This window comes from Eleutherodactylus coqui, chromosome 8, assembly GCF_035609145.1.
Source record: "Eleutherodactylus coqui strain aEleCoq1 chromosome 8, aEleCoq1.hap1, whole genome shotgun sequence".
In the NCBI taxonomy this organism is placed as follows: Eukaryota; Metazoa; Chordata; class Amphibia; order Anura; family Eleutherodactylidae; genus Eleutherodactylus; species Eleutherodactylus coqui.
This window is the reverse complement of record NC_089844.1, coordinates 173,699,226-173,838,296: the sequence shown is the minus strand read 5'-3', so window position 1 is coordinate 173,838,296 and position 139,071 is coordinate 173,699,226. Positions and strand designations below refer to the sequence as shown.

At 46.9% G+C, this 139,071-nt stretch overlaps 5 protein-coding genes and 1 long non-coding RNA gene across 10 annotated transcripts; 2 read left to right on the top strand and 4 right to left on the bottom strand.

Annotated features, from left to right (window-relative positions):
• Positions 1–8,031: 8,031 nt before the first annotated feature.
• MAPK7 (mitogen-activated protein kinase 7) lies at positions 8,032–23,070 on the top strand. The gene is made up of 6 exons (XM_066577006.1): positions 8,032–8,424; positions 9,255–9,420; positions 14,255–15,441; positions 18,220–19,166; positions 19,580–19,707; positions 21,578–23,070. The coding sequence occupies exons 1-6, from the start codon at positions 8,223–8,225 to the stop codon at positions 21,729–21,731; spliced, it is 2,784 nt and encodes a 927-aa protein (XP_066433103.1). The 5' UTR covers positions 8,032–8,222; the 3' UTR covers positions 21,732–23,070.
• A 9,653-nt stretch (positions 23,071–32,723) lies between these two features.
• LOC136577205 (uncharacterized) lies at positions 32,724–52,795 on the bottom strand. Of its 5 annotated transcripts, XR_010786450.1 has the most exons (6): positions 52,516–52,795; positions 43,661–43,932; positions 37,478–37,601; positions 37,238–37,364; positions 35,203–35,367; positions 32,724–32,854 (listed from the first exon to the last, which is right to left on the bottom strand). It is a non-coding gene; the product is annotated as an uncharacterized lncRNA (long non-coding RNA). The 5 variants fall into 5 exon arrangements; XR_010786449.1 differs by lacking the exons at positions 32,724–32,854; positions 35,203–35,367 and having other exon boundaries at positions 36,054–37,364; XR_010786451.1 differs by lacking the exons at positions 32,724–32,854; positions 35,203–35,367 and having other exon boundaries at positions 36,054–37,364; positions 52,595–52,795.
• Positions 52,796–52,805: 10 nt separating this feature from the next.
• On the top strand, positions 52,806–69,268 carry LOC136577204 (vitamin K epoxide reductase complex subunit 1-like protein 1). The gene is made up of 3 exons (XM_066577005.1): positions 52,806–53,043; positions 65,546–65,655; positions 68,465–69,268. Exons 1-3 carry the CDS (start codon positions 52,862–52,864, stop codon positions 68,698–68,700), a joined length of 528 nt encoding a protein of 175 aa, XP_066433102.1. The 5' UTR covers positions 52,806–52,861; the 3' UTR covers positions 68,701–69,268.
• Positions 69,269–78,747: 9,479 nt separating this feature from the next.
• Positions 78,748–83,673, bottom strand: LOC136577203 (up-regulator of cell proliferation-like). Its single transcript, XM_066577004.1, has one exon. The coding sequence runs from the start codon at positions 83,651–83,653 to the stop codon at positions 79,211–79,213; it is 4,443 nt and encodes a 1,480-aa protein (XP_066433101.1). The 5' UTR covers positions 83,654–83,673; the 3' UTR covers positions 78,748–79,210.
• Positions 83,674–89,488: 5,815 nt separating this feature from the next.
• Positions 89,489–111,350, bottom strand: LOC136578024 (uncharacterized). Its single transcript, XM_066577931.1, has 13 exons — positions 111,305–111,350; positions 110,636–110,749; positions 109,629–109,715; positions 108,594–108,809; positions 107,358–107,447; positions 99,310–99,375; positions 95,857–95,913; positions 95,618–95,743; positions 94,751–94,795; positions 91,089–91,157; positions 90,733–90,801; positions 89,844–90,008; positions 89,489–89,586 (listed from the first exon to the last, which is right to left on the bottom strand). Exons 1-13 carry the CDS (start codon positions 111,348–111,350, stop codon positions 89,489–89,491), a joined length of 1,248 nt encoding a protein of 415 aa, XP_066434028.1.
• Positions 111,351–118,030: 6,680 nt separating this feature from the next.
• Positions 118,031–126,544, bottom strand: LOC136577680 (up-regulator of cell proliferation-like). Its single transcript, XM_066577593.1, has 3 exons — positions 126,494–126,544; positions 121,902–122,782; positions 118,031–121,817 (listed from the first exon to the last, which is right to left on the bottom strand). Exons 1-3 carry the CDS (start codon positions 126,507–126,509, stop codon positions 118,056–118,058), a joined length of 4,659 nt encoding a protein of 1,552 aa, XP_066433690.1. The 5' UTR covers positions 126,510–126,544; the 3' UTR covers positions 118,031–118,055.
• Positions 126,545–139,071: the final 12,527 nt, after the last annotated feature.

Below are 139,071 nucleotides of genomic sequence, written 5' to 3'. Positions count from 1 at the left end.
CTCATCCTGCCCTCTCCCATCGCATCACTGGTCCCCTTCATCCTGCCCTCTCCCATCACCTGTCCCCTTCATCCTGCCCTCTCCCATCACCTGTCCCCTTCATCCTGCCCTCTCCCATCACCTGTCCCCTTTATCCTGCCCTCTCCCATCACTGGTCCTCCTGATCCTGCCCTCTCCCATCACTGGTCCCCCTGATCCTGCCCTCTGCCATCACTGCTCCCCCTCACCCTTCCCTCTGCCATCACTGCTCCCCCTCACCCTTCCCTCTGCCATCACTGCTCCCCCTCACCCTTCCCTCTGCCATCACAGGTCCCCCTCACCCATCACTGGTCCCCCCCCCATCCTGCCCTCTCCCATCACTGGTCCCCCCCCCCCCTCATCCTGCCCTCTCCCATCACTGGTCCTCCTCATCCTGCCCTCTCCCATCACTGGACCCCTTCATCCTGCCCTCTCCCATCACTGGACCCCTTCATCCTGCCCTCTCCCATCACTGGTCCCCCTCATCCTGCCCTCTCCCATCACTGGTCCCCCTCATCCTGCCCTCTCCCATCACTGGTCCCCATCATCCTGCCCTCTCCCATCACTGGTCCCCCTCATTCTGTCCTCTTCCAAGCACTGGTCCCCCTCATCCTGCCCTCTCCCATCGCATCACTGGTCCCCTTCATCCTGCCCTCTCCCATCACCTGTCCCCTTCATCCTGCCCTCTCCCATCACCTGTCCCCTTCATCCTGCCCTCTCCCATCACCTGTCCCCTTTATCCTGCCCTCTCCCATCACTGGTCCTCCTGATCCTGCCCTCTCCCATCACTGGTCCCCCTGATCCTGCCCTCTGCCATCACTGCTCCCCCTCACCCTTCCCTCTGCCATCACTGCTCCCCCTCACCCATCACTGGTCCCCCCCCATCCTGCCCTCTCCCATCACTGGTCCCCCCCCCATCCTGCCCTCTCCCATCACTGGCCCCTCTCATCCTGCCCTCTCCCATCACTGATCCCCTTAATCCTGCCCTCTCCCATCACATCACTGGTCCTCCTCATCCTGCCCTCTCCCACCTCTGGACCCCTTCGTCCTGCCCTCTCCCATCACCTGTCCCCTTCATCCTGCCCTCTCCCATCACCTGTCCCCTTCATCCTGCCCTCTCCCATCAACTGTCCCCTTCATCCTGCCCTCTCCCATCACTGGCCCCCCTCATCCTGCCCTCTCCCATCACTGATCCCCTTAATCCTGCCCTCTCCCATCACTGATCCCCTTAATCCTGCCCTCTCCCATCACTGATCCCCTTAATCCTGCCCTCTCTCACCACTGGTCCCCCTCATCCTGCCCTCTCCCATCACTGATCCCCTTAATCCTGCCCTCTCCCATCACATCACTGGTCCTCCTCGTCCTGCCCTCTCCCATCACTGGACCCCTTCATCCTGCCCTCTCCCATCACTGGTCCCCCTCATCCTGCCCTCTCCCATCACTGGTCCCCCTCATCCTGCCCTCTCCCATCACTGGTCCCCCTCATCCTGCCCTCTCCCATCACTGGTCCCCCTCATCCTGCCCTCTCCCATCACTGGTCCCCATCATCCTGCCCTCTCCCATCACTGGTCCCCCTCATCCTGTCCTCTTCCAAGCACTGGTCCCCCTCATCCTGCCCTCTCCCATCGCATCACTGGTCCCCTTCATCCTGCCCTCTCCCATCACCTGTCCCGTTCATCCTGCCCTCTCCCATCACTGGTCCTCCTGATCCTGCCCTCTCCCATCACTGGTCCCCCTGATCCTGCCCTCTGCCATCACTGCTCCCCCTCACCCTTCCCTCTGCCATCACTGCTCCCCCTCACCCATCACTGGTCCCCCCCCCATCCTGCCCTCTCCCATCACTGGTCCCCCCCCCCATCCTGCCCTCTCCCATCACTGGCCCCTCTCATCCTGCCCTCTCCCATCACTGATCCCCTTAATCCTGCCCTCTCCCATCACATCACTGGTCCTCCTCATCCTGCCCTCTCCCACCTCTGGACCCCTTCGTCCTGCCCTCTCCCATCACCTGTCCCCTTCATCCTGCCCTCTCCCATCACCTGTCCCCTTCATCCTGCCCTCTCCCATCAACTGTCCCCTTCATCCTGCCCTCTCCCATCACTGGCCCCCCTCATCCTGCCCTCTCCCATCACTGATCCCCTTAATCCTGCCCTCTCCCATCACTGATCCCCTTAATCCTGCCCTCTCCCATCACTGATCCCCTTAATCCTGCCCTCTCTCACCACTGGTCCCCCTCATCCTGCCCTCTCCCATCACTGATCCCCTTAATCCTGCCCTCTCCCATCACATCACTGGTCCTCCTCATCCTGCCCTCTCCCATCACTGGACCCCTTCATCCTGCCCTCTCCCATCACTGGTCCCCCTCATCCTGCCCTCTCCCATCACTGGTCCCCCTCATCCTGCCCTCTCCCATCACTGGTCCCCCTCATCCTGCCCTCTCCCATCACTGGTCCCCCTCATCCTGCCCTCTCCCATCACTGGTCCCCCTCATCCTGCCCTCTCCCATCACTGGTCCCCATCATCCTGCCCTCTCCCATCACTGGTCCCCCTCATCCTGTCCTCTTCCAAGCACTGGTCCCCCTCATCCTGCCCTCTCCCATCGCATCACTGGTCCCCTTCATCCTGCCCTCTCCCATCACCTGTCCCGTTCATCCTGCCCTCTCCCATCACCTGTCCCCTTCATCCTGCCCTCTCCCATCACCTGTCCCCTTTATCCTGCCCTCTCCCATCACTGGTCCTCCTGATCCTGCCCTCTCCCATCACTGGTCCCCCTGATCCTGCCCTCTGCCATCACTGCTCCCCCTCACCCTTCCCTCTGCCATCACTGCTCCCCCTCACCCTTCCCTCTGCCATCACTGCTCCCCCTCACCCTTCCCTCTGCCATCACAGGTCCCCCTCACCCATCACTGGTCCCCCCCCTATCCTGCCCTCTCCCATCACTGGTCCCCCCCCCCCATCCTGCCCTCTCCCATCACTGGCCCCTCTCATCCTGCCCTCTCCCATCACTGATCCCCTTAATCCTGCCCTCTCCCATCACATCACTGGTCCTCCTCATCCTGCCCTCTCCCACCTCTGGACCCCTTCGTCCTGCCCTCTCCCATCACCTGTCCCCTTCATCCTGCCCTCTCCCATCACCTGTCCCCTTCATCCTGCCCTCTCCCATCAACTGTCCCCTTCATCCTGCCCTCTCCCATCACTGGTCCCCCTCATCCTGCCCTCTCCCATCACTGGTCCCCCTCATCCTGCCCTCTCCCATCACTGGTCCCCCTCATCCTGCCCTCTCCCATCACTGGTCCCCCTCATCCTGCCCTCTCCCATCACTGGTCCCCCTCATCCTGCCCTCTCCCATCACTGGTCCCCCTCATCCTGCCCTCTCCCATCACTGATCCCCCTCATCCTGCTCTCTTCCAAGCACTGGTCCCCCTCATCCTGCCCTCTCCCATCACATCACTGGTCCTCCTCATCCTGCCCTCTCCCATCACTGGATCCCTTCATCCTGCCCTCTCCCATCACCTGTCCCCTTCATCCTGCCCTCTCCCATCACCTGTCCCCTTCATCCTGCCCTCTCCCATCACTGGTCCCCTGATCCTGCCCTCTGCCATCACTGGTCCCCCTCACCCTGCCCTCTCCCATCACTGGTCTCCCCCCATCCTGCCCTCTCCCATCACTGGTCCCCCCCCCCCATCCTGCCCTCTCCCATCACTGGTCCCCCCCCCATCCTGCCCTCTCCCATCGCTGGTCCCCCCCCCATCCTGCCCTCTCCCATCACTGATCCCCCCCCCCATCCTGCCCTCTCCCATTACTGCCCCCCCCCATCCTGCCCTCTCCCATCACTGGTCCCCCCCCCCATCCTGCCCTCTCCCATCACTGATCCCCCCCCCCATCCTGCCCTCTCCCATCACTGGTCCCCCCCCATCCTGCCCTCTCCCATCACTGGTCCCCCCCCATCCTGCCCTCTCCCATCACTGGTCCCCCCCCATCCTGCCCTCTCCCATCACTGGTCCCCCCCCATCCTGCCCTCTCCCATCACTGGTCCCCCTGATCCTGCCCTCTGCCATCACTGCTCCCCCTCACCCTTCCCTCTGCCATCACTGCTCCCCCTCACCCATCACTGGTCCCCCCCCATCCTGCCCTCTCCCATCACTGGTCCCCCCCCCATCCTGCCCTCTCCCATCACTGGCCCCTCTCATCCTGCCCTATCCCATCACTGATCCCCTTAATCCTGCCCTCTCCCATCACATCACTGGTCCTCCTCATCCTGCCCTCTCCCACCTCTGGACCCCTTCGTCCTGCCCTCTCCCATCACCTGTCCCCTTCATCCTGCCCTCTCCCATCACCTGTCCCCTTCATCCTGCCCTCTCCCATCAACTGTCCCCTTCATCCTGCCCTCTCCCATCACTGGCCCCCCTCATCCTGCCCTCTCCCATCACTGATCCCCTTAATCCTGCCCTCTCCCATCACTGATCCCCTTAATCCTGCCCTCTCCCATCACTGATCCCCTTAATCCTGCCCTCTCTCACCACTGGTCCCCCTCATCCTGCCCTCTCCCATCACTGATCCCCTTAATCCTGCCCTCTCCCATCACATCACTGGTCCTCCTCATCCTGCCCTCTCCCATCACTGGACCCCTTCATCCTGCCCTCTCCCATCACTGGTCCCCCTCATCCTGCCCTCTCCCATCACTGGTCCCCCTCATCCTGCCCTCTCCCATCACTGGTCCCCCTCATCCTGCCCTCTCCCATCACTGGTCCCCCTCATCCTGCCCTCTCCCATCACTGGTCCCCATCATCCTGCCCTCTCCCATCACTGGTCCCCCTCATCCTGTCCTCTTCCAAGCACTGGTCCCCCTCATCCTGCCCTCTCCCATCGCATCACTGGTCCCCTTCATCCTGCCCTCTCCCATCACCTGTCCCGTTCATCCTGCCCTCTCCCATCACCTGTCCCCTTCATCCTGCCCTCTCCCATCACCTGTCCCCTTTATCCTGCCCTCTCCCATCACTGGTCCTCCTGATCCTGCCCTCTCCCATCACTGGTCCCCCTGATCCTGCCCTCTGCCATCACTGCTCCCCCTCACCCTTCCCTCTGCCATCACTGCTCCCCCTCACCCTTCCCTCTGCCATCACTGCTCCCCCTCACCCTTCCCTCTGCCATCACAGGTCCCCCTCACCCATCACTGGTCCCCCCCCCATCCTGCCCTCTCCCATCACTGGTCCCCCCCCCCATCCTGCCCTCTCCCATCACTGGCCCCTCTCATCCTGCCCTCTCCCATCACTGATCCCCTTAATCCTGCCCTCTCCCATCACATCACTGGTCCTCCTCATCCTGCCCTCTCCCACCTCTGGACCCCTTCGTCCTGCCCTCTCCCATCACCTGTCCCCTTCATCCTGCCCTCTCCCATCACCTGTCCCCTTCATCCTGCCCTCTCCCATCAACTGTCCCCTTCATCCTGCCCTCTCCCATCAACTGTCCCCTTCATCCTGCCCTCTCCCATCACTGGTCCCCCTCATCCTGCCCTCTCCCATCACTGGTCCCCCTCATCCTGCCCTCTCCCATCACTGGTCCCCCTCATCCTGCCCTCTCCCATCACTGGTCCCCCTCATCCTGCCCTCTCCCATCACTGGTCCCCCTCATCCTGCCCTCTCCCATCACTGATCCCCCTCATCCTGCTCTCTTCCAAGCACTGGTCCCCCTCATCCTGCCCTCTCCCATCACATCACTGGTCCTCCTCATCCTGCCCTCTCCCATCACTGGATCCCTTCATCCTGCCCTCTCCCATCACCTGTCCCCTTCATCCTGCCCTCTCCCATCACTGGTCCCCCTGATCCTGCCCTCTGCCATCACTGGTCCCCCTCACCCTGCCCTCTTCCCATCACTGGTCTCCCCCCATCCTGCCCTCTCCCATCACTGGTCCCCCCCCCCCATCCTGCCCTCTCCCATCACTGGTCCCCCCCCATCCTGCCCTCTCCCATCGCTGGTCCCCCCCCCCATCCTGCCCTCTCCCATCACTGGTCCCCCCCCCATCCTGCCCTCTCCCATTACTGCCCCCCCCCATCCTGCCCTCTCCCATCACTGGTCCCCCCCCATCCTGCCCTCTCCCATCACTGATCCCCCCCCCCCATCCTGCCCTCTCCCATCACTGGTCCCCCCCCCATCCTGCCCTCTCCCATCACTGGTCCCCCCCCATCCTGCCCTCTCCCATCACTGGTCCCCCCCCCATCCTGCCCTCTCCCATCACTGGTCCCCCCCCATCCTGCCCTCTCCCATCACTGGTTCCCCCCCCCCCATCCTGCCCTCTCCCATCACTGGTCCCCCCCCCCCATCCTGCCCTCTCCCATCACTGGTCCCCCCCCCCCCATCCTGCCCTCTCCCATCACTGGTCCCCCCCCCCCCATCCTGCACTCTCCCATCACTGGTCCCCCCCCCCATCCTGCCCTCTCCCATTACTGGTCCCCTCCATCCTGCCCTCTCCCATCACTGGCACCCCTCATCCTGCCCTCTCCCATCACTGGAAGTCGATGGAAGCTGCCCGATCCGCAATTCACATTGCGGAGGGGCTGCGGATTCCGCAGGAAAGCAGGAGTTTAAAAAGAAAAAAAAATTGTACTGCGCATGTGCGTCTACCGACACTTGTGAAGTACAGAAAAGGGAAGACCCGGACAGGTATGCAGGGTTGCCGGCCGCGGGCAGGGTAGGATTCTGTGGCGGAATACTGCATGTGGAACCCGACCCGCCTGTGGACATTATTTTGCACCCTCCCATACTGGTACACCTCATTTTTGCCTCCTCCCATGACTAGTGCCCTCACCTTACCCCTCCCATGACTAGTGCCCTCACCTTACCCCTCCCATGACTAGTAACTTCCCCCCTGCCCTATTCAACAAATATCCTCACCCCCTAACCCGACCTATCACTGGTACACCTTATGCTGCCTGCGGCCATCACTGATACCCCGTGGTCATCTGGCCCCCTCCCATCACTGGTATTCCTTATCTCTCCTCCTCCCATCACTTGTGCCCACTCCCCCTAACACTGGTACCCCGGCCCCCTCCCTTCAGTGGCAGCCATCCTCCTGCCCCCTCCCTTCAGTGGCAGCCATCCTCCTGCCCCCTCCCTTCAGTGGCAGCCATCCTCCTGCCCCCTCCCTTCAGTGGCAGCCATCCACCTGCCCCCTCCCTTCAGTGGCAGCCATCCACCTGCCCCCTCCCTTCAGTGGCAGCCATCCACCTGCCCCCTCCCTTCAGTGGCAGCCATCCACCTGCCCCCTCCCTTCAGTGGCAGCCATCCTCCTGCCCCCTCCCATAGCTGGTACCCACGTCTTCCCTTCAGTGGCAGCCATCCTCCTGCCCCCTCCCTTCAGTGGCAGCCATCCTCCTGCCCCTCCCACGGCTGGTACCCACGTCCTCCCTTCAGTGGCAGACATCCTCCTGCCCCCTCCCTTCAGTGGCAGCCATCCTCCTGCCCCTCCCACGGCTGGTACCCACGTCCTCCCTTCAGTGGCAGCCATCCTCCTGCCCCCTCCCTTCAGTGGCAGCCATCCTCCTGCCCCCTCCCACGGCTGGTACCCACGTCCTCCCTTCAGTGGCAGCCATCCTCCTGCCCCCTCCCTTTAGTGGCAGCCATCCTCCTGCCCCCTCCCTTTAGTGGCAGCCATCCTCCTGCCCCCTCCCTTCAGTGGCAGCCATCCTCCTGCCCCCTCCAACGGCTGGTACCCACGTCCTCCTCCTCCCGTCCCTGCCCCCTCCCACACAGCAGTGCAGTACTACTCCCATCCTCCTCCGCCCACAGCTCTCAGCAGCAGCAGCGCGCAGTCTGCTTGGCGGCCGCACGGTTGCTAGGCAGCGGGACACGCCCCCTGCAGCGCTCATCTACTCACTGGCTGGCTCTGGAGCCGCCACTCAGGAATGGTCCCGCCCTTCAAACTCGGATTGGTGGAGCGGATCCGTTCCCTGGGCGGTGACTTCAGTGACCACGCCCCAGATCGCCGCTAAACATCCGGGACCTGTCCACACTTCATTCTTAAAGGAGCCGCAGCTCGTAGACTTCCGTGTGCGGAGGAGGCGGGAGGGGCGTGGTTACCGGGCCGGCAGGCCGCCACATGCCGTGACAAGTGGGGGAGCTGCTTTCTATAAGACGGGCCACAATGACGTCACGTGTAGAGTGATATATCACTATGTAATATAATGTCCCATCACTGACTGCAGGAAACAATGGAGGAGGAGAAGAAGCCGGAGGGCGAAGCCTCCAAGCTGCAGCCGGCCCGCTGCGCCTCCACCACCGCCAACAACCTCGCCATCCTCAAGGAGCGCTCCTTCGACGTCAACTTTGATGTTGGCGATGAGTACGAGATCATCGAGACGATCGGCACGGGCGCCTACGGGGTGGTGTCATCCGCGCGGAGGAAGGACAGCGGTAAGAGGCACTACAGCTCCCAGCAGTGAGAGCAGCAGGTGGCGTCAACTGTCACAACCCCCAAATGGTCCTCAGACCTTAGTACAGCCAGAGGGCTGACACCAGCGAGCACTAGCGGGGACAGAGAAACTCAGCATAGACTGATACATTGTAACAAACGTCAGCTGTGAGACGTCAGGAGGGTTTTCAGGGTTCTCATTCACTGACAGGCAGCGGAGATCTTGAAATGGTGACGGACTGAAGACCAGCGCTTTATGCGCCATTCTTAATACGTTGTCCGTGTTAGGGGACCTTTAATATATTAACCCCTTCACGCCCCAGAGATCTGTATGGCGCCGGTGTAAGCCGTCTGACCATTGTAACCCAACTGCGATTAGCATTTGCGCTGCTTGTGGCTGTTAACCCTTTAAATGCCTCGATCGGCATTTAGGGGTCTTGAATGACCCCCTTATAAGGAGCTGTTTGATTGTCAGGATGAGCGGGGCCCTTCTGAAGACACCCAGGGCCCCCATGTGTTTCTGCCTACTAAGACAGGCCTGTGGCACATCCTAATAGAGCGCTTGTCGATCGCTACAATCGCAGGTTCGAGACCCCCGAGGGGAAAAGTGAGTATAAGCCCTCCCTCCGTGTTTATAATATCCGGTGTCGCTGCGTCCGGATAAGTCCAGCCCAGCTAAGAAACGCCTCGTTTATCCCAAACCGTAAATGGCTCCGGAAAATAAGTACACAACGTCAGAATTGCGTTTTTTTTTTTTGGTTTTCATTTACAGGATGCCGCCATGTGGCGGCGTTGGCGATACTAACCACACCCACTCTTCTCCACCTATCAGGTCAGAAGTTCGCCATTAAGAAGATTCCCAACGCCTTCGACGTGGTGACCAACGCCAAGCGCACCCTGCGGGAGCTCAAGATCCTCAAGCACTTCAAACATGACAACGTCATCGCCATCAAGGACATCCTGAGGCCGGCCGTGCCCTACTGCGACTTCAAGTCTGTGTAAGGACTCCACGCAACTCCCTTATGTAGGGCAGGAACTAGAGAGTAAGGAACTGACATGGTGGGAGCAGCAGAGTCCACAGCAGCACAGAGGATGTCAGGAGAGGAGTGTGCTGATCACATGGGGGGGGGGGGGTCACAAACTGAGGGTTACATAGTGGGAGGAGCAGAGTCCACAGCAGCACAGATGATGTCAGGAGAGGAGTGTGCTGATCACATGGGGGGGGGGGTCACAAACTGAGGGTTACATAGTGGGAGGAGCAGAGTCCACAGCAGCACAGAGGATGTCAGGAGGGGAGTGTGCTGATCACATGGGAGGAGACAGACTGAGAGTTACATAGTGGGGGGGGGGGACAGAGTCCACAGCAGCACAGAGGATGTCAGGAGAGGAGTGTGCTGATCACATAGGAGGACACAGACTGAGGGTTATATAGTGGGAGTAGTAGATTCCACAGCAGCACAGAGGATGTCAGGAGGGGAGTGTGCTGATCACATGGGAGGACACAGACTGAGAGTTACATAGTGGGGGGGAGCTGAGTCCACAGCAGCACAGAGGATGTCAGGAGAGGAGTGTGCTGATCACATCGGGGGGACACAGACTGAGAGTTATATACTGGGAGGAGCAGAGTCCACAGCAGCACAGAGGATGTCAGGAGAGGAGTGTGCTGATCACATGGGAGGACACAGACTGAGAGTTACATAGTGGGGGGAGCAGAGTCCACAGCAGCACAGAGGATGTCAGGAGAGGAGTGTGCTGATCACATGGGGGGGGGGGGGTCACAGACTGATGGTTACATAGTGGGGGGAGCTGAGTCCACAGCAGCACAGAGGATGTCAGGAGAGGCGTGTGCTGATCACATGGAGGACCCAGACAGAGGGTTACATAGTGGGAGGAGCAGAGTCCACAGCAGCACAGAGGATGTCAGGAGGGGAGTGCGCTGATCACATGAGGGGTTATTGACTGATGGTTACATAGTGGGGGGAGCTGAGTCCACAGCAGCACAGAGGGTGTCAGGAGGGGAGTGTGCTGATCACAGGGGAGGGACACAGACTGAGAGTTACATAGTGGGAAGAGCAGCGCCCACAGCAGCACAGAGGATGTCAGGAGAGGAGTGCGCTGATCACATGGGGGGTCACAGACTGAGAGTTACCTAGTGGGAGGAGCAGAGTCCACAGCAGCACAGAGGATGTCAGGAGAGGAGTGTGCTGATCACATGGGAGGACACAGACTGAGAGTTACACAGTGGGAGGAGCACAGTCCACAGCAGCACAGAGGATGTCAGGAGAGGAGTGTGCTGATCACATGGGGGGGGGGGGGGTCACAGAATGAGAGTTGCAGAGTCCACATCAGCACAGAGGATGTCAGGAGAGGCGTGTGCTGATCACATGGGTGGACACAGACTGAGAGTTACATAGTGGGGGGGAGCAGAGTCCACAGCAGCACAGAGGATGTCAGGAGAGCAGTTCACTGATTACATGGGAGGACACAGACTGAGAGTTGCAGAGTCCACAGCAACATGGAGGATGTCAGTAGAGGAGTGTGCTGATCACATGGGGGGTCACTGACTGATGGTTACATAGTGGGAGGAGCAGAGTCCACAGCAGCACAGAGGATGTCAGGAGAGGAGTGTGCTGATCACATGGGGGGTCACTGACTGATGGTTACATAGTGGGAGGAGCAGAGTCCACAGCAGCACAGAGGATGTCAGGAGAGGAGTGTGCTGATCACATGGGGGGTCACTGACTGATGGTTACATAGTGGGAGGAGCAGAGTCCACAGCAGCACAGAGGATGTCAGGAGAGGAGTGTGCTGATCACATGGGTGGTCACTGACTGATGGTTACATAGTGGGAGGAGCAGAGTCCACAGCAGCACAGAGGATGTCAGGAGAGGAGTGTGCTGATCACATGGGGGGTCACTGACTGATGGTTACATAGTGGGAGGAGCAGAGTCCACAGCAGCACAGAGGATGTCAGGAGAGGAGTGTGCTGATCACATGGGGGGTCACTGACTGATGGTTACATAGTGGGAGGAGCAGAGTCCACAGCAGCACAGAGGATGTCAGGAGAGGAGTGTGCTGATCACATGGGAGGACACAGACTGAGAGTTACATAGTGGGAGGAGCAGAGTCCACAGCAGCACAGAGGATGTCAGGAGAGGGGTGCGCTGATCATATGGTGAAACAGACTGAGAGTTACCTAGTGGGAGGAGCAGAATCCACAGCAGCACAGAGGATGTCAGGAGAGGAGTGTGCTGATCACATAGGAGGACACAGACTGAGAGTTACCTAGTGGGAGGAGCAGAGTCCACAGCAGCACACAGGATGTCAGGAGAGGGTGGCGTTGATCACATGGGGGGGACACAGACTGAGAGTTACATAGTGGGAGGAGCAGAGTCCACAGCAGCACAGAGGATGTCAGGAGAGGAGTGTGCTGATCATATGGGAGGTCATAGACTGAGAGTTACATAGTGGGGGGAGCAGAGTCCACAGCAGCACAGAGGATGTCAGGAGATGAGTATGCTGATCACATGGGAGGACACAGACTGAGAGTTACATAGTGGGGGGAGCAGAGTCCACAGCAGCACAAAGGATGTCAGGAGAGGAGTATGCTGATCACATGGGAGGACACAGACTGAGAGTTACATAGTGGGGGAGCAGATTCCACAGCAGCACAGAGGATGTCAGGAGAGGAGTGTGCTGATCACATGGGAGGACACAGACTGATAGTTACATAGTGGGGGGAGCAGAGTGCACAGCAGCACAGAGGATGTCAGGAGAGGAGTGTGCTGATCACATGGGAGGACACAGACTGAGAGTTACCTAGTGGGAGGAGCAGAGTCCACAGCAGCACAGAGGATGTCAGGAGAGGAGTGTGCTGATCACATGGGAGGAGACAGACTGAGGGTTATATAGTGGGGGGGGGGGGGGACAGAGTCCACAGCAGCACAGAAGATTTACAAAGTGGGTGTGCTGATCTGATGTGAAGGGTATCATCTCTTAAGCAGGGCACCTAATATGTCTGTGAGGAGACTTGAGACCCATTTACAACTAATGATTTTTGTCCAAAACGACTGAAAATGAGCAGTAATCGTTAGGTGTAAACACCGCCATCCTGCACTTCTCATCGGAACGATGATTTTCAGGTGAACTTAAAAGCCATCTTTTAGGCGAAAAAAAAAAATCTCTCAACCGACTACATGCTGGGAGTCGGGAGATTACATTGTATTCTGCCCCAACCCTCCTGAAGAACATTGCAGCTGTGGGCACAGCTGGGCTTGTGATGCATCACACACTGGGCTCTACAAACAGCTTATTGAGGCCCTTTTACGTGTAAATAAAGATGATAAAGTGTTAATGGGCATTACTGGCCATTATTACTTTATGCAAAAAGATTGCTAAAACTTTAAACCTTTCATTCGTTTGAAAGATTATATTTTATAAGGCCATACATGCTCTTCTGGGAAATATGCAAACAAGGAAGATGGAACTATAGCTCTTCAGCGCCACCTATTGGATGGCAGCATTTCTTCAAATCAGTATCCAACCCATTATACAGATCTTTATAACAATGATGCCCTTCCCTACCCAAGTCACAGGCCTCTCCCTAGCCAAGCCAAAAACCTACTGCACGCTGATGAGGGGCAAAAACCAAGAAACAGCTGTCTGGTTTTCATGCTTTTCGTCAATTCCCAATTATTGTTATAAATACCTGTATAAGGAGTCTGACATTGATTTGAAGGAATGCTGCCATCCAATAGGTGGCGCTGCAAAGGTCTTTTCCATCATCCTAATTTGCAGATCTGATAGGAAGTCACAGCCTAGAACAGTGATGGCGAACCTTTTAGAGATCGAGTGCCCAAAATTCAACCCAAAACCCACTTGTTTACTGCAAAGTGCCAACACGTCAGGGGGCGGGGCTTATCACAACGTATGATTTTTACCCCCGTGGTTCTAAAAAGGACCGGGCCGCTTCACAATAGACAGGGTGCAGATTTTGACAGCTTTTAGAATGAGGAAATACTGCAGAATGTCCTCAGCGGAAACCTCTGTGGAGAATTCTGCAGCATTTCCGCATCCAAAAAGCAGTCAAAATCTGCACTCGCTCTATTTTAAAACACACCCCAGCGGTAATAGTGACCCCCACCCCCCAGCGATCCCAGTGATAATAGTGGCGGCCCCAGCGGTAATAGTGACCCCCACCCCCCAGCAGTAATAGTGACCCACACCCCCCGGCAATCCCAGCGATAATAGTGACTCCCCCCCCCCCCCCCCCCCAGCGGCCCCCAGTATAGTAGTGACACCCCCGACGGCGGCCCCCAGTATAATAGTGACACCCCCGATGGCGGCCCCCAGTATAACAGTGACACCCCCGACGGCGGCCCCCAGAATAACAGTGACACCCCCCCCCCCCCCCCACGGCGCCCCCCCCCTCCCCCATCCACTTCGAGACCCACATACTTACACCCTGCTCCTCATGAAAGCTCCACTGCTCCTATGCTCAGCGCTGATCCCAGCACACGCTGTGACATCAGTGTGCTGCTGGACGCCTTCTTCCTCTGCTCTCGCGGAACATAAGAGGAGACGTCGGGGAAGGGGGGAGGAGGATCCTGGCTGCACATGGACATCAGTGTGCGCAGCTAGCAGCGCAGCTGAGTGAATGTCGGCAGGGGAGCCGCGGCCCCTGCGGGTATTCACAAGTGGTGAGCGGCTGATGGCAATGCATGCCAGCAGGGAGGGCTCTGTGTGCCATAGGTTCACCACCACTGGCCTAGGAGTAGGTTTCCCTTGCGGCTTAGTCTGTGGGTACTGCTAACTGGTGTCTCTGTTACCCAGGTACGTGGTGCTGGACCTCATGGAGAGCGACCTTCATCAGATCATTCACTCCTCGCAGCCACTGACTTTAGAGCATGCCCGCTACTTCCTGTACCAACTACTGCGGGGGCTGAAGTATATACATTCTGCCAACGTCCTTCACCGGGACCTGAAGCCAAGTAACCTCCTCATCAATGAGAACTGTGAGCTGAAGATCGGAGACTTCGGCATGGCACGGGGGCTCTGCACTAAACCCGATGAGTACAAGTACTTCATGACAGAGTATGTGGCCACTCGCTGGTACCGCGCCCCCGAGCTGATGCTGTCGCTACATGAGTACACCCAGGCCATCGACATGTGGTCTGTGGGCTGCATCTTCGCTGAGATGCTGGGCCGCAAGCAGCTGTTCCCCGGAAAGAACTACATCCACCAACTGCAGCTCATTATGACAGTGCTCGGCACGCCGTCCAACCAGGTCATCCGGGCAATTGGTGCAGAGAGGGTCCGAGCCTACATCCAGAGCCTGCCCTCTCGCCAGCCGGTGCCATGGACAGAGCTGTACCCTCAAGGTGACCGCAAAGCCCTCGACCTCTTGTCCAAGATGTTGCGGTTTGACCCGCGAGAACGGATTTCTGTTCGTGAAGCCTTACGCCACCCTTTCTTGTCCAAATACCATGACCCTGATGACGAGCCAGAATGTGTGCCCGCTTTTGACTTTGGCTTTGACAAAAAGATCCTGACTAAAGAGCAGATTAAAGAGGCCATCGTGGCTGAAATAGACAATTTCCACCGCAGGCGAGAGGGCATCCGGCGTCAGATCAGCTTCAAGCCTGCCTTAAAGCCCGCAGTAGAGGGGCCAGGTCCAGAGGCTATGGTGAGAGAGGATGACTTCCAGTCACCATCGCTTCCTCCACCCCCGGACGGATTAGATGTGGACATGCCCAGTGCCAACTCTGCAAGAGAGAGGGCAGATTTTCCTATGGAGTCACCCCGAGTTCAAGAAAAAACAGAGACCATTGACTTGACCTCTCCTGTGGAGAGTGAGGAATCGGAGCCGCAGCAGGTGAAGGAGGAGGTGAAAGAGGAGGCGCCTGTTATTAAAGCCGATCCAGAGCCTGTGCCAAAGAAAGAGGGCGCCATATCTGACGATACAAAGGCAGCACTAAAGGCCGCTCTACTGAAATCAGCCCTGCGGAACAAATCCAAAGGTGAGGAAGTGAGAAGCCAAAAATATCAATATCCACATGCATAACCCATTACATTCTCTATAGGGGCAGTATTATAGTGGTTATATTCTTGTTCATAGGGGGCAGTATTATAGTAGTTATATTCTTGTACATAGGGGGCAGTATTATAGTAGTTATATTCTTGTACATAGGGAGCAGTATTATAGTAGTTATATTGTACATAGGGGGCAGTATTATAGTGGTTATATTCTTGTTCATGGGAGGCAGTATTATACTAGTTATATTCTGGTACATAGGAGGCAGTATTATAGTAGTTATATTCTTGTATATAGGGGGCAGTATTATAGTAGTTATATTCTTGTACATAGGGAGCAGTATTATAGTAGTTATATTCTTGTACATGGGGCAGTATTATAGTAGTTATATTGTTGTACATAGGGGGCAGTATTATAGTAGTTATATTCTTGTATATAGGGTACAGTATTATAGTAGTTATATTCTTGTACATAGGGCGCAGTATTATAGTAGTTATATGTTTGTACATAGGGGGCAGTATTATAGTAGTTATATTTTTGTATATAGGGGGCAGTATTATAGTAGTTATATTTTTGTATATAGGGGGCAGTATTATAGTAGTTATATTTTTGTATATAGGGGGCAGTATTATAGTAGTTATATTCTTGTACATAGGAGGGCAGTATTATAGTAGTTATATTCTTGTACATAGGAGGGCAGTATTATAGTAGTTATATTCTTGTACATAGGAGGGCAGTATTATAGTAGCTATATTCTTGTACATAGGAGGCAGTATTATAGTAGTTATATTTTTGTACACAGTAGCAGTATAATAGTAGTTATACTCTTGCACATAGGAGGCAGTATAATAGTAGTTATACTCTTGCACATAGGAGGCAGTATTATAGCAGTTATATTCTTGTACATAGGAGGCAGTATTATAACAGTTATATTCTTGTACATAGGAGGCAGTATTATAGTAGTTATATTCTTGTACATAGGGGGCAGTATTATAGTAGTTGTATTCTTGTACACAGAAGCATTATTATAGTAGTTATATTCTTGTACATGGGGGGCAGTATTATAGTAGGTATATTCTTGTATATAGGGAGGCAGTATTATAGTAGTTATATTCTTGTATATAGGGGGCAGTATTATAGTAGTTATATTCTTGTACATAGAGGGCAGTATTATAGTAGTTATATTCTTGTACATAGGAGGCAGTATTATAGTAGTTATATTCTTGTACATAGAGGGCAGTATTATAGTAGTTATATTCTTGTACATAGGGGCAGTATTATAGTAGTTATATTCTTGTACATAGAGGGCAGTATTATAGTAGTTATATTCTTGTACATAGAGGGCAGTATTATAGTAGTTATATTCTTGTACATAGGAGGCTGTATTATAGTAGTTGTATTCTTGTACATAGGAGGCAGTATTATAGTAGTTATATTCTTGTACATAGGAGGCAGTATTATAGTAGGTATATTCTTGTATATAGGGAGGCAGTATTATAGTAGTTATATTCTTGTATATAGGGGGCAGTATTATAGTAGTTATATTCTTGTATATAGGGGGCAGTATTATAGTAGTTATATTCTTGTACATAGAGGGCAGTATTATAGTAGTTATATTCTTGTACATAGGGAGCAGTATTATAGTAGTTATATTCTTGTACATAGGGAGCAGTATTATAGTAGTTATATTCTTGTACATAGGAGGCAGTATTATAGTAGTTATATTCTTGTACATAGAGGGCAGTATTATAGTAGTTATATTCTTGTACATAGGGGCAGTATTATAGTAGTTATATTCTTGTACATAGAGGGCAGTATTATAGTAGTTATATTCTTGTACATAGAGGGCAGTATTATAGTAGTTATATTCTTGTACATAGGAGGCTGTATTATAGTAGTTGTATTCTTGTACATAGGAGGCAGTATTATAGTAGTTATATTCTTGTACATAGGAGGCAGTATTATAGTAGGTATATTCTTGTATATAGGGAGGCAGTATTATAGTAGTTATATTCTTGTATATAGGGGGCAGTATTATAGTAGTTATATTCTTGTATATAGGGGGCAGTATTATAGTAGTTATATTCTTGTACATAGAGGGCAGTATTATAGTAGTTATATTCTTGTACATAGGGAGCAGTATTATAGTAGTTATATTCTTGTACATAGGGAGCAGTAGTTATATTCTTGTACATAGGAGGCAGTATTATAGTAGTTATATTCTTGTACATAGGAGGCAGTATTATAGTAGTTATATTCTTGTACATAGGAGGCAGTATTATAGTAGTTATATTCTTGTACATAGGAGGCAGTATTATAGTAGCTATATACTTGTACATAGAGGGCAGTATTATAGTAGTTATATTCTTGTACATAGAGGGCAGTATTATAGTAGTTATATTCTTGTACATAGGAGCAGTATTATAGTAGTTATATTCTTGTACATAGGAGGCAGTATTATAGTAGTTATATTCTTGTACATAGGAGGCAGTATTATAGTAGTTATATTCTTGTACATAGGAGGCAGTATTATAGTAGTTATATTCTTGTACATAGGAGGCAGTATTATAGTAGTTATATTCTTGTACATAGGGGGCAGTATTATAGTAGTTATATTCTTGTACATAGGAGCAGTATTATAGTAGTTATATTCTTGTACATGGGGGATGGTATTATAGTAGACCAGTTTTTCAGAGCTCCATTATGCTCAAGAGGAGCTGTATTATGTATACTATGTAACTTACAGCTTTGTCTTTCTCTGTAGATGCTCCGTGTTCAGTAACTGAGACACCTGAGATAAAGAAACCAATAACAGCCCAAGAACGTCAGCGAGAACGGGAAGAGAAAAGAAGGCGGCGACAGGAGCGTGCTCGGGAGAAGGAGAAGAAGCAGAAGGAGAAGGAACGACGTGACTTAAAGAAAGTCGAAGGATTTGGGGGTCTAGTTTTGAGTGAGAACGATAAGAATCTTCTGGAGCGCTGGACTCGAATGATTGACCAGAACCATCCACACCTTCCTGCTCTTGGCATCCAAAACACCCCGACACCTCCGCCAGCAGTGATGTGCCCTGACATGTGCCCTGTCGCCCAGCCTCTTCCACCGCAGACTGTTTTTGCTGTGACAAACCTTAATCCCGTCCCCGAGGTCAGGAACCAACAGAACACCACCGTTACCTCTCCATCTGTGGCGCCCAACATCCAGTTCATGCCCCGCTGCTTAAACCCCTGCTCTGTATCCAACATGCTCCACTACGTTCCTCCGGCCTCTGCGGCCTTCCAGATCGGTCCAGTAGTGTTGGCTCCTCCGGTGAAATCAGTGACTCCTCCTCTCCCGGCTCCACTTCTGCCAGATGTTAAGTTTATTGGAGGACAAGTCTTGCCTAGTCCTTTCCCTGCTCCTGCCAGGCTCAACCCATCATGGAACAGAGGAGGGCATCAAGATGGCTGGCCTGCAGCAGACACGGGAGATGGGAAGAGCAGCTCCATCACCGTCGATCCTGCATTGTTCCTGCAAAACCCTGCTGACCTTGAGCACCCCCCGCAGCAGGTGGCAGGGATGTCTTACCCGGGAGGAGCGGTGGAGTGTCGCATCCAAGAGGAGAACAAGTCCCAGAATCTGCCAGCTCTTCCAGCCACCACCTACACCACAGTGGAGGCCAACATAGTGTCTCCAGATATCAACCTGGTGACACAACAGCTGTCAAGGTCTCAGGTTAGAATGGTGCTAGAGCCCTCCGACCCCAACTCCTATCCTAGCGCAGTGAGGACGAGTCTATGTACAGTGGTTTGTGGGGAGGACAGAGGAGGGGTTGCTTTTTGGTAAATTGATGTTATTATGAGTTTTAGAAACTCCATAAAAATGCGTGTTTTAGCACAAACTTCATGTACTTTAAACCCCACCATGAATCGCCCATCAGGGTTTCATCTACTAATGTGGTGTGCGCCCCATCGTGTCCAGTTTTATAATGATTCTGGGGTTACCTTTTCAGCTTCCTTTTAAGTGTTTGTGGTAACAAAGTATCAGTCATATTAGTAACCTAGTAGAGCTGACCAGGTGATGGAGACCCCCGCCACCGTAAATGAAAACTAACCCCCTGATTATTATTTTTGGTTTTCCATTTTCAGGTGGAAGATGTGTTGCCCCCTGTCTTTTCTGTTACCCCCAAAGGAAGTGGTGCTGGATATGGAGTGGGCTTTGACTTGGAGGAATTTTTGAACCAGTCCTTTGAGATGACTCCAGAGAACCGGGAGAGGTAAGTAAGCCAGAGGAGTACAGCGCTGAGGATGACCTTATATGTTTAATAGAGATGAGCGAGCACGCTCGGATACAGCAGCTACTCGAGCGAGCATCACTCTTCTCGAGTAACTGCTTACTGGTCTGATTATGCTCGTGGGGGCGGCGGGCGGTAGTGGGGGGGTAGGTGGAGAGAGAGATCTTAGTTTTCCTTTATTTATTTTTTTTTCCCTTTAGTCCCCTCGGGGCAACAACTTGCATTGCTTTGATCGCTCCTGCAGTATGATGTAGCCTTACATCTTACTGCGATCGGTCTAGCAGTCTAGCAAGCCACCCCACGGGCATGGCTTGATAGGCATTCTGCCAAGACAGCCTTGGGGCCTTTCAGAAAGCACCCGGCTGCCATGACTCCTGCACAGCTCCTTGCGATCTCATTGTGTGGGGGGCATACTGGACCCCCGAACATGGTTTGGGAGATTTAAATGCCACTGGCAGAATTGACAGCGGTATTTAAAGGATTATCTGCTTCCGTCAGCTACACGGCTTATCTGAGCTGTTGCCACTGAGTGTCAGCTGTAAGAAACAGCTGGCGCCTGCTTTGCCTGAAGAGAGATCGCTCCTTGCTTCCTCTTTTCATACATACCCCGACGTTGATGGACGTAAAGGTACTCCCTGCAGCACTGGCGTAACGATAGGGAAGCGGGTGCACCTGGGCCTAGGAGCCTTAGGCCTCATGTCCACGGGGAAAATCAGGCCCGCTACGGATTCTACATGGAGAATCTGCAGCGGGTCCCTCCTGCCCCGCGGACATGAGGGCTGAAAATAGGAATTTAAAAGAATTTACCCATCCGGAGCGGGCGGGGAAGGTCTTTTCTTCCTCACGGCCGGATCTTCTTTTTCGGCCGGCGGATGAACTCGTCACGCCGGCGGCACGTCGCCGACGTGCCGCGCGCATGCACCGGGCACATCCGCCGAGCCGAAGCAAGAAAGATCCGGCCGTGAGGAAGAGAAGACCTTCCCCGCCTGCTCCGGATGGGTAAATTCTTTTAAATTCCTATTTTAGGTCTCCCGCGGATCCGGACGGCTTCCATAGGCTTCAATAGAAGCCCGCGGGAGCCGTCCCCGCGGGAGACCCGCACGAAAATGGAGCATGGTCCAGATTTTTTCATGCTCCATTTTTTTTTAAATCCCTTTTATTGACCATCCGCGGGTATTTATCTACCTGCGGGTGGTCAATGCATCCCTATGAGATGCGGATCCGTGTGCGGGTGATCCGCTGCGGATCCTAAATCATATTTTTCCCGTGGACATGAGGCCTTAGGGGGCCCATAAGGCCTCTCCTCTCCATATAGGGAGCCCAGTACTATGAATAAAGCTTTATAGTTGGGGGCCCTGTTACAGGTTTTGCATTGGGGGTCAGGAGCTTCCAGCTATCCCTTTATATAAAGAGAAGTGGGGGGCCCCAAGATTTTGCACCTGAGCCCATGAGCCTTTAGCTACGCCCCTGCCCTGAAGCGTTAAATGAGAGCTCCATCCTGAACCTCCATGTTCAGCTTTAGGTTTTGGTCAGTGTTCACCTCCTGACAGTCTCACTTACGCTGCTCTTGAGTTACATCATGTGTACTTTAGTCAAATCCAGAGCTATAATCACAATTCTGCTAATATGCTGTCACAGTGGGGTATCTCACATTTTCCTGCGGTCCCTGCTGGTTCGTTGTCTACACACTTTCCTATTACATACTGTCAGATGTAGATAGAATCCTACATCTCCTACTATGCAGTAGATTATGGGATGCCTTGTGCTATTGGGCGTCCCATAGTGTAGCCCTACTCCGATAGGGTGTCCTGTCCAGCGCCCACATCTGTAACGCTCTCGTTTTACTTTGCAGCCTGGTGGACTCCACTCCTCTATCAGCGTCCCTTTTGGCGGACTGGTTGGACGTTCATCGTATGAACCCCGCAGACTTGGCTTCTCTGCAGGAGGATCTACAACTGGGATCCCCCATGAGCCTGTCCGACATTCCTGACCTGCAGGACGGCTGAGGGATCGGTGCGAGCGTGAAGATTGGCATGATGGTTGTTTTCACCAGAACACTCTATCTGATAACAAAGGGCTACATTTATGGAGGCGCCCTCCGGGAGTGATCACTGGAGCGAGGAGGGGGCAGTGGATGCACCTTGAACGGGTCATGAGGTCAGTGGGGCGGACCATGTGTTCACCTAACAATGCTCCATCAGAATGGCCCTTGTCATCCACGGCGGTCACAGTCGTCCTCTGATCTCACCAGTCAGGACTGATGATGGAACAGCGCCTCCTTCTTACAGCACTACAAGTGGATCAACCCTTCGAGTTCTCCTCCATATTGAGCTCCGCACTATTTGCAGCTGCTGCCTTGGGAGCGCCCCCTGCAGTTCGCACACCTGGAGTGTCGCCGTAGTTGCAGCCACCAACCTACAGCAGGGACTGTGGCTGCAGCCGCTGACCTACATCTGCAGTCCTCCATACAGGGTGCATTCAGGGTCTGAGGTCTCCTAATTTTTCTTTAAAAAAACCCCAAAAAACTACTTTCCGCACAAGCCGGACATATTGTCACTTTCCGCCGTCCCCTCCCTCTTCCCCAACATTGATGCCACGATCACACAGCCGCTAACAACACGTTTGGGGGGCAGTTTTGCCCACTGGAAATCTCTGCTGCATAATGGGAAAAGGTGTGACCGTAGAGAGCGTCCTTCGGCCACCGTGACAATTACTAGAAAGAAGGCGTCATTCATGCGGTCATCACATGGCAAGATCAGCTGATCTGCTGCTACACGCGCCACTTTGTGGTCGTCGGTCAACATTCGCACTCCCCCCACCAGAGGCAACGTTCCGCATCTCCAGGTCTTCACACAGGAAGGTGCGCACAGAGCCCTCTATGCGCAACAGTGTTGTTGGAGCGGCTGGTGCGCGGTCGTGGCTCCCTTGATTCGCTTTCACGTGCCGTTCGGCTTTCTTTGAACTTTCCACGTTTTTCCTGTCCATGCCGCCTTCATCACGTCTCACTCGACTGATGACGAATGTCAATTGCCGTCATTCAATGCAAGTGAAGAAAACGGATGAACACGCTTTGTTCTTGGACCATGAGCGCCGTAGGTTCGCTGCGGTGGAGGACGCTGCTGCTGCTGTACCCAAGAATACAATTAGGAGACCTCTAGACCGTGAGTGACTGCGTCTGTAGAGCGGCGCTGCATGCAAGCGGGGGATTGTATATGGCATTGTGCTGCTGACCCCCACGTGCTGTGCTGCCCGCTGAGGTCGTGCCGCTGCGGGCGTCGTATTCTCAGAACGCGCCTGATTTGTAACAAATTTTTCATAAACTGTTAATAAAACTTTATTTATTTATCACGGTGTGATTCCTACAAGGGCGGTGAGACGGACGGGGGCGCTATATACTGTATGCCGCAGACACTCCAGGCTCTTGTAGACGGGGCGCCCTTTAGGACGCAGACCCCCTCAATCGTCCAGCAGCCATCACCTCTGGGGGTCGGGGGCGCATATATTTATATTCCACAACACTTCTGCTCGATTCAAATCAAACAACCAATCACTGTGAATCAACCAACCCAAACAACCAATCAGGTTGTGAATCGAGCAGAAGTGTTGTGGAATATAAATATATGTGGGCGGGGCGCATATTAACTTATTCCACAAGACTATTTGCAACCTCATTGGTCCTTCGGCACCGCGTGGATACACCTCGTGCACGCGGATACCGTTACACAGCCGTGCATGAGGCGCCGTGCACGAGAATCACGTGATCCCAGATGTGGCCATGTTTTACTGGTGCTGAGAGGAAGGTCTCTGACATGAGCTGCCAGGTGCGCTGCGGCATGTGGCCATGGTCACTCCTGCAGACAGCCCGATGTTTGGTCATGTTTACTTGGCTGTGCACCACAAGCCCGTGCTGAGAGGATTGTATGTTGTCTGGGCATGGTTTGCATGTTTTCGCGTGAATGTGTGCATGTATTGTCATTCCTCTAGCATGTGCTGATTTTTGCATGTTTTCGTGGGCATGTATGGTCATGATTCTGCAGTTTTATAGCATTTGCTCATTTTTGGATATTTTTATGCCGTTTGCTAGCATGTGCTCATATTTATGCAATGCATATGGTACGTGTCGTTGAGTGTACGTCGTGTGCTAGTGCATGCTCATGTTTAGGCAATGCATTTGATACATGTTTATGTAGTTCTTATGCAGTTTGCTAGAATGTGCTCATGTTTATGCAATGCGTAGGGTACGGGTCGTTGCGTGTACGTGCTTGCTCATGTTTAGGCAATACATATGCTGTGTTGTGTGAATATGGTGCATATTAGCATGTGGTGTGTGGCGCATATGTGCGTGGATATGTGTGTATGCAGTACAGGTGGTGCATATTATGCATTGGTATATGTGTTAAGCTACTGCGTGGTGGTGTGCTAGCATGTGGTCATGGGTATGTAGTTAGCATAAATGTGTTGTACTAGTGTTTTATACAGTACATGTGGTGTGCTTGTGTGTATGTGGTACATTGTTGCGTGTGTAGGCTGTGTGGCTCTCTGTGTATGTGTGGTCGTGTGTATGTGGTATGTGTGGTGCACTAGCATGTGCTTGTGTGTATTCAGTATGTTGAAGCATGTGTAGGCTGTGTATGGGGGTGTGCGTGGTCCTCTTTATGCAGTACGGGTGCTGTGTGAATATGGCACATATTTGTGTGAGTGCGCAATGCATATTAGCGCATACATTACCAAGTGGTTGTGTGTGTCTCCGGTGGGGTGACCACGGGGAAATAGAGCACGCTGGTTTTTTTCTTTTTTCCTGTGCTCGCACCTCTCAGCTATTCGTTCATCCGTCATTCACGCCGGCCTACAAATCGTCATGTGGTCTCATCAGATTTCTCTGTGGGTAGGGCTGATAGCATTGTTTCAGCAATTTCATTCCTTAATATTCAGGATGGCGGATGTGCAGCTGGCGGAGGGGTAGTGTGGTATGTGTTAGAGGTCTACCCAGGCATCTAATATGCACTGATATGGGTAGAGCATGACTCGTGACTCGCCCTGCCACACATCATGACAACTCTTCCTGTCCTTTCCCATCAGGCCCCATGGCTCTGCTGTCTCTATGAAGCAATAGAATAAATACTGCGAATTCCAGGAAACATCAAGAGTTTATTGGGCACCTGAACGCGGTCAGTAACAAGGCGGAGTTATACCGGCACCTCAAGGAGAACGGGTGAGCTGGACAGTTATACTGGCACCTCCCTCAAGGAGGAGAACGGGTGAGCTGGACAGTCATGCCGGCACCTCCTTCAAGGAGGGGAACGGGTGAGCTGGACAGTTATAGCGGCACCTCCCTCAAGGAGGGGAACGGGTGAGCTGGACAGTTATACCGGCACCTCCCTCAAGGAGGGGAACGGGTGAGCTGACAGTTATACCGGCACCTCCCTCAAGGAGGGGAACGGGTGAGCTGGACAGTTATACCGGCACCTCCCTCAAGGAGGGGACCGGGTGAGCTGGACAGTTATGCCGCCACCTCCCTCAAGGAGGGGACCGGGTGAGCTGGACAGTTATGCCGGCACCTGCCTCAAGGAGGAGAACGGGTGAGCTGGACAGTTATGCCGGCACCTGCCTCAAGGAGGAGAACGGGTGAGCTGGACAGTTATGCCGGCACCTCCCTCAAGGAGGGGAACGGGTGAGCTGGACAGTTATGCCGGCACCTCCCTCAAGGAGGGGAACGGGTGAGCTGGACAGTTATGCCGGCACCTCCCTCAAGGAGGGGAACGGGTGAGCTGGACAGTTATGCCGGCACCTCCCTCAAGGAGGGGAACGGGTGAGCTGGACAGTTATGCCGGCACCTCCCTCAAGGAGGGGAACGGGTGAGCTGGACAGTTATGCCGGCACCTCCCTCAAGGAGGGGAACGGGTGAGCTGGACAGTTATGCCGGCACCTCCCTCAAGGAGGGGAACGGGTGAGCTGGACAGTTATGCCGGCACCTCCCTCAAGGAGGGGAACGGGTGAGCTGGACAGTTATGCCGGCACCTCCCTCAAGGAGGGGAACGGGTGAGCTGGACAGTTATGCCGGCACCTCCCTCAAGGAGGGGAACGGGTGAGCTGGACAGTTATGCCGGCACCTCCCTCAAGGAGGGGAACGGGTGAGCTGGACAGTTATGCCGGCACCTCCCTCAAGGAGGGGAACGGGTGAGCTGGACAGTTATGCCGGCACCTCCCTCAAGGAGGGGAACGGGTGAGCTGGACAGTTATGCCGGCACCTCCCTCAAGGAGGGGAACGGGTGAGCTGGACAGTTATGCCGGCACCTCCCTCAAGGAGGGGAACGGGTGAGCTGGACAGTTATGCCGGCACCTCCCTCAAGGAGGGGAACGGGTGAGCTGGACAGTTATGCCGGCACCTGCCTCAAGGAGGAGAACGGGTGAGCTGGACAGTTATGCCGGCACCTGCCTCAAGGAGGAGAACGGGTGAGCTGGACAGTTATACCGGCACCTCCCGCAAGGAGGAGAACGGGTGAGCTGGACAGTTATACCGGCACCTCCCTCAAGGAGGAGAACGGCTGAGCTGGACAGTTAGACCGGCACCTCCCTCAAGGAGGAGAACGGCTGAGCTGGACAGTTAGACCGGCACCTCCCTCAAGGAGGAGAACGGCTGAGCTGGACAGTTAGACCGGCACCTCAAGGAGGGGAACGGGTGAGCTGGACAGTTATACCGGCACCTCAAGGAGGGGAACGGGTGAGCTGGACACTTGTGAAGTAAGTCTGTAGCTCGAATAAAACTGATGCTTTGTTTATTGTAGACGCCGACTGTAATTAACCCCTTCCAGCTGTCGGACGTACATTTACATCCTGCAGTGTCTGGGTATGCATGAAGGGAGATCACGGGGCGACCTCTCTTCATACTGTGTGGACGTAACTTGTTTGTTACAGCTGACACACATGGGCAATAGCCGCAATCAGCAGTGCGGTCGATCACGGCTACTAACCCTTTAAATGCTGCTGTCAACTCTAACAGTGGCATTTAAATCCCGTGAAAGATGTTCGGGTGTCCCATACGCCCCACCATCCCTCCTGCAGTGAGATTGCAGGGCGACGTTTGGGTGTCATGGCAGCTGGGGGCCTTCTGAAAGGCCCCAGGGCTATCGTGGTAGACTGCCTATGAAAGGCATCCCCGTGGGGTGGCTTGATAGACTGCCTGTCAAATCGCAGTACAGTATAATGCAATGGCATCACATCATGCTGCAGGGGCGATCAAAGCATCGCTAGTTGCAGTGCCCTGTAGGAACCAAAAAAAAAGTAAAAATTGGAATAAAGTTCTCCAAAAAAAAAAAAGTCCTAAGTTTAAATCACCCCCCCCCCCCCCCTTTGCCATATCTATACTAAAAAAAATCTAAATCCTAGATGTAAAATACACATTTAGTACGGCTACGTTCGTAAAAGTATAATCTCTTAAAGTGGCACATTATTTACCCCGCACAGGGCATGTCGTTCAAAAAGAAAAAAAATTAGGTACACCCGAAATGCTCTTTTCCTGTCACCCTGTCTCCCAGAAAAAATACAATAAACGTTCAAAATATCATAGCTATACAAAAATGTGACCAACGCAAACTATAGGAGGCCCCGCCAAAAATGTGCCCTTGCACAGCTACAACGGAAATGGAAAAAAAAGGTATTGCGTGCAAATGGGGCAACAAGTAATTCAAACAAGTTTAATGTCCTTAAAGGGGTGGTCCCGCGGCAGCAAGTGGGTCTATACACTTCTGTATGGCCATAATAATGCACTTTGTAATGTACATTGTGCATTAATTATGAGCCATACAGAAGTTATCAAAAGTTTTTTACTTACCTGCTCCGTTGCTGGCGTCCTCGTCTCCATGGTTTCGAACTAATTTTCGGCCTCCGATGGCCAAATTAGCCGCGCTTGCGCAGTCCGGGTCTTCTGCTTTCTTCAATGGAGCCTCTCGTGCAGGATGCCGGCTCCGTGTAGCTCCGCCCCGTCACGTGCCGATTCCAGCCAATCAGGAGGCTGGAATCGGCAATGGACCGCACAGAAGAGCTGCGGTCCACGGAGGAAGAGGATCCCGGCGGCCATCTTCAGCAGGCAAGTAAGAAGTCACCGGAGCGCGGGGATTAAGGTAAGCGCTCCGGTAAGCTTTCTTTAGGTCCCTGCATCGGGGTTGTCTCGCGCCGAACGGTGCGGGACAACCCCTTTAAATAAACATACAAGTAGTAACCTGCACCAGTTTGGGATCGTGGTAATCGCACTGACCCATAGAATGAAGTTATCAGGTCATTTTTGTTGCAGTTTGTGTGCCGTAGAAACAAGATACACCGAAAGATGGCAGAATTTACCCCCCCCCCCCCTTCATTTCTCTCCGCTTACAATGTTAAAGTTTTTTGGTACATTATATGGCACCATTGAAAAAAAGACTACTCGTCCCACAAGACAAGCCTTCATGCAGCGACATCAATGGATAAATAAAGGAGTTACGTTTTTTGGGTTTTTTTTAACAAGAGGGGGTGAGGCTCAAAACAACACTATAGAAAAATAAGGGTTGCATCATTACACACCACTTTAAGAAATGTGTAAAAAAAAAAAAATTCAATTGCCAGTCTAGATCCTCTTCACACAACATTACATCCTGGTTATAAACATTTGTAGCAGAAGAGTCGGGAGTCACAAGTTTAAATTAAGAGGCAGTGCTGTGTGTTCCAATAGTCAGTGGGGTCCGGATTGTCCCCACGTGAATGTCTTGCCCATTCTCCATTCATTCCTATGGGCGTGTTGGAGATTGTTGAGCGCTGAAACCTGCAACTTCTGATGCGTGAACATTGGAGTGTGAGAGCGCATGCGTACATGTGGACCTCCTCAGGCCCCCTGCGCTTGTGAACTGCTCAGAGCGCATGCGTACATGTGGACCTCCTCAGGCCCCCTGCGCTTGTGAACTGCTCAGAGTGCATGCGTACATGTGGACCTCCTCAGGCCCCCTGCGCTTGTGAACTGCTCAGAGCGCATGCGTACATGTGGACCTCCTCAGGCCCCCTGCGCTTGTGAACTGCTCAGAGCGCATGCGTACATGTGGACCTCCTCAGGCCCCCTGCGCTTGTGAACTGCTCAGAGCGCATGCGTACATGTGGACCTCCTCAGGCCCCCTGCGCTTGTGAACTGCTCAGAGCGCATGCGTACATGTGGACCTCCTCAGGCCCCCTGCGCTTGTGGACCTCCTCAGGCCCCCTGCGCTTCTGAACTGCTCAGAGCGCATGCGTACATGTGGACCTCTTCAGGACCCCTGCTCTTGTGAACTGTGCTGGTCCCAGCAATCCTTTGATCCTCTTTTTTCTCCTTTCCACCCATTTTCCAAAAAAATCTCATACTTTTTTTATAGATTGACGTAGCTCTATCGAAGGCTTAGTTTTGCGGGGTGAGCTGTATTTTTTTCGTATTGCTAATCAATGTGGAGTGAAATTAAAAAGCTGCAATTGCAGCATCTGAGGATGGGGGAGGGGGTGTCTGGTTTTTAAAGTGTTCACACTGTGGCAGAAATGACATGATTACTTTATTCTGTGGGTCGGTACGATTTAGGCCTACTGCATACAGGCGGATCTGCACTGCACCAATTCTGAGCGGGATTCTGCAGCGAATACCGCCCACAGCTTGCTTTGGGAATCAGCTCGCAGGTGTAAATCACAGCATGCAGAACTATAGTGTGGGCTCCACAGAAGTCAATAGAAGCCGTCCGTCCTGTGCCACTTCCGCAGTGAGCAATGTGGAAGTATTGCGAGATCATCACAGAGCGCCGGCGGCTACTGTGCATTCGCAATGGAGTGCCGCACGGCCCATCCACAGTACTGAACACTATGGACAGGTACGCAGGGGGCACCGTCCAGGCACTGCGTCGAACTCCGCTGTGAGAATCCCGCATGCAATGTTTGACCTGCCCTTGTGCAGGAGGCCTTACTGCCATACCTACATTTGTTTTTTACCCTTTTGCTTTATTACTTTTTGTTACCATGGATGGCCAATTATAGACAAAGTGATGGCAAATGTGTATATATAATATATATTTTTCGCTATTATGTGAAAGGACCTGCACCTGTGATAATTTGATCACCCATCCTACCGTATTATGGAATAATGCCACAGGCAAGTCTTGGTAGGTAATCAACCATGACAGCCCTCGGTGCCCCAGGCTGTCGTGGCAACCGAACTGTACATCGTGGTTGGTTCGGAACACCAGTAAGAGCATTGAAATGCAACTGTCAGAATGGACAGTGTCATTTAAAGGGTTAACAGTCGCTATCTGTTAATATTGATCGTGGCTGTCGTGGACACTTTGAATGAAAATTAGCTTAATGTCTTCTTAGATGGTCCACAAAAAATCTGCACTGTTGGGAAATAAAGAAATCTCTTGCTGTCTTGATTCTTCTGACCTGGTTGAGGGAGTAGTGGTCAATGTAAGTGGGTGGAGCGGATCTAGGGATCAGTAATACCGGTGGGATGTGACTGTTAACCTGCTGATTTTTCGCCATTTCCTGTAGATCTGACGTCCTTGAGAACGGGAAGGCTGGCAGACTGTAAAGAGACCCACGAAGTTCAACAATCTTGAAACCTTTCGTTTTCTTTACCCATGACTCATCTTTTTATAAGCTTTTTCTAAGAATTATGATGGAAGATCCTGAAAAACTGCGCAACATTTTACTACGCTGGAGTAAACAGAAAAGACCCGCAAACACAGCGGCCTGTTGTTTATATCAGGCAATGAAACTTGGTGTAAAAATCCACATTTTCAAAAAAAATAAAATGAATTTAATGTACTTTTTTGCAGTATTTATGTTTTCAGACTCCTCATTTCCCACACTGTAACGGGGTGTTTCAGGATTAAGCCATTGATAGCCCATTCATAATTGATCTGCGGGATCCACCATTCAGGGTCCCCACACATGAGCTAAATGAAGTTGCCACAACGCTCAGGTGAGATGAGCTCAGGCCTGTGATGTCACCTTCGTTGGTCACATGGTCTGAGAGCAGCTCTGTTCCATCAAAGGGAAGGAGATTGAGCTACAATGCATCCCCTCTACAATGTACGGTGCTGCGTCTGGCATAGACTGAAGTGGCAGCGCTGGTCACTCTTCATCAGCTGGTTGGCAGGGATTCTGAGAGGCAGATCACCACTTCACTGCGGATGGATCATCAGTACTAAAGTCCCAGGAAACCCTTTTAACCCCTTCCTACCGCAGCACGCGAATGTACATATTAGTTGGAAAGCAGCTTTCTGGGTTGAACTTACATTTACACCCTACAGATCTGAGCCCACACCATCTACTGCTGGAGACTGTTGCTAATGACAGTTGGCCTCCCGCCGCCACTGTGGGGATGGGCGAGACAACCGATTCCTGCCGTTGCATGCAACGTATGCCCTGTGTGATTTCATTAGGCCTTTTGCATGTAATCACATATAGTTCAGTCTAAGCCATGGTACCTACTTTTACCCCAAAAACCTTGGGGAAATATTTGACTTGAGTATAAGGCAAGGGGTAATATTAGGTACCTCGGATTACACTTGGAGCAGCTATACTCCAGTATGTATTGTGGCTGCTGCTGCTGCAGGCACCATACATACAAACACGTATGTACATACACTTATCACCATAACCCCCAACCTCAATACTGCTCCTCATCCAAATCACTAACTCTCATACATTGCCGCTCACAACCACTCCCATCCTCCATACACACTGACTTACACCTATATACTTACACTTGCTTCTCAGGACGGCAGCAGCAGATGACCTCAATCACCTCATTGCAGGGGGTCACTCAAATCACTAATAAAAGCAGCAAAGTTGTAATGAAGAATTCCAAGTTAGCCAGATATTTTCAAAAAGTAGACGTTTTTCCTTTATTCCTTGGTCAAAGACAGCAACGTGTCGGCCCGCCCTCTGGGGTCTTAAGCTGGTATAACATACACCATCTTGGCTCATGTTTAAATAGAAACAACCAATCAACATCACAATTCCATAAAATCTTACACCTGTGAAGACATTTCTCATGCGTACCATAGGCTGGCACGTAAATGGCAATCCGAAGAAGGAACTTGTAACACCTGTGACACTCCTCGCTGCGACTACAGCCGCCATTAGGCGCTAGTTTGTATAACTGCAAAATGCGCATCCGCGAGATCTCGGGCGTCCGTGAGATTAGCGGCGGCCATCTTGCCTCACCCGAAACCGATGTGGATTGTACAGGGCATGCGTGAATGTAAATCTCCCACTCTGCTCACGTCACATCAGTGTCTCAGCATGTGCGGGACTTCGAAGTCTTGCGAGAACACTCGCAGCCATTTTAATCTTCCACTATGTTCGAGCGACATCAATGTCTCGATATATCTCTCTTCTACGCATGCGCGGGACTTCGAAGTCTCGAAGACACTCGCAGCCATTTTGTCCATCCTTACTGAGACACACACTGAGTTCCCATGGTGGCGTGACGGCGGTGTGACAACGTCCGCCCGGTCACACCCAGCTCCGCCGTAACTGAATTTTGTCAACATGCTCGCATTGAACATGCTCAAACACCTAATCTCTCATGATCTAAAGATGTATATATTTTAGTTGAAAATCCTACATCAATTCATCCACAATTACATTATCTCTCTATCTCATATCTCTCTCATCTCCTATCTATCTACACACACACAAATTTATAGCAAGCAACGTATCACCCAAATTGGACATTTATTCTAGAACACAAACTGCTTGTTTACCAGACAATCTTTATTTATGATAACATTTATTAAAATCGACAAACCATTTGATATTGCCAACTAACCCAGTTGGTTATAGCTAGAGATGAGCGAGTATTGCCTTTACAAGTACCTGCCCACTCATCTTAAAAGTTTCAATTGCCAGCGGGGAGATCTCTCTCTATTCCCCCCACCCACCCCACCCCACTTCCCCTTCCCCCCTGCTCACTCCCGCTGGCACCCGAATCTTTTGAGACGAGCGGGCAGGTACTCGCAAAAGGAAATACTCGCTCAAGTATTTGCGCTTAGCGTGTACACTTGCTCATCTCTAGTTATAGCTTATACACTTAGGGCTGCAATATAGTCGAATGCCATCACGTGCCATCCATATGGTGTACAATCTAAAGAGAAAAAAAAAAGTTAACATTAAAAACATGTAGAATATACCTCCAGTCCATCCAGAGGACATAGGTTATCTAAAATCAACCACATGCTGAGCCTACCCATTAACTTTACAGATACATGACAGTATGGAGTTCAGTATTCAAACCCGAGGGAGATAAGGTGTCTAGCTTAAAAATCCATTCACGCTCTTTCCCCTTTAAAACCTTCTCCCTATCTCCCCCTCTTACACTTTTGGGTACCCAATCTATGACTCTGAAACGAAGCTGGCTTATTGTATGGTTTTTGTCAATAAAAACTGTCGTGGAACTGGAAGGTCTCCCTTCCTCGTATGTATTGTGCTTTTACGATTTGTGATCCTTGTCCTGATCTGTCGTGGTTTCTACCACGTAAAACAGCCCGCAAGGGCATGTAATGATGTAAATAACGTAGGAGGAACGAGACGTGAAATGGCCTCAGATCCGAAACATCTCCCCCGTGTACGGATGATTAAATTATCTCCCTTCAATAGATTGCTATAACACGAACCACCCAGGCACGGAAAATTCCCGCCCTTGGGTTGTGATAAAAAGTGTTGACCTGAGTTCTCTCTACTCCTTTATAGGAGCTTACACATCTGTCCCCGATGTTAGGGCATCTCCTATACTCCATCGGTGGACTGGCAAATTCTGGTATTTGGGAACAAGTTTTTGCAATGATTGACCAATATCGTTTCACGACGCCTGATATCCTCCCACTTAGTGAATTATAAATGGAAATGAACATCATTTGTGCTGGTTTTACTTGTTTATTCTGAGAGGTCAATAGCTCAGAGCGATCCCGAGCCCTTCCAGATGCTGTTTGTACTAAGTCAGGTGGATATCCTCTCTACAAATTTCTGACACATCTGCTTTAAACCTTATGTCTACATCCTCTTCCCGCACAATCCTGCGTACTCGTAACAATTGGCTCCATGGAGTGACTGCAGAGTATTCTTAGAGTGGCAACTGTCAAAAAGGAGCAAATTGTTGCGGTCCGTCTCTTTACAGAACAGATCAGTCTCTAAAGTGGTCTCTTTTTACGACCAAAACGTCAAGAAATTGGATCCTGTCCTGCGAGTAAGTCATCGTAAATTTTAATTTGGGTAGAATCTGATTTAGTGACCCATGGAATGTTTCTAATTCCTCTGTGGTGCCGCTCCACAATAAAAATATATCGTCTATATAGCAGCCCCAGAAGAGGACTTTTGACCACCATGATAGAGTATGGGTTTTGTTTCTCTCAATATGATCCATGAAGATGTTGGCATACGTGGGGGCCAAGTTGGACCCCATCGCGGTGCCCTGGCACAGTCGGTAAAACGTCTTTTCAAATATGAAATAATTATGTAAAATAAACTCCAACAGTGCCAGGGCAAACTGAATAGATGAATTAGGCAGATGGGATCCAACAAGGCACCCACGCACCGCTTCCACACCCCTTGAGTGTGAAATGATGGTATACAGGGAGACCACGTCCATGGTTACCAAAATTGTATTTGTGTCTACTCTCAAACCATCCAGTTTCACTAAAAAGTCACTAATATCTTTGATATAGGACCGTGCCATTACTGCAAACTTACGTAAAACATGGTCCGAAAATCTTGAGATTATTGAAGAGTGACCCCTGCTGGAGATTATTGGCCTGCCCGGCAGATTCTCCAGTCTTATGTATTTTGGGTAGAGTATAAATATATGGTGTAATGGGATATTTTAAAACACAAAAAATCTGCCAGGGCCTGGTCAACAACCCCCAGCAAGAGGGCCTCATCCACCATATTCCTCAGTTGGGGCTGGTACTTTGCTGTTGGATCACTCCTCAATAACTCGTAAACATTTGTATTGCTCAGTTGGTTCAATATCTCAGATCTGTATTGCAATGTGTCCATCACAACCACCGCTCCGCCTTTGTCCGCGGGCTTGATCATGATGGACTAGTCAGCTCTCAAATCTTTTAATGCAAGCCCCTCGCCTCTACGTAGATTAGATGGAAACCGCCTTTGGCAGCTTTTTCCTAAGTTGTCGTATATCATTTTTGACCAGCTTTATGTATGTTTCTACTGCTGCATCAACCACAGGTGGCTGAAAGGATCTCCTGCCACAGTCCAACACCCACCGAGGTAAAACCCTCACAGGGGTTGGACTGCGTGGCCACGATATCTTGCCCTTCTCTCTCTATCTGCAAAAACATTCGTAATTTTAGTTTCCTCTGGAAACTCACAATCTAGTTCTAATTGAAACCAATCAACTGGAGAGGAAGGATAAAATGATAGTCCTCTGGACAATGCTTTAACTTCCAAATCTGTAAGTATGCGTTTAGAAAGGTTTACCACTAGAGAAGATGAAGAAGTGTTCATTGTGGGTTCCGTTTGGTCCCGGTGCGTGTTGCCATCGGACCTCTTCCTCGTGCGGTTATGCCAGCGGCCTCCCCGGCGTGTTCTCTTATTGAAGATCCTCCTTTCGACCGCATGGGAGGCCAGTGATCTAAAAAAGAACTTTCAGAATTTTTATCATTAGTAGGTCTAGATAAGTCATCAGTTGACTTCGATCCTGCTGACGTAAATCCAAATTGCGGCAAACGACTTGTGCGTGTATTCTTTCTTAAACGCCTATTTAGCCTCACATAAGATCTGTGGGCCACTCCTCCGTTCACCTTGCCAAGGAATAAAGGAAAAACTCTTCTACTTTTTGAAAATATCTGGCTAACTTGGAATTCTTCATTACACCTTTGATGCTTTTATTAGTGATTTGAGTGAATATTGGAGGGACGTGGGTCCAGTCCCATCTCTTAGGCTGCATTCAGACGAATGTATATCAGCTCGGTTTTCACGCCGAGCCGATATACGTTGTCCTCGTGTGCAGGGGAAGGAGGGGGGGGGGGGGGGGAGGATGGAAGAGCCAGGAGCAGGAACTGAGCTCCCGCCCCCTCTCTGCCTCCTCTCCGCCCCTTTGCACTATTTGGAATGTAAGGAGGCGGGGCCAAGTTCAGAGAATTAGCCCCGCCCGCCTCTCCCCATTGCAAATAGTGCAGAGGGGCGGAGAGGAGGCAGAGAGGGGGCGGGAGCTCAGTTCCTGCTCCTGGCTCTTCCATCCTCTACGCCCCCCCCCCCCCCCCCCCCCCCCTCTGCACATGAAGACGACGTATATCGGCTCGGCGTGAAAACCGAGCTGATATACGTTCGTCTGAATGCGGCCTAAGCCTGCATCTTTCACTCCACCCACAGTTGGGGAATTGGCGCGTGCCGCTGTCTGCTTTTGTTATTATATTGAAAAACATTGCAGGGGTCAGGTGACATGTCGCGGGAGGTCCCATAAAACTTGACCCGGCACCAGGAAGTAGGTGAATGTTATCGGCTGCTGAAGCTCTGTACGTGGAATGTAAGTATAGGTGTGTATATGTCAGTGTGTCTGTGTGTAAGGAAGCCCATGTGTGGCCCCTCTCAGCACTCTGCACTGCTGTATTCCTAAAAATGGGTGCCAAGATGCGCGCCGGCTCTGGAGCAGCGGCTCTCAGCTAAGCTGCCATTGATTTCAATGGCAGCTCTGTCATGACTTATTATAAGGCGAGGGGCAGACATTCAGCCTTTTTTGGGGGCAGAAGATCTAGGCTTACACAAGTAGATATGGTATTTGTCATGTCTGTAAAGGACAGATTTAAACCAGTCCTTTAATATTTACATTTCACACTTTTTTAAACTTTCATTTTTTTATTTGCTGAGGTTCGGGTTGTGGGAATAGCACTGACATTACAGAATCTGCCATTCAGGTTCACAAAGATAACATTTTGCTACGTAACAGAGCATACAGCGTTGTGCAGCGTTTGCAGTTCTTGTTTCGGAGTTGGCCTTGTACTATGAAAGAAAAATTATTCATGTTAGTGGAAGGTCTGAACAATATGTACAATCCGGTACAAAAGCCATAAAAACCAGTGCAAGCATCTTGTAAATAGAAAGTGCCTGATATAAAGTCAAGTGATGGCTGGTACACTGTGGATTTACAGGTACGTTCACACATACCTTACATAGGCACAAATGGTGGACCATGCAAACCCCAACATGCAACCACTTTGCAGAAACATATCAGCTGTCCAAACATACTTCCTTCCTTCCCGCTTGCAGGGTCCTCAAAAGCCACAAGCACAGGCGGAACATGATGTGTTCGAAGATCCTAGCTGTAGTAATGACAACACCAACCTTGGGGCGTGGCCTGGAAGAGGAGCTGGACGGACGCAAGGTAATACAGCTCTCCTCCTAACCTACCCTAATGAGGGACAGTGAGCGGCATCACATGCAACCCGATCATAATCTGCATATTGCTCCATCAGGTCCCTTTTATGTAGTTTTAAAGCATGCGATGGGCCATTACCAGCTTTTAAGCGTCCTTCTGACCCCACATCTTGTAACTTCAGGCTCTCTGCTGATTGGACTCTGGTTGTGAGCACCGGACATTGTAGCCACAGTGGGGTAATTCAGGCGAAAACTTGTCAGCTATCCTTTTTAAAAAAAAAAAAAAAAAAAAAAAAAATTAACCAATTTGCTTGATTCTGGGGGTTTGTGTAGTTATTGGCTAATACATTTCTAAACACCAATAGGCCAAATACTGTACCTGCTTTTGTTTACCACCACTTCATAGTTACAGACATCGTATTCGGACAAGCGGTAGGTTTTTCCGAAGGTTTGTTCACTCTGTGATAAGTTGGTCCAGTATTATGATGGCACCTGTACGATTGCTAGAAAAATAATAAAATCAGTCTCCAAAAATACAGAAAACATTAAAATACTCAAAAGATCTTATTTAATGTATTTTCCGGACAATAAGACAAATTTTTAACACAGCAAAATCTTCTCCAAAGTCGGCGGTCATCTTATACGCTGGGTATCGTGTTATCCGGCAGGCACTGCAGTGAGGTCTCGCGGTGACGCAACCAGGAGTGTCCGGCTGCTGCCTGCCAATGCTGGTGAGTATGGCCCTCTGTGTGAGTGGGTGAGCGAGCGGCTGTGTGTGGATGCTGGGATGGTGGATAAGCATGAGTCGATGTGTGCGGAGAATGGGGGTGATGTTGCAGGAGAAACCATCAGCCAATCGCCGGAGGGGTACTCATATACGGCGAGTATATCCCAAACTCTATATTGTAACTCGAAAAGTTGGGGGTCGTCTTATACACTAGAAAATATGTTTTTTTTAATGTTACCCCTTAGAAATATCTCCGCAGCGCTATAAACAGTGTCATACACCCATGCCATTGGTTCCACCAATTTACGTATCTTATGACCAAATTATGCATTGAAACATTTACGGTATTTTACCGTGTAAGAGGCCCCCCTAACTGAACCCACCAAAATTTGAAAACAAGTTTTTAAACATAATACAGCACAGATTTTTAATCTATACTGTAGTATGTCTAAGTACTGTCCCCGGTACCTGTTTACGAAACGGGTGAAACCTCTTCCTACAGACACAACATACACACATTACAGATAGACATAACATGCAAACATTCCATTACATGACATACCTACATAGAACATACATAAAGCAGGGATTGTATTTACCCGGCGAACTTCCTGCTTCATCTGTCAATCAGACCTGGCCTCTGTCCGTCCCCATTGCAGCAGGGCCAGGAATTCCTCTGGAGAGCGGAAGTACCAGCCCCATTTCTATAGGGGCCTGACGGAGGCCAGGTCTGATTGACAGATGAAACAGGACGTTCGCCGGGTGTTTAGAATCCGTGTTTTATGTATGTTCTAATGTATGTATGTCATGTAACGGAATATCTGTATGTTATGTCTGCGTGTGTCAGTAGGAAGATGTGTCACGGGTTGGGCACACTGTACATGCCGCCGCTGCCCGACCCATGACACGTCGGTGTAGTTAGGAAAATTGGGCTAAGACAGCACAATGTTCCTGACTAATGTGTATAAGATGTGCCCCGATTTTGGGGGTTACATTTTTTGTGTCTTATACACAGTGAAATACGGTAACCCACATACACGGTGAATACGGTAACCCACAAACACTAGCAAATGAATTTAAAAATTAAAGGGGTTTTCCCGCGGCAGCAAGTGGGGTTATACACTTCTGTATGGCCATATTAATGCACTTTGTAATGTACATCGTGCATTAAATATGAGCCATACAGAAGTTATACACTTACCTGCTCCGGTGCTGGCGTCCCCGTCTCCATGGCGCCGACTGAAGCCTTCCTCTTCCTTGATTAGATGCGCTTGCGCTGTCCGGTCTTCTGCTCTGTTGAATGGGGCCGCTCCGGCGTGCTCGCGCCACACATATCTTCTGCGCATGTGCAGACCAGCTCTCCGGCGCGAGCACGCCGGAGCAGCCCCATTCAACAGGGCAGAAGACCGGACAGCGCAAGCGCATCTAATCCCGGCAGAAGGCAGCTTTAGTCGGCGCCATGGAGATGAGGACGCCAACACCGGAGGGGGTAAGTGAATAACTTCTGTATGGCTCATATTTAATGCACAATGTATATTACAAAGTGCATTAATATGGCCATACAGAAGTGTATACCCCCACTTGCTGCCGCGAGACAACCCCTTTAAGTAAAAGAAGAAGCAATAAAAAAAGCCGACAATCTAACGTCACCACCATCCACAGGTTCATTCCATTATGGACCATCTCTCACCCCTCCCCCAATAAAAAATTGGCACAAGAGTCATAACCTTACAAATATTACAATTCTACTAGGCCTGTATGACAGTATCCACATCCAGAAAAGGGGAAAAGACAACGACGATTGCGTGTAAGGGACCGCATATTTTACTGTATTTTTCACTTGAAATAAGTTTTAATCGTAACCGGATTGGCTGTACATATAGCCTATACACACAGTCCATACATATAGCCTATATACATACCCTGTACACACCGCCTATACACACAGTCCATACATATAGCCTATATACATACCCTGTACACACCGCCTATACACACAGCCCATACATATAGCCTATATACATACCCTGTACACACCGCCTATACACACAGCCCATACATATAGCCTATATACATACCCTGTACACACCGCCTATACACACAGCCCATACATATAGCCTATATACATACCCTTTACACACAGCCCATACATATAGCCTATATACATACCCTACACACCCTATACACACAGCCCATACATATAGCCTATATACATACCCTACACACACCCTATACACACAGTCCATACATATAGCCTATATACATACCCTACACACACGCCCTATACACACACAACCCATACATATAGCCTATATACATACCCTGCACACCAGCAATACATATACCCTATACACACCGCCTACACACACACAGCCCTATACACACAGCCCATATACATACCCTGTACACCACCAATACATATACCCTATACACACCACCTATCCACATAGCCTACACACACCCCCCCTACATATAGCCTATATACATACCCTGTACACCACCAATACATATACCCTATACACACCACCTATCCACACAGCCTACACACACACCCTATACACACAGCCCATACATATAGCCTATATACATACCCTGTACAACACCAATACATATACCCTATACACACCACCTATTCACATAGCCCACACACACAGCCCATATACATACCCTGTACACACCGCCTATACACACAGCCCATACATATAGCCTATATACATACCCTGTACACACCGCCTATACACACAGCCCATACATATAGCCTATATACATACCCTGTACACACCGCCTATACACACAGCCCATACACACAGCCCATATACATACCCTGTACACCACCAATACATATACCCTATACACACCACCTATCCACATAGCCTACACACACACACCCTACATATAGCCTATATACATACCCTGTACACCACCAATACATATACCCTATACACACCACCTATCCACACAGCCTATACACACAGCCCATACATATAGCCTATATACATACCCTGTACAACACCAATACATATACCCTATACACACCACCTATTCACATAGCCCACACACACAGCCCATACATATAGCCTATATACATACCCTGTACACCACCAATACATATACCCTATACACACCCCCTATACACACAGCCCATACATATAGCCTATATACATACCCTGTACACCACCAATACATATACCCTATACACACCACCTATCCACATAGCCTACACACACACCCCCTATACACACACAACCCATACATATAGCCTATATACATACCCTGTACACCAATACATATACCCTATACACACCACCTATCCACATAGCCCACACACCCCCTATACACACAGCCCATACATATAGCCTATATACATACCCTGTACACCAATACATATACCCTATACACACCACCTATCCACATAGCCTACACACACACACCCTACATACATACCCTGTACACCACCAATACATATACCCTATACACTACACCTATCCACATAGCCTACACACACACCCTATACACACAGCCCATACATATAGCCTATATACATACCCTGTACACCACCAATACATGTACCTTCTACACATCGCCTATCCACATAGCCTACACACACACCCCACACACAGCCCATACATATAGCCTACATACATACCCTGTACACCACCAATACATATACCCTATACACACCGCCTATCCACATAGCCTACACCCCCCCCTATACACACAGCCCATACATATAGCCTACATACATACCCTGTACACCACCAATACATATACCCTAAACACACCCCCTATACACACACACCTCCTATACACACAGCCCATACATATAGCCTATATACATACCCTGTACACCATCAATACATATACCCTATACACACCACCTATCCACATAGCCTACACATACCCCCTATACACACAGCCCATACATATAGCCTATATACATACCCTGTATACAACCAATACATATACCCTATACACACCGCCTATCCACATAGCCCACACACACCCCATATACATATAGCCTATATACATACCCTGTACACCAATACATATACCCTATACACACCGCCTATCCACATAGCCAACACATATAGCCTATATACATACCCTGTACACCAATACATATACCCTATACACACACCCCCTATGCACACAGCCCATACATATAGCCTATATACATACCCTGTACACCACCAATACATATACCCTATACACACCACCTATCCACACAGCCTATACACACAGCCCATACATATAGCCTATATACATACCCTGTACAACACCAATACATATACCCTATACACACCACCTATTCACATAGCCCACACACACAGCCCATACATATAGCCTATATACATACCCTGTACACCACCAATACATATACCCTATACACACCCCCTATACACACAGCCCATACATATAGCCTATATACATACCCTGTACACCACCAATACATATACCCTATACACACCACCTATCCACATAGCCTACACACACACCCCCTATACACACACAACCCATACATATAGCCTATATACATACCCTGTACACCACCAATACATATACCCTATACACACCACCTATCCACATAGCCCACACACCCCCTATACACACAGCCCATACATATAGCCTATATACATACCCTGTACACCAATACATATACCCTATACACACCACCTATCCACATAGCCTACACACACACACCCTACATACATACCCTGTACACCACCAATACATATACCCTATACACTACACCTATCCACATAGCCTACACACACACCCTATACACACAGCCCATACATATAGCCTATATACATACCCTGTACACCACCAATACATGTACCTTCTACACATCGCCTATCCACATAGCCTACACACACACCCCACACACAGCCCATACATATAGCCTACATACATACCCTGTACACCACCAATACATATACCCTATACACACCGCCTATCCACATAGCCTACACCCCCCCCCTATACACACAGCCCATACATATAGCCTACATACATACCCTGTACACCACCAATACATATACCCTAAACACACCCCCTATACACACACCCCCTATACACACAGCCCATACATATAGCCTATATACATACCCTGTACACCATCAATACATATACCCTATACACACCACCTATCCACATAGCCTACACATACCCCCTATACACACAGCCCATACATATAGCCTATATACATACCCTGTATACAACCAATACATATACCCTATACACACCGCCTATCCACATAGCCTACACACACCCCCTATACATATAGCCTATATACATACCCTGTACACCAATACATATACCCTATACACACCGCCTATCCACATAGCCAACACATATAGCCTATATACATACCCTGTACACCAATACATATACCCTATACACACACCCCCTATGCACACAGCCCATACATATAGCCTATATACATACCCTGTACACCACCAATACATATACCCTATACACACCACCTATCCACACAGCCTACACACACACCCCCTATACACACAGCCCATACATATAGCCTATATACATACCCTGTACAACACCAATACATATACCCTATACACACCGCTTATCCACATAGCCCACACACACAGCCCATACACATACCCTGTACAACACCAATACATATACCCTATACACACCACCTATTCACATAGCCCACACACACACACCCCCTATACATATAGCCTATATACATACCCTGTACACCACCAATACATATACCCTATACACACCGCCTATCCACACAGCCTACACACACACACCCCCTATACACACAGGTGGTGTATAGGCTATATACAACATCGCACTTACCTTTAGTAACACTGTCGCCCTCACAGCTTCTTCCTCGTAAGACTCTAAGTTACATAGTTTAAATTTTCCCATTCTTCCTTCCATCGCTGAAATTCCTCTTGTTTTTCAACGTAATCTCAAGAAAATGGAACTCTTACTTGTGGAGACCAAAATCCCGCACTTTGTAGGAATAATGAGATCATTTTCTTCGGTAGCTTCCATGTTGCATTAACTCTCCGCGTGCCGGTCTGAAAAGGCGCAGTGAGTCAGAGGAGCGAGATCCCAAGTGAGAGCTGCAGAAGTGGAGAAAGCAACGTTACAATCACGTAATATGCAGGAAATAGAGATCCCAACACGCAGCACACGCACGCAGCGAGCCCAACACGCAGCGAGCCCAACACGCAGCGAGCCCAACACGCAGCGCACACCGGAGAAAAACGCAAGACAGTGACTGACAACTTCAGTGTGAACAGGGAAGGAGCAACCGGATGAGCTTCCTATGCAACCGCTGTCCGCAGGGAGAAGCAACAACACATACAAATATACCGCATATACACGGAACCACACGCTAATAGGCACCACACACACGCTAATAGGCACCCTCGTGCTAATAAACACCACACACACACACACACACACACACACACACACACACACACACACACACACACAGCACGCTAATAGGCTCCCCACACACACCACAAGCAGACAAGTACCCACCCACGCTAATATGCATCCACGCGTGCACACACACCGTAATATGGACCCCGCGCGCAAACATGCATGCTAACATGCACACGCACAAATACGAGTGCTGAAACAACTGGTAATATGCATCGCACACTCATGAAGAGGACCACACACTTGCACACCACATACACAGCCTACACATGCTTCAACTGAATATACACAAGCACATGCTAGTACACCACACATACCACATACACATGACCACACATACAGAGAACCACACGCTTACATGCTCTGGCTACACCACACAGCCTACACATGCAACAATGTAACATTACCCCCCCTCTGACAGGGGACCTCTGGGACCCCGCCACCATGTCCAGGCTTATCTGGAAACAGACGGTGGAGACGCCGCACCAACACCGGGGCATGAACTTCACGTGGAGCCACCCAGGAATGATCTTCAGGACCAAAGCCTTTCCAGGCCACCAAATACTGCAAGGTTCCACGGCGCAGACCTGAATCCAGGATTTCCTAGATCTCATTCGACTTCATTCCTGACCAGGGTGGGTGGTGGTGGACCAGAGGTGGGCCTCACCGAAGGGACAAAAGGTTTCAATAATGACTTATGAAAAAACCCTATGAACCCTCCGTGTAGCTGGCAAATCAAGTTCATAAGTAAGCGGGTTTACTACCCGCGTGATGGTAAAGGGACCCACGTAACGCGGCGCCAGTTTCAAAGACGGAACCTTCAATTTGAGATTTCTAGAAGACAAACATACCTTCTGTCTCATCCTGTACGGTTCAGATACTGACAGACTCCTCCCACTACGCAACTGCATACGAGCCCCCGTTGCTTCCAGGTTCTTCTGTACTTCTTTCCATACTCCCTGCAGCGCATCTGTGGTGATATCAGCTGCAGGACAGGCAGACGGAGTAGGGATCGCTGTAAGGAAGCGAGGATGCTGACCATATACGCAAAGGAATGGAGACACCCCAGTGGAAGAACAAGTACAGTTGTTTAGTGCAAACTCTGCCAACGGCAGGAACTCTGCCCACTGATGAGCCTTTTTGCTAGCAAACAGCCATAAATATTGCACTAAATCCTGGCTCTTCCGCTCAGTCTGACCATTAGTTTGTGGGTGGAACGCTGAAGAGAAGGAAAGCGATGTTCCCAGGTTTCTACAGAAGGCTCGCCAAAACTGCGACACAAACTGAACCCCGCGATCAGATACAATGTTCTCGGGAACCCCATGTAGGCGAATGATTTATTTTACAAAAATCTTAGAAAATTCTATCGCAGAAGGTAGCTTCCGACACTGCAGTGCAGGAGTGCATCTGCATCGGATCATCAGACACATCGGGTGCAGATGGACTCCTGCACTGATCCTCATCAAGGACCCCCGAGGAGAAGGCAGAAAGGGTTTTTAACCCTTTCTGCCTTCTCCTTTACACATTACATAGCGCTCAACTAGCGCTATATAATGCAGAGAGATTCCGGACGGCAATCATGTGACCGCCAGTGTTACCTGACCCCAGCGGTCACATGATCACCGAGCCGGGAGGCAGAAGGGAGAATGCGGAAGTATTACTTCCGCATTCCCCCCACGGTGCAGTGAGCACCTGCACCCTCCTGAACTCTGTCAGATCAGGAGCGTGAAGGGAAAATGTATTTTTTCTCATCCATTCTCCCCAGCTCCAAATTATTTGAAGCTGGGGAGAATGGATGAGAAAAAATAAATGGATTGGAAAGGGTTAACGACTAGGGATGAGCGAGTATACTCGCTAAGGCACTACTCACTCGAGTAATGTGTCTTAGCCGAGTATCTCCCTGCTCGTCCCTAAAGATTCGGGGGCCGCTGCAGCTGACAGGTGAGTTGCGGCGGGGAGCAGGGGAGAGCGGGCGGGAGAGATCTCCCCCTCCGTTCCACCCCGCTCTCCCCCGCAGCTCCCCGCTCCGCAGCGGTCCCCGAATCTTTAGGAACGAGCAGGGAGATACTTGGCTAAGGCACATTACTCGAGCGAGTAGTGCCTTAGCGAGTATACTCGCTCATCCCTATTAACGACACAAGATATGCCAGTTTTGAGAAACAGTCTACAACAACTAGGATAGTGGTGAACTTCAGAGACTCAGGTAGATCGGTGATAAAGTCTACCGATAAATGCAACCACGGACGAGAAGGCACCGGAACGGTCTCAGAGGCCCCTCCAACTTTTACTGCGTGCAAAGACAGAGCATCCCTTAGGCTGGGTTCACACAGGGCTGATTTGTCGCGGTTTTGCCGCAGAAGAACTGCTTCTGCAGCAAAACCGCTTCAAAGGTTATTTTGGGCTTGCGGATTTTTGTGCGGAAAAAAAAACAAAAATCGGCAAGCGTTTTTTTCCGCAGCGCTTTTTTACTTTTTGCCGCGTATTTGGTTGCATCCATAGAGGGCTATGGACAAAAAAGCGCTGCGGAAAAGACCGTAGAATGAACATGCTGCATCTTTTAAAACCGCGCCACAGTTGCATTTCCGCACTGCGGCTGTGTGGAAAAAAATCCAGCCTGTGAGAACAGCTTTTTGGCAAATCTCATTTGTGCTGCATTGCACTGCAGTGTGGATATGCAACGGCAATCCGCGGCAAATCAGCCCTGTGTGAACCCAAACTTAAAGTCGTGGATCTCCTGAGACATGCCTGGCCACCAGTAGTGTCTACTACAAAGATCCAGAGTCCCCTGAGCCCCCGGATGGCCTGCGAGAACAGATGAGCGAGACTCTTCAATGACTCTAAGACACAAGGTCTCTGGCTCAAACCATCTGCCCTCCGGCACCCCGAGGGAGCGTCCTGCTGACAATTTTGTAGACAAGGAACGAGATCAGATTCTACAGCTGCCACCACCACCCCAGTTACCAAGATATTCTCGGGAGCCACTGTCTCACTTTTCGGCAAACCGAAACTCCGTGAGAGGGCATCAGTCTTCACGTTCTTCTCCCCTGGAATATATGTAATGACGAGGTTAACCCTAGCAAGAAACAACACCCACCTGGCCTGACGAGCTGTGAGTCTCTTAGCATTGGTGAGATATACCAAGTTTTTATGATCAGTATATACAATAATGGGATGCCTTGCCCCCTCAAGATGGTGGCGCCACTCTTCTAGAGACCATGTAATCCCCAATAACTCACAATTACTGTCGTAGTTACGTTCCGCCGAACTGAACTTCCGCAAGAAGAATGCACATGGGCTATGCCCAGATCTCCCGCTGACTTCCTGAGCCAATACAGCCTCTGCCCCCACCGCAGACACATCGACCTCAATGAAGAACGGCTGTACTAGCACTGGGGCAGCAGTAAACGCTCTTTTAAGACAACTAAAAGCCTCTAGGGCCCCTGGCGACCATCTGACTATGTCGGCCCCCTTCTTGGTAAGATCGGTCAGGGGTTGAGCAATAACAGAATAATTCTTAATGAAGTTACGGTAAAAGTTTGCGAAACCAAAAACCGCTGAAGAGCCTTAAGGTTATCAGTTCTGACCGATTGGGAGATTGCTGCTACTTTATCAGACTCCATCTGAATCTCCGTGGGTGAAATCACATAACTAAGGAAAGACACTTGTTTAGACCCAAATGTGCATTTCTCCAACTTGACAAAAAGTTAGTACTCACGCAAACGGGTCAGAACCAACCTCAGGTGCCACACATGTGAGTCCCAGTCTGGGGAGTACACCAGAAGGTCATCGAGATATCGGACCGAAAATACCCCCAGGAAGTCGTGGAAGACTGCATTCATAAATCCCTGGAACACAGCGGGGGCGTTACAAAGTCCGAAGGGCATAACTAGACATTCAAAATGTCAAAATGAGGTGTTAAACGTGGTCTTCCACTCATCTCCCTCCCGGATGCGAATTAAATTGTAAGCCCCTCTTAAGTCCAATTTGGAAAACCAGTGATACCCTACCGCCTGATTCAACAAGTCTGGAATCAGGGGCAAGGAGCACAGGTTCTTCACTGTGATTTTATTCAAAGCCTGATAATCCACACAAGGCCTCAATGTCCCATCCTTCTTCTCTACAAAGAAGAGACCTGCCCTGGCAGGGGAACTGGGCGGCCTGATATGTCGTTTGGCCAGAGACTCAGATATAGGACTTAAGGGCTTCTTGCTCACGCCCTGACAAATTGAAAATGGGTCAGTTAGGGATTCCCGAGTGGACCAATCAAATCTGGGATTGTGCAGTGCCAACCAGGGCATACCAAGCACTACATCAACAGACATCCTTTCCATTACCAAGAACGACAGATTCTCAGAATGGAGAACAGCCGCAGTGAACTGTAACATGGGAGTCCTCCATTGTACAACACCTGCGGACAGAGGGAATCAATCCTAGTGAAGCGTATGGCAATCTTTAACGCCGAGAATTCAGTCATCAGAGATCTGACAAAATTTAAATTAATCAAATTGGCGGCGGCACCCGAATCAATAAAAGCCTGACCGGACCAAGTGAAATTCCGGAAGCCAATCTGACAAGGCACAAACAACTTAGGGAGTACCTGTGATCCAAGGCGATCCGCCGGTTCGGACTGATGTTGTAGACACTCCTGAGGACAGGTCGCTACATGATGTCCGGCTTTCCCACAATAGAAGCAGAGATGATGAATCATCCGGAACCAATCAGTATTCTAGACAATCAGCAGCACCACAATGTCCATACACCAATCTGGTGTGGGAGCACTTGCTGTGCACACCTCAATCCGGATCTGGATGCCAAAGATCCCAAATACGTAATCCAAGAGGGTAGAGGATGGGCAGCACCAGGGAATCCAACCGCTCAGATAAACATAAGTCATAAAAATGCCATACTTTATTAGCAAAAAATACCTATCATGTTCAGCAGCGACGTTTAAGCCGCCTCTCTGCGGCCTTTGTCAAGCTTTTACGTACAGCATAAAAACAACCTGTAAATAGCGAACAGCACACCCATAAAATCAATATTGATGTACCTCACATGTTGGTATCCAGGAGGTAGGTCCCAACTATGGCCCCCCTCTCACCGCTGTGGCGTCTAATAGGTATACACTGTGCATGACAGGATCAGCGTCATGCCCACACTGTCACCGAAGGGCTGGCGCATCCAAAAGACCGACTGCGCATGCGCGAAATCCCACTCTTCTCACGACCGTTCCAGCGCAATACACGTCAGCAGCGTAGTGGGCGAGCCAAGCCAGTGCGCACGTCATCCACAAGAGTCCACCACTCAGCAGGGGGACGGCAGCAGGAACTTTCAATCACCCAACGTCTCAACAATTATAAGGGTACATGCGTCAGAAAGACCCAACAAGAACACATCTTTAAGGGCGCCATCATTCCAAGAGGTTTCACCTGCATACAGTCTAAATTTAGAGCAATAGTCCTCTACCCACTGCTGCCCCTGATGTACAGACATGAGATGGGATACCGCCAACACCGCACAGTCCAGCTCATCAAAAATACCTCCAAGATCCCGAAATAACAAATCAACTGACTGCAGGCCAGCCGAACTCTCAGGTAAGGAGAAGGCCCATGTCTGGGGTGGACCCCGAAGTAAGGACATAATCAATCCAACTTTCTGGGATTCTGAGCCGGAGGAGCGGGGCCCCATCCGAAAATACAATCTACATACCTGCTGAAAAACAAAAAACTTGCTCCTCTCCCCTGAAAATACCTCAGGAAGTGGACGCTTGGGCTCGGGAATAGAAGGGGCGTCAGAAACATGCACTAACTTCTGCTGCTCCTGGGCCACCATACGACCGGACAGGTCTTGGATCACGACCACTAAATCCTGCAGCTGACTTGCGAGGGTTCTCATGGCCTCCATTGGGGAGCAATTTTAAAGGCCAGTTATTATGTTACAGTATACTACCCTTGATACGCCAGCCCGGGTGCCCAAGATCTCACCCACAACCCCTGTCCCTGCCTGCTTGCCTCCACTCCTAGCTAAACCCAGGCGGGCAACTGAGCAGCGGTCCCTACTCTCACTAGGGACCGAAAAGGGATGCTGGCGTACTAGGATGGAAAGGGTAGAACACCGACAGAAAAGGAAGATGTAATTAACCAACACGCACAATACTAAGATGAACTGAGGCAGATGGTAAAACCTGGCTGATAATAGCAAGTATAGCAGACAAGCTGACAGGAACAGGAGCCCAACAGAGGCAGACTAGCTAGCACACTGAGGGAAACCAATAACTGGCAGTGATTCCCTGTCTCTGTTCGACATTTAAATAAAAGCCTCCACCCAGGGGCGGAGAGAGGGAGACAGCCAACTCCCAACAAAACATAATAAAAGGGAGCTCGTGCACGGCAGCTGCACTCACCTGTGCGTGTGCATGGTGCTACCCACGGAGGACCAGCAACCGCCACATGGTAACAATGCACCACCTGTACTGCATACACACATATCCACACACTAATATGCACCATATGCCTACAACACAGCATATGCATTGTATAAGCTTGAGCACATGCTAGCAAACTGCATAAACCATACCATATGCATTGCATAAACAAACACACACTAACACACCACATACACGCAACGACACGTACCATATGCACTGCATAAACACGCAGTAGCACACCACATACACGCAACGACACGTACCACATGCACTGCATAAACATGTGCTAGCACACGACGTAACGCAATGACACGTACCATATGCAGTGTATTCACAGGGGGTTACGCCCCCTGATGCGGATTGGCTGCACAGCAGGCTGGAGGCACACAGCGGCTCACTGTTGTAGCAGTGAGGGAAAACCTTCTTCAAACCGCTTCTCCAGGACCGCTAGCAACAGGGCTTGGTGCAGAGGAAGTGGTATGCACCGGACGCAGAGTGCAGCAGCAGACGGCAGCAGACTTCCCCCAGCTGATGCGGCTTTTCTGATGCTGAAGCACATGCGCTCAAGGCGGCATCTGTCACCAGGGCGAGCGGGCAGCAGGGATATGAGTCCTGCGGCTGGACCAAAAGCGCAGCATCAGTCAGCGGTGGAGTGGCGTGCAGGGACCTGACAGTCCTGGCTCCTGAGCACAACCACTGACAGCGGCAGCTGCGAGCGGGGGGAAGCCCACGCGGTGAGGGCGGCAGCTGCGAGCGGGGGGAAGCCCACGCGGTGAGGGCGGCAGCTGCGAGCGGGGGGAAGCCCACGCGGTGAGGGCGGCAGCTGCGAGCGGGGGGAAGCCCACGCGGTGAGGGCGGCAGCTGCGAGCGGGGGGAAGCCCACGCGGTGAGGGCGGCAGCTGCGAGCGGGGGGAAGCCCACGCGGTGAGGGCGGCAGCTGTGAGCGGGGGGAAGCCCACGCGGTGAGGGCGGCAGCTGCGAGCGGGGGGAAGCCCACGCGGTGAGGGCGGCAGCTGCGAACGGGGGGAAGCCCACGCGGTGAGGGCGGCAGCTGCGAGCGGGGGGGGCCTTAGGGCTTCTTCCCATGGTCGGATTTCCGCCGCGAAATCCGCCACGTTGCCCGCAGCTATTAGGTTCTATTGAACCTAATAGATCAGTGCTCACGGTGTGGAATTCCACCGCGGAATTCCGCACCGTGAATTCACCCATCCTCACCTGCGGCATGCTCTATTTGCCACAGGTGTACGCGCGGACAGCTTCCATTGCCGTCAATGGAAGCCGTCCGTCATACTATCTTTCGCTGTAGCACAGCGGAAGATAGCGTGAAACCGCGTCATGTGACGCTGTGGGTGCATCATGTGACGCGGCCAAAGCGTTACATGACGCTGCGGCGCGTCACGCACTCTATTGCACATGCGCGCCGAAACGTCATGCAGGACGGAGGACGCCGGATCCGGAGGTAAGTATTGGGGTCTCTGGGGGACGCCGTTGGAAGCCGGACTTAGGGTGAGGGCAATGAGGGCTTTGCTGCCTTGACCCTATCAGGAGCTGGGGGGGAGGGGGGGGGGGGGGTGACCGGGTCATTCCGCCTGTAAAACCCCTAGCTTCCTGGTGGCGACAAGATACACTAATACCCCATGTGCATTACATAAACACACAGTAGCACACCACGTACACGCAACGACACACGAGCACATGCTAACAAACGGCATAAAAATAGCCAAAAATGAGAAAATGCTATAAAACTGCAGAATCATGACCATTAATGCCCACGAAAACATGCAAAAGTGCCCACATGACAATACGTGCAAACCATGCCCAGACAACATACTATCCTCTCAGCACGGGCTTGTGGTGCACAGCTAAGTAAACATGACCAGCAGTGACCATGGCCACATGCAGCAGCGCACCGGGCAGCTCATGTCAGAGACCTTCCTCTCAGCACCAGTAAAACATGGCCACATCTGGGATCACGTGATTCTCGTGCACGGCTGTGTATCCACGTGGTGCCGAAGGACCAATGAGGTTGCTTGACTCGCCACTGCCGAACTCCAGCGGAATATCAATGTCTGCTTCCCGGCATGCTCTGCGCCGCCAGCCTCTTCCGGCGCCGTGCTCCAATGGGCGCGCAGCGGGCGGTGAGCGGCAGTTGGGGACACGTCAGCTGTAGGCAGAGGATGGCGGCGGTTGCTGTGGTGCCGGGCTGGGAGCGGGCGGCGCGGCTGCTGGTCTGTGTGCTGGGCATCGCCCTGTCCGTGTACGCCTATCATGTGGAGACCTCCCGGGAGAAGGACGCCACCTATAGGGCGCTCTGCGACATCAACCCGTCCATCAGCTGCTCCAAAGTCTTCACCTCCAGGTGCGTGTGAGGAGAAGGAGGAGGAGGAGGCCCATATACAGTAATTAGGTATCACACCGGGTGTATATGAGTGAGGAGGAGGGGCATATATAATATGTATCACCCCGGGTGTATATGAGGGAGGAGGGGCACATATAATAGGTATCACCCCGGGTGTATATGAGGGAGGAGGGGCACATATAATAGGTATCACCCCGGGTGTATATGAGGGAGGAGGGGCACATATAATAGGTATCACCCCGGGTGTATATGAGGGAGGAGGGGCACATATAATAGGTATCACCCCGGGTGTATATGAGGGAGGAGGGGCACATATAATAGGTATCACCCCGGGTGTATATGAGGGAGGAGGGGCACATATAATAGGTATCACCCCGGGTGTATATGTGGGAAGAGGGGCACATATAATAGGTATCACCCCGGGTGTATATGAGGGAGGAGGGGCACATATAATAGGTATCACCCCGGGTGTATATGAGGGAGGAAGGGCACATATAATAGGTATCACCCCGGGTGTATATGAGGGAGGAGGGGCACATATAATTAGGTATCACACCGGGTGTATATGAGGGAGGAGGAGGGGCCCATATAATTAGGTATCACCCCGGGTGTATATGAGGGAGGAGGAGGGGGCCCATATAATTAGGTATCACGCCGGGTGTATGAGGGAGGAGGAGGGGGCCCATATAATTAGGTATCACGCCGGGTATATGAGGGAGGAGGGGCACATATAATTGGGTATCACGCCGGGTGTATGAGGGAGGAGGGGCACATATAATTAGGTATCACCCCGGGTGTATATAAGGGAGGAGGAGGGGGCCCATATAATTAGGTAACACAGCGGGTGTATATGAGGGAGGAGGAGGGGGCCCATATAATTAGGTATCACACCGGGTGTATATGAGGGAGGAGGAGGGGGCCCATATAATTAGGTATCACACCGGGTGTATATGAGGGAGGAGGAGGGGGCCCATATAATTAGGTATCACACCGGGTGTATATGAGGGAGGAGGAGGGGGCCCATATAATTAGGTATCACACCGGGTGTATATGAGGGAGGAGGAGGGGGCCCACATAATTAGGTATCACACCGGGTGTATATGAGGGCGGAGGAGGGGCCCATATAATTAGGTATCACACCGGGTGTATATGAGGGAGCCCATATAATTAGGTATCACCCCGGGTGTATATGAGGGAGGAGGGGGCCCATATAATTAGGTATCACCCCGGGTGTATATGAGGGAGGAGGAGGGGGCCCATATAATTGGGTATCACACCGGGTGTATATGAGGGAGGAGGAGGGGGCCCATATAATTAGGTATCACACCGGGTGTATATGAGGGAGGAGGGACATATATAATATGTATCACACCGGGTGTATATGATGGAGGAGGAGGGGGCCCATATAATTAGGTATCACACCGGGTGTGAGTGAAGGGGAGGGGCCCATATAATTAGGTATCACACCGGGTGTATATGAGGGAGAAGGAGGGGGCCCATATAATTAGGTATCACACCGGGTGTATATGAGGGAGGAGGAGGGGGCCCATATAATTAGGTATCACACCGGGTGTATATGAGGGAGGAGGAGGGGGCCCATATAATTAGGTATCACACCGGGTGTATATGAGGGAGGAGGAGGGGGCCCATATAATTGGGTATCACACCGGGTGTATATGAGGGAGGAGGAGGGGGCCTATATAATTAGGTATCACACCGGGTGTATATGAGGGAGGAGGAGGGGGCCCACATAATTAGATATCACGCCGGGTGTATATGAGGGAGGAGGAGTGGGCCCACATAATTAGGTATCACGTCGGGTGTATATGAGGGAGGAGGAGGGGGCACATATAATTAGGTATCACGCCGGGTGTATATGAGGGCGGAGGAGGGGCATATATAATATGTATCACACCGGGTGTATATGTGGGAGCCTATATAATTAGGTATCACACCGGGTGTATGAGTGAGGAGGAGGGGCATATATAATTAGGTATCACACCGGGTGTATATGAGGGAGGAGGAGGGGGCCCATATAATTAGGTATCACATCGGGTGTATATGAGGGAGGAGGAGGGGGCCCATATAATTAGGTATCACACCGGGTGTATATGAGGGAGGAGGAGGGGGCCCACATAATTAGGTATCACACCGGGTGTATATGAGGGAGGAGGAGGGGGCCCACATAATTAGGTATCACGCCGGGTGTATATGAGGGAGGAGGAGGGGGCCCACATAATTAGGTATCACGCCGGGTGTATATGAGGGAGGAGGGGCACATATAATAGGTATCACCCCGGGTGTATATGAGGGAGGAGGGGCACATATAATAGGTATCACCCCGGGTGTATATGAGGGAGGAGGGGCACATATAATTAGGTATCACACCGGGTGTATATGAGGGAGGAGGAGGGGGCCCATATAATTAGGTATCACGCCGGGTGTATGAGGGAGGAGGAGGGGGCCCATATAATTAGGTATCACGCCGGGTATATGAGGGAGGAGGGGCACATATAATTAGGTATCACGCCGGGTATATGAGGGAGGAGGGGCACATATAATTAGGTATCACGCCGGGTGTATGAGGGAGGAGGGGCACATATAATTAGGTATCACACCGGGTGTATATGAGGGAGGAGGAGGGGGCCCATATAATTAGGTATCACACCGGGTGTATATGAGGGAGGAGGAGGGGGCCCATATAATTAGGTATCACCCCAGGTGTATATGAGGGAGGAGGAGGGGGCCCATATAATTAGGTATCACCCCGGGTGTATGAGTGAGGAGGAGGGGCATATATAATTAGGAATCACACCGGGTGTATATGAGGGAGGAGGAGGGGGCCCATATAATTGGGTATCACACCGGGTGTATATGAGGGAGGAGGAGGGGGCCCATATAATTGGGTATCACACCGGGTGTATATGAGGGAGGAGGAGGGGGCCTATATAATTAGGTATCACACCGGGTGTATATGAGGGAGGAGGAGGGGGCCCACATAATTAGGTATCACCCCAGGTGTATATGAGGGAGGAGGAGGGGGCCCACATAATTAGATATCACGCCGGGTGTATATGAGGGAGGAGGAGTGGGCCCACATAATTAGGTATCACGTCGGGTGTATATGAGGGAGGAGGAGGGGGCACATATAATTAGGTATCATGCCGGGTGTATATGAGGGCGGAGGAGGGGCATATATAATATGTATCACACCGGGTGTATATGTGGGAGCCTATATAATTAGGTATCACACCGGGTGTATGAGTGAGGAGGAGGGGCATATATAATTAGGTATCACACCGGGTGTATATGAGGGAGGAGGAGGGGGCCCATATAATTAGGTATCACATCGGGTGTATATGAGGGAGGAGGAGGGGGCCCATATAATTAGGTATCACACCGGGTGTATATGAGGGAGGAGGAGGGGGCCCACATAATTAGGTATCACACCGGGTGTATATGAGGGAGGAGGAGGGGGCCCACATAATTAGGTATCACGCCGGGTGTATATGAGGGAGGAGGAGGGGGCCCACATAATTAGGTATCACGCCGGGTGTATATGAGGGAGGAGGGGCACATATAATAGGTATCACCCCGGGTGTATATGAGGGAGGAGGGGCACATATAATAGGTATCACCCCGGGTGTATATGAGGGAGGAGGGGCACATATAATTAGGTATCACACCGGGTGTATATGAGGGAGGAGGAGGGGGCCCATATAATTAGGTATCACGCCGGGTGTATGAGGGAGGAGGAGGGGGCCCATATAATTAGGTATCACGCCGGGTATATGAGGGAGGAGGGGCACATATAATTAGGTATCACGCCGGGTATATGAGGGAGGAGGGGCACATATAATTAGGTATCACGCCGGGTGTATGAGGGAGGAGGGGCACATATAATTAGGTATCACACCGGGTGTATATGAGGGAGGAGGAGGGGGCCCATATAATTAGGTATCACACCGGGTGTATATGAGGGAGGAGGAGGGGGCCCATATAATTAGGTATCACCCCAGGTGTATATGAGGGAGGAGGAGGGGGCCCATATAATTAGGTATCACCCCGGGTGTATGAGTGAGGAGGAGGGGCATATATAATTAGGAATCACACCGGGTGTATATGAGGGAGGAGGAGGGGGCCCATATAATTGGGTATCACACCGGGTGTATATGAGGGAGGAGGAGGGGGCCCATATAATTGGGTATCACACCGGGTGTATATGAGGGAGGAGGAGGGGGCCTATATAATTAGGTATCACACCGGGTGTATATGAGGGAGGAGGAGGGGGCCCACATAATTAGGTATCACCCCAGGTGTATATGAGGGAGGAGGAGGGGGCCCACATAATTAGATATCACGCCGGGTGTATATGAGGGAGGAGGAGTGGGCCCACATAATTAGGTATCACGTCGGGTGTATATGAGGGAGGAGGAGGGGGCACATATAATTAGGTATCATGCCGGGTGTATATGAGGGCGGAGGAGGGGCATATATAATATGTATCACACCGGGTGTATATGTGGGAGCCTATATAATTAGGTATCACACCGGGTGTATGAGTGAGGAGGAGGGGCATATATAATTAGGTATCACACCGGGTGTATATGAGGGAGGAGGAGGGGGCCCATATAATTAGGTATCACATCGGGTGTATATGAGGGAGGAGGAGGGGGCCCATATAATTAGGTATCACACCGGGTGTATATGAGGGAGGAGGAGGGGGCCCACATAATTAGGTATCACACCGGGTGTATATGAGGGAGGAGGAGGGGGCCCACATAATTAGGTATCACGTCGGGTGTATATGAGGGCGGAGGAGGGGGCCCACATAATTAGGTATCACGCCGGGTGTATATGAGGGAGGAGGAGGGGGCCCACATAATTAGGTATCACGCCGGGTGTATATGAGGGAGGAGGAGGGGGCCCACATAATTAGGTATCACGCCGGGTGTATATGAGGGAGGAGGAGGGGCCCATATAATTAGGTATCACGCCGGGTGTATATGAGGGAGGAGGAGGGGGCCCATATAATTAGGTATCACGCCGGGTGTATATGAGGGAGGAGGAGGGGGCCCACATAATTAGGTATCACGCCGGGTGTATATGAGGGAGGAGGAGGGGGCCCACATACTTAGGTATCACACCGGGTGTATATGAGGGAGGAGGAGGGGGCCCACATAATTAGGTATCACCCCGGGTGTATATGAGGGAGGAGGAGGGGGCCCACATAATTAGGTATCACCCTGGGTGTATATGAGGGAGGAGGAGGGGGCCCACATAATTAGGTATCACCCCGGGTGTATATGAGGGAGGAGGAGGGGGCCCACACAATTAGGTATCACCCCGGGTGTATATGAGAGAGGAGGAGGGGGCCCACATAATTAGGTATCACCCCGGGTGTATATGAGGGCGGAGGAGGGGCACATATAATTAGGTATCACGCCGGGTGTATATGAGGGCGGAGGAGGGGCATATATAATATGTATCACACCGGGTGTATATGTGGGAGCCTATATAATTAGGTATCACACCGGGTGTATGAGTGAGGAGGAGGGGCATATATAATTAGGTATCACACCGGGTGTAGATGAGTGAGGAGGAGGGGCATATATAATTAAGTATCACACCGGGTGTAGATGAGTGGGCAGGAGGGGCATATATAATTAGGTATCACACCGGGTGTAGATGAGTGGGCAGGAGGGGCATATATAATTAGGTATCACACCGGGTGTAGATGAGTGAGGAGGAGGGGCATATATAATTAGGTATCACACCGGGTGTAGATGAGTGGGCAGGAGGGGCATATATAATTAGGTATCACACCGGGTGTAGATGAGTGGGCAGGAGGGGCACATATAATTAGGTATCACACCGGGTGTAGATGAGTGGGCAGGAGGGGCACATATAATTAGGTATCACACCGGGTGTAGATGAGTGGGCAGGAGGGGCACATATAATTAGGTATCACATTGGGTGTAGGTGAGTGGGCAGGAGGGGCACATATAATTAGGTATCACACCGGGTGTATGTGAGTGGGCAGGAGGGGCACATATAATTAGGTATCACACCGGGTGTATGTGAGTGGGCAGGAGGGGCACATATAATTAGGTATCACACCGGGTGTATGAGAGTGGGCAGGAGGGGCACATATAACTAGGTATCACACCGGGTGTGTATGAGTGAGGAGGAGGGGCACATATAATTACGTATCACAGCGGGTGTATATGAGTGGGCAGGAGGGGCACATATAACTAGGTATCACACCGGGTGTGTATGAGTGAGGAGGAGGGGCACATATAATTAGGTATCAGCAGAAACTGAGCTCCCGCCTCCTCTCTGCCCCTCTGCACTATTTGCAATGGGCGGGGGTGGGGCTCATTCTCAGAACTTGGCCCCGCCCCTGCCTCTCCCCATTGCAAATAGTGGAGAGGGGGCGGGAGCTCAGTTCCTGCTCCTGGCTCTTCCATCCTCCCTCCCCCCTGCACACGAGGACAACGTAGATCGGCTCAGCGTGAAAACCGAGCCGATATACGTTCATCTGAATGCAGCCTAAAGAGGAGGGGCACATATAATTAGGTATCACGCCGGGTGTAAATGTGTGAGGAGGAGGAGGGGCATTCATAATTTGTTATTACGCCTGGTGTATATGAGTGAGGAGGAGGGGCATATATAATTTGGAATCACGCTGGGTGTATATGAGTGAGGAGCGGCATATATAATTGGGTATCACGCCAGGTGTATATAAGTGAGGACGAGGAGGGGCATATATAATTTGGTATCACGCCGGGTGTATTTGAGTGGAGAGGAGGGGCACATATAATTAGGTATCTCACCGGGTGCATATGAGTGGAGAGGAGGGGCACATATAATTAGCTATCACGCTGGGTGTATATGAGTGAGGAGGAGGAGGGGCTTACATAATTTGGTATCACACCGCGTATATATGAGTGAGGAGGAGGAGGGGCATATATAATTTGGTATCACGCCGGGCGTATATGAGTGACGAGGGGCATATATAATTTGGTATCACGCCGGGTATGTATGAGTAAGGAGGAGGAGGGGCATATATAATTTGGTATCACACCGGGTAAGTGAGGAGGAGGGGCATATATAATAGGTATCACACCGTGTGTATATGAGTGAGGAGGAGGGGCCCATATAATTAGGTATCACACTGGGTGTATATGAGTGAGGAGGAGGGGCATATATAATTAGGTATCACACCGGGTGTATATGAGTGAGGAGGAGGGGCATATATAATTAGGTATCACACCGGGTGTATATGAGTGAGGAGGAAGGGGCATATATAATTAGGTATCACGCCAGGTGTATATGAGTGAGGAGGGGCATACATAATTTGGTATCACCCAGGGTGTATATGAGTGAGGATGAGGGGCATATATACTGGTAGCACCACGGGTGTATATGAGTGAGGAGGAGGGGCATATATAATTTGTTATCACGCCGGGTGTATATGAGGGAGGAGGGGGCACATATACACCAGGGGGTAATACCAGTATATCTGAGGGAGGAGGGGGCACATATGAACCTAGTTCTGCAGGGGTATATGAACAAGGTGTGTTCTCGTATATAGACATCATCCCCTGGGTGTATATGAGCAAGCAGGGGGAAACCTATATGAGAATAGTCTCCCGGGTGTCTATGAACGAGGAGGGGGATCACATACATAGGCATCGTCCCCTGGGTATATATGAACAAGGAGAAGTCACATATACACAGACCTTCCCCCTCGGTCACGTGTATAGATCTCTTCCCCCGGGTATATATGAATGAGGAGGGGGGTCACGTGCATAGACCTCTTCCCCCGGGTATATATGAATGCGGAGGGGGGTCACGTGCATAGACCTCTTCCCCCGGGTATATATGAATGAGGAGGGGGGTCACGTGCATAGACCTCTTCCCCCGGGTATATATGAATGAGGAGGGGGGGTCACGTGCATAGACCTCTTCCCCCGGGTATATATGAATGAGGGGGGGGTCACGTGCATAGACCTCTTCCCCCGGGTATATATGAATGAGGAGGGCGGTCACGTGTATAGACCTCTTCCCCCGGGTATATATGAATGAGGGGGGGGGTCACGTGTATAGACGTCTTCCCCCGGGTATATATGAATGAGGATAGCGGTCACGTGTATAGACCTCTTCCCCCGGGTTTATATGAATGAGGAGGGCGGTCACGTGTATAGACCTCTTCCCCCGGGTATATATGAATGAGGAGGGGGGGTCACGTGTATAGACCCCTTCCCCCGGGTATATATGAATGAGGAGGGGGGGTCACGTGTATAGACCTCTTCCCCCGGGTATATATGAATGAGGAGGGGGGGTCACGTGTATAGACCCCTTCCCCCGGGTATATATGAATGAGGAGGGGGGGTCACGTGTATAGACCTCTTCCCCCGGGTATATATGAATGAGGAGGGGTCACGTGTATAGACCTCTTCCCCCGGGTATATATGAATGAGGAGGGGGAGGGGTCACGTGTATAGACCTCTTCCCCCGGGTATATATGAATGAGGAGGGGGGGGGGGGTCACGTGTATAGACCTCTTCCCCCGGGTATATATGAATGAGGAGGGGGGGGGGGTCACGTGTATAGACCTCTTCCCCCGGGTATATATGAATGAGGAGGGGGGGGGGTCACGTGTATAGACCTCTTCCCCCGGGTATATATGAATGAGGAGGGGGGGGGGGTCACGTGTATAGACCTCTTCCCCCGGGTATATATGAATGAGGAGGGGGGGGGGGGGTCACGTGTATAGACCTCTTCCCCCGGGTATATATGAATGAGGAGGGGGGGGGGTCACGTGTATAGACCTCTTCCCCCGGGTATATATGAATGAGGAGGGGGGGTCACGTGTATAGACCTCTCCCCCCGGGTATATATGTATGAGGAGGTGGGGGGGTCACGTGTATAGACCTCTTCCCCCGGGTATATATGAATGAGGAGGGGGGGGGGGTGTCACTTGTATAGACCTCTTCCCCCGGGTATATATGAATGAGGAGGGGGGGGGTGTCACGTGTATAGACCTCTTCCCCCGGGTATATATGAATGAGGGGGGGGGGGGGGTGTCACGTGTATAGACCTCTTCCCCCGGGTATATATGAATGAGGAGGGGGGGGGGGGGTCACGTGTATAGACCTCTTCCCCCGGGTATATATGAATGAGGAGGGGGGGTCACGTGTATAGACCTCTTCCCCCGGGTATATATGAATGAGGAGGGGGGGGGGGGTCACGTGTATAGACCTCTTCCCCCTGGCATATATGAATGAGGAGGGGGGGGGTCACGTGTATAGACCTCTTCCCCCGGGTATATATGAATGAGGAGGGGGGGGTCACGTGTATAGACCTCTTCCCCCGGGCATATATGAATGAGGAGGGGGGGGGGGGGGTCACGTGTATAGACCTCTACCCCCGGGTATATATGAATGAGGAGGGGGGGGGGGTCACGTGTATAGACCTCTTCCCCCGGGTATATATGAATGAGGAGGGGGGGGGGGGTCACGTGTATAGACCTCTTCCCCCGGGTATATATGAATGAGGAGGGGGGGGGGGTCACGTGTATAGACCTCTTCCCCCGGGTATATATGAATGAGGAGGGGGGGGGGGGTCACGTGTATAGACCTCTTCCCCCGGGTATATATGAATGAGGAGGGGGGGGTCACGTGTATAGACCTCTTCCCCCGGGTATATATGAATGAGGAGGGGGGGGGTCACGTGTATAGACCTCTTCCCCCGGGTATATATGAATGAGGAAGGGGGGGGGGGTCACGTGTATAGACCTCTTCCCCCGGGTATATATGAATGAGGAAGGGGGGGGGGGTCACGTGTATAGACCTCTTCCCCCGGGTATATATGAATGAGGAGGGGGGGGTCACGTGTATAGACCTCTTCCCCCGGGTGTATATGAATGAGGAGGGGGGGTCACGTGTATAGACCTCTTCCCCCGGGTATATATGAATGAGGAGGGGGGGTCACGTGTATAGACCTCTTCCCCCGGGTATATATGAATGAGGAGGGGGGGTCACGTGTATAGACCTCTTCCCCCGGGCATATATGAATGAGGAGGGGGGTCGCGTGTATAGACCTCTTCCCCCGGGTATATATGAATGAGGAGGGGGGGGGGGGGGGTCACGTGTATAGACCTCTTCCCCCGGGTATATATGAATGAGGAGGGGGGGGGGGGTCACGTGTATAGACCTCTTCCCCCGGGTATATATGAATGAGGAGGGGGGGGGGGGTCACGTGTATAGACCTCTTCCCCCGGGTATATATGAATGAGGAAGGGGGGGCGGGGTCACGTGTGTAGACCTCTTCCCCCGGGTATATATGAATGAGGAGGGGGGGGGGGTCACGTGTATAGACCTCTTCCCCCGGGTATATATGAATGAGGAAGGGGGGGCGGGGTCACGTGTGTAGACCTCTTCCCCCGGGCATATATGAATGAGGAGGGGGGGGGGGTCACGTGTATAGACCTCTTCCCCCGGGTATATATGAATGAGGAGGGGGGGGTGGTCACATGTATAGACCTCTCCCCCTGGGTATATATGTATGAGGAGGTGGGGGGGTCACGTGTATAGACCTCTTCCCCCGGGTATATATGAATGAGGAGGGGGGGGGGGTCACGTGTATAGACCTCTTCCCCCAGGTATATATGAATGAGGAGGGGGGGGGTCACGTGTATAGACCTCTTCCCCCGGGTATATATGAATGAGGAGGGGGGGGGGGGTCACATGTATAGACCTCTTCCTCCGGGTATATATGAATGAGGAGGAGGAGAGGGGGACACGTGTATAGACCTCTTCCCCCGGGTATATATGAATGAGGACGGGGGGGGGGGGGGGGGTCACGTGTATAGACCTCTTCCCCTGGGTATATATGAATGATGAGGTGTACAATATTTATATACATGACCCCTCCTCATTCAGAGACGCCCCGGTGACGATGCCTATATATGATTGAGAGGGTCACTTATACATGAATCATCTCTTGGCTGTCTATGAGGTGAGGGACACTTTTATAGGCACCGTCCCCTTGGTGTATATGAATGAGGGGAAGGTGGTCCCATACATTTGCTTCAAAAACTAAGTGAACCCTTGGATCTATCGACCTGTACATTCCTCTGTATCAGCAGTCATCGCCACCAAACGATTCTTGTAGCTGCAAATATGATCAACTTTTTGAGGAGGAATTTTGGACTGTTCCTTCTTGTACATATGTCAGTTCATCGATATATCTGGGATGCCTTGTGTGCACTCTGGGTTTACTGGTGTGCTTTGGGTTATTGTCTTGTTCCATCATCCAATGCCTTTTCAGCTTGAGGTCCCGGACGGCGGCCCTCCTGTGAGATGTTCTCATCCACCAAAGAATTCATTGTTCTTCTTGATCATAGGACATTATTTCTCAGGAGCAAAGCAGCCCCAACCATGATACCCCCTCTACCGGAGCCCCAACCATGATACCCCCTCCACCTGGCTCACAGTTGGATGAGGTTTTAGCGTTCAGTGTCGTTGGTTGTTCTTCCTCAACATTGTACATTTGTGATCTAAACTTCCACTTTAGCTCATTTATCCATAGAACCTTTCCCAGAAGCACTGTGGAACATTTAGGTGGTCTCGGTATACGTGAGATGGGCCACAGTGTTATTTCTAGCCAGCAGCGGCTTCCTTCACGGTGTCCTTCCATGATCACGATTCTTGGGCAGTGTTCCTCTACTATTGACACATGAACAAAGGTGTCTGCAGTCTGTAGAGTCTTCTGTAGATCTTCTGCTGTTCCTCTTGGGTTCTTTCTCCCCTCTTTCAGGACCCCCGTTGTGCTCTTGGAGTGATATAACAGGACGCCCCTGGGGGAGTAGAGCAGTCCTGAATGTCCTCCATCTGTAGATAATAACCGTGCAGGTCTTTAGCTATTGTAGTGTTTTGCAGCTTCATTTAGCTCTATAACATATCTACTGAGGTCTTTGGAAAGCTGCTTACATCGAGGCAGCGTTCACACTAACAAATCACCAAGAGGAACAGATCTGCCAGTAACCAGGCATTATATGCCTTTATTTAATAGGCAAAGCACTGCCAATCTGATTGCCTTAAAAGGGTTGTCTAGGAATCATATAAATGTGTGCAGTCTGTGGAAACCTGTTCTAAGGTGGGAGAAGTCATATGCAGACTGCATTTGGCCAATTATCCTTTGGAGAAATCATTAACACAGTGGTTCACTTACTTTTTCCTTGCTGCACTGTGGAGGATTAATGCTACAACAGTCAGTTACTAGTTACATTGTGTCTGCCTATAATTGTGAATTGGATGCAGACACGTTGTATTTAGTAATCCGTGCAGAAATCCATGTATTTGCAAGGGGTTCATTTAGTTTTCCTTGCAGCTGTATGTATGCTTCATTCCCTGTGTGTGTGTGTGTGACCTACCGTGTGATCTCCGATCCTGCGCCCGCCATCCGCACTGACCTTTCCTCCTCTTTATTCCAGGTGGGGCCGAGGATTTGGACTGGTGGAGAACATTTTGGGGGCGCAGTCTCTGCTGAATCAGCCCAACAGCGTGTTTGGTGTTGTGTTCTACGTGCTGCAGATTGTGCTGGGTATGTACAGACTGATAACCGAAAGCTGTGGTCGCCCTAATCCCTGCATGTGGCGCTGTCTGAGAATAAAAAGAAGCCCTGCTGCTTTTTTTATTTCCCTAGAAACAGTGCCACTCTTGTCCATGGTTGTGTCTGGTATTGCATCTTGCCAAGTCCCCCGTTTCCTCTCATACTTCCTGCCCTATCCCCTCCCTGATAGTTACCCCTTATTTTTTCTTCTGTCAGCCACATTCCCTTTCATTCTTGACAGTTCCTTTCCCTGACAAATGGTTTACTTAAAGGGGTTTTCCAAGCAGTGCCCGCCTGCAGACGTTGGAGTGGAAGTGCTGCACCGACTCCTGTGTAGTGGCCGGTGCTTGTAATTGCAGGCTGCGGTTCTAGTGATTTCAATGAGAGCTGTGCCTACAATTACGTTGCCGGCCACAGAGGTCAGAGCAGCAGCTTCCACTCCGCTCCCGGTGTATCCCGGCACTAACCGCTAAAGCTGCTTGGGAAAACCCCTTAAACCATAGTCTGAGTAGGTGAAGCTAAGCCCCAAAGTAAGACACCTGCTGGAAGAGCGGCTACAGCTTAGCCCATATTTGTGCATCACTATACAGGCGACTGCATGCTAATGAGCTCTCTACCAAAAGGAAAACTGTACCCCCCACCTCACAAGGTAGCTGCCTATAGGTGGCACTAGAGACAGTTTTATTCCTTCTGAAGCAGACCTTATTTACATACTTTTTCCCAGGGAGCATTGCCTCTAAGACTCCATACTAGCTGCATCTCTTCAAGGAGAACCAATGCCTTCCAAGCATACAGGCTAGTGTAGCTTTGCTCCCCCTCTCAGGACTACCCTGCAAGGGTGACTACCCACTAGCTTTTTTTTTTTCCGCTGTGAATTCGCTGGATTTTTTTTTTTCCAATTGTCAATGGGACTTTTTAATGTTAAAAACGCAAGTTGCGTTTTTAACATTAGAAAGTCCCATTGACAATTGGCGAATTCTCAGCGGAAAAAAAACCGCTAGTGGGTAGTCGCCCTTAGATGGCAGTTGGTTGGCTTTTTTCTCTTGCCTTGTAGCTGGGTTGTTTTAACTCCTTAATAACTGCCCATACGTCTTTTGACGGCAGCAACTTTATTCTGCAGCTCAGTCTTTTGACGGTGGCTGAATCAGAAGCCAGTCACGGGTCTGCTGTGCCGGGGAGAGCAGGTGCTTGGCCGATAGGTGACATCCTGGCACTTTGATTTAACAGAGGGAAATGAAAAAAACAGATCCTCGCTATTATCCCTTTACATGCCGTGGTCAGACTGACCGTGATAAGTAAAAGGCTGACGAGGCGGGTGGCTCTCTCACTCACCCATTGGACCCCCATGATGTGATCCTTGAGTCCTGATGGGTTGCTATGGCCTCCTGGTCTGCCAGCTACAGTGGCCTATAAGGCTCAGCCAGAGAAAGAAAAGTTGGTACATTATTTAACGCATTCCAATCCAGCGTTGGCCCTCGTCCAACAGTAAGATCTCCCTACATAGCTACGACGGGCCCTGTCCTGTGTACTGTAACATACATGTGCAGAACAGCCTCTGATATCGGAGCTATGCAGTGAAGTTTTGCTGTCAGACGAGGGCATTGGAAATTGTTAATTTTCAAAAAATTGCTAATAAAATCCTCCGGACAGTTCATTTTTATCTGTATGAGTATTTCTAAGGAATCCACAAAGGGCTTTCCCACCCAAAATAAATAAGAGCTGGGGAGTGTGCGGGTGGCAGGAAAATTGGATTGTAAAGCATTAACCTGCACAGTGCATAGCATGAAAAAAAATACAAAAACATCCCAAATAGCTAATTTTGCCTAGCTTCCCTTACAAGAACCAGAATAGAACGTGATCATAACGTTGTATGGATCAACCAATGGTACCACTTAAAAGGTACAACTCAGTCCGCACAAAAAACCTCCCGCAGCAGAGTTGACAAAAAAGAAAAACCCTATATAAATGTTGGTATTTCTGTAATGGTACCGGCCTTCAGAATTAATATGACAAATTATTTATACCGCTCAGTGAACATGCCAGAAATGCAGATCTTAGTAAACTTGCCTTTCGAAGAAAAGTAGTATAAAAGCAACCAAAATGTTGTATGTTCCCAAAAATTGGATAAGTGAAGACTAGAGTTCATCCTGCAAAAGGCAAGCTGCCATAGAGCGCCGTCAATGGGAAAATATAAATGCTCTGACTCTTGGAATGCAGCGACACAAAAGCAAGTCTTTAATACCAAGTGTTTTTAGTGTACAAAAATGGCAAAATATTAGAAACTGTATAAACTTGGTATCGCCAGAATCGTGTCGACCGGAGAAGAATGTTATGTCAGTTATTTTACACACTCAACACCGCAAAAATGAAATCCAAAAAACACATGACAGAATTTCTTTTTATCTTTCCCACAATCTCTGTATAAAAAAAGAAAAAAAAAACGAATATAAGTTATAGAATACATTCTATATATAACCCCAAATGGTGCCATTAAAATATAATTTGTCGCACAAAAAACGATGCCTCATACGGCTGTCGACAGAAAAATTAAAAAGTTGTGGCTCCTGGAATGCGGCGACGAAAAATCACAGAAAAATTAGTTGGTTATTAAGACACAAATGGGCTTTGTCACTAAGAGGTTAAACGGAGGCAAACAAGCTACAGTTTCTGTAGGAGGTTAACCTAGTGCTGCCCCCTATGTTGCCCCCGAGCTTCTCTTTCATGGTTAACATATGCCCTGTGATGTGGATGGCTCGTGATGTCAGTGCCCACCTTCACGTCTCCTCTCTTGTTTTATTAGGGTTTGTGGGGCTGGTGGCGGCTGCGGTCACACTGCTGGTGACCTCGCTGGTGTCCATCGCTGGCTCACTGTACCTGGCCTACATCCTCTTCTACATCCTGGAGGACTTCTGTGTCATCTGTGTCACCACCTATGTCTTGAACTTCATCCTCCTGCTACTCAATGTCAAGAGGCTGCGATGTTTGACGGCAAGCACGTCGAGGAAGAAGAAGAAGAACAAGAAGAAGAAAAACTGATGACCACACCCACGACATTTCCTGCGTTATATCACCAACAGGACACAGGCCGCGAGCGGCGTGCTGCTGGACTCGGCGGTTCTCCACGACAGTGTTACTTTTCTGTTTTATGATCATGATTTTTAGGATTTTATTTAAATCGGCGCTAATTTTTAGCACCATTGTTACAGATCATGTGACTTTGGTGATCACGCATTTATAACGTGCATCATTGGAAGGTGGAGGCGCCAAAAAAAGCTGTGAAGTCTGGAAATGAACGATCATTTGTGCCAAACCTCAGATTGTAGCGCTGGATGATAAGGTCGAACAATCAAAGTTCTCAGGGAATAAAACACGAGGAACTTGCAACAATAACGCAATATTTTTTTTTTCAAGCAGTGACAGCAAGGATCGTCCTGGTAAGTGTTCGGCACTACAGGACAGAGCCAACGGAACAAAGGAAGATGTTCGCTTCATCCCCCGGTGACCGCCGCCTCCAAGGGTCTGAATTGGTGGCTTCACGTGGGAACAGTTGCTCAACCATTCCATTTCCTGTGGGATTTTATAATAAAGGGAATGTTTTGCAGTATTTTTGGATGCAGTTGTCTCCTTGCTGGATTTTGGGTTTTCCTCCCCTTTCTGCCCCTTCCCCACCAGTGACCACCATTATGACAGTCTGATTTTTGAGACTCCTAAATAGTAAATCTATTCAGGGTTGTACAGCTGGGCAGATTTGGCCCTCGGGAGTCTAGGGAAGCTGAGTGAGAATGAGTATGCGATGCATTAAAGTTCTAAGGTCTCCCAATTAGTTTCTCGAACAGGAGCAGGTAGAAACACGGGACTCATTCAGACGCAGCAGTCTTCGGGGGTGATGAGACAGATGGTAGCATCACCCAGTGCACAAAACCTATGTGACAGCGGCTGGAGTTAGAAATGACATGTAGTCATCATTTGCGTGGAATGACACCCTTCAACCTTCTTTATCGATCAAGTGAGACATGCAGTGAAGGTGTCACAGATGCGAAAACCGTGCATTCGTAGGTGCGATGGTTCAAAGAAGGTCAAACATCTTGAGAGAGCGAACCAAAGGAGTGTCAGCCATGCGCCAGTCGGTTCGACAACCTGATTGCGCTTGTAGAGCAAGTGATTATGGAGGACCGCTGACTACCTATGAAGTCTGTGCACACCTTCCTGTGGGAAGATGTGAAAAGCTTTCTCCAATTAGATGCAATGAATGTTGACTGCCGATCACAAGGCTGCACATGTGGCAATGCGTCAAGACAGTCTTGATACGGGATGATGGCATGAGTGGTGCCTTTTTTCTGTCAATTGTCAGAATGGTTGAGACCTGGATGAAGAACACTCTCCATGGTTGCAAGTTTTCTAGTTGTGCCACTCTTCCATCAGCAAATTTTCCATTGGCAAAATAGACCCCCTCCCCCCACTCTCAAAGAAGTGACCTGTACAATTAGTGTCAATGTTGTGAAAAATCTGCACATCAAGCGGGAGATTATGGTGAGAAGTGACAAAACTTCCAGCTTTCTTGGATAAGTAGCTCTTAGAAAAAATGAGGGGACCTCTGAACTTGGATGTTCCACGTATGACTGCAGTCAGGCCTGTGCAGGTGGTAAGCCAAATTTCTGACTCGCCAGCCCTTGCTGCAGTTATAGATCCCATGGGGTCATTGCCCAGCCTTTGTAGACTGGAAGGCAGATCAGTGGTAATTGGTGAGAGCCATGATGGCAGCTCTAGGAGTTGTCACCCAGCTTTCCCAGAAGCAGATGTACACCAAGTAAGAACAGACTGACCTGTACGTGCTGAGCAGCAGAGCACTAATCCAGAAGAGGGATGTAACCCAGCGGCAGGTTTAGGGCATGAGAGAGTGGAAGAAGACGGGTCCTCAATGGTGCAGACTGGTTCAGGAGTGGAGTGTGCTGATCCTGTGAGGGGACTGGCCAGACAAATGTCACCATTTAGGAAAACTCTAACATCGCAGGAAAGACGTCATGATCGTGAGAGAAAATGTCGCCTTTATTGGGGTAAAACATCTACAGCAAATCTGGATAATCCTATAATCTGTACCCCCTACAGACTGCTCCAGATCTGCTTAAGGGGGGATGATGGAAACCCAACACATTACACCCAAAACATTCTTAGGCTAACTAACGGGTGAGCGCGATATGGCCCGTGTGAAGTCGGCGGCCCCATATCACGCTTGCTATCCATGTGAAAGCCCCATGGATGAGAGGCATTTTTATGTCAAACCCACCGAGCATCACTTCGGGGAAAGAAGCGCACCTAGCACGCCGTCCAGTGCGGCTGCCGGCCCCACTGAAAACAAATTTGAGCACTTAATAGCAGTCGATTTTAGAAGGATCCCTTGACAAGAAATTGATCCCCGAGGTGGGAGACCACTGGTGAGTCCCATTTACAAGAGCAGGAGGACATGACAATGGCTGTACAATCCAGCACTCTCCCTGACAAGAATGCAGAAACTTTACTCCATTATGCTAAAACATCTAACCTGCAGAACACGAACTGTTGTGGGGAGATGCTCTATATGTACTAGCTTATGTACCTGGCGTTGCATGGATAGCCTTCATGTCCTGGCTCTCCTTCACTTCTTTAAGTCGGGCCTAATGCTGTTGTGGAGTCTCTGCAGCCCTTGATGTCTTGGCTCTTTCACCCTCATTCTTAAAGGGGCTGTCTAGGGTTAGAAAAGCATGTCTGCTTTCTGTTAAACACGGTACCACCCTTGTCCATGGTGTTGTGTACGGTACTGCAGCTCAGCTGCCTTGAAGTTAATGGGAGCTGAACTGTAGTACCGGATGCAATCCACAAACAAGTGTGGCAATGTGTTTGGAAGGAAGCAGCCATGTTTTTCTAACTCAGCTAAACCCCTTTACGCAGGCTGGCTTCACACTGACGGATAGGCTATCTTGTGATGGGGATGAAGAAACCCCCTGCCATAGCTGTCAGGGGAGCGTTATGTACTGCCTATGTTTTCAATAAGGCCAGAGCTGCTGGAGCCGGCCTCATTGAAAACAATGGGCAGAAGTGCAGTTTTTTCTTAGCGCTGCGAGTGTGCAGTGAAGACAACGCAAATGAAAATGAAAATCATTGGTTTCATTTTCATGCGTTTTCACTCACTCTCGCAACGCAAGATAGCCTATCGCCAGTATGAAGCCGGCCTCACAGTAATTTTATGTTCTCTGGGCTTGCCTGATGGGTTTCCATGTTTTGGACTTATTCCGGATTCACCACACGTCTAAACTATTCATCACACTAAAAAACATCTTATGTGACCATAGCTCATATAATAGGCTTTATTTATTAAAACTAAAAAAAAAAAAAATTATTTGTGCATAGCAGCCAATCATTATTGCTTAGGCTGCTGTAATAAAATGACAGCCGGGTTGTGATTGCTTGCTATGAGCAACACACAGTTGAAACTCTTCCACCGTATTTAACGTTGGATCATGAAGAAAATGTTGAGCATGGTTTTGGTTGAGTTCCTCAAGGCATGTAGGAGCCCATGACAAGTAAACACATTATCACTTTAAGCTATAGACAAATGCAGCCCTCAGCCGTAGCCTTCTGAGCCATCGTGGTCCGGAATCCCCCGTAGACGCTCCTCTCTAGTTGGAGGTTTCTTGCAGGCTTTGGAGTGCTTGCTCTTTGGTGCTTGGAGACCGGTCTTCAGACAGCTCGGCTGACATAACATTGTAATACTCTATAAACTGCATATTATACTTCAGGGTAAACTTCCAGTAATCGGAGGCCCAGATATGACTTCAGAATTATCCATTGGGGTAAAACGTACAGTATTCTCTGACATACAAAGCCTCCATTCTGTGTCTAACTTCATGAAGGTTGTTCCTGACTAAAGTTCTGTCCTATTTCCATCTGTGCCACCACTGTGGGCTCTGTGCACTGGTACTTTCCTGACCCTTGTGGTCAGTGAATGGAAGACAAACTGCATGAACCCATAGGTGTAACCCCGTGACAAAGTGCAGGAACATACCAGCTGTGCTCCTTGATCATAGTCCATGACGTCCATTCGGTTTTTACACAAAATTGCTGCATTATGCTATATGACAGAACTTAGTGTCCTTAGGATGGTGGGAGTGTTGGGATGCTGCCTCTGCGCAATCGTTGGTCAGTTCTGGCTGGTGGCTGGACACTGGGGGAGAGGGGCAGAGGAGAGACAGGGATGGGGCCCAGGTTCAGCAGCGGATACTGCAGCCACCCAGCCCAGCACTCTGATATCAGGGATGACTAACTTCAAGGCGACTGTCGCATTAGTTCATTCTTGTACTGACAGAAGACTTCATTTAGGCTTCATGTCCATGGGCGGATGGGAGCCCACAGCAGAATCCGACCCTGCCCGCAGCCGAGGACACTGCATTACCTGTCCGGGTCTTCTGTTGCCTGGTCTGCGGAAGCGCTGGCCGGTACGCGCGTGCAGTACTTTTTTATTTTATTTTGAACTCCTGCTTTCCCGTGAAAATTTATGTTCATGCCCTACCATGCAACCGGACGTTTGTGCAGCTCCCACTTGGGTATTCCAGCAATCCCACTGAAAGTGAATGGAGCGTGACAGCACACATGGTCAGTGCTCCATTCAGAGTGGTCAGTACTGAAGAAGAAGCAACCCCTGCAGTAACAGGAGAATGGGATACAGAAGTACTGTTCTCAAGATCGGCACATACCTCAGCGTAAGACCTCCACCGATCAGCAAGCTATCCCCTATTCTGGATAACTTGTTATTCTGGTAAAGCCCCTTGAAGCATCACAGTGTAACCTCAGGTCACTTACACTTCAGGGATATCAGCCTGTCCAGTTATGAGGCAGAAACGATTGTCAATCAATTTCACCTGCTCTAGTGCAAATGAAAGTGACAACAGGAGCGCCGGAGAGGTACCGCCAGAAGAATCCCCAAGAAGGGACTGATTTGTCTCTAATTTTGGGGTTTGCTGTCTGTCACAACTGGTAACGTGATTGTTCCCAGTAAGGGAAACCAAGTAATCTTGTAGATTTGATACCTTTTAACGGCTAACAAGAAACATGATGGTACAGCGAGTCTTCCAACCTACTCAAGGTACTTCCTCAGGCATAATGAAAAAGATCTGAAGAGGAGCACGCACGCACGCACGCACGCACGCACGCACGCACACACACACACACACACACACACGATTAATTTGCACTTAAAAGAATACCACAACAGGATGAGTAGAGAAATAAATAAATACTTAAATAGCCCACTGATAAAGATGTGAAGGTTTTATGGTCTCTGAATTAGTGTTAGGGGATCCCCAGGCCAGAGTGTTACCTGTGCTATAGATTTCTCATACTTCCCAGTCACGCATGAATCATCTTGAAGAATTTAGGCCTCTGTTGAAAGTCTCAAAAGTTGTTCTAAATTTGTACTCCCAAATTCTTCTATGGCTTTGGTGATTTGAAATTCCCTTTAAGTATAATAACTTTCATATGTTCTATGTCATGTCCGTGACTAGAAAAGTGCTTGGCCGCAGGTAATTCTGTCTTTCTCTTTATAATTGTGTGGCAATGAGACCTCATCCTGTTTTTCAGTTTTTGGCCTGTTTCTCCAACATTAAGCCCCCCAACAGGACATTTACTGCACAGGATCAACTGACTGGTAACATGAGACGCTACCTGCAGCCCAACCTGGTTGTACAGGTGGACCTGCTCCTCTCGGATGGCGCATCCATACGTGCTGTCATAAAAAGGTTTCCTGAGTTTCTTGCCATATTCTCAAGAACATGGAGCAGGTACCAGGACACGGCCGTTACACAAGGATTGCTGGACCGGACCTTAGAAGGGCATCAACGCGCCATCAGGACTGGAGGAGCACTGCCGGAGCCCTATAGACTGACCACCAGCAACTACTGCTCTCCATGTTTGTCACCTGTCAGAAACAGACTCCATGAGGGCCCGATGCCCTGTAGGGGGACTCGTGCTCACAGCCCAGTACCATGCAGCTTTCTGGGTGATTTGGAATCCAGCCCTCAGCTGGTTGATGTCTTTGGTTTCCATTGACGTTGATACATAATTTTACACAATTTTTATCCGTAAAGATTTTTAACTTAAATCTTGCATTCATCGAGATCCGATGTGGAATTTAAATGTTCCTTCATTTTTTTTGAGCTGTGGATCCTTTTAATTATGTGATCAGTTGGCACATAAAACCCTTCATGCAACAGGACATTAAGCTTGATAAAGACCCGAGCACAGGGTCGATACGTGGCTGCTTGCTTCCTCATGTTTCAATAAAGAAGAGGATTTTAATGAATGCTGCCTGGTTCTTCATTTCTGCATTGATGACCAACGGTGGACCCGGGGAGTCGGGACCCTAACTAGGCTATTGCATAGTGCCTTGCACCAGCGGTGTGGCTGAACCCTTGGAGTGCTGCTGTGACTTTTTTTTCTTCTTGTGTCTTGTGGATGGCACAGGCTCAGAAGCTGAAGCCGCGCCAAGCCCCACCCGGAGACAGCTATGACTGACAGCTGGTGTCCTGCTGCAACTGTAAGGATCAGTGAGAACACCAATCCCACTGTTAACCCCTTTCATGCTGTGATCAATGTAGACTGTGGCATATACCCTCCCCTATGTAATAGCGGAGGAGCAATGAGTTACCATGGCAACCAGATGCCAGACAAGCGATAATAATTTCAATACAGAAGTACTGCAATGCATTATCCTAGCGATCTTAGCTTCCCTAGTTCAAGTCCCATACAGTGACAAAGAATGTATTAGAAAACTTTTTCTGTGCACTTTTTCCCTTTTTGTATATAAAAAACCCCCACATATTTAATATTATCGTGTCCATAACGACCCATACAATAAATTGAATTAGCGATTTATCCTGCACAGCAAAAACTGTAAAACAAAGAGAAACGAAAAAAACACAGCCCAAATGCTTATTTTCCTCATTTTGCCGCCCAAAAATACAATAAAAGTGATAAAAAGAAGCTGTATGTACCCCAATATCACACCAATACTAACTACATCTGGTCACGCAAGAAAACAAGCTCCAAAATAAAAACGTTATATGACTGAATGCACCGATGCAAAAAAATTATAATCTCCAACAAAAGGGTTATTGTGCAGAAGTGGAAAAACCTAAAAAAATATCATTTTGATATCGTAATTGTGCCTACACGAGAAAAAAATGGATTGTGTCATTTATGCTGCATGATTAACGCTGTGCGGAAAAAAATGGCAGAATTGATGTTTTCTCTCCCTGCCCTCCAAAAAAAGAGTTGTAAAGGTTTACACTACAGTATATGTACCCCCAAATTGTACCAATAAAATCTACAGCTCACTGTGCATAAAGCGAGTCCTCATACGGCCCTGGCGATGGAGAATTAAAAGGTTATGGCTTCTGAAAAGTACAGATAAACATCCCCCTAAAATAGTTTCATCCTCTTGGCCAAAATAGGTCATGTACTTATGGGGTTAATAACTTGACAACTGATCCGTAAACTGTTTGTATCCTTGTGATCAGCAAGCTCCACTGCTGGCCTCTAGTGGTCAATGTGAAGAATGCACCATGGCAGACTTCGTTGTATTGGCCATGTGCACCATTTTGATACATTTAGCATAATTTGCAACTCTTTCGGTGTAGAATGAAATTTAGCATCTTACTTCACTATTAATAAATCTCCAATACTGTAGATAAGGGGGGGAAAAACACCGCTTATCCCTCCTCAGAGGTTTCCCTTCTCCTCCAATTAGTGAAGTTCTTTCCTCAACTGTCATAATGTTACAACATACCTCAAATTGTGCCTAGATGGTAGACCCCGGCCTGGTCTTTAAGAAGCGGGGTGTCTTCTTCTAAGTTGTAGGTCCAATTCTTTCTGGATTTATATTACTATACATCATGGTAGTAGCTGCCCTCTTCCCCCAAGTCTCCCTACATCATTTTCATTGACATATCGCTTAGCAGTTCTGCCACTTATGGAAATGTATGCAGCATGTGTATCTAAACAGGGCCAGAGGGAGGATGCCGGGTCTAAGAGACAGCCACCGTAGCACCTTATACATGTATAGCCATGTATGTGTGTGATATGTGGATAAATTAGGTATATACCTGAATGTACTTGCATAACCCTACATATTATATGAGAAGATATGTATTTAGTCTATATAGGTGTGCTGTGTATATACAGTGTAAGTCTCTACATGAATATAATGTGACAACTTTGGGGAGGTCAGCTCGCTGCGATCCTGTCAATTTTGGAAAGATCTTGGCATATGAAGAAGTTTTACTCCACCACACTGGATTCTGGGTCAGATCTGGCCTTAGCTGCTTTATTCAGTCTTCACAGCAATTCACACAATGCAGCGCTATACACAAAAGGCATAGGACCGTCTGGCCACTAACTACACAAACTGCACTCGTAGTTGATGAAGTTGCCAAGGCAAGTAGTTCCATGGAATGCATCACAAGAATTATAGATGTGTGTGTATATATATATATATATATATATATATATATATATATATATATATATATATATATATATATATACACACACATATATATATACACAATTTTAGCAGTCCATGCAATTTTTTTAATAGAGGCGTGGCTTGCCAGAAGGGCGTGGCCAGACTGACACATTTATGTATAATATACACCAGAAATTATCGTAAATTATCCTAGAAATCTACTCTAGCGTGGAGCTGTCTCAAATTTCTGTATTGCTGCACAGAGGTACTGAGAGGTGCCTAATGTATGAAAAGGGGAGCGCCTGTCCAAATATTAGGCACATTGTGCACCACCAGGGGTCATGTTAAAACATCGTTTGAAACACCGGTCCTAATAAATACCCCCATAGATGTTGTTCTATACAAATCACTGGTCAAACCACACGTGTGGCATTGTGTACAGTACTGAGTGCCAATACACAGGAAAGACATGTCAGAGCTTAAGCAGGTTCAAAGATGCACAACTAAATAAATGGAATGGACGTACTACACTACCCAGAGAGGTTATCAAAATTAGGGTCACTATCTAGAAAAAGAGGGGCGACCTAATAACTACGTATAACTATATCAGGGGACAATGTAGAGATTTCATCTATTTATACCTAGGACTGTAGCAAGGGGGTGCTCTAATAACTAGGTATAGATATAACAGGGGTCAGTACAGAGGTCTCCCCCATCATCTATTTATTCCGAGGATCGTAACAAGGGGGCGATCTAATAACTATGTATAGATATAACGGGTCAGTACAGAGATCTCTCCCATCATCTATTTATACCCAGGACTGTAACAAGGGGGTGCTCTAATAACTATGTATAAATATATCAGGGGTCAGGACAGAGATCTCTCCCATCATCTATTTATTCCGAGCATCGTAACAAGGGGGTGCTCTAATAACTAATTTTATATATATATATATATATATATATATATATATATAGGGGTCAGTACAGAGGTCTCTCCCATCATCTATTTATATCCAGGACTGTAACAAGGGGGCCGCTCTAATAACTATGTATATATATAACAAGGGTCAGTACAGAGATCTCCCCCATCATGTATTTATACCCAGGACTGTGACAAGGGGGCGCTCTGATAACTTTGTATAATACATCAGGGGTCAGTACAGAGATCTCTCCCATCATATGTTTACATCTAGGACTGTAACAAGGGCGCGCTCTAATAACTATGTATAGATATATCAGGGGTCAGTACAGAGATCTCTCCCATCATATATTTACATCTAGGACTGTAACAAGGGGGCGCTCTAATAACTATGTATAGATATATCAGGGGTCAGTACAGAGGTCTCTTCCATCATCTATTTATACCCAGGACTGCAACAAGGGGGCGCTCTAATAACTATGTATATATATAACCGGGGTCAGTACAGAGATCTCTCCCATGATCTATTTATACCCAGGATTGTAATAAGGGGGCACCCTTTATGTCCTGAAGGATGTGATGCAGACTGCTCTATGACCGCTATTGTCCTCCGTCAGGAGTCATTAATGTCCTCATATTGACAGACAGGATGTATAATGGCTTCCAGAAGAACAAGAGGGAACACATCACAAGAGAACACATTCAGCCAGATGAGGCTTAGTATAAAGCTAGTTTTAAAAAAAAAACAAGTCCAGCTTACCAGCCACCGAAGCAAAGATGACAGCAAACGGCTTTACTGGACCAAAGTGTGAAACCAGAGATATATATACAGAAGTCCAACTCATCCAAAAGTTTGGTCAAAAATTATCAAAACCAAATGTTATTAATATTAAAGCTTATCTTGAGCAAGTGACTATAACACAAAAAATCCTGATGACGTGTCTCTGGTGTCCTTAGTCATAGCAAGGAACTAAAAACATCCATATATAAAGCAGTCTAATCCAGAGCCATATTTAATAACACATGTAGCCTTTTATCATTGAGCTTGGTATAAGAGTACAAGTCCTGTAATTATAGAGAGCTCTCAATTTATCCTCATTCAGTAGAGTTTGTTGCTGAAGGTGACTGGTTCATTGTAAGGCCATCCTCAAGCTGCTAAGGGCTTGATGACGAGTTATTTTGTACCAGTCTTCTGGTATTTTTGCTGGGTTTGTCCTATAAATTTGGGCAAATGAATCATTGAATTCTTTCAAGACAAACTTCCAGTAGTCTGAAGCATTGGCAGCCATGTCAGGGCTGATGGCCCAGTCTGGATAATGGGTCTTGTAATCCTTGTAAGGATGAGGCTTCCAATCTGTTTCTTTGTTATGGAAACTCTTATTGGAGATTACATTTGTAGTACATATGGAATGGTCCAGAGTGTTGGACGATTCATCTACACGTTGTCCTAGTCCCCTGGGTCGGTGAAGAGAGGCAAAGTGCTCCTTATGCTCAGCTCCTCCAGCCTCACATGGGGCTTTACAGAATGGACACTGCTTTCCACATCCAATCAACTTCCTGAAGAGTTCTTCCTGAGGCTTCATTGTCAGCTGTGAAAGTATTGAGTCGAGACTCATCAAGGTCATCTCCTGCTGGACTTTTTCTTGTAGATATTGAAGATGCCATTTGACATCTTTGATAAACTCTTTAACATTCAGCTTACCCTGGAACAAAACAACTTTCAAGTCGTTCTTGGAAATGACAAGTTCTTTCTCTAAAATCTTACAAAACTGTACTAAAAACTCATTAAGATTTCTAGACGAGATAAGTGTTGAGTGATTGAGGGTTCGCTTCACTTTAACCATCAAAGAATTGAGGGTTTTTAATTGCATCTCTTGGATAGGTCCTTGGTCTTGGTAATTTTCTGCAATGTAGGATGAGATCCACTTTTTAACAAACAGCTCATAATCATTGATATATTCTACATACTGATCTAACGAGTTGGTTCTTAGCAATTTTTCAAGAATCACTAATTGTAAACGTGTCCGACTCTTGAATTCTGCTGGGCCCCGAGTCTGTAGGATGTCCTCCAACATCTCTTTACCCAGATACTTGTTAATGTGATCAGTGATTGCAGGCTTCAGACATAATTCACAGAATTGTTCTGCTTTCCTTTGACATTTGTCCCTTTTCTCATACATGTTCTTAAAGATGGAGTAGTATTGAGGTTTCAGCATCTCTAGGCAAGTCCTTGGATCATTTCTTTGGATAAAGACCTCATGCATCTTCTGGAATTTGAACACTGCACTTCTGAAGATGTGAAGTTTAAGATCGAACTCAAAACGTTTTGTGATTTGAAGATCTTGGAAATCTCGCCTCCTTAATCCTTTATTGATCAACAGCAGTAGCTCTTGTGAATAAAATTCATTAAAGTCTTCCTTCTTTCTAGTAACTTCTTCAACATATTTGTTACATTTATCAATTAAGGAGGCAGTAAAATCCTTCAAAGACTTGTCATTAGAGAAATGTTTGCTTTCCAGAAAAAATCCTCCATGTTTATATTTATGCAGATTTTGGAACTGCTCAGTGATCACATTGGCATCACAGCCTATGTCCCTTTGTAATTGTTGAAGGATTTCATGGTCAACATGGCGTCTTTCTAGTTTACTTAGTCTTAAAGTGGAAACAGTTTCCTCCCACATTGCCTCAAACTCTTTATGTGCATTATGGTTTCCCACGTATTTGGACTCTCTTCTTCTCTCTATCATTTCTGCTATTTTTTCTTCCATTCTGTCAATATATTGGGCTTGCATGCCCTGAATCTGGGATTTTTCTTTCTGGATACGGACAGTCTTCTGACAATTATCACGAAGAACCAGTTCAAGTTGTTTCCTGAGATAGTTCACACTTCTGAAAAAGTCTCCTCGAAACATTTCCAGGAGATGAGCATTCTGAAAGTCACTCTCAAAGTATTTCTCTAGACATAGATTCATGGCTCTCTCCTCATGGTCCAGTACCTGATTAATATCATTTTGCTGTTTCTTCCGGAAATCTGCACCAAGTTTCTCGTAGGGCAGGTTGTAGATTAAGGTTTCTGTCTCCAGCATCCATTTGTGAATATTTTTCTGAAACGTCCATTCCCAATCTGCGTAGTGAATACAGAGTTGGTTATAGGCCTCAGTGACTAAATGGTTTCTAAAGCTGAAGACAAACTTTTCATGTTTTACTGCATTCCACAAACTTTTAATCCACTCTGCAAATTCTCTAAAATTTTGAGGTTTTCCGTCCATTGACTGTAAGGATCCAAGTATTGATTGTCTTAGCTCACTAACTGTTTCACTATACCCGGAGTTCACAGATGCCATCGGTGGTATGCCATACCATAACCCAGGAATATACCAAGAATCCTTTTCAATATCACAGTTAATGACATCTGAAAAATGATTGATTCCGCTTCTGTTCTCCATTCTTGCTGCTACTTTTGCCATTTCACTCAGCTGTTGGAGAAATTTCTGTCTAGCCATTCTGTTTTTCACAGGAGCGGACACATCACTCATATTCTGATGAACAAACAGGCAACTGGACTTCTTGCATATTCCTTTCATTCGAAGAAATGCATGGACCACAATCTGCAAAATATCTTTCATTTCTTCTGCGTTTTCCATGGGCATGTTAACTATGGTGATATCACTTAAACCAACGATGACAGTGGCAAGTTCATTATCATGCTCATAACTGTTCTCTAGAGAAACTAGTTCTAAGGATTTCAGTCCTTCAGTGTCAATAACTAGAATGAAGTCGCAATTTAGCTCTTCCTGGAAGTTCTCCTTCACTTTAATAAGAGTCATGAAGGCTCCTCGTGTGCATCGTCCACTGGCCACTGGGAACTGCAGACCAAACATGGTGTTGAGTAGGGTAGACTTTCCTGTACTCTGCACTCCAAGCACAGTTATCACTCTCATACTACATTGTCCTCCCATCTTCTTATGCAACGCAGTCAGGATGTCAGTTATCCACTGTAAGGGGATGTTGGAGGCATCTCCATCAATCAGCTCCAATGGGAAACCATCAAGAAGAAGGTCCGAAACAATTTCTGGCAATCTAGCCATCTTTATTCTGTTTTCAGATAGTGAGTGGTCTTGTATCTTGGAAAGTTCAGCTTCATAGAACTGCCCTAACTCCCGGAGAAAATGTTCTACTCCCAATGAACCATCACATTTTTGAAGATCATGTTCAGGTGACAGAGACATAGATTTAAGTTGGTATTCAGTGTCTAATTCTCGGAGGTGATGTCTCCCTTTTGTGTCAAGTAATATTTTTAGCCACTTCAGAAATAATTTGTTTTCCCATAGAGGATACGACAGCAAGACTTTTCGAAATTTCAGCATGCCACTTGTCAGGCTGTGTCGTCTTTGCTGCTCTTGGAGTTGCACGATTTTTGCCTGGAGCTCAGATTTATATTCTTCAGCATCTCGGTCACCTAATTCTCTCATTCTGCACATCTCTTTCTCTGTTTTGGACATTTGTTTCCAGAGGTCTCCCTGTAGTTTCATAGTTTCCTTCTTATAGTGATTTACATTGCCTATTTTATCTGTAATTTCCTTGGCTTTATCTTTTGCTTTTCGGCACTCTGGGGAATTCTCATCAATCTGGATGTTGAATTCGGTTGCTTTTGTGGCAATTTGATCCAGATTAAGTGTTTCTTTGGTTTTTCCAAATATCATTTTCATTGCAGACTGTATTTTTCTTACCACCTGGGAGTCATTTACATGTTTATTCTTAACTAGAATATTTGGTCTTGGGAGCACCTCAAACTGAGTTTTCAAATTCTCAGGATTAACTTCTCCATCTCTTACATTGAGAATGAAGAACATATTTGTTTTGTGTTGTATCATTGATAGCAGGTTGCGCTGATTCTCATTTATGTCCTCAATAAAGATGAACAGGCCCGAAGACACGCTTATCAAGAACCTGAACTGTTCCTGATTAGACTCAATGTTTCCTCGCAGATTCATAACGGCAACGGGGTCAAGAAATGCATCCAACTCTTTATATCCTGCTGGAAGATACCAGCATATTTCTACAAGTCCATCGGAGTGTTTTCTAGGGAGATTCCCACCAGGCATATTGCCATGAACAAAGAAATTATGGTTCTGCTGAGATGGATTTAGGACTTGGTTCAGATATTGAGATTTTGAAATGCTACAAGTCCCAAGTCTAACAAAGGAGAATACAGGCATGGGGACATTTACTATACTGTCCTCCTTAGAACTTTTACTATTGATCAAAGAGTGAGGTCTCCAGCTTTTCACAATGTCTCTCATTGACCACAGCATGAAGGTGCAGCCTTGTCTGTCAGGAGAAGGAAGCAGTAGAGGGACCGCAAACTGGCACATTGACATTTTGGACACAATCTGCTGTTGTAAAATCATATCTGATCGATGCAGTAGGCCACAAAGAACATCAAGAGAGTTTAAGGATCCTGGTGACTTTATGTCTCTCTCTTCAGAATTTTCTTCTTCTGAGTCCAAATAGGATTCTTCATGCAGCTCATCGTCTTCAATAGTATTCCTGGCCGAAATATCCAGCACCATCAGCTTCTGAAGAAAGGTCCTTTGTGACGATTCTTGAGAAGAACGGAAATGAGGAGGTTGAATTAGAAGACAAAATGAAAATACTCGTCTCAAGTCAATATAAAACTATATACAGATTACTTTTATCATTTCCAAAAAGATTCTACATTGATCGAAATCTCCATCCACATCCCAACTCGCCTGAATAGTGGCATTTCTGACTATGTGTGGACATTGATATAAAGTCACAACAGAAATAAGAGATAGGCATGTCATCAGAATGCCTCAATAGTTAAGCCCCAGACTTTCAGTCTGTAATACCAATTCATTAAAGGGAACCAGTCACCACTTTTTGACACTTTAAGCTGTGGCACGTTGTTATAACAATTGCAAACTGTATTATATACATGGTTTTTCTTGCAATCACCAGTGTCTTGTGCAGCCAGAAGTTTACCTTTATTGCAGCACACATAGTACGGTAATTCGGCAGTCAGAGTCATCAGTACAGTGATGAATATATACTGAATCATGGAGTCATTTCTTGGGTCATAACACCTCCCTCTTGGCTCACAGTTCCAAGTGCTCTTGACATCAGGGGCAGCAATGCTGAAATCCTGTACATGCTTTGGCAAGCGCCAGCAGGCCGTGCTGAAACTACTCAGCTTAGGAGAGAAGAGGCACACGGCCCACGAACTGCTGCAGGGTCTGACAGAGCAGACCGACCGCTGGCTTTCACCGCTGAGCCTCCAACCGGGCATGGTCGTGTGTGACAACTGCCGTAACCTGGTGGCGGTTCTGCAGCTCGGCAGCCTCACGCACGTGCCATGCCTGGCCCACGTCTTTAATTTGGTGGTTCAGCGCTTTCTGAAAAGCTACCCACGCTTGTCAGACCTGCTCGGAAAGGTGCGCCGGCTCAGCGCACATTTCCACAAGTCCAAGACGGACGCTGCCACCCTGCGGACCCTGCAACATCGGCTTAATCTGCCAGTGCACCGACTGCTGTGCGACGTGCCCACTCGGTGGAACTCTACGCTCCACATGTTGGCCAGGCTCTATGAGCAGCGTAGAGCTATAGTGGAATACCAACTCCAACATGGGCGGCGTGGTGGGAGTCAGCCTCCTCAATTCTTTACAGAAGAGTGGGCCTGGTTGGCAGATATATGCCAGGTCCTTGGAAACTTTGAGGAGTCTACCCAGATGGTGAGCGGCGATGCTGCAATCATTAGCGTCACCATTCCTCTGCTATGCCTCTTGAGAAGTTCCCTGCAAAGCATAAAGGCAGACGCTTTGCGCTCGGAAACGGAGGCGGGGGAAGACAGTGTGTCGCTGGATAGTCAGAGCACCCTCATGTCTATATCTCAGCGCGTTGAGGAGGAGGAGGAGGAGGGGGAGGAGCATGAGGAGGAGGGGGAAGAGACAGCTTGGCCCACTGCTGAGGGTACCCATGCTGGTTGCCTGTCATCCTTTCAGCGTGTAAGGCCTGAGGAGGAGGAGGAGGATCCTGAAAGTGATCTTCCTAGTGAGGACAGCCATGTGTTGCGTACAGGTACCCTGGCACACATGGCGGACTTCATGTTAGGATGCCTTTCTCGTGACCCTCGCGTTACACGCATTCTGGCCACTACGGATTACTGGGTGTACACACTGCTCGACCCACGGTATAAGGAGAACCTTTCCACTCTCATACCCGAAGAGGAAAGGGGTTCGAGAGTGATGCTATACCACCGGACCCTGGCGGACAAACTGATGGTAAAATTCCCATCCGACAGCGCTAGTGGCAGAAGGCGCAGTTCCGAGGGCCAGGTAGCAGGGGAGGCGCGGAGATCAGGCAGCATGTACAGCGCAGGCAGGGGAACACTCTCCAAGGCCTTTGACAGCTTTATGGCTCCCCAGCAAGACTGTTTCACCGCTCCCCAGTCAAGGTGGAGGCGGCTGGAGCACTGTAAAAGGATGGAGAGGGAGTACGTAGCCGATCGCACGACCGTCCTCCGTGACGCCTCTGCCCCCTACAACTACTGGGTGTCGAAGCTGGACACGTGGCCGGAACTCGCGCTGTATGCCCTGGAGGTGCTTGCTTGTCCTGCGGCTAGCGTCTTGTCAGAGAGGGTGTTTAGTGCGGCTGGGGGAATCATCACGGATAAGCGTACCCGCCTGTCAACTGACAGTGCCGACAGGCTTACACTCATAAAGATGAACAAAGCCTGGATTTCCCCAGAGTTCTGTTCTCCACCAGCGGACAGCAGCGGTACCTAAACAATACGTAGGCTGCACCCGCGGATGGAAGCATCGTTCTCTATCACCATCAAAAACGGGGACCTTTTAGCTTCATCAATCTGTGTATTATATTCATCCTCCTCCTCCTGCTCCTCCTCCGGAAACCTCACATAATCACGCCGAACGGGCAATTTTTCTTAGGCCCACAAGGCTCAGTCATATTACTTTTGTAAACAATGTTTATACGTTTCAATTCTCATTAAAGCGTTGAAACATGCACCTGAACCAATTTTTATTTTAACTGGGCTGCCTACAGGCCTAGGTACAAATTAAGCCACATTAACCAGAGCGATTAATGGGTTTCACCTGCCCTCTTGGTTGGGCATGGGCAATTTTTCTGGGGTACATTAGTACTGTTGGTACACCAATTTTTTTGGGCCCTCGCCTACAGTGTAATCCTAGTAATTTTTATGGGCTTCACCTGCACTCATGGTACAGCCGGTGTGTGGGGTTGGCCTACAGTTTTGCTACATAAATGTAACTGGGGCCTTGTCTATACTGCAACTACTGAAATGTGCAAGAGACTGTTATCTCCCTAAACTGCTGCAACGGGAATGTTACTGTGGCCTGTCTTGACTGCTACTACTACTGAAATGGAACTAATACTGTGCTCCCCCTATACTGCTGCTTCGGAATTGTTACTGGGGCCTGTCTAGACTGCTACTACTACTGAAATGGAACTAATACTGTGCTCCCCCTATACTGCTGCTAGTGATATGCTACTGGGGCCTGTCCAGACTGCTACTACTACTGAAATGGAACTAATACCGTGCTCCCCCTATACTGCTGCTAATGATGTTACTGGGGCCTGTCCAGACTGCTACTACTACTGAAATGGAACTAAGACTGCGCTCCCCCTATACTGCTGCTTCGGAATTGTTACCAGGGCCTGTCTTGAGGGCTACTATTACTGAAATAGAACTAAGACTGTGCTCCCCCTATACTGCTGCTTCGGAATTGTTACTGGGGCCTGTCTGGACTGCTACTACTACTGAAATGGAACTAATACTGTGCTCCCCCTATAATGCTGCTAGTGATATGTTACTGGGGCCTGTCCCTAATGCTACCGCTGAAATGTTACTAATTCTGGGCTCTACCTATACCGCTGCTAATGCTATGTCACTGGGGTGTGGAAACGGAGGCTTCCCAAAGACATGATGGTGACGAGGCCATTTCCCACCAACGCGGTTACTGTTAAGGTGCATATAACCACGGACACGTGGAGAGGACACGTAGTGCCTCAAAAACATCCCCCTCCTCCTCCAACAATGAAAACATTCTTGGCAAATATCTTTGCATAGGTCCGTCTGGTGGCAGTCCAAGAATTTCACCTTTACCGACACAACAAGAGAGACCCCCCACCATCCCCCCGCCACGGCCCACTTAATCCTGGCCACATTCCGAAAACCAACTAAATAAAACCGCGCTACTAGGTCCGCAGTCGCCACCACATTCCCACCAACGCGGTTACTGTTAAGGTACATATTACCACTCTGGGGCATGCACTGTGGGCCGAAGCACACCTGTATTGTATGTGACGTTAGCTCTGCTGAGCAGGGCACTGCAATGGGATACATTAATGTACCACCGAAGCCCACCTGCATTTAATCTGACGTTAGCTTTGCTGTCCAGGGCACTGCAATGGGATATATTTATGTACCTCTGGTGGCTTCCTGGGAGCCACCCATGCTGTGGGTCCACACAGACTTCACAATAGGGAATTGTACCTGCCTGTGTCTACTTATAAAAAACCCCAGTCTGACTGGGGCATGCAGTGTGGGCCGAAGCCCACCTGCATTAAACATGACGTTACCTCAGCTGTGCTGGGCACTGCAATGGGATTTATTTATGTACCGCCAGTGGGTTCCAGGGAGCCACCCATGCCGTGGGTCCACAGGGACCTCACATTAGGGATTTGTACCTGCCTGTGTCTATGTATTAAAAACCCCGGTCAGACTGGGGCATGCACTGTGGGCCACCTGCATTTAATTGGACGTTACCTCAGCTGTGATGTGCAATGCAATGGGATATATTTATGTACCGCCGGTGGCTTCCTGGGACCCACCCATGCTGTCAGTCCACACGGAGTTGTAACTCCATGTGTCCACTTCTAAAGAATCCCAGTCTGACTGGGGCATGCAGTGTGGGCCGAAGCCCACCTGCATTAAACCTGATGTTACCTCAGCTGTGATGGGCAATGCAATGGGATATATTTATGTACCGTCGATGGGTTCCAGGGAGCCACCCATGCTGTGGGTCCACAGGGACTTCACAATAGGGAGTTGTACCTGCCTGTGTCTACTTATAAAAAACCGCAGTGTGACTGGGGCATGCAGTGTGGGCCGAAGACCACCTGCATTAAACCTGACGTTACCTCAGCTGTGATGGGCAATGCAATGGGATATATTTATGTACCGCCGGTGGGTTCCAGGGAGCCACCCATGCTGTGGAATTCCCATTACGGAGTTGTACCTGCCTGTGACCATTTATAAAAAACCCCGGTCTGACTGGGGCATGCAGACACATTGACAGAATGAATAGTGTGTGGCACATGGGTTCCCCATTGCTATGCCCACGTGTGCAGCTCCTGATGGAGGTGGCACAGGATTGGATTTCTCATTGCTTCTGCACAGCATTGTGGGCTATCGACCCCGCCCCTTTTAAAGAGGGTCGCTGCCTGGCCATGCCAACCCTCTGCAGTGTGTGCTTGCGGTTCCTCCTCATGGCAGACGCACTTATAAATAGACATGAGGGTGGTGTGGCTATGAGGCCAGCGTGTGACATGAGTGCAGCTGAAGGCTGCGCAGGGACACTTTGGTGTGCGCTGTGGACACTGGGTCGTGCGGGAGGGTTGGGCAGCATGTTACCCAGGAGAAGTGGCAGCGGAGTGTCATGCAGGCAGTGATTGTGCTTTGTTGGAGGTAGTGTGGAGCTTAGCTAAGGTATGCCTTGATAATGAGGGTTTTTCAGAAGTAAAAATTGTTGGGAGGGGGGGGGGCACTCTTGCCGCTATTGTGGCTTAATAGTGGGACCTGCGAACTTTAGATGCAGCCCAACATGTAGCCCCTCTCCTGCCCTATCCGTTTCTGTGTCGTTCCCATCACTTTCTTGAATTTCCCAGATTTTCACAAATGAAAACCTTAGCGAGCATCGGCGATATACAAAAATGCTCGAGTCGCCCATTGACTTCAATGGGGTTCGTTACTCGAAACGAACCCTCGAGCATTGCGAAAAGTTCGTCTCGAGTAACGAGCACCCGAGCATTTTAGTGCTCGCTCATCTCTAGTTAGGATCAAGAACATTTGTTTGTCCAGTGATCAGGCCATGTGAAGGTGCCACTGGTCACCTAACAAACAAGTAAATTCTCCTTCATCGGGTGATTGCATCTTTCATGCGGCACATCTCCCTGTGTGAAAGGGGAATATGATGCCAACAGCAATGAAACAATATAAGGGATAAATGATCTTATGGAAATGTTTTCATCTGAATTGGTTTGTGTGAAGGTCAGGTGAGGAAGCATCGATCTTGATCAGTGCTCCTTAGAAGCCTGGATTGGACTTTTGTGAAAAAATGTAAGAAACTTTAACTGGACAAGTTGCCTTGCTGTTTGACACTCAGACAACATCCGTCTTTACCTTCTAATGATTGTTCATTTCGTTTTGCACCAATTGGTTCATGTTCTGTGAATAAGAAATGATTGATTTATCGGTTTGTTTAGGACACAATTACCATGAAGTCAACAGGAACTTTACTGACTAGCACAGAAATATTCGGAAATTATAGAATTAAAAGATACAAATCCCAATCGTTCAAGATCTGAGATTTTGTTCCAATCCCAACATCTCCGTGATGAACCCTACAGATACCAGGAAATAAAGTGAACAAAGCATCCATACAATACAGGAATAGCAGAAACCTCTTGAGGCGTTTGTCTTACCTAAACATAATCCAGTGGATGCGTCATCTCCTGTAGAAAATGTCTTTCTGCAGCTTCCTCTGTCCATAGAAGTGTATAGCTGATCATCGGACTTTACTGTATGGTCTGGTACTGAACATGTTCCTGCATCTCTTCCTGCATCCTGAAACTTTACTTCATTTCTTTCTGTTAAAGTAAAAACACCATACACTATCTCCAGAATGCTGCACTTCAATGTTTACTATGATCTAGAGTAGTAATGACCTAACATAACTGAAGAAGATTGTCAGGGTGACAATTAGGTAGTAAATGGCATTTTACAAGTTGGAAAAGACACATATTCTTACTGATACCGATGAAGAGTCACAAGTAGACCATCATTTTTAGAAGGATTTACTAATACGTGATTGATTATTATATGAGAACAATTATATAATCTAGAATCTCAACATCTTTATGTCATGGCCGGTATGTCAGTGCCTGATGGGTAGATTTGTAGAACTCACCTTGAATATATTTATGGTTTTCAAGAGTATGCTCAGCAATACATTTACTCTGCTAATGGGAGATGGTACAATGCCTCTGAGTGTCACTTATTGGAAGTTAACTTTCCTATAAGCCAATATCCAACCTTCTAACTGGCCTTCTGACATGAATAAGGGTATAGAAAATTTTGTGCGTTGACTTATAGAGAAGCTACCTTCCAATAAGTGGCACTGCAGAGGCATTGTACCTGCTTCAATTCGGCAACTCTACAGTCTGTGCTGCTTCCCTTCTCCAATTTGGGGAAAGAAAGGGATGTAATTTAATGTTTTGCAGTCAGACCCCCATGACCAACACGTGACTGCAAAAAAATTCTTAGAATCTATTACTCATCTGTTACTTGTAGGGTAATGGATCTGTGTAGTACCTGAAGTTCTTAAGTGTATCCTGGTCACCAAATGTTTATCTTCTACAGTTCTTGAGATATTAGATGGACCTGTTGATACAGTTAGAGGTGTATTTTCTGTTTTTCCTATGTAGAAGAAACATCATTAGACATAGAACACTTCCTGGAAATAAGCTGATCACGTGTACTGCCACTACTTGGCCCTTCTCAATCAGCTGTAATCTACAGAGAAACCTGACAGTACGTGATTAATTCTCCTGCAGCACCCCCAGAGTTAAAATTAAGCATTGCACACTATTCTGTGAAATCACTGGACTTTGTTTAATGCACTGAAGCACTAAGTCCTCTGTAAGACTATAGAAGTGCATATGTCTTACTTGAGCAGGACTCAAGATTTCCTTCTAGATTTCTTCCTCTGGAGCTCATCTTGGGGTCTCTTCTTCCTTCTGTTTAGGAAAAAGCAAACATTTTTATATACAAATATTCTTTCATCACATCTTTTCACATGTCAAACATATGAGCCTTCTCACATGAGCCGGTAACGCCGAAGATTAAAGGGAACCAGTCGCCACTTTTTAAGCCTCCCATGTGGTCCTAACATTTTTTAATTATTTGTAGATTTGAATTGTTTTAAAGGGAAACTACCATTACGGAGATACTATGCCATGAAGAGTCTTAAAGTTTCCTTATCCAGTGAATCAGTCCTTAGGTCTAAACCCAACTAGCATTCTGAGATGGAAGATCTAGCCCATCTACGTTTTGAGGAGCCCCTTGCAACCAATCTCAAACCCCAAAGCTCCTTCTATCTAGTGGAACACAAGGGACCTCAATCTAATAATTTAAATAGAACCCAGAAACCCTAAAAAATGTATCTGAGAATAACAACATAATCATTAAAAATACCTACTTAGGGCTCAGTAACATGGGTGCCGATCCGCCCGTGTTTCTGCAGGATAAGACCGCTGCACTGCAGGTGTGGACGACTCTCCGCAGTGGTTAGAAGCAAGAACACATGGCCGGCAATGGAGCCGGTCATGCAGAAAGTTTTCCGCACGCGGTGCGGCCGTCTTATTCTGCAGAAACACGGACAGATCGGCACCCGTGTGACCGAGCGCAAAGGTGGTGGCATGGTTATCATGAACAGTAATTTTTGGATTGTGAAACACAAAGAATATTGGGAAAGAAAGAACATTACACCCAACTCCAAAGTAACCTAATTTCAAATATAAAGAAATCACTGTTTAATTTTAATGATGACATGCTGAGAAACTGCATAACCAAAACTGAACAGCACTATATATGTATTAGCACCCCAGAAACCCCATATTTTAATTTTTTAACTAAAATACAAAAGTCCCTTAAAACCTTCCTGGGTGACCAATCAGAGCCAGGGTTGATTCGACAACAAGTAACTTATCAGAATAGGTTGACCATCAGTTACAACACTTTGTCTCTTACTTGCCAGCCAACATGAGGGGCACAGGACGCCAATTATAATAACAAAAAAGTGATAGGGGAATTTACAAGTACTATCACTTTTTTGTTATTATTACAATTGGCGTATTAGCCTGTATTTTTATCCTTGCCTTGTTCTCATTAACATTCCGTGGATACATACACCATCGCTGGGAGCACCATTATTCTGTACTGCCTGCCAGGATTATGGGGAGGGTGGTTTGTCCACATATCCCCTGTGAAGTAAGTTGGTGTTTATTACTACTCCTTTATGATCTATCTCCTGGACCGCTGGGGTCCTTTTGTCTATTCTGCTACTTTTTTCTTCTCCTACCAAATATGGATTCTGGAGTTCCTCATTGACGCTCTCAAACATCAGAATGTCCCTGTGACCAGGGAGGATCTGAACTGGGAAAAACCCTGTCCATAATATTACCACCGCTCCCAGGGACCCTAGGCGTAGTGGACTGCCCACTCAGGACGGTTCGCTCATACCGGGCCAGTCCATGCCCTCCTTTATCCTTTTAGGGACGTTTAACTTCTGTCTCTATTCTCAGGAGCGCCGCCTCATTTACCAACGCTCAACTGGCTATTCCCTAAAAAGTGGACCTGAATCAGGGAGGAGATCTGCTGCCCATTGCAGTCTCCTCTCTGAAGTAAGAAAAGAATTCTCTTTAATCTAGTATTTCTTTAACCTACTTGTACACAAAGAAGGAATTTTTACAATTTGTCTTATCCAGTCACCATTTTTTGACACTTGCTATAGCACTTGCAATCTGTATTGTATACACGTTTTTCTTGGAATTGCCAGTATCTTGTGCAGCCAGAAGCTTACTTTTATTGCAGCAAACATAGCACGGTAATTTGGCCGCCAGAGTCATCAGGACAGTGATCTATGTCTCCTAAGTCACGGAGTCACTTCTTGCATCACACCCCCTCCACCTTGAGTCACAGCTCCCAGCTGTCTTGATACACTTCTCTCCCTAAAATAAGACATACCCCGAAAATAAGACCTAGCATGATTTTCGGGGATGCCCGATATATAAGCCCTACCCTGAAAATAAGCCCTTGTTACAGTTCATAAAAAAGACAATAGAAATGCTTAAGGTGCATGAAAAGGGTCATAAAAATTCAATTGTGGCATTTACAGCGCTTTTCACGTAGGTCATCCCAGTCACTTACCCAGTAGACTCGGCTCAGATCCTTCCCGCTACTCTCCAGAGGCCCAGTGCGGTATCCGCAGTCCATGGCTCAGTCAATCAATGCAGCTCTCTAAGAACTAATCACAGCCATAGCTTTGTGGAGGTGGGATTTATGACTCCTGTAACCATGAAGTGATCCTTTGTGGGTAACCGACGGCTTTTACAGCGTTTTTGCTGCTTAGAATATGCAGTAAAAATGCCAAGAATAACAAAGGTCTGAGTATTCGTGTGAGCGACAATAAGGGTTGGAAGTGCCGGGCTCTCACACACAGATCGGTAGCCCTGCTGTCATCAAAATAAAACATCCCCTGAAAATAAGCCCTAGCACATCTTTTGGAGCAAATATTAACATAATACCTGTCTTATTTTCAGGGAGCAGGTATCCGTGGCAGCAATGTTGAGATCCTGAACATCTGCTTTCTTCTCCTTTCTGGGCATGCACAGTGAACCTTGATATCCCTTGACATCTGGTTGTTGCATGCCTTAGGTCTCTTGCCTGCTGCCTAGGCTTACTGTGCATGCCCAGAAAGGAGAATAGAGAGCATGCACAGGAGTTCAGTGCTGCTGCTGTGGATGTCAGAAGCATTGGGAGCTCTCAGTCAATGGGGAGTGAAGTGATCCGAGGAGTGACTCTGTGACTTAGGTGGAGTTATCAGGGTGGTGCTGAATGTATCCTAATTAGCATGCAGCATACACTCTAACACAAATAAGCATTATGGCTGCACATTTCAGCCATTAGTGGTAAACTATTATTGAGTCAATTATTTCCCATTGTCCAACAAAATTACATGTGAGAGAGAACAACACTAAAACATTTCTGGCCAAAACATGTAGTCGTTGGGAGAATTATTCACCTTTTTTCTCAGACCAATCCTAAGACATTGAGTCACGGGGAATCTTTCCACTTATGAGTTGCTGTAATGAATAGAACCACGTTAGGGACTAACTAGTGGTCTTAAGGGCCTTCTACATGGCCAGATGATCTGTGGCCAGATGAAGAACATTCTTTTGTCCGGTGATCAGGCCATGTGAAGATACCACTGGTCACCCAACGAACAAGTGAATGCTCATTTGTTGGGTGAGTGCATCTTTTCACATAGAACAACCCTTCTGTGTGAAAGGAGGATATGATGCCAACAGCAATGAAACAATATGAGGTACAAATGATCATATGAACATTTTTTCATCTGAGTCAGTTTGTGTGAAAGTTAGGTAATGAACCATCGATCTTGACCAGCGCTCCTTAGAAGCCTGGATTGGACTGTGTAAAGAAAGCCTTTAAATCCTTGTCATGTTATATGTCATCATACAATAATTGGTAGGAAACTACTAACTGGACAAGTTGCCTTGGTGTTTGACACTCAGACAACATCTGTCTTTACCTTCTATTGATTGTTCGTTTCGTTTTGCGCCAATTGATTCATGTTCTGTGAATAAAAAATGATTGATTTATCAGTTTGTTTAAAACACAATTACCATGAAGTCAACAGGAGATTTACTGAAATATTCTGAAATTATAGAATTAGACGCTACAAATCCCAATTGCTTCAAAGCTGAGATTTTGTTCCAATCCCAACATCTCCGTGATGGACATTACAGATATCTGGAATTAAGGTGAATAAAGCCTTCACACAATACAGGGATAGCAGAAACCTCTTGAGGCGTTTGTCTCACCTGAACATAATAATGGTACAGAGCCTCGGAGTGTCACTTATTGGAAGTTAGCTTCCCTATAAGCCAATATCCAACCTTCTAACTGACCTTATGATATGAGTAAGCATATAAAGAAGCTTAGGAGGTTTGTGCATTGACTTATAGGGAAGCTACCTTTTACTGCAGAGGCTGAGGCATGGTACCAACTCAAACTTGTATACCATATTTCCCAGGGAGCATTATATAGTGTATCAGTCTCCTTAGGCTTCCTGGAATTTTCCTTAAGAAGAAACAGTTATTCCCTTATCTTACATTTAATCAGTACTTCCTAAAAACAGCCATCAACCCACCCAACTAAATGATCTTATCTGACGGTAGGAGTGTAGCATGCAATGAGAACAGGCAGCACCCTTCTCTGACTGTAGAGGGGCATTGTTTTAGCAACTATAGTGTCAGTCCCTGCTCCCCTTTGGGGAAAGAAAGGGATGACATTTCACATTTTAGGTCAGCCCCACATGACCAATCACTGAGTCCAAGAAAACCCCTATAATATGTTACTTAGCTGTTACTTGTAGGGTATTGTATCTGTGCTGTACCTGAAGGCAATAGATAATGACTTCTAGAGTCTCTTGAGCTTGTCCCGGTCACCAAATGTTTATTTTCAGTTTGTGGAATATTTAACGGAGCCATTCGTAAAGTCAGAGATGTATTTTCAATTTGTCCTGTGTAGAAGAAAAATCAGTAGACGTAGAACCATTCCTGGAAAATAAGCTGATCACATGCTGCCTCATTACTAGGACCCCTCTGTGAGACTATAGAGGTGCATGTGTCTTACTTGAGCAGGGCCTGTAGCCTCCTTCTAGAGGTCTTCTTCTGGAGTTTCTTCTTCCTTCTGTTTAGACAAAAAAAACCCCAAATATTATTATTATTATATACAAATATTCTGTCACCACATCTTCTCACGTGACAAACATTAGAAGAAAGGGACCTTCAATGTCTTGCATGTAGAAGTACATTTTCGATGACCCTCTCTTAGTCACTAGAATGTTCTATAACATTTTCATTCTCCAGATTAATAATGTCTGATAAATTCTGACCTACAAAATGAACTATTGGTCTACTTGCATCATACCTGCTCGAGACTCACCTTGAGACTCCTGTGGACCTCTTTCCAGAGACAGCAGTTCTTAAAGCAAAACCTATATGTTTATTACTACTTGAATAGTTGAAGAAAGGGACCACCAATAAGATGTAACCTTTATTATAACCATTTAAAATACAGTATTTGTCAATAAAAATGTAAACCCTTATGAAATGTGCATAATTAAACTTCAGTAACCATAGAAACATCTGACTAAAAGATCTTAACTCACCAAACGAGTTTAAGAATGGCATGGATGCCTTTATTGAGCGCTACAATATTACATGTTATATCACTGATTATCCTGGGGATTATTCTGATTACCAGATTAGAATCAGTAAAAAAAATGTTTTGCCCCTAAAATTAGAAAAATTGGCTTCTGTCTCATTGGGATTTTGTTTTGTCTTCCTCTGGATCAACATTGGAGAATAATAGGTAGAACTGGATTGCAACTTGCTAAAAAATATATTGATCTAAACCATAGTCATCACTCATCCACAATATACACAAATGAGGAACTAAGGGCTTCGAGTTGACAGCTCAGGGAAATGCATTAGAGCACAAGAACTATAATATTGTTAGGGACTGTGAGTGTGGACCCACTGTGCCAACCTACTGGTTTGGATTTGCAGCTGACCTTCGGTGGTATAAGGGAAAATCTTGCCCATTGCTAGTCAGGAAGATGGGGGTCCTAACAAGGACGATCCCAGGGTAGGACACAGGACAGCATGGTATATACCACTGGAACGGGAACGGCGCAGGGACAAGAAGGCAATGAACAAGCGCACACAGACAAGTGCAAAAGACGGACAGACAATAAAGTCAGAGACAAGATCCGAACAAAAACAGGGAGGCAGCAAACAAACGAATACAGATATAAATACAGAGTAAGCGCACACAAAGTAGTGGTAGACAGGACCTATGCTGGGTAAAGCAGCAGTGCAGGACAGCAAAGTCTGGTGCAAAAAATAGTATTATGACATCCAGAGATGTATCTTTATTCCTCAAATATCGTAAAAAGTAGCGACATTTTGGCTACCAATGTAGCCTTTGTCAAGCCAATGACCTATGCTGGGTGTCTGAGACAAACACACACCAACACGGAGGCAATGATGGAGGATTCCCAGCTCAACTAAGGTCGCCTACAGACAGCCAGGTCGGATCCGGCTGCGAGAATTCATGCAGCGGGACCCGTCCCAAGCTCCTGGAGAGAGCAGCCCGTACTCACCCGCTTCCGCGGCTCCGGCTGTATGATGTGCCGGCTGCCGGGCAGCCGACGCATGCGCAGATCGGAGCCGGTGGTCGGGGAGTGAGATAGAGCGTGCCGCGATTTGTTTGCCGTGCGAGATTTTGTGCGGACAAATCGCAGCCATCTGCCTAGGATTGCGTTTGCTAACGCAATCCTATGGCAGCGACCACGGGCGGAAATCCCGCCACGGAATTTCCGCCCGTCTGCAGGCGGCCTAAATAGGGAGATAATTGCCCATGCCCTACAGCTGAGCTGAGAGCACTGGAGGAGGTAACCCCTGATGTACTAGCGAGAAGTTGTCATCCATAAACAGCAGAGGGAAGGCAAGTCTGGGAAGCTGGCCTGATAAATATCACAATTTGAAATGGATTGTTGTATATGTATGCATATTAGGAAGTCTTCTATCAATGGAAGATGTAAGATTCAGGAAATACCTACGAAGAGGTGTGCTTTAATGGATTGCCTAATATTTGTATGGTTTACTTGAGATGCATTTTATTAGATAATTGGCTTGGATAATATATTTGTTTGGGATTGGCCGCTTGCTTGTACATAGGTAATAGATTTTTAATGCAGCTCCATATGATATTTTGCAGTCTGTATTGAATTACTCAACATGCTTACTATCCCGCCTGGATGTGTTGTATGCAATGATATATTCGTCTGGATTAGGCCACTTGTTGTTTGCAATAAATTGTATGGGAATAAATGGAAATTGGTCTTTGATGCATTTGATTACATTCAGCAGGCATGATATAGCATTGGTTTCTGTTTGATATATTGTGATCGTCTTTAACCGAATACTATCAAGATTGCATACAAGATCTTTATTTGATAGGGGTATATTTTGATGTTTTTTCACTTCCTGGATATTTTGTACAGCAATTATTGTAGTAGGCTCAGTATCTTTCAAAACCTATAACATCACACAAGACTTCCATGTGGGACATTGTTCCCTCCTATACCAAAGTGATTATAATAAGAGATATTCATGAAAACATATGGCATAACAGGACGCACACAGGAGTTTCCTATTGGGATCGCCCGTATCATGGCAGGTTTCCCAAAATTGCTAGGAATGACGGGGCAGAGCAGGGACAGTCTGACTTTGTTTTTAATATTTTTTTTATTGCATACAACCTAATAATAGGCATTTTAAATGATTATAATACAAGTTAAGACTCATTCCGTTTCTTCAATTATTTATTTCTTGACTTCCAGTTTTTTCACCCTGCGAGTTAGTATTACTAATTGAAACCAAATATTGACATATTTCCCATTCTTCTAATTTCTTTTTAATTTCTGATTGTAGATGTTTTAATTTCATTTTTTTCACATGACTATTGGGGTGGCTATCTTACCAGAGCTGCATTTAACAGCATTTAGAAATGTGATTGACAGCAGCCTCATGGGCCATAGACACAATAGACAGGAGGTGAACTATTGTATTCTGAGAAGGTGTTGTAGGCATGCTCTGTGACCTGTTTATGAAGGGGAGGAGATAAAAAAAGGAACAACCACATTACTGGCCCTGCTATATAACTGGAATCTATTATCCAGCAGGCCAAATAGTTTGATCTTTCTTTTATTTGGATCTATTTATGGACCTGATTGAAGTGCGTGGGACCAAAGCTTCCCTAGTGTCAGCACGGCTAGAGGCTGATAAACCTGAGAATAGGTATTCAGCTGTGGCTGTTATTGGAGGTCAGCCACAGAATATAGACTAGACATATTCTATGGATGGACCTAATGCTATCGAGGAAGCTGTTGCATCTAACCTATACTACAAAAACAAAATAGCCTTTACTGGTTTGTCTAAATGGGTTACCCAACTCAATAGCTCTCACTTATCCTTGTTTCTAGTCATTAGTGAGATGATAGAGGGGCATGTATCTTACGTGAATTAGACCTGTGATCTCCTCCATGCTTTGTTCCTCTTGAGTGTTTATTGGGGTCTCTTGCTCCTGTTTAGGTGAAAAATAAACATACCATTTTATGCAAATAGTCCTTCACTGCATCTTCTCACATGAGAAACTTTATAAGAAAAGAGCCTTCCATGTCTTGTATATAGAAGAACATTGTTGATGATTTCCTCTGGCTCACGTGAATATCCCATAGCAGCATCTTCATCTTGGAGACCAGTGGCCTCTGACAAATATGGACTCCCACATTGAAATATGGTCCTATTTACATCGTACATTCCCTACGAATGACTTTTTTGGACCTCTTCCCAGGGAGAGCACTTCTTCAGAAATATAAAGGATCCTACGCGTGTCCATGTACTTAAGTATAGACTCTTATTCTTGACGTATTTCCAAATTATCTATCACTATATAAAATGCACTTGACATTTGTGAATATTTCTGATGATCATATATTACCTTGGTTCCATCCTTTCTGCCAGTTTGGTCATTGATCTTCCTGGAGCCCTTCTTCATTCTTCCAATATGACTATGGTGCCCCTGTCACTACTCGATACACACTGTGCATTGGTAATCAAACACTGCATCACTGCATGTGCTTCCTGATTGCCTAGTGCTGCCCAAATGAATAGCTCTAGCCAATCAGAGTAGTGTGTAATGCCTATGTCTTAGACTACCAATGCAATACTAGTGTCCAGTGTGCATCAGGTAGTCAAATCTTCCATTATGGAAGCCTGAAGAGGGGCCCTAGGTATACGCAGATTGGCAACTGTGAGGGGTTAATTCTGGTTTCCCTTTGCAATGAATAAATAAGAGAAAAATAAGTTTAATTTCTTTTCTGTTCTATTATCTTTTCTCTCTTTCTGATCTTGTTCTCACACGAGTTGTTATCTGTCCTTCTTTTTTTCATCCCGTTCTGGGAAAGTAGTCAAGGATACTTTTACGTTGATAAACTTATCACAATGTGTGGATGTATCCCTTGTAACCGGGCGTCTTTGAATGAAGTATTATTAATTGTTCTTTCCAGATGTCCAAACGACCTTGGACATGTGCTGTGATTAAATCCTGTGTAAGTTAACTTCTATATATTGAGATGTTTCAATAAACACTTCTCTTCTTCTTTGGCTTACCGCATACCGTGTGGTCATCCATTTGAGTTGTTCTACGAGTACTCGTGATTCAGACTAATTGGGAAGCAGACAGCATCAGCTGAACGGTCTGTTTAAAGACCCCTAACATTACTTGGCTGCCCAACCGTGGGGCAGAAGCTAACTCCTTACCTGCAGCCGATACCTGACGACCCTACCTGCCGACCAGCCGGATCAGAGGCCACAAGACCCCAGATCTTAAAAACACCGGTGTAAGGTAAGCCCTTGACTTGCCATTTTCCATCTCTGGGCTCCCCTGACTTCAGTCCCGTGTTGACAGGAGGTGAGTCGCTGCATGTTATATAGGATGCTTCTGCCTGTAATTTTACGGTGTTCTTAGTAACCGTGCTAGACGGAAGAACCCTTGTGTGTACATTGCCATGCTGTCTGCTAAAAGTATTGAACTGATAGCTTTTTGTTGTGCTTTAACTGCCGGACTCATAATGTTAGCTGTAATTTGTTACAAGATTACTAAAGCCGCGTATAGAGGTGAACCCTGGTCCCCCCTATCCCCGTAAGAAGCAAAGAGATTGCAAATAGAATTCCTGCCAGTACTTGGCAGAAGGGCCATAGAATTCGTGCCAGTTGCGGACTTGGCAGAAGGGACTAAAAAGTCCACAAGTATCCTGCCAGTTGCGGACTTGGCAGAAGGGACTAAAAAGTCCATAAGTATCCTGCCAGTTGCGGACTTGGCAGAAGGGACGATAGTGGTAAATCAAGAGGTAAATCCATAGTCAGAATGGGGTCCGAACAGTCTAAGACTTATCTGACACCCATCGAGATAATAAGAGAGGGGGAAGGGAAGGACATTTGTAGGCAAACCTATAAAATATACAAGTGGATAGGACTTAGAAAAGCAGGAACCTTTAACTATGAGTTCTGGCAACAGTACGGGAAAAAGTTCATGAAAAATATCAGAGACGCCGGTCTAGGAAAAGGAATAGAAGCCATAATAAAAGAGGAAAAATAGAGTCAGGGAAGGGATAAGAGGGCTCTAAGAACAGACAATATGGGAAACGTACAGGGCAAGGAGTATGCCTATATGGAAAACAGCTAGAGAAATAGCAAAAGACAGAGAAAGCAAGTTAGCCGTGGGGAGAGAATGTAGTAAGTTGTTGAGAAAAGCAGGTGTTTAGAATTTTGGGAGAATGGAGTCTTAAACCAGCAAGTTTGGGAAAAATTCAGAGATAGTCAAAAGGTTGGATAAAAGTATGTTAGACAGATGGATTGAGGCAAGTGTAGATACGGCAGTAATGGGTTATCAGAGAAAGGGAATCCTTTTATTCTGTCTTCCTCTGTGACATAAAGCAAGTTCATGCAGAATCTGTGGACAATTATGTGACAAATAACCATTATTGTTTGTCTTGTATGTCTTGATGTTATGTAATTTAATCTTTGTTGTATGTTTTAGTCTCCATCATACAAGTGTAGGAAAGTTATACCCCACTCACATCTGTGGGGGCTTTTAAGAATACAAGGGTTAAAAATGCGGAAAATGTTGCGCTGTTAGAAGCTCCTAGCATGTTTTATTTTCTATGTGTTTAACTATTTCCAGCCGTTTAAACTAAAACAACTTTGTTCAGTCTGTGTTTCATAGTCTGTGCAGAGAAATATACTTCTTGTAATTACTAATGATTAATGTTGTTTAAAGTCTGAATGTTCTGGCTGCTTTCTAATATCTTAGCTATTATTCTGTTTCATAGAGAGATAAAATTCAGAGTCAGTTAGAAAAGGGGCTGTCATTCTCTGACCGATTCAGAGTCATAGAAAGAAGGAAGCCAAGCGTTAATAAAATAAGAAACTTGTAATGAATTACGTGAATTATACGGTCTTAAAAATAGAAAACATATAGGGATTTTAAGGTATATTTTTGCTTTTTGTGTAAATGTTAGTTCTGTGATTGGTTGGACGTCTGTATCACTGCTAAATGCTGTTAGTACTGTACTGTCTCTGAGAGAATGTTCTGTAGGGGAAATATGCAAACGGTGCAAGGGGTTTCAGGAGTGCCAATTCAGTTGGCAGAAACTGAACCGCTAGAGGTAATGTTTAAAGGGTCGCGATGCCTCACGTGCTTCCTTGTGCTGGAAGGTCCTGAAAGCATATTGGGAACCGATGTCATGGGACCATTGGGATGTTGTATCGAACTTCACCCGTCCGGTGAGGCTCGTATACACCCCCGGTCTGAAAGTCACCCGACCTTCTGTCGAATGGCAGCAGACCTAGCGACACCTCTCCCTGTCTTTACCCTCACGTACGCATAGGAACAAGCTCTTAGTGTCGTTCCTTTGAGCCTTTGGGCTACCAGTAAGATGGACCTCGGCAGACTGTCAGTCCCTCCGGTAATGGTTTACCTAAATGAAGGGGAAAAAGCCCCCCTTGGTCCGTCAGTACCCCCTGGCACATGCTCAGGAAGATGCAATTGCAGACACCGTCTCTTCTTTATGTCAACTTAAAGCCCTCAAGGAATGTGTCTCCCTAGCCAATACCCCTTTGTTCCCCGTAAAGAAAAAGGGTATAAAGGGCCAGCCAGACTGTCAGTATTTGTTTGTATTTACCTTCAGAGGAAAGCAGTACTGTTGGACAGTGCTGCCACAAGGGGCTCAGAATAGCCCAAAGCCAGTTCACCAGATGCATGAAGCTGGTATTAGACGCCTGGCCAATTACCGAGGACACCGCCCTCTTGTAATATGTTGATGATTTGCTTTTGTGTGCTCCTGACCCGACAAGCTGTCTCAATGCATCACTAAGCCTTTTGTGTTTCCTCCATCAGAGTAGAATGGCTGCAAAGCCAGCAAAGAGAAACTTCAGTTCTGCAAGTCCCACGTAGTGTTCCTGGGCCACTGCCTAGGTCCAGGTACCAAACACCTGACGCCGGAATGCACGAAGGTGGTAAGTGACATGCAACTTCCCACCTCCCATGCCCAGTTGCGTACCTTCTTGGGACTGGTCTCATACTGTCGGCCATGGATACGCTCTGCCTCCATGACCATGCAGCCTCTGTACGACTGTTTGGGTTCACGGCCATTTGCCCTGACCCCGCAGGCCGAGTCAGCCTTAGATCAGCTGAAAGTACAGATAACCAGTGCACCCGCACTGGGGCTGCCAGACTATGACAAACCTTTCCAAATGTACGTCACTGAGATGGCAGGACACGCCACCGCTGTACTAACACAAATGCATGGTGACAAAAAGCGACCTGTAGCATACTACAGTGCCCATCTTGACGCGGTGGCTAGAGGGTCTCCATCATGTGTCTGAGCGGTTCTAGCAGTTCAGGCACTACTGGACAAAAGTTCTGACGTTGTACTAGATCACACCATGGTGGTCTACACCCCACATGACATACATGGTATCCTGACTCAGGTAAGCCGTCGTCATCTGTCTCTTGCAAGACAGATAAAAATGGAACTCGCAGTGCATTCCTCCTCGAATATCTCATTCCAAAGGTGCACCACCTTGAATCCAGCCACCTTACTTCCATTAGGTGACGTAGATTCAAATGGGGGAGTAAGTACAGGGGACCAGTTGTTTTACAACTCTCTGACTGACGCTGACGAGCAGGAGGCATTTGATGCCGAGCACCAGCATGACTGTGTGGCCCTCATGGCCCAGAAAAAGTTTGGGTTCGCGCATGTCACAGACAAGCCCCTGCAGAACCCCCAGTTTGAGCTGTTTGTGGGCGGATCCAGATACCTAAATGACGAGGGAAAGTTTGTAACAGGATTTGCAGTAGTCACACTGAATGAGATACTGATACAAAAACCACTGCCGCCATACATGTCAGCGCAGGAGGCTGAGCTCCGTGCTCTAACTGAGGCCTGTACGATTGCAAAGGGTACCACTGCCAACATCTACACTGATTCTAGGTACGCGTTCGGCATCGCACATGATTATGGACCCATCTGGCGGTCCAGGAGCTTCCTCACGGCACAAGGTAGACCTATTAAGAATGGTGTGTCAGTAGGTAGACTTATGCAGGCCATCATGTTGCCGGAACAAGTGGCCATAAAAAAAAGGTTAAAGCACACAAGCGGGGGCAGTCACCAGAAAGCAAGGGGAATGATAGAGCGGATAGGGCAGCCAAGGCTGCAGCTCTTCTGAACAGGACGCAAGACCCCCAAAGCCCTGTGTGCTGCACGTTAGACTCTGGTACCACAGTTCCCTCCGACCTAGGGCCTACGGCCACGGGAAGTGAGGTAGAGCAGTGGACCAAGGCAGGTGCTAAGTATGTTGATGGAATGTGGAGAATGGGAAGTAGAATGTGTTTGCCGGCAGCCGTTTTCCCGCAGATGGCGGACCTAGCTCACGGTAAGGTGCATGCCTCCCGGAATGCAATGGTTTCGGTGGTAGACAAGGTATGGTATGCTCCAGGGTTCGACAGGTTGGCAAAGGCATATGTGAAGGCATGTGAAGTGTGCACCCTGCACAATCCAGGTCAAGTGGTGAGGACACCCCCCCCCCCCCAGAAGTGCACACCCAAACCACTGTATCCTTTTCAGAGATTGCAGATCGATTACATTCAACTTCCCAAATCAGGCAGGTATGAGTACGTTCTCGTGTGCCTGGACCTGTTCTCAGGGTGGGTCGAGGCTTACCCTGTGGGCAGGGCCACCGCACAATGCACAGCGACTAAACTTGTGGCAGAACTTGTATGTAGATTTGGGGTACCAGAGACAATTGAGAGTGACAGAGGTACACATTTTACAGGTGAAGTGATGTGATGCAAGAGGTGATGTCAGCCCTTGGGGTAGAACAAGCGTTTCACACCCCATACCACCCGCAGAGTTCAGGCAAGGTGGAAAGACTAAATGGTACGCTCAAGTTAAAAATCCAGAAACCATGACCAGAATGTTTGCCCATAGCACTGTATTCAGTCCGTACCACACCAAACAGAAAGACAGGTCTGTCCCCTCATGAGGTTTTGTTTGGCTCTGTGTCGAGATTGGGGCTGTATCATCCGCAGGCCCTGCAGCAGGGCTATGACACAGTAGCCGGATACGTAAAGCACCTGTGTGACCAACTAAAAGTAACACACAATCTAGTGTTCACTTCCATTTCAGATCCAGACAATCTAGAGGGATCTCACTCCCTGCAACCTGGAGACTGGGTGGTCGTAAAGAGGCGTGTCCGGAAATGTCTAGAGCCCAGATTCGAGGGGCCCTATCAAGTCCTGCTGACCACACCTACTTCGGTGAAAGTTGAAGGAACTGTTACTTGTTTTGGGACTTTTCACGCCCTGCTTCGCCCCCTATGAGAAGGAAAATGAAGGACATTTTGTTTGTTGTTGGACTTTTTGGACTCCTCACTCCATGCTTTGCCCCCATATGAGGAAGTTAAGCTTGGACACAATGCCCAGAACCACTTTGTTAGACACCACCAAATACTGGTAGATGGACTGAACACCTCACAGGTGAAGGACTGTTGGACTTGCACACACGCACCTGGTGCCACTAGTCTTCCTTTCCTGGCTGTTCCTGTTCCGCCGGGAGAATTGCTTTCATGGACTAATGAAACTCAGAAACCAAGGATAGCTGGTGGGGTAACACATATAGTTTTTTAGAACCCTGCCAATTGGTTCTCTGGTCTGGGGGGATGGTTCATGGGAATCCTACAAAGTATACTTCAAATGGTAATGATTTTGCTCGTCATATATGTTGCTCTAAAGGTAATCATGTCTTGCATTACACGCTGTAGCGAAGGAGCCTTTGCTAAAACTTTAACTGAGATGGACTTCGGGACCACCACATGACTCTAGGGAATCTGGCAGGAGCTGGCACCACTCGGGTGAATGTACCTAGCATGATGGTGGACCCAATGTCCAAATGGGGGAATGTGAGGGGTTAATTCTGGTTTCCCTTTGCAATGAATAAATAAGAGAAAAATAAGTTTAATTTCTTTTCTGTTCTATTATCTTTTCTCTCTTTCTGATCTTGTTCTCACACGAGTTGTTATCTGTCCTTTTTTTCATCCCGTTCTGGGAAAGTAGTCAAGGTTACTTTTACGTTGATAAACTTATCACAATGTGTGGATGTATCCCTTGTAACCGGGCGTCTTTGAATGAAGTATTATTAATTGTTCTTTTCAGATGTCCAACGACCTTGGACATGTGCTGTGATTAAATCCTGTGTGAGTTAACTTCTATATATTGAGGTGTTTCAATAAACACTTCTCTTCTTCTTTGGCTAACCGCATACCGTGTGGTCATCCATTTGAGTTGTTCTACGAGTACTTGTGATTCAGACTAATTGGGAAGCAGACAGCATCAGCTGAACGGTCTGTTTAAAGACCCCTAACAGCAACCAAATGGGAAATTCAATGGCACCAAATACTATAACTCGCCCGCTTACTTTAGTGCATAGACAAATTTTGTCCCAAGACCAGAGGGTTACTTTAGGGTTCTATAGGACAAGCATTGATTACGGTTGCTGTTTGATTTGGGGACAACACAATAACTCAAGACTACCTGTGTGCAGGCCCACGTATATAAGACTCACCTCCCCCCTGAGGAATTTTACAAGAACTGACATGTCCTGGCTGTATCATAATGGATATCAGGTCTGGATTAGGGGCAGGGAGGACAATGTATTCTCCATCTTGTCTTGGTTTCCATATCTTCTTTTTAGCTGCAAGACAGTTGTGCTTGATTCCATTTAAAAAGATAAACTACAATGTATGAGAAGAAATCACATAATATGGGAAAGGATTGCAACCCTGCCCAGAGTCATCACTCCCAATGGTGCTGACCATTCATAGCAGATCAGTATGGGGGTTCAAGGTACTTCCTGCATGTGCTCAGTCTCAGTTTTGGGTAAACCATTATGTAGTAATCAGAATAATCCAGGGAATGTAAAAGATGTTCAGTTTATGACATCTTACCAAATAAATAGATTGCCACACTCAGCAGCATAACCAGTAGTGGACTGATCAGAAGTAACCAGCGGATCCGATCCTTATTGATTGTAGCCCCTGAAGGTAGAATATATAAGAATGCGTGTCAGAGTGGAGATTCGTAGATTTATGGACAGTGATTGGGTCACCTGTATTCTGTTGGAAGGGGGATCTAGAAAACCTCTCATTAAATTGGTATGGCTCCACAGAATATTTAAACTTAATAAGAATTTTCTCTAATTTGTGAGAAGCTTGATTTTTCCATAGTGAAACCCTGAAACTGCACTTCAGAGCGATACTGCATTTTACTGCAAATCATGGGCAACTTCTCTACTGTAGAACATTCAGAATACGGGTAATAAGTCGTATCCCACTGGAGCTCCAGCCCATAGAGCCGGTCCAGTCTTTTCCCATAAATAAAGTTTAATCATCATATCATGCCAAGTTCTACAGCTTTCTAAGAGACGTTTTACACATCAGTCTAAGGAAAGATTGCCATAGCATGAAGTGCTCCAAATGTATGAAAAGGTCATCTGTGCCGCAAATCTGGAATCCCTTCTGGCATAAATTATAGTAAATCTGAGAGGCAATGAGAGACCACGTCCCTGACCTAAGCCCCACCCACCTAAACAAAAAGTGCTGGAGCTAACATAAAATAGCAAAAAGTGGCACATTTTGTCATACAATATGGCCTGTGCCACAATGTGAGACTTCTATAGGCCAGAAACTTGGCATAAACAATTTAGTTAATGCGCCCCATTGTGCTTCAATAACTAATACTTTTTGCTGCCAGTGAATGGGAACATTCTTGCTTCCATAAAGGAGCTGAAAACTCATTGAATGCCTAGCCTTGCTCACACGGCTGATGGGTTTACTACCCAAAACATATTTTAAGCTAACCACATCAGCTTTTCATTTACAATAATTGGATTTGGTTTCCAGAAGATCAGTCTCTCTCTTAGACCTCCGGTATTTGCTAGAGACATGTTCTAGATTCGTCCAATAAACTCACATGCCCCATCCATTACGGTGATTAGTTATAGAAACCTTAAAGTGGCCACCACACTGGAGATGAGGCCATATACAACATGGAGATGGTCCTGGAGACATACCAAGGTTTTGTAACATAAGCTGGTCTCAACAGCTACATGCAAAATATCAGTAACTTTTACATTTCCCTCAGTAAACTGGGCTGTACTTTCATGCTCACTCTGGGCCCCTCACCTGCTAACTCCCGTACCCTCCTTGATCTCCGTTGGTCTCCGTTGTCCCAATTATCGGAGGAGCTGCCTTCACTGTGTCCCAGTTCTGTCTCTTTAAATGCAGGAAGTTCTCCATCAGGAAAATGGATGTCCACCTGGGATTTTGCTTCTAGTTCTCCAGGAAGATCAGGCATCTGGTTAAACAAATTCCCGCTGATCTTCTTAGTTCGTTGAATATCTATAGGAAAGAAAAATAGTAGTTAAATGATTCTTGTAGTTATCAAAATGTCTATCCGCATTATAACCCTGCACTGTGAGCTTCCAGGAGGTCACCAGGTAGGACTGGTCCTAATAGACGATAATATGAAGGTCGTAGAGACATAAATGTTAATACTGAGAAAGGTGGAGCAACCTCGTAATGGTGTTTCCTGCTCGGCTAGGGACTGTTGTCCATGATACGTCAGTGATAAATGTGCATATGTGGAGGTGCTGCCTGCCAGTCTAAACCTGCAGATAACAGGTCATGCAATATGTTGGATAAGACCAGATTTTTATGTATCCAATAGAGAGGCATACAGGGAACCTCTGCTATGCAGAATCCATTAAATTAACCAATATCAGATGCATCCATATGATGATAGATATCCAAATAGCTAAATAATCTACAGTATTACAGTTTTCTTGCTTAACGGAATTATAAAACTCCTGAAAAAATTTAAATAGCATTAAATGTTAGAAGACAAAAAAAACCACTTTACTTCTTTTTCCAATCCCAGATGCTCCGGTGCACCGCCACTCACTAGGTGACCGCATCAACCCAACATGTCACGTGCCGTACTCATGCAAGTGTGGTTCTCATCACAGATCGGTGAGGCCAGCATGACTACTTAGGCAACTGATTAGCTACTTGTAACCATAGACCAGGGGAATTAGCTGGAGCAGCTGCACTTGTTCATCGGAGAGTTTGAGTATTTTGGGGTGTTTTATTGTATAACCTTTTCTGATGATTTTATTTTCACAAGTCAGATAAACACAATATTAAGAAATGAAGCCTCACCTTGAGCATCAACTTTGGTCACAATGCAAAAGACAATCAGGAAGGATAGGAACAGTTTTTTCATCTTCTTCAAATTCGGTAACAAAGCTACAGAAAAAGATATAATGAAGAGTTTTTTTTTTCATTTTTTTATTCCACACTCCTTACTATAATCACCCATTCTTCTATGTCACAGAGAGGAGTTATATCTTGGTGTGATCTAAAGCTCCAGGTCTGTATCTAAAAGCTTTGATGGAGCTCTATATGTCCCCAATGAGAAAATACTGAATTTTCATTTTTGCTGAGTTTCAACTAAATACAGAAGCTTTTCCACTTCAGTCAAATATGTCTGGAGAAATGGAAAGGGGGTTGGCGGAGCTCATCACCACTGAACAACACAAGCATATTCCTGCAGGACGGCTCTATATGATGTGTTGTAAGCTGCTGAGGGACTAAAATCTCTCCCAAAATAGGAACCGAAGAGATAGAACCCTGTTTGCAAATGCTTACACCTCCTATCAGTGTTCCAAAAACTTTTTGGGTGTTAATGGAAAATTGGATAATGGTCAAAAGTCACCCTTTATCTGGCTATACAAGAAAAATGAAAAGAATACAGTGGATGCTGACCACCATGGCCTCTGTGAATGGTGCTAGTCTTGGTCTTTGTGGATGCTGACAGCCCTGGCCTCTGTGGATGCTGATCACCATAGCCTCTGTGGATGCTGACCACCATGGCCTCTGTAAATGGTGCTAGCTGTGGTCTTTGTAAATTCTGACTATCCTGGGCTCTGTCAGTGGTGCTGGTCCTGACCTCTGTGGAAGGTATAATGTTATATGTTGAAAGTTAACTGTTGAAAAGACTCTAGTGTTACGCAGTACAAGCCTACTGAGTACTGTGACCTTTCGCCTCCCATGGGCCTTTGTTAGCTCTTCTCAGACAGCCGTGCATGGACTGGAAAACTCTGCAAGCATAGTGAAAGCAAAGCTCTAAAGATGGCTGAAAAAGCCAGTTGTGAACAATGACCAACACTGGAAGTAACTAAACTCATCAAATGAAAGTCCTCCAAACTTGCCAATTGTGGCAGGATCAGATGACGACCTTATGTATATTGGTGCCACCTGTATCTTCTCATCAGCAGATGCTGGGAGTAAGAAAGAACAGGCATGTTCCATGGATTTCAATATGCCATAATGGAAAAGTCACTTATTCTGTTCTCCACATTTAAATAAATGCACACGCTCAGAGTGTTGAGAAAATTAATTGTCAGTCATACTGTAATCCAAAAGAGAGTGTTGTGTTATCACTAAATGTCGGAATGACCTAATGAAAGGACTAATTCTATTATGAGGAGGTTGAAACAGGCTAAACTTGATGGACATTGTCTTCATTCAGCCTAACATACTATGTTACTATGTATTCTGAACCACCCAGTCTGTTCAATAAGGGTTATTTTACTACTTCAGGCAAAACTGAAGATTTTGTTTTCGACCACCTGGCAGTGTTTCACATACCAATCTTTTTTTATATGATGCTCTCTTATTTGACTTCAGAACGTATTACTAAAGCTGGTCACACATTTACAAGATCGATTGTCCATGATTTAGGAAATATTGGTATAAATAATCCCATCACTTCTGGACAGAAAAAAAACATTATATAGCCGTAGTGCAAAATAAAGAAATAAGTCTATACTTACCTAAGTGCTTTCCCCACCCCCTGTCCAGCACAGAAGCCCCGATCATCTCTGCTCAGAACCCAGAAGAAGCTGGTAGTGGTCACAAGCACAATGAGCAGCATGTTACCAACACCACCTTCTTCTGTATTCAGAGTGGCAGTAACAGGGGCTCCTGTGCTAGATGAGGGGACACTTGGGTGAATATAGACTTATTTCTTTTTTTTCCACCTGTGCTGGGTTACATACTCATGCATATACATCTATGTAAATTATTGCTGTACTTTATTCTGGAACCTTTGGAGAAATAACCATTTTTTTACTCTAACTTTGCTGCTGTGGATTAACAGGGAGTGAGCTGCCCATTGATTGACTGATGGGTTGGGTATAAAAGGAAAGTTCTGTTCCCAGGCTGGTTTGTGTCTCAGCAGGATTTACAGAGAGCAGAGCACCTTATGATGAGTGAGCTGCCCCGTGCTACTGGAGAGCTGGGTTCTCCTGTGCCAGAGAAAGAAAGAAAATGCATAATTCGGATTCCTGGAGTGATGCTACCCAACTGTTGCAATGTATGTGCCAGAGAGAGGTCTGCCAATCATCCAAGAAAACATCAGCTGCAGTTACTGACCACAAGGGCCGAGCTGTCACCGAAGAGAGACCATCATTGAGAGCAGATAGACCGACAGCCAGTATCCGAATATTCAAGGTGCGGTGGTGTGTAACTGTGAGAACCATCACCCAGGCTTATCTAGTGTAAAGTAGAAAATTCTGACTTTATCACTGTACAACCTCCCCAAAGGTCATGTGCTAATAATTTGTTCAGGGGACAGTGACTGTTTATTTCAGGCAGAGGATTTCATAGAATGGTAGAGTTGGAAGGGACCTCCAGGGTCATCGGGTCCAACCCCCTGCTCAGTGCAGGATTCATGAAGTCATCCCAGACAGATATTTGTCCAGCCTTTGTTTGAAGACTTGCATTGAAGGAGAACTCACTACCTCTTATTTTAGTCATTTGGTTAACTGAAGTTCCTGCAAGACTAAGTTGCTTCAGAGGAGACTCCTCTGTGAAGCTTTTGTTTCCCCTGGCCACATTTATTGACTGTGATTATTCTATATTGCGTGCACAATATTAAGAACGTTCTACTTGCAGTTATAGTGTTAATTGAATGTTATTAAACTGTTTGCATTGTATCCATACAATACTGTTGTGTGTTACTGGCATATTATTTTGGTGTAAAGCCTTTCCATAACTGCTATCATATTCCGCATCTGCAACCAATTTCAGAACCCTTCCATGTCTAGCAAAAAATGACATGATTGGCTGATTCGGCTAATTATGGAAAACACTTGCAATTTCATCTGTTTTGGTCATAGAATTTCATAGTACCATGGTATGTAAAAGACATATGTACATCCAGCTCAGCCTATTAACCCCAATGAGGTAGAAGCCAATTTTCCCTATTTAAGGGGAAAAAATATCTTCCCGACCCTAATCTGGCAATTGCAATAATCCCTGGATCGACAAACCTTTTGAAGTTAATAATGATTATAACATATAATATTGTATCGCGCATGAAAGACAACCAGGCCCCTCTTATACTTTTTTATTGAATTTACATAGTTATTAGGTCGCCCCACAGCTGTCTTTTCTAAACTAAATAATCCCAATATTGATAACCTTTATTGGTATTGTAGTCCACCCATTCCATTAGTTGCTTTAGTTGCCCGATTTTGTTCTTTTCAAGTTTTTGAAAATAACTTTTGTCCTGTTTCTCAAGTTCTGATATGTCCTTCTTGAGTACCGGCACCCAAAACTGTCCACAATATTCCATGTGTGGTCTGACCAGTGACTTGTAAAGAGAGAGAACAATGTTCTCATCATGAGCCCTTGGAGTTCTTTTGATGCATCCCATGATCTTATTTGCCTTGGCAACAGCTGCCTGACACTGGTTGCTCAAGTTAAGGACGCTTCCACACGGGCTACGAAATCGCAATGTGACAGTTTTACAAAACGCATGTTATGAGAAGCCCATGTTTTCCAATGGGTTCTTTCACATGAGTGATGTTTTATGGCCTGCGACATTGTTAGAATACAAAATCTTGGCATGCTCTATACAGCCTTGATTTGCTATGTTTTGTAGCCCATGTTTCCCTATGGAGCTACCTTGTTCCCCTATCTTCCTAAGTGTATGGCCAGCTTGATGATAAGGATTGATATAAGGGGTTAAAAATCAGCAGGAAAATATACTCTGTTTGTGTCCACATTCCCGTGATTGTATCTTCTATGGCCAGCTTTAGGCTATGATTCTCTACAAATGTCATTATATTAATCTCTAAAACTTTTGCAGATAGGAATCTACACTTTTTCTGAAAATTTCCCAAGCACTTAGCTCATGGAGACTTCTGCTGTATTTGCTATGTTTGTGAGCTGCATATGTAGTGGCCCAGCAGGCCCTGCAGAGCACTCACAGTACACTTGTCCTGTTTCACCTGTCTAGATGCCATCCCTGGATCCAGAAGGTGCCATCTGCAGGAGATACCCTGTGTTTCCCCTTCTGCACTAGTCATAGAGCTCAACCCTGATGTCAGCTGGTCTTAGGCACGCTGTTTTATCATGGAGGAATAAAGATACGCATTTTTACAAATTTTATCTGATGCTGCCCTGACCTTATTCTTTGGTGGATAGCAGCGGGCCTCCCACTGGCTGACAGTCAGGTTTATTCTTCCTGGTGCAAGCCCAAGGGCGGAAAGCAAACATACAAGTCCCTTATGCAAGAGTGCAGGTGAGAGAGAGGTTATAGAAGAAAGTGACGGAGAGCAGTTAGGGAGACTCAGCCAGGAGCGAGTAAGGAGAGGTTGCAGTTCCGTAGTCGGCAAGGAGAAGTATTTCAGCAGTTATCATTTCCCAAGGTCGAGTGTGGTGATTGGCATCGTATGGCAGAGAATACAGAAGATCCTCTCAGAGGTCCATCTTCATCTAAACAGTGAGTTATAGCTACCCGGTGAAGCTCAAGCCCAGATTAGTATACGGCCACTTGTCTCTATGCCTTATCTAATCCTACAGTTAAATCCAACTCAATTAATCATCTGAATTCAATAGTGGGGAAAATTGCCTGTTAAATCAAAATCTTCAGTTATATAAGAGAGAGCGTTGAAGATGGAGTATCATCAAATCAATATTACTGCATTCTTGAATATCTATTATAAATACGTTTCCTAAGGATTGTAACGTGAACCTCTAGTTGCAAAGTTCCAAAGTTAGTAAATCTGCCCACTCTCAGGTTGCTAAACTAAACTGGACTTGTCTCCATTATTTCTGCATCATTATCATCAGGAGTGTCCAACTAGAATTTGGCGTCACCGTGACAAGATTTAGGCCTCCGGCCATACCTACAGTAAGTTCCTTTGGGGCGTTACACAGATTGCTTTTGTTCATAATACACTCTTTAAAAGAAAATCAAGCACCTAGAATAAGTTGTAATTTTGCTGCAAAACTCTGCAAGCAGTCACATCTAAGGGCAGATATGCAAATGATTAGAGTTGTGGTGTGATTAGATGAATGGTCTTGCCACCAGAGACCCTAAAAGTGATTCCACCTTTGGCCTATAAAAGCTTCTGGGTGGCTCCTTGTGAGTAGTGACCTCTTTTTGGCTTGTCTAGAGCTTATTGACCATTAGACACCTCTACAATGTAATCAATGAGATTTCGCCTAGTTAACAGTGTTTGAAAGGGGGCATTATTGGACTGTTATGACCAGACTGTTAAGAGGTGTGGAGACCAGTGGATGTGTGAGGGCACAAAAGGTGACTGGGCTCAGGATGGCTTCAACACACCACCAGTAGAGAGGATTGTTTGACTATCCGACAAGCACAAGCAGCTTCAACTGTTTTGTTGTCCACCATCCAGAGAGAGGTGGCACCATCTTTTTTTGGCCCCTGTGTCTGTTGGAGCCATTTTTCAGGCTCTTGGCTGAGGGGCATTTGGTCTCATAGCACCCATTATGTTTACTGCCTTTGACACTCACTATTGCTTCCATTTGCAGTGATGTCAAAACTGGACTGATACAGAATGGAACTGGGCTCTCTTCAGCAATTAACCAGATTTAGTTTGGGCAGTGAGCACGACCGTGTTTGTGTCTGGAGGCCTCAATTGTGGCTTTGCTGTAGAGCAGCACGCTGCATCCACTGCTGGTGTGATAGTTTGGGGATATATGCATACAACAGTTGGTCATTCCTAGTAGTGGTACGAGGGACAATTACAGTTCGGTGATATGTTCAGGATATCCTGTAGCCACATGTGTTCCTCTCATGGCGGCTTCCAAGAGGCATTTTCCAGCAGGATAATGCTCGGCTGCACACACAAGGGAGTCACAAGAATGTCTTCACAACATTGTCAGACTTTGTGCCCGGTCATCAGATTTATCAGCAATAGAACATGTATGGGACCATCTGGAATGCCAACTTCAACAGCCTATGAATTTGCACAATCTAGAGACTCAGTTACAGCAAATGTGGAGTGATTTGCCTCAGAATACCGAACTTGTATGCCTCCATGCCCACCTGTATCACATCTTGTATCCTAGATAGAGATGGCCCAACAGGGTACTAGAGCCTCTATTTCCTCCCCATATTACATCTGGTATCCAAGCTAGGGGCGGCCCAACAGGGTACTAAAGCCTCCATGCCTCCTTGTGTCACATCTTATATCCAAGCTGACATGGCCGAACAGGGTACTAAAGTCTCCATGTCCACCCGTATCACATTTTGTATCAAAGCTAGCGGTGGTACAACAAGGTAGTAGAGCCTCCCTTCAAAGGGTCAGCTTTCTGCAATAAATGATCTGATATTGTAATAACTTACTTATATCAACATTACAATCACACAAAGAAAATTTCATTTGATTCTGACAATTCTTTCTAGTTCTTCTGACAATTAGTGTATTTTTTGTTGAACATTCAAAGGTCAACAGTGACATTTGCCAGATAATTCAAATTTCTTCTTGAAATACCCCAAAAACTGTCCTGAGAATTCTTCTGCAATTATTAAGTTTAATTAAATTAATAAAACATTTATACAAATGTAACTGTTTAGATAATAGATCATTGAGGACAATCGAGAAGAACAAAAACTAAAATGACAAGGAAGAAATATGATTTTTGAGGTTCAATTCTCTCCAGTTATTGATCTTGTGCTTCCCATGTGATCATCAAATACACAGTATGACTACTTCATTTCAATCTTTTTGCATAGTTTTCAGCATAACAAATTAGCAAAACCAAACTCTTCAAAATAGAGAAGCTTCAAACCTATTACACACAAAGTTTATAGTTTGTAATCCATGCTGGAGAGATTAATCTGGTCGGTTTAGAAGTAAAGATGAGGGAGGTGAGCCGTATAATCATTTTAAGAGTATCAGCATTATGGAAGAATGGGCATAATATGGTAACGGCTATAGGGTTGTACAGTGACTAGCAAAAGTATTCTCTCCTCTTGGTGTTCATATTGCAACCCAGAATTAAAATAGACATTAATTTGGAAGTTATGTAATGTTGCTGATAGAATCGTCCAAATAATTACCATGGAAGGAAAAATTACCTTCTTTAAAAAATAATTAACTTTGCTATGAAACTCCTAAATAAGGTTGGGTCCAACAATTTACTTTGTAGGTTGCATAAGTAATGGAATAAGGTCCCCCTGTGAGCAATCAAAGTATCATATGATCTGTCATATGTTGTCCTTAGAAATACACCTGTTCTGTAACATGAAGACCAAGAAGCAAACAGGTCAGAGGTCAGTAACATCCCATGAAGCACCATTACATCCATTATACCAACATGGAAATAGAAAGAGCCCACCAAAACTGACCAACCGGGCAAGGAGGGAAGGAGCTGCAAACATCCATGGTAAAGATGGAAGAATTTGTCCATAGGACCACTTCAAGCTGACACTATACAGAGTGCATCTTTATGGAAAAGTGGTCAGAAGAAAGCCAATACTTAAAGAAAAACAGAAGAAAACACAGTGTAGCTGACTCCACAAACACACGAAAGAACATTGTCTACTCAAAGGAGATCATCATGGAAAATGCTACATGTGGAGCACATGACACTTCCAATCACCCCAAGAACATCATTACACAGTGATGCCTAGTGGTGGCAGCATCAAAGGGGGTGGAAAACTGGTCAGGTGTGAAGGAAAGATGGACAGCATTAAGTATAGGGAAATTCTAGAGGAAAGCCTGGGTCAGTCTGCCAGAGAAGTGAGATTGCGATGAGGGGTCACCTTCCAGCAGGAGTATGACCCTAAACATACTGCTAAAGCTACACTGGAGGGGATAAGAGGCAATGGTTGAGTCTAATCCCAGACCTCAGTCCCATAGAAAATCTGCGATATGACTTGAAGATAGTTAGATACCAATGCAACCATCTAACTGGAAGGACTTGGAGCAGTTTTGCCTGTAAGAATGGGCAAAAATCCCAGTGTCTAAATCTGCTAAACTAATAGAAATATACCCCAATGGACAAGACAACTCCATAAAGTATTGACTTTCAGCAGGTGAATACTTAGGCTCATTAAAGTTCCTTGTTTTGGTCTTAGTTATTGTTTGTATCACAGTAAAAAATATTTTGCACCTTCAAAGTGTTCGGCATATTGTGTAAAGCAAATAATACAACCCCCCCCCCCCTGCATATATCCAATTTGATTCCCTCTTGTAATGCAACAAAACAAGAAAAACACCAAGTGAGGTTGAATCCTTTCGCATGGCACTGTATGCACCATTATTGTGTTGTTAGGCTTTGCAGTGCTTGTTCCTTTGTAATTTTATACCAGTCTTTGGGCAGGTTTGCTTCTTTTGCTGCATATTCGTTTGCAAACTGTTGGTTATATTCCTTGAAGATGTACTTCCAGTATACAGACGCCTTGATGCTTGGGTCAGGTTGAATTTTCCAGTCTGGGAAAATTGTTCTGTATTCTTTGTAAGGGTGGAGTTCCCACTTTGTCTCATGGCACTTGAATTTTCTTTCAGTCACCACATCTGTTGTACAAACCTCATGAAAAAGGACTTTTGTTTCAATATCTCTGTACCGTCCCAAGCCCTGGGGTCGGTGTATGGAAGCAAAGTGCTCTTTGTGGTCAGCGCCTCCGGCCTCACATGGGACTTTACAGAATGGGCACTGCTTCCCACATCCAAACACCTTTTTAAACAATTCTTCTTGAGGCTTTACTGTAACCATGGAGAGTAAATCTTCCACACTCAAAGACTGAAATTCATTTTGTACTTTGTTTTCAACATCAGGTAGGAAAGATAAGACATATTGGAAGAAATGTTGACCATTAGAGGAGTTCTGGTTCTGAAATGTCACCACACTCATGTTGTTCTGTGAAATCACTAAATCTTTTCTCAGCATCTCAAAAAATATAGTTAAGCAATGTTCCAATTCTGAATGTTGTACAAATGTCTGGTCTTTAAGAACATGTCTTATTTTTTTTGATACACTGATTACAATTGCTGTAATGAGTGGATTCAGATGTCTTCGGTCTTGGTACCGGTCGGTTATGTACTTGGTTATCCAGTTTATAGTAAAGGTCTCATACTTAAGACTGTATTCCACATATTCAGAAACATTTTTATCTTCAAGTAGATTCTTTAGCAAATTGGATTGAAAGAAAGTTCTACTGCCATATTTGATAGAATCTTCACTGGTCATGATTTCCTCCACAATATCCTTTCCAAGGTTTAACTTGACATACTCGCACAGTGCCGGCTTCAGACACAAATCGCAGAATCTCTGAGCCCTCGTTATGGTGTCATCCTTCTCTTCATAAACTTGCCTGAAGGTGTTTAAGTAATCAAGTTTCAATCCCTCAAGGCAACTTTTTGGGTCATTTTCAAGGATGAAGCCTTCATGCATCTTCTGGAACAAGGGAGCTGCCTTACCTAGAGCATGCAATTTTACCTTCAAACCAAGTAATGGTTTGAATTCATATTTTTCTGTCATTTTATCACTGAGACCTTCATTTATGATTTCCAGTAATTGCCGACAAAATATATTATGGTAATCCTGTCTTGTGGTAACTGTCTTGTCAACGTATCTATGACAGCGGTCTAGAATTGTGTCAACTACACGAGTGGTTTCATTCCAAACCTCGGGGGAAAATCTCTTTTTGATGGCTTGCAATATTGTCCCTTCAAGATATTCAGGTTTAATTTTGAATACTTTTGTCTGGTATTTATCTAAATTGTTGAGGTTAATTAGCTTCTTGTTGATGTAGCCTGGTTTATTTCTCATCTCTTTCCTTAGATGTTCCAGCATGAGTTGACCAATGTTTCTTTTCTCAAAGGTACTAAGATTGAACGCTTGTAATGTTTCATTCCACATGGTCTCAAACTCAGACTCCAGCTCTTCAGTGTTAAGTTTGGACTGGTCTTCTTGATGTCTTCTCAGAAGTTCGCTGACTTGTTCCTCGATAATTTTCTGGTAGTTTCCTTGAATGCTTTTTATTTTACTTTTTTCTTTCTCAACTTGGATAATTTCTTGACACTTGATATTTAGGTAATATCGAAGCTCTTGTTTAAGTTGAGACACACTATTCATGAAGTCCTCTTTATAGTTTTCTACCAGTTTCACGTGCTTATTATCACTCTCAAAATATTCCTCTATAGCGGTTTCCATTTTCTTTGCTTGTGGAACAAGAATTTGCTGTATGTCAATATTCAGGCCTATCCCCACATCACTTTCCTTTTGGGCAGCTAATTGATTTTTTATCTCATTCTCCATCTCCGTCATCCAACTGTACACTGCTTTACGAAATTGCCACTCCAAGTTGGAATATATAATGCACAGCTGATTATAGGCATCGGCCACTAAGCTGCACCTAAAACTAAAGAGAAATTTTTCATGCTTAACAGCATCCCACAAACTCTTTATCCATTCTTTAAATTCTGCAATGTTACAACAGTCAGAATTAGCTTTTAGTTTTAGAAAGTCTAACAAATACATTTTAAGTCTATAGACGTTTTCACTATATCCTAGACTAACTGAAGCCATAGTGGGAGCACCATGCCACGGACCTGGAATGTACCAATTGTTCTTTTGAAGATCATAGTCAATGATATCACAGAATTTTGTTACATCGGAGTTTCTCTCCATTTTTGCAGCAACTTTGGTCATTTCATCCAGCTGATTCAGCAGTAATTTCTTCCCTTTCATATTTTGTTCTAGAGCAGACACATCACTCACGTTCTGATGGACAAATTGACAGTTGGGTTTCTTGCCAATTTCTTTCATCCTTAGAAATGCATGAACCACAATCTGCAAAATGTCTTTCATTTCTGATGAGTTTTCCATGGATATATTGATGATAGTGATGTCACTCAACCCAACCACAAGGGTGGCCAATTCATTGTCATGTTCAAAACTGTCTTCAATTGAAGCCAACTCGGGAGATTTCAACCCTTCAGTGTCAATCACCAGAAGAAATTCACAGCCTAATTCTTCCTGGAAGTTCTCCTTCACTTTGATAAGAGTCATGAAGGCTCCTCGTGTGCATCGGCCACTGGCCACTGGGAACTGCAGACCAAATATTGCATTCAGAAGAGTGGACTTTCCTGTACTCTGCACTCCCAGCACAGTTATTACTCTCATCCTACATCGCCCTTCCATCTTTGTATCTAGCTCAGTTAAGACATCAGTTATCCACTGTAAAGGAATGTTGGAGGCCTGTCCATCTATGAGTTCTAATGGGAACCCATTTAGCAGGAGATCGGCAACAATTCCTGGAAGGTTACTCCATTTTCTTTCACTGATATGAACTTTATCATTTTCTATCATTGAACATTCAGCCTCATAAAACTGCCCCAGTTCACGCAGAAAATGTTCTATTCCTAAAGTATTGTCTGGTAAGATTTGTTTATTGCCTTCAGACATTAGAAGCCTTTTGGTTTCTGAATCAAGATAAAAACGCATCCAATTCAAGAAATACATTTTTTCCACTGGGGGCAAATTAATGAGAGCTTCTAAAAATGTTGTGATGTTGTCAGAGATTTTTTCTTGATATTGCTTTTTGCGCAGATCTAGATTTTCTTCAGTTAAATGTGACCTGTATTCTTCCCCAGATCTGTTTCCTTGACCCTTCATTCGGCACATTTCCTTCTCATTTTTGGAATATTGTGTCCAGAAATCACCTTGTAGCTTCATGTTTTTCTTTTTATAATCTTTCACATCTCTGATGTCTTCAGTGATCTGTTGGGCAAGTAACTTTGTCTTCACACACTCTTCTGTATGCTCGTCCACCATCACTCCAATTTCTGAGGCAACTTGGGCACTCTTATCAAGATTACCATAGCTTTTATCTCCAGCTGTTCTTTTTTTTATATGAATTTGCAATAATTTTGCTATCTTACGATCTTGAAATAGATTTGGATTCAACTTGATGATTCTTTTGTTCATATTCTGATCTGGAAAGAGCTTTTTTAGATATTCCAGTATCTGTTTTCCTTTATTACTATCTATTTCACTTATGGTGAAGATGTAGTTACCGTGACCACCAAGTGATAGCTTCTCCAGGAATGTTTTCATTTGTTGTTTAAGAAAGTTAGAAGTTATGTTGATAATGAAAAATATTTTATCACTGGAAACGTCAACCTCCGATAAAAATTGGTTTTCATCATCCATACCCCCAACAAATATGAAGACTGTTTCTGAGATCTTTGTAAGGAACCTGACTTGCTTTCTGTATTGTAAAACATCTCCACGCAGGTTAGCAATGGCTAGACAATCAGGAAAAAGATCTGAGTCACTACCAGCAGGAAAGTACCAGGATATTTCCACCAAACCATTCGAGATTAATCTTTTCACATTTCCTCCACTCATGTTCGAATGCACAAAAAAATCATGAAGCTGCCCCTCTGCGCTTAGAATCTGATTCAGGATATTGGATTTTGATAAACCGTATTCTCCTATCCTGATAAAAGAGAATATTGGCATGGAAATATTGACCACATGGTCTTCCATAAACCCTCTACTTTCTCTCCTACTTGGTGGTCTCCATCTCTTCACAATATCCCTCATTGCCCAAAGAAAAAGGGTGCAATCGGAGCCATCACCAGAAGGAACAAGTAAGGGTACAGCAAACTGGCACATAGACATTTTCAATAAAATGTGTTGACGCAGAAGGGGATCTGAACAATGCATGACAGCACACATAACATCGAGAGGGTTCACAGAATCTGATGCATGCAAACTTTCAATGGAATTAAAGTCAAAATCTGGATCTTGATAGATATCCTCTTCTTCATTGTCTTGTGGTTGTATATAACGTGCAGTTCCGTCCGATGCCATGAGCTTTTGCAAGAAGTACCAAGGAACATTGGTCAGTGGATGAGGTTCAATCTTTTTACATGTCTCTGATCCAATATTTAGAAAACTGGTAAGAGTGAGCTTTGTGGTTTTATAGGTCTCTAATCCAAGGTTTACCATTAGGTCTTCAGGAGAGTTTGTACCACCTAAAAGAAAACAATGATAATATTGCATTGCTCTTTTAAAATACATTGTTCTTATTTTTAGAGAGTTTTTTATTTACTTTTATATACATGAAAACAATCTAAATAATGAGAAAAGGTGAAGGGCAAAGATCATTAGGAGGAACTTCACTCGTTAAGAAATTTTTTAGGTGTCGTAAGAAGCGCGTGTTCAGTTCAAGACTACAGAAATTAGGAGACACCATGGAGAGGTAGTCTTCCATGTGTGCACTGTTGCTATTGTAATTTTTAGGCCTCATTAAGCAATGGAAAATGGCAGGCTGGGGGTATGGGTGAACGGCAAAATGGCAGATCCAGATGCTGCCAAAGTTAATTCAGATGTCTGACTCCACAATTAATGGAAGACTATGAATCAGACCTGAATATGAATTCAGACCCCAGACCAGACACCTAAATTAATCTTACCCCAAACCTGAACTCTAAATTAATTCAGATCCCGGATCTGACCCAAACATTAATTTAGACCCCAGGCCAGACACAAAAGTGAAATTAGACTCTCTCCCCATAAAAAAAAAAGAATTTAGACTTCTCACCAGACCCTTATGTACTTACAACTCCCAAATGCTACCTCATGGGGCACTGATGAAATGACAGCAAGAGCCCCCACCATCTGTCAAACACCTTAGATACCATGGTTGCTATTGACCATGACATCTAAGGAGGCAAACTGCTGGGATCGGACTTATAAAGCCAACTTCTTCCATTGGTCTTACAAGTATATTGACAGCATTCACAACGTCGTCATGACAAGAAAAGTACATCATGGTACAGGAACATGCTATTTCATCATTTTCACCTCTGATGTTTTAAGTAAATGTAAATACACCCTGTCCCTTTTGCGTTTCATATCACAGGACAGACCTGTGGAAATGGGACTCTTGGCTTCTATGATTATAGTGAATGACTCCACTGAATGTAATCTACTGTTACGGTGACTATAGATGTCAAAAGTAACTTGTCACCCTGACAAAGCTATTAAAGAGATTATGTCACCAGGTTCATTAAGCTTGAATCGGGGCAGGAAGGGAAGGGGGGGTGAGGTGTACCGGCTTCTTTCTGGCCTCATCATGCAGACTGACAGCTCTGTGGCCTTTTATGTATAGAGAGCGCTGTCACTCTGCATACTGTGAGCGGGGAGAAGCCAGCATGAAGTGCATGAACCTGGTGACAGAACATCAGCATACAACCTTAATAGAGTTAAATCAAGGGGTATAATTACACCCCATACAGAGCCCACCTATAATATCATGCAGGGCTGCTGAGAGACAAAGAAAAGCATGTGGAGTCACATGGTGTAGCATATGATTTCTCTCAGCCAATCAGCTCTGAAAAGGGTCATCTAATGTAGTATCCTCTTTCTATGAAATGGTGGAATGTAAGTCATATTATCCTTTTCAGATCTGCTGACTGGCTGATTGGATCATCCAGCAGAAAAAGGAGGTGAAGCACTCGGGAACTCTTATCCACTTTAATCAGTTTACAAAAGTCCAAAAAGATTTATTGTCACTCCATAGTATCAGACAGATATGCGACGTTTCATCTTGAAGGTCTTTGTCAAGCATAAGCATAACATCTGAAAATACTGATACATTTGTTTTATTTTAGATGTATTGGAGCAAAACTAAAAAATTGTTGCATAATTCTACACACCCTTTAAGTGGTAATATAGACCCCAGACCTTCTTTTTAGAATCCCTCATATAAAATCACCAGACCAGCCTCCCCTCCATACAGATTCCATACAAAATAGAGATTCCTAAGGGCCTATTCAGACGACCGTATATCGGCCGTGTATTCACGTCGGACGATATATGACATCCCTCTCTGCAGGGGGAGGAAGCTGGAAGAGCTGGGAGCAGTGCACTGAGCTCCTGCCCCTTCTCCACCTCCTCTCCGCCCCTCCGCACTATTTGCAATGGGAGGGGGTGGGATGGGGTGGAGCCAACTCCTGAGACTTAGCTCCGCCCCTTCCTCCTCTTATTTACTGTCATGCATCTGCCCAATAGAAGTCTATGGCATACTTCCCAACCATCCCTTTTTGTGGCATTGTAAATGATTTTCAAAGTGGACGGGGCTTGTATAAATTTGCATAAAAGTGGGAATTCTCAGGGTATTTTGTGGGTTTTCCTGTGCAGATCAAGGCGGGTGTCATGTCAAGTCTTTGCCAGCACACCTTTGTTTCTATGGGTCCTATCCTGACTAGTTAGAGTTAACATCTCCTTTGTTTACTAGTCCAGGTTAATTAGTCCTGCAACTGTCAGTGAGGTGTGGCTGGTGATTGACAGTTCTGTCAACCAATCAGTTTCTCCTCTTCCCTATATAATCCAGCTCTTCCTGGCTGGGTGCTGCCAATGATTTTCACTGTTCCCTGAGCAGTCAGCCTACTCAGAACGCCTGTGTTCGGGTTTGTTCCCTGTTTGTATCTGTTGTTAGTCTGGTATTCTATTGTTCTTGTCTTTTAGTTTTTGTCTGTCTCTGTTTGTTCCTTGGTTGCCAGCACTTTGGTTCCCCTCAGACCCCCGTGCAGTCCTCGATGAAGAAAGTGGGGTCGTCCCTTTTGGGACGAGTGCTCCTGTGAGGTGGGTTCAGTCTGAGGGGTTCAGAGTGCCCCGCTATGTCCGTTTGCTCACTTTTCTGTTCATCCTGTGTCTAGTTACACATATAGCTAGTTTTCATGTCCGTTTTGGCTGTCTTCGTACCAGGTTGCTGTTCGCAGTCCAGGACGATCGTAAAAGCGGGGCTTGAAGGTGTCCCGAGAATAGGGATGCAAATGTTGGAAGGTATGATCTGTCAGAACAGTACTGGACATATATGATATACAATAAATATGCTGTATGAACATTGCCTTATACTAGCAGTTGTGTCTTTGCCAGAAAATCTTCTTGATCCTCAGATGATAGAAAGTTCTGAATCAAACCAGTTTCTGTTCACATTATATGATCACAAGCTTTGCTGCTGTTCCCAGCGATCAGCTTTGATCTTTTAGGGAACCTGAGCATAGGAGTTCAATTTACCTGCAGCACCACCGCAGGGCAGATGAAGCATTACATGGTGATCAATGTTCTGTGTAATCTAAGGACAAGCAGGGGCCTTCAGAAAAATATACTTTGCATTTACTTTCGGATCCAATTACTTGATAGAGGTCTCAAACATGAAATGCTCTTTATTAACTCTTAACTCTCTAGCAGGGTATTTGGCTGGCTTCACATGGGCATATTGGCTTGCTCAAAATTTGGATATACAATATGCAGAGAATAGAACCCACTGATTTCAATGTGTTTGTTCACATTTCTCTATTTTGCGCACACATTTCTGTCACGCAAAAAAAATACAGCATACTCTATTTTTCTGCATATCTGCACACCAAAGGACACCATAGAAGTCAATGTGGATTCGCAAATGCACACGCAATACACAAGAAGACTAATTAGCCATGCAATTCAGTGCATCTTTGTTTGCCATGCGCAAATGAATATACTTTTTCGGTGCCAAGGTACAGTAAAAAAAAATGATACGAACGCAAAAAGCGTAATAAATTGCGCAAATATGCAGTGTTCAGACACGCGCAAATACGTTCATGAAAAGTTGGCTGTAGAAAAGCGTTTCCTAGCCAGAAAAGATAGTAAATATGTCATGTTTTGTACTTCATTATCAAAGACACGATCAGACATCTTACCTTGTATTTCATCCATACTGGCAGGTGACTGTAAGAATCTCTCGGTGACCGTATTCTAAAAAAATGACAGTAAAATTATTAAGTACAGTATTATGGTAAAAAAAAAATCTCACTGTCTAGTGTACAACAGAACAAATCCCTGACATTGAAGAAGAACTAACCACCTCCCAGGGCAACCTGTTCCACTCATTGATCCCCCTCACTATCTAATATCTAATCTGTGTCTCCTCCCTTTCAGTTTCATTCTATTGCTTCTAGTCTTTCTGTGTGCAGATGAGAATAGGGCTGATCCCTCTGCACTGTGACAGCCCTTCAGATATTTGTAGACAGTTATTAAGTCTCCTCGCAGTCTTCTTTTTTGAAAGCTAAACATTCCCAGATCCTTTAACTGTTCTTTTTAGGACATGATTTGCAGACCGCTCACCATCCTGGCAGCTCTTCTCTGGTGGAGAACAATACAATAATGAGTGTCTGCAGGCAGCAGTGAAGCATGGTGGAGAGCGGTAAAATAATGAATGTCTGCAGGCAGCAGTGAAGCATGGTGGAGAGCAGTACAATAATGATGTCTGCAGGCAGCAGTGAAGCAGGGTGAAGAGCAGTACCATAATGAGTGTCTGCAGACAGCAGTGAAGCATGGTGGAGAGCCGTAAAATAATGAATGTCTGCAGGCAGCAGTGAAGCATGGTGGAGAGAAGTACAATAATTAGTGTCTGCAGGCAGCAATGAAGCATGGTGGAGAGCAGTACAATAATGTCTGCAGGCAGCAGTGAAGCATGGTGGAGAGCAGAACAATAATGATGTCTGCAGGCAGCAGTGAAGCATGGTGGAGAGCGGAACAATAATGATGTCTGCAGGCAGCAGAGAAGCATGGTGGAGAATGGTACAATAATGAGTGTCTGCTGGCAGCAGTGAAACATGGTAGAGAGCGGTACAATAATGAGTGTTTGAAGGCAGCAGTGAAACATGGTAGAGAGCGGTACAATAATGAGTGTTTGAAGGCAGCAGTGAAGCATGGTGGAGAGCCGTAAAATAATGATGTCTGCAGGCAGCAGAGAAGCATGGTGGAGAGCGGTACAATAATGATGTCTGCAGGCAGCAGAGAAGCATGGTGGAGAGCAGTAAAATAATGAGTATCTGAAGGCAGTCGTGAAGCATGGTGGAGAGTGGTACAATAATGAGTGTCTGCAGGCAGCAGTGAAGCATGGGGAGAGCGGTGCAATAATGAGTGTCTGAAGGCAGCAGTGACGCATGGTGGAGAGCAGTGCAATAATGATGACTGCAGGCAGCAGTAAAGCATGGTAGAGAGTGGTACAATAATGAGTGTCTGAAGGCAGCAGTGAAGCATGGCGGAGAGCGGAACAATAATGATGACTGCAGGCAGCAGAGAAGCATGGTGGAGATTGGTACAATAATGAGTGTCTGCTGGCAGCAGTGAAGCATGGTAGAGAGCTATACAATAATGAGTGTCTGAAGGCAGCAGTGAAGCATGGTGGAGAGCGGAGCAATAATGATGGCTGTAGGCAGCAGAGAAGCATGGTGGAGAGTGGTACAATAATGATGACTGCAGGCAGCAGAGAAGCATTGTGGAGAGTGGTAGAATAATGAGTGTCTAAAGACTACAGTAAAGCATGGGGAGAGCGGTACAATAATGATGTCTGCAGGCAGCAGTGAAACATGGTAGAGAGCGGTACAATAATGAGTGTTTGAAGGCAGCAGTGAAACATGGTAGAGAGCGGTACAATAATGAGTGTTTGAAGGTAGCAGTGAAGCATGGTGGAGAGCCGTAAAATAATGATGTCTGCAGGCAGCAGAGAAGCATGGTGGAGAGCGGTACAATAATGATGTCTGCAGGCAGCAGAGAAGCATGGTGGAGAGCAGTAAAATAATGAGTATCTGAAGGCAGTCGTGAAGCATGGTGGAGAGTGGTACAATAATGAGTGTCTGCAGGCAGCAGTGAAGCATGGGGAGAGCGGTGCAATAATGAGTGTCTGAAGGCAGCAGTGACGCATGGTGGAGAGCAGTGCAATAATGATGACTGCAGGCAGCAGTAAAGCATGGTAGAGAGTGGTACAATAATGAGTGTCTGAAGGCAGCAGTGAAGCATGGCGGAGAGCGGAACAATAATGATGACTGCAGGCAGCAGAGAAGCATGGTGGAGATTGGTACAATAATGAGTGTCTGCTGGCAGCAGTGAAGCATGGTAGAGAGCTATACAAGAATGAGTGTCTAAAGGCAGCAGTGAAGCATGGTGGAGAGCGGAGCAATAATGATGGCTGTAGGCAGCAGAGAAGCATGGTGGAGAGTGGTACAATAATGATGACTGCAGGCAGCAGAGAAGCATTGTGGAGAGTGGTAGAATAATGAGTGTCTAAAGACTACAGTAAAGCATGGGGAGAGCGGTACAATAATGATGTCTGCAGGCAGCAGTGAAGCATGTTGGAGAGCGGTAAAATAATGATGTCTGCAGGCAGCAGAGAAGCATGGTGGAGAGCAGTACAATAATTAGTGTCTGCAGGCAGCAATGAAGCATGGTGGAGAGTGGTACAATAATGTCTGCAGGCAGCAGTGAGGCATGGTGGAGAGCGGTACAATAATGAGTGTCTGCAGGCAGCAGTGACGCATGGTGGAGATTCCCCACAAGTTTGGGGCTATATTTCAGCAAATGGTGTTGGGGATTTTGTCCAGATTAATGGTGTCCTAGATTCTGAGAAATACTGGCTAATATTTACCCATGATGCAATACCATCAGGGAGATATCTGATTGGCTTCATACTTATTCTGCAGCAGCAGAATGACCCCAAACATACAGTCAAAGTCATTAGCATCTATCTTCAGCCTAAAAAGGAACAGGGAGTCCTGGAAGTGATGACATGGCCTTACAGAGCCCTGATCTTAACATCATCGAGTCTGTCTGGGATTACTTAAATAGATAGAAGGATTTGAGCGAGCCAACATCCACCGAAGATCTGTGCTTAGTTCCTCAAGATGTTTGGAACAACCTCCCTTCCGAGTCCCTTCAAAAACTGTGTGCAGGTGTACCTAGCAGAACTGATGGTGGTGTGAAGGCAAAGCGCGTTCACAGCAAACACAGATGGGATTTAGATTTCTCTTTTGTTCAGTCACTTTGTATTTTGTTAATTGACAACAAAACACTTATTTTTGAAAGCATTCTCACACCTAAAGACATGGGGTACACATGTCCCAGGTTGGGATCCTGGGGGCTAGTAGATATAAAATGCTCTAAAACTCACAAATATGAACCTATGTACAGTGGATATGAATAAAATGTACTAAATTAGTTCTGACCACATACACTGCCATGGTAGAGCGAGGAAGAGTGAACCCACCCAGGTCAGCTCCATCCTCGAAAATAAAAGAACTACCTTGGATTTTCTGTGGATCTGCATCTGAGGCTCCAAACAGAACCTCCAATGTGAATGCCCTCCAATATTGTGCGGTTTTCTCTTTCTTACCTGTTATCAGTGGAGAAGGCAGTGAGGTCTGTGTAGAAGATCCAGCTGTTATCACATGGCTGCAGACATCTGTCTTGGATCATGAAATATAACACAAAGTCTATGTGTCAGATTCTTGATCAGTATATCCTCTCTACCCAAAGAATCACCAACCAATATGCAGCTATACTACTACAGCAGACGGGCACCACTATATTGGCACAGATACTGAGCTCTTCTGACTTCTATCATTCTATGAAAATTGTTAGCTGGTACAAAGTAATATATATATGTGTGTGTGTGTATTAAAAAAATGTGGGCAGATGTCACAGGCATAAGTGTCAGTAATACATGAATAGTAGAACTCGTCACTTCCCATTCTCTCTGCACAGCATTAAGGTATCGTATGGCTGACTGCAGAATTGGAGGAGTCCAACTGGAAAAGGACAGTGATATCACCATTCCAACAGACATAACTCGACCCCTCATCGTCTGACATCACCAGGCTTGCAGAGATAAATCCCAGCTAATTCTCTAACATCATCAGCCCTGCAGACATGACTCCACCCTCTTTCTCTGACATCACCACCCCTGCAGAGATAACTCCAACCTTCATCCGCTAACATTACCAGCCTTCCAAAAACACCTCGAGGCAAATGCCACTTTTCTGCATGTCAATGTGGCCATATATCTTACATACAGTAGTTGTCAACCAAAAGAGCCAACAGCCATTCCCCCCTAACAATCCTTTTGGCATATACATTTCGGTCATGAGCTCAACAGAAAGAGGAGAATTAGCCACTTCCATACACCTGTTGAAATCGAAGATACCTGACTATAGTTTTTCTTTCAACATCTTCCTTCGGGGGAGTCAGAACACCCCATGGATATTAGATGACTACTGTCGAAACCAACAGGTTTGGCATCCATCAAATGTGTTTGGCCTCTTTAATTAATGTCTCCCCAACTCCAAATATGACAATCAGAATAAATTCCTGGATCAACATCTCCCATAATGATGGATTTCAATATATCTGATCATTTATTCCCATTAGATATTTGGTGACTTATTTGCCTATCCTAATTGAAATAAACATGTACTCTAGGTGAACCTGAGCATGCATGTTGATAGTAGAGTCAGAAGTAGATATTGGGTTCGAGAGACATTTTCCTAAAATGTACTGTATGGACAGTTTTAGTCATTACCGATAAGGTATTAACATAACATTTTACTGTAGGTTGTAAAGTGCTCACTATTTAAATGCTGCTTTCAATTCTGACAGCAACATTTAAATGTCCTGATTGATTCGAATTTAACGCTTTCCAATCCAATTATTTTTTCTCATCCATTCTCCTCAACTCCAAATAAATTGGAGCTGGGGAGAATGGATGGGAAAAAAATACATTTTCCCTGCACCCTCCTGAACTGACAGAGTTCAGGGGGGTGCAGGTGCTAACTGCACCATGGGGGGACCTGTTTACCTGTCCGGCGTCTTCCGCATTCTCCCTTCTGCCTCCCAGCTCGGCGATCATGTGACTGCTGGGGTCAGGTGGCACCCAGCGGTCACATGATCGCCGGGCCGGGAGGCAAAAGGGAGAATGCGGAAGACGCCGGACAGGGAAACAGGTTCCCCCACGGTGCAGACTCTCGGCTCAGCGTTCATGTGACCGCTGGGGGTCAGGTAACACCGTCGGTCACATGATTGCCGGCCGAAATCTCTGTGCATTACATAGCGCTAATTGAACCCTTTCTGCCTTCTCCTCGGGAGTGCTTGATGAGGATCAGTGCAGGAGTTCATCTGCACCTGATGTGTCTGATGATCGGGTGCAGATGCACTCCTGCACTGCAGTGTCGGGCCTGTCCCGACATCGGAGCTGCAAAGGGAAAATGATGATGTCGGGGCAGGCCCGACATTGGATTGGAAAGGTTAACTCTCCTGAACGACCCCCTTGCAATGAGATTGTGGGGGTGCCATTCAGTCAGGGTCCTTCTGAAGGCTACCCAGGGCTGTCATGATTGTTTACCTATTAGGGACATGACTGTGGCATATCTTTAAAAGAAAGCCTGTTGAAATTATTAGTATTGCATTATACTGGGTAAGCAATCAAACAATCACAATCTCAAGTCCCCTGTGGGAACTGAAAGAAAAAAGTTAAAATAGCTAAAGTTAAGACATTTTAGGAAAAATTAAAAAAAAATTAAAAGTAAAAAAAAACCCTACAGTCATCATGTCAAAATTTTTTTGAACAAATGTAAAAATTCCTATCACTGTGTCCATAAAGGTCCAATTTATTAAAATATCACATTTTTAATTCTGCACAGGGAACACCATCAGAAACAAATATGCAATACCAAAATTGTGCTTTTTTTCAACAACCTGTATCAAAGAAAAAATGAATTCATTTGTACCCCAAAATGGTAAAAATAAAAACTGCAGGTCGCCACCAATAAAATGAGCCCTCACACAATCTCATCAACAGAAAAATAATTAAAGTTAAGGACGTCAAAAGATGGCGACAGAAAGCTATTTTTTTCTTAAAGCTATTTTATTACATAGAAATACTGCATAAACTTGGTATCTCTGTTGTAGTGGCTCAGTACATGCTTTCTGACCCACTCCATAATGTCATACATGTATGTCTTATGTAGATGCTCTGTGCAAAACTGTCTTGTCATTCTGTTATGTGCATTATACACCTGCATCAAGTGAGAGGTTAATGTCTGCAAAGTGTGAGCTGACTGTCTGTAAATGTATCAATTTCTATCCTGTCATGTGGTATGAGTAAAGGTATAAATGTGAGTGCTTGAGAGCGGGAAAGGAGTTCCATGTCTTTTGGAGTCGTAGTCAGGAGGTTCAGCTACATGGGAGTACCTTTATCCCTCATGTAGTGAAGCATGGAAGAGGAGGAGAGGTTTTCCCAGCTTGGATGTGCATGTGAGGAGTAAGGAATGAGCCCCACTTAAGCAGAGCGAGAGCAACCATGAGTGAGTGTTAGTGAAGGCCCAGTGCAAAGGTACTTTCTACATGATAATTTCCTATGCGGCCGTCCGGGGCTACTTGATCACCGAGTAGAGCTACACCAATTTTCTCTTTCACACCCAGCCATCACGAAGTCTGGATAACCAGGCTGAGGTACTCCTAAGTCTATTGTTCATGCATGCATGTTCTGAAGTCTGGTTCCCCGTGTGGAGGTACTACTGTTCAACTCTATTAATTTCCTGTCATTGCTCTAAATTGTGAATTGTCTCATTGAAGTTTGCCAAGTAAAGTTTATTCCAGGCCCTGACCATTCCCGGGGTCCGTAGGTACTCTATTTCTGTCTGTGGCTCAATTATTTCCCCGCCGATGTTCATGCCGGTGGGTGGCGGAACAGTGCCGTCAGCCCTGACAACCTCATTGCCTGTTCTAATGTTTATCAGGCATCTCCATGCCGGGGGTGCCCGGAAGAAGCCCAGTGCTTCCCTGGCCCTGGCTGTGTGTGTCCCTCCGGGAGGAAGCATGGCAAATGCCGCTCTGACAAGCCAGCATCTTGCCCTCCCAGCTCCTCCGCGTATGCCGTGTGTTCAGGATCACTCTACGGGATGTTGCACTATAATCGTACTGACCCATAAAATAAAGATAACATGTCTTTTTTTAACCATATTGTGAATGCCATAAAAACAAGCTTGACCCCACTCAAAAGGGCACAGTTGTGTTCCAATAGTCTTCCAATATATCATATGGTACCTTAAATGGTGTCACTGAAAATTCAGTCTCAGAAAGAAGCCCTCATGTAGGTATGCTGCCAGAAAATAGTTATTATTATTTTAAATTGAGGATACCACAGCTGCAGCATGTGACCTGGATGCAGGAGCATCAATAACCCTTGGTCATGAATGGGTTAATCCTTTCCAATCCAGTGTCAGACCTCATCCAACATTCAGATTTCCCTGCATAGCTCTGATATCGGGTGAGGTCCAAAACATGTTTCTAACGCTATGCAGAACAGCGCTCCGATGTCAGAGGCTGTTCTGCAATGCATATTACACTATAGAGAACAACCTCGAACATCAGAGCTGCGTAGTCCTGCCTAATGGAATATAGAAATGCAGAACAGCCTCCAACACTGGAGCTCTGTCCTGCACACTCTATTCATTTCTAATTTCTTTAATGATATCTATATCTATCTATCTCTCTATCTATCTCTCTCACTCTTTCTCTAATATCTATCTAGTTCACATCTATCTATATATCTATCTTATATTTATTCTGTTCTGGAATATCTTTCCTTTCTGGAATATCTCCTGAACGGAATGAATATCAGAGGGGGCTATCTACACCAGTGGAGATTATGAAAAATCTGAAGCAGTGATAACACACTGGTGACACCCCTAACACAAATTTAGAGACCATTAAACTTTCACATCCCTTATCAGCGGGCTATTTATGTATTTACTCCTCTACCCATCTTGTACTGGTATTATTTTAAGTCCAAATTAATTACCCAGGTCTGTGCCTACAGTAAATGCATGTTTCTTCACATCTACTCCATAAGCCTAAGGAAGAACCCTGAGTAGGTTGGAAGGCTCGCTATAACATCATGTATTTTTGTCAGCCATTACAAGGTATCATATCTACAAGATTACCTGGTTTCTCTTACTGAGAACAATCACATATATGAGACAGAGATGTACAGAAGTGTCATTTCTTACCGTTTCGTCTTGACTCAAGAAGTTGCGTGATGAGACGACCAGCTGAGAAAAAAATTAACAATTAGCATTACTCTTGTCATACGTTGCTTGTTCTGTGCAATTTGCATCATGAGTAATTGGAGTCTTTCCCAAATTTTCCGAAAGGTAATGAGAACACATATGTAGTACCAGAGTTGCGTCTTACCTTCAGCCTTCCATGTCGGAGTCCTCCAGCACCGATGCCAACACTGCAGTGCTTATACCTGTTTACAGGAGGACAGAGAAGGAAGTTGGACTGAATTAAATAAGAACAGAACACACCTGTAAATGATCAACCAGTTGTTTCTCTTCTGCAGCTTTCACTTTCTATATACAGATCAACAAAGAGAGTCACGTAAAATTTGAGGGCGCACTGCACTAATTACCAAAGAATGGGCACCATTGTTAAATCTGTCCTTGGCAGCCATGCCCAGAGGCACCATTTCATTCTTACCACTGCTATACTCTAGTCTAGTACTCTGCAGCAGCAGTAACTGTGAAACTCCTCCGTCTTCCTCCAGACTCCTCCACCTCCTTCCAAACTCCTCTGCCTTCCTCCAGACCTTTCTGTCCCTTTTCCTAGATTTTCTTGTCCCTTCTTCCGGATTCCTTTGTCTCCCTCCCCACAAGACCTCTGGCACTGGCTTATCTTTCCTCAGATATGTATAAATCCACCTGCCCAATCATCATCTCCCCTGACATTCATCATCAGGGGAGAGTCTGTAGGCCTCCATACATATTAGATTGATTGGCTGACCCTTCCTAAATCAGCAGGTTTGACTAACAATGATCTAACGTGTGTGGCCTGCTTTAGAGAGTTGCTATTACTGATACATCACACCTAAGGGCTAATGCCCATGGCTGGATTTCTGCTGCGTCTTCCACGGCAGAAATCGGCAGCGGAATTCCGCAGCTATTAGGGTCTATTGAACCTAATCGCTTTTCTACCAGCCAATGCCGACATGTGGAATTTTACAGCGGATTTCCGCAGCGGGAAATAAATCACGGCATGTTCTATTTTCCGCCGATTTATGCCACGGGAGGTCTCCATTAATATAGTATTAATGGAGACCACGGAAAAACATGCATTTTTCCATGATCACCAGCGGGCGCTTGTATTTGCAACAATGCATTCCCTATGGTGTGTTCACATGTCCGTATTTTGCAGGTGCGTGCCTGCAAAGATAGGACATGCGTGCACTACAGGGAATGCACGCATTGTTTTTAATGGAGCCGCAGACCCAAACAATGGTCTGCCGGCCCCCTGCATTCTTTTTCAGGGAAGGGCTTCACATATAAGCCCTTCCCTGAAAAATAAACATTTTAGTGCAAAAAAACCCCAAAACCCCCAAAAACTTACCTCTCCACCGCTGCCTTGACCCCCGCAGGCATGAAGAACACATCCGCCTTCACCCCGCTAGTTAAAAGAATTCCCTGCTGCAGCAGCAAAGGAATACAGCAGAGGAATTCTTTAATTCTCATCCACACTGAAATCCCCGGCTGCTCAGCCAATCACAATCTGAGCTACCAGCAGGAGGGGATTTTAATTCCCCGGCTGCTGATAGCTCAGAACTACAGATTCGGGGACAGCGCCAGAAGTCACGCCTGAGCCCCGGAAGCTGAAGAGAGGTGAGTATTGTTGTTTTTTTTTTTATTCACTTTTTTAAATGGCTTTTCAGGGAAGGGTTTATGAATTGAAGAATTCCTCTGCTGCATCTGCCACAGATGTGGCAGATGTAGCAGCAGGGAATTATTTTAACTAGCGGGGGTGAAGGAAACATCTGCTGCATGCGGCAGATGTTTTCTTCATGCCCGCAGGGGTCACGGCAGCAACGGAGAGGTAAGTTTTTTTTTATTTTTTTGCATTAAAATGTTTCTTTTTCAGGAGAGGGCTTATATGTAAAGCTCTTCCCTGAAAAAGAATGCAGGGGTGCTGGCAGACCATTGTTTTCAATGGAGCGGCCGGCAGCAGCCGCGGCTCCATTGACAACAAGCACGCAGCTGTGTTTACACGTGTTTTTGCTCTACTTAGGTGCGGACGTATGTATGCACCTAAGTACGCACAAAAACACGCTTGTGTGAACGCACCCTAAATCCGTGGGCATGTCTCGTGATGGTCATGGGCATGAGGCCAAGTACAACAGTCTCTTAATACCAAACATTTCCATGGAGGAAGCGTCTATAGAGAAGGGAGTATCAGCTCAGATTTTGTGAATCTCTACACGGCTTTCCCTCTCTTCATATTATCAAAGCATTGGGGGACGAACTCAGCAGATGTCATGCCCCCATTTTCTGCTAAAAGAAATGGAAAGTTAGGTTCAAGGACTGAGTCCACTGGAAGGTGATTTCATTGACAAACCAGCACACGGTGGGAGCTCCATTTTACTCTTTGCTATGAAATAGTAGAATTCCAAAATATGCACCCAGCACTACTGCAGCAATTCAAGAAAGTGCATCAAACTTCCTACTTAGATTTTTGCTTTGGGGTCCCTCTCCGTTACTTATCCCATGGTGCGTCTACTTTTTAGGCAGTGAAACATTCTGTTTCACTAGTCATGTAAAATGACTATTGTGCAAATAGTCACTGGCCAGCCACTTTATTAGAACGCTCATCTAGTAGCACGTTGGACCTGCTTTGGCTTTCAGAATAGCAGCAATTCACTGAGTTGTCCTCCCACAAGTAAGGCTGGATTCACACAGGGCGGATTTGCCACGGTTCTGCCGCAGCAGATCCGCCCGCGGCAAAACTGCCAGCGGCCGCTAATCTCGGGATTAGCCAGCCATGTGGACGAGGTTTCTCAGAAACCTTGTCCCCACGGGACGGCTAATCCGCTGCGGTAAATCCGGTCGAAACCGCGGCTGCGGCCGCCGCAGCCGTGGTTTCAAAAGATTGAGCATGTCTGTTTTTTGTTTATTTATGTTACGGCCGCGCTCTCCTCTATGGGAGAGCCGGCCGCAATGGAAAAGCATGCGGCCGGACCGCTTCAAGCCGCCGCGTTTCTCCGGGCGGAAATCTCGCAGTTTTTGCTGCGGCCAAACCGCGAGATATCCGACGAAAATACGCCCCGTGTGAACCCTGCCTAAGAGTGGACCCAGAGCGTGCCAAGAAAACATTCCCCATACTGTTACTCCAACAGCCACATAGGAAGGGTCATGGATTCATGATACCTTTGCCTAATTCAGACCTCCCATTAGCACGGTGCAACAGAAATCTGGATTCATCAGACCAGGAGATGTTTTTGTGCTGCTCAACTATACAATTCTTGTGCTCTTTTGCCCTCTGGAGTCTCGCCTTTCTATTTCTCTTAGTTACTTGGAGCACTGGTGATATATTCAGCTGCTCTTGACTGAGCATTGGCTAAGGGTCAGAATGATTGACATTCTCTGCGGATGCCTTTTTGCCCACAGAATCCCCTTTTGTTGGATGTGTTTTCTTGACCACACCATTCTTGGTATTTCTCTACACCGCTACATGAGTAACGCCACAGGGTTTACAATGGTATCCTGGGTCCAGCTAGTCTAGCACTGATGACCAGGCCTTATTGGAAGTTGTTTTGCAACACCCCAGAGAAGGGACTCCGGGCATCTGACTAACATGAAGATCTGGGAGGGATAAGTGCTGTCTCATCACGGTGGCACTTACCAGGCTCTGGTCCCAGAGGGATGACACACAGCCAAGGCCAGAGTAGGATCGCAGTCCAGCTTCGACACTCCTTTGGCTGGAAGTGCCAATAAAGGAGATGAGGGGGGTTGTAGTCGATATCACTCATGACGCCACCGTTCCTACACCGTTATTCTATGCGGTGGAGAAAATGAACACAGAGACTTGTGTGCAGTACCTCGGGTCCCTAGGAATGATTAGGGCCTGGTATAACTTTTACTTGAAATGAACTTGTATAACAGGTAATTACAGGCACAGTTCACTTGCAGTAGTTACAGGCTATAACTTAGAGGTAGGGAGGATACACAGGATCAATATGGCACTATAGTCCAAGTTATCTATATGTTTACTGGTCCTGGATTGGGAGCACTCCGGAGGAGGAAAAGGGGTAGGGCTAACTCTGCATACAATCTGGTAAGAACACTTATTCAAGAAGGCTTAGCCCATAAAGTACCTCTGTGTGGTGATCCTAATGATGGACGTCCGCACAGGAAAACGCCTGTATTGTGAATGGGTACCTGTTGTAGAAACTGTGGTAGCACGCCCTCTCTCACTCTGTTGCTTGGCCTCACTCCTCTTACATCCACTCTCCAGATCCTACGGGATGTCGCTCTTCTTCCTCCATCTTCACCTACATGGAAGCTAAAGGTGTTTGCATGTGGTTCTGTGTTAGCACACGCAGGTAGACAAGATCGATCTTTCCCGCTCTCAGACACTCACATTTATAACCTCACTGGTACCACATGACACAAGA

Bases quoted from the DNA above. Each gene is read 5' to 3' on its own strand.
- MAPK7 (XM_066577006.1), top strand. From the start codon at position 8,223: ATGGAGGAGGAGAAGAAGCCGGAGGGCGAAGCCTCCAAGCTGCAGCCG. The intron at 15,442-18,219 runs GTGAGGAAGTGA...CTTTCTCTGTAG, and splicing joins CCTGCGGAACAAATCCAAAG to ATGCTCCGTGTTCAGTAACT. The intron at 19,167-19,579 runs GTTAGAATGGTG...TTCCATTTTCAG, and splicing joins AACAGCTGTCAAGGTCTCAG to GTGGAAGATGTGTTGCCCCC.
- LOC136577680 (XM_066577593.1), bottom strand. The intron at 121,818-121,901 runs ATATTTTTCATT...CTTGGTGGTCAC, and splicing joins TTGACGTTTCCAGTGATAAA to GGTAACTACATCTTCACCAT.
- LOC136577204 (XM_066577005.1), top strand. From the start codon at position 52,862: ATGGCGGCGGTTGCTGTGGTGCCGGGCTGGGAGCGGGCGGCGCGGCTG. The intron at 53,044-65,545 runs GTGCGTGTGAGG...TCTTTATTCCAG, and splicing joins TCCAAAGTCTTCACCTCCAG to GTGGGGCCGAGGATTTGGAC. The intron at 65,656-68,464 runs GTATGTACAGAC...TTGTTTTATTAG, and splicing joins CGTGCTGCAGATTGTGCTGG to GGTTTGTGGGGCTGGTGGCG.
- LOC136578024 (XM_066577931.1), bottom strand. From the start codon at position 111,350: ATGATCGGGGCTTCTGTGCTGGACAGGGGGTGGGGAAAGCACTTAG. The intron at 94,796-95,617 runs GTACAGCACAGA...TTTTATTCACAG, and splicing joins TCATTATCTATTGCCTTCAG to AACATGAATCAATTGGCGCA. The intron at 91,158-94,750 runs GTAAAGACAGAT...TTTCCTAAACAG, and splicing joins AAACGAACAATCAATAGAAG to AAGGAAGAAGAGACCCCAAG.
- LOC136577203 (XM_066577004.1), bottom strand. From the start codon at position 83,653: ATGGTGCTGGATATTTCGGCCAGGAATACTATTGAAGACGATGAGCTG.